Here is a 141,556-nt window from a genome sequence, read left to right on the forward strand (position 1 = left end):
GCCTGGCTAATTTTTTTTTGTATTTTTAGTAGAGACGGGGTTTCACTGTGTTAGCCAGGATGGTCTCGATCTCCTGACCTTGTGATCCGCCCGCCTTGGCCTCCCAAAGTGCTGGGATTACAGGCGTGAGCCACCGTGCCTGGCCAGTTTCTTCTTTTTTTTAGCTGCTATGTACTAATTCCATTGTGTCAATTTACCACAATTGGTTTATGCATTCTAGAGTATAAATACATTTGAGTTTCCAGTTTTTGAATTATGAACAAAATGGATATGAACAGTCTTGTACATATCTTTCATAGAATATAAGCACTCATTTTGGTTGAGTTCATATGCAGGAGTGGAATTTCTTCGTCATAGAATGAGATGTATGTTTGGCTTTTGTAATAACTGCCAAAGTGATTACGTGTTTATTCACATCACCACCAGCAATGTATGACAGTCTCAATAGCTCTATATCTTCATTGGCACTTGATTTTGACTGTCTAATTTAACCATTATGTTGGATGTATGGTAGTATCACAATGTCATTTTAGTTTGCATTTTCCTGATGATTAATGATGGTTAGCATCTCTTCATAGGTTTATTGACCATATGGATATCTTCTTTCGTAAAATGCTTGTTCAGGTATTTTACCTATTTTATTACTGAGTTTTTGTCTTTCTATTGTTTTGTAAGATTTCTATATATATATTTTTTTATTTTTTAGAGACAAAGTATCACTCTGTTGCCCAAGCTGGAATGTAATGGTGCAAACCTAGCTCACTGCAGCCTGAAACTCCTGAGCTCAAGTGACCTTCCTGCCTCAGCCTCTTGAGTAGCTGGGACTACAGGCGTGTGCCACCACACTTGGCTTTTTTTTTTTTACTTTTTTTTTGTAGAGATGGGGTCTTGCTATGTTTCCCAGGTTGGTCTTGAACTTCCAACCTCAAGCGATCCTTCCGTCTCAGCTTCCCAAAGTGCTGGGGCTGCAGGCATGAGCCACCACACCTGGCCCAGTTCTTTACATATTCTAACTACAAGTCCTTAGTCATATGTATTACAGAAATCTCCCAGTCTATGGCTTGAATTTTTGTATTCTTAATGATATCATTTGACCAGAAGTTCTTAATTTTAATTAAGTCCAGTTTATCATTTTTTATATAGTTAGTACTTTTGATGCCCTACTTTAAAAATCCTTGCCTATCCCTAAGATCAAGAAGATACTCTTCTATGTGTTTTGCTAGAACAGGAGTTGACAAACTACAACCCAAAGTCAAATGTGGCCCAGATAATGTTTTACTGAATCATAGCTACATCCATTCATTTACGTATCGTCTCTGGTTGCTTTCACACTTCAGCATCAAAGTCAGTGTGACAAAGACCATACGAGCCACAAAGCCTAAAATATTTACTATCTGGCCTTTTACAGAAAATGTTTGCCAACCTCTGTTGTTCTAGATCATTTAGATCTATTACCCATCTCAAATTAATTTTTGTGTGTGGTTTGAGATAGTTCATTTTTTTTCTATATAGATATCCAGTTAACCCATCACTATTAAAAAAAAAACAAACTCTGACCCTTTCCCACTGAATTGCAATGGTGCCTTCACCATACATCTGATGACTGGATATGGGTGGTTCTCTTTCTATATTCTATATAGTGCTCCATTGGTCTATTTGACTATCATTGCATAAATATCATATGGTCTTAATCACTGTAGCATTATAACAAGTCTTGATACCTGATAGTGTAAGCCCTCCAGCTTTGTTGTTGTTGTTGTTGTTGTTGTTGTTGTTTTGAGACAGAGTCTTGCTTGTTGCCCAGGCTGGAGTGCAGTGGCGCAATCTCAGCTCACTGCAAGCTCCGCCTCCCAGGTTCACGCCATTCTCCTGCCTCAGCCTCCCGAGTAGCTGGGACTACAAGCGCCCGCCACCACGCCCGGCTAATTGTATTTTTAGTAGAGACGGGGTTTCACCATGTTAGCCAGGATGGTCTCAATCTCCTGACCTCTTGATCCACATGCCTCGGCCTCCCAAAGTGCTGGGATTACAGGCGTGAGCCACCGCGCCTGGCTGTTGTTGTTTTAAGATTGGCTTTTCTGGGACCTTTGTGTTTCCATAGAAATTTAAATTTTATTGATATTATTTTTAATTGACAAATCATAATGTATACATTTGTGGGGTATAATGTGTTGTTTTGGTATATGTATACAATGTGGAATGATTAAATCAGGCCAATCATCTTGTTGATTTCCACAAAAAAGAGCGTGCTGGTATTACTTTTGAGATTGTGTTTAACCTGTATATCAATTTGGGCAAAATCAACATTAAAATAATGAGTTTTCTAACCAATAAGCATAATATATTAATCTATTTATTTAGATTTTTTAAAATTAAAGCAATATTTTGTAATTTTCTATCTTATGCGGCTATTTAATAACATTTAAACATTTTTACTGTCTTTTCATTTTCTCCAACCTTGAAAAAAACCCCCATCCAACCACATCTACTTTGTTTTTCTGTTAGACATGAATTTTTCTTAAATATTGTGTCCTTTTTAAGTCTTCATTCCCCCCTAGCTCATAAGCACAATGAAGCATCATATTATGGCTGATAGTAAATGGAAAGAGGGATAATTAAAATCAGTGTACTCATATTATTACAAATTCACCACCAAATCTTAAGATGAATTTGAAAGCTCTAGGAGAGCTTTTTTTATCCTACCATTCACTATTAACACTAGGTTCCATACATTTAGTGCTTTGATGGGCCTATAAAAGGAAAACCTCTTCCAGTGTATTTAAAGAGGTGGCAGACTAGAAGAGGCTATTTTCTTAGCAAAATTTTGACCCAAGGCTCTCAGTCTAATGGTATACCCTTTAGCGTTTATTCATTATGCATAAAATTAACTCCCTCTCTAGAGGTGGATTCTTCTTATGTCTTTAATTCTGTTCAAGAATTTCATTAGGAAATTTTGAGGAACTTCATTTCTGAAAAATCATTCAGCCTAAACCCTGGTTTCGAACTTTAGGCTGATTCTTCTGAGTTCTTTGAAACTTTGTTTTTTTCTTTAAGTTCATCTTCCAGTTTAATGCACCTAAGAGTTTATGAAGTGTTTATATTTACTTTATCTGGTTTGAACTTTATAACTCCCTAAGGCAAAAAGCATGCACATGCGCACATGCGTGTGCACACACACACACAAGCTCTAAGAAATTTCTGCTCTTTTTTTCTCAGACTTTATATATTCAAGGTCACCTTTTTGTTAGAAAGATTGCCAACATGATCTGGTATAGGGAATGATTTTTAAGATTAGTGTGAAACTCAAATGGCATCCTGATTTTTCAATTCAGAGGTCTCCACATTTTTAGTTCTCTTGACACTAGTCAGTATCTACTACAGTTCCTAGCCTACCAATTTGCCTCTGCTTGCTCCAGCTGAAAAGTTTCTCTCAAAGGAAAGCATGCAGAGAATGCTAAGGATTATTTCTAGAATCGTTTTATTGTGTTTGGAAGCCTTGGCTTAGGCAGCTAGTCATGCAGATCATTTTAGTTTATCTATATTTAGTGCTGCTACAGTATGCCTATCTGACCAGATTATCTCCAACTTTATGGGATGGTAAGGACAAGAATATAGTAAACAAGATGGCCAAAATATACCTATTTGTGCTATCTCCCTATTGGTTCTGATTCTGCCCTCTGAAAGTGCAGAGAATAGTTTCAATCCCTCTTCTACATAATAGCTCTTTAAAAATTTTAAAATATCTGTGACTTCTTTTCCTCTTTGCCCCAAGCCTTTTCTTTTTCTCGTGTAAGCAACTAGATCTTTACTATCTTGGTCATCCTCAACAAGCCATCTAATTAATTGGTATTGTGCCTGATGTTATCTACTTTTAAAATACAGCCTCAGATCAGACCTTGTTGAGTAGCCATGTTTGTTCATACAATGGAATATTATACAGCAATAAAATGTATGAATAATTTATTGCATAGGAATGGGTGAATCTCAGCGATATAATGTTGAGTGAAAGAAGCCAGACACAGAAGAATATATCTTGATTACGTATATGTAAATGTTCAAAAAACAGCAAAACTAAGTCAGGGCATATTGGTTCATGCCTGGGCAGCAAAGCAAGACCCTGTCTCAAATTAAAAAAAAAAAAAAAACAGTAAAACTAAGTCACTAATGTTCAGGGATGCATGTTTAGGTGGAAAAGCTATATATATAAAAAAAAAAAAAAGGGCGGCCGGGCGCGGTGGCTCACGCTTGTAATCCCAGCACTTTGGGAGGCCGAGGCGGGCGGATCACGAGGTCAGGAGATCGAGACCACGGTGAAACCCCGTCTCTACTAAAAATACAAAAAAAATTAGCTGGGCGTGGTGGTGGGCGCCTGTAGTCCCAGCTACTTGGAGAGGCTGAGGCAGGAGAATGGCATGAACCCAGGAGGTGGAGCTTGCAGTGAGCTGAGATCGCGCCACTGCACTCCAGCCTGGGTGACAGAGCGAGACTCCGTCTCAAAAAAAAAAAAAAAAAAAAAAAAAGGCATGATTCTCCTAAAAGGCATGTTAATGATTACTTAGGTAGAAGAGAAAGGCCTTAGTGGTTGGCAGGGGGATTCTGGGCTGCTGGAGATGTTCTTTTTCATGACCTGCGTGCTGGTTACATGGCTGTTTGATTCCTGGTAAACCATTGAGTTATATATTTGTGTGCTCACTTTTCTGTATATGTTATTCTTTACAATATAAAAGGTTACAAGGCCGGACACAGCGGCTCACATCTGTAATCCCAGCATTTTGGGAGCCTGAGGTTGGGGGGTCACTTGAGCTCAGGAGTTTGAGACAAGCCTGGCCAACATAGTGAGACCTCGTCTCTACTAAAAATACAAAAAATTATCCGGGTGTGTGGCGCATGCATGTAATCCCAGCTACTCAGGAAGCTGAGGCACAAGAATCGCTTGAACCTGGGAGGTGGAGGTTGCAGTGAGCCAAGATCATGCCACTGCCCTCCAGCCTGGGTGACAGAGTGAGACTCTGTCTCCAAAAAAAACAAAAACAAAAACAAACAAAAAAACCAAAGCTTTAAAAAAGTACAATGCTTTGTTGTTTTCAACCCTCTGTTGCTATTCTGGTAACCGTCACTGTTTCTCAAAGATTGTCAGTAGAGAATCAGTAGTTTCATCTTTAAGTTCTTTTAGGTCTTATTCAAAGTCCAGCTAGGTAAAGAGAAATTACTCTTGGTGTTTCAAAAAGGGAATTTAATAAAAAGAATTAGTTGGCCGGGCGCAGTGGCTCACGACTGTAATCCCAGCATTCTGGGAGGCCGAGGCAGGCAGATCACCTAAGATCAGGAATTCGAGACCAGCCTGACCAACATCGTGAAACCCCATCTCTACTAAAAATACAAAAACTAGCTGGGTGTGGTGGCATGCACCTGTAATTACAGCTACTTGGGAGGCTGAGGCAGGAGAATTGCTTGAACCGGGAGGCAGAGGTTGCAGTGAGCCGAGATTGTGCCACTGCACTCCAGCCCGGGTGACAAAGTGAGACACTGTCTCAAAAAAAAAAAAGAATTAGTTACTGGCTGGGCACGATGGTTTACCTGTAATCCTAGCATTTTGAGACAGAGGCAGAACGATTGCCTAAGGCCAGGAGTTTGACACCAGCCTAGGCAACATAGCAAGACCCTGTCTCTGCAAAAACATTTTTAAAAATTAGCCAGGAGCGGTGGTGCATGCCTGTAGTCCCAGCTATTCGGGAGGCTGAGGTGGGAGGATAGCTTGAGCCCAGGGGTTTGAGGCTGCAGTGAGCTGTGATCATGCCACTGCACTCCAGCCTGGCTGACAGGGGGAGACCCCAACTTTTAAAAGAATTGGTTACATATTGGGTACAATGTATACTGCTTGGGTGATGGGTGCACTGAAATCCCAGAATTCACCATTAAATAACTTATCCATGTAACCAAAATCTATTGAAATAAAATTAGTTACAGAGATTTCGGATACATGGCATAGTAAAAGGGAGAAAGGGAGTGGGACAAAAGGAAGAAGAGTGATACCCAAAAATCAGAAACTAATAGTCCTGAGGTAGAGCCCACAAGCTTGTAACTTTTGTTGCACTGTTAGAGACATTATCACCATCAGTCTAGATCTACCCAAGTATTACCACCTTGATTAGGGCTGAAAATACTATTGCTATCACTACAACTCCTGCCAGCAACTGACACCCATTAGAGCCAAAAGCACTAAAAAGTTATAATTGGTAAGCATCTCTAAAATTGATAGTAATGGTCACTACCTCTTTGTGTTGTTGAAATGAGTTAATGTATGTGAAGTGTTTAGAATGGATACTGACCCATAGAAGACAAAATAAATGTTAGTTACTATTATTGTTACACAGTTAATCTTTTAAAAGTATTTATTGAATACTTATTATTTGCCAGAAACTGCACTAGGATACCTAGGGTTGTCATGAGAATGAATTCAGAGAATGTATGTAGAGCAATCAGCACAGTACCCCCGTGTGGAAATAAGCAGAAGCCAAGAGATCTATTAAGTAGAGAACGCACCCTGCTGGTTGGTAGGGGTAAGGAAGGGGAAAAGATCATTTTTTTAAAAAGTCAGACATGAGTTTAAAGGTGGGATACCACTTATAAGATGACCTTGAGCAAATTGCTTAGCCTCAACCAGTCTCAATTTATTTATTTGAAAATGAGAGTAATATGAAGTGCCTCTAAGCCTTGTGGTAAAAAATAAATAAGAGAATTGGCATATTGTATAGCACAGTAGATACTCAATACGTATTTGTTTAGTTAATAAATACCTTTCTAACTCTCCCATTGCATTTCTTTTTTTTTTTTTTAATTGAGACGGAGTCTCGCTCTGTTGCCCAGGATGGAGTTCAGTGGCATAATCTTGGCTTACTGCAACCTCTGCCTCCCAGGTTCAAGTGATTCTCTTGACTCAGCCTCCCGAGTGGCTGGGATTACAGGTGCCCGCCACCATGCCCAGCTAATTTATTTTATTTATTTATTTATTTTTAGTAGAGACGGGGTTTCACCGTGTTGGCCAGGCTGATCTTGAACTCCTGGCCTCAAGTGATTCCCCCACCTCACCTTCCCAAAGTGCTAGAATTACAGTCGTGAACCACTGTGCCCAGCTTCCCATTGCATTTCTTTTCTTTTCTTTTTTGAGGCAGAGTCTTGCTTTGTCACCCAGGCTGGAGTGCAGTAGCTCAATCTCGGCTCACTGCAACCTCCATCTTCCAGGTTCAAGCGATCCTCCTGCCTCAGCCTCCCGAGTAGCTGGGCCTACAGGCGCGTACCACCACGCCCAGCTAATTTTTGTATTTTTAGTAGAAATGTGGTCTCACCATATTGGCCAGGCTGGTCTCGAACTCCTGACCTCAAGTGATCCATCTGCCTTGGCCTCCCAAAGTGCTGGGATTACAGGTGTGAGCCACCGTGCCTGGCCCTCCCATTGCATTTCTAATGTCATAAGTAAATCAAGAATGGAGGAGGAAGAATATGATATCCTCAGGGAAAGATATTTTGGCTAGTGATACTGTTGTAAACCCTGGCAAGAAACTCCTCACTAGCCTCACAGAGCAAAGCTTACATCAGAGAAAAATCCATCACCAACGATCTGACACGTGGTGCCTCTTCTTAGTTCTATTTTCTCATTATGTCTTAATAGATCTTATCTCTAAAAAATACTAATTCCAATACAAATGTTAGGATCAGTCCTAACACTTGAATATTCATTCAACAACTATTTAACGATCTTATACTGTGTGTATTAGTGTGCTCAGGCTGCCATAACAACATACCACAGACTGGGTGGCTTAAACAACAAAATTTATTTCCACCCAGTTCTGGAGGCTGGAAAGTCCAAAATCAGGGTGCTGGCCAATTTTGTTCCTAGTGAAGTCTCTTTTCCTGGCTTTTCCAGAGAGCTGGGTTTTTTTTTTTTTTAGCAACATACTACTATTTCTTAGTGTTTTTCAAACCTGCTACCTTTTAGTACCCACTGCCACTACCCTAGATGTGGTTCTGATTTATCTAGACCCTTGCTAGAGCCCCCTAAATAGTCTCCTTATCTCTGCCAATCAAACTTCCATACTCCTGCCAGAGTTCTCTGTAAACGTGAAGTGGATTGTGTTTCATCTGCTTAGAATGCCTCATTGCCTAAAAAAGAAAGTTTAATTCCCTTAACATGGCATTCAATGTGCTTCACAAATCTGCCCCACTCTACCTTGTTCTAGTTTCTTTGGCATCACTCTCACTGCTCTGATGGCCTTCCCTGTAGCCCCACTAGACTATTAACTTTCCTAAACTTGAATATGAGAACAATGCACTTGCATACCTCTGCACACTTGCTCATGCTGTTTGCTCAGCCTGGAATGCTCTTCTCTGCCTAGTGACTGGCAGATATCAGCCCCTCTTGCAAGTCTCACAGATGCTATCCCCTTTTGAGGTCAGAATTAATTTCTCAGTTCCTGCGCTATCAGGCTGAGGTTTTCCAAGAGCAGGAAACAGTGATAAAAAGCAGTAGTAATAGTAATAGCAGTAGCTGCAAACTTTCAATAAGAGGAGATCTTTTGGCTAGCTTGGACAGAAGAAAAGACTAGACGGTGTGGGTGCTTGGCTCATCTCTGTGGGAGTCAGGAAGTATAATCAGATTCACATGGGTGAAAGAGGCTGTCTCTTTGCTTTCAAGATGAACTACACCTAACCCATCCCACACTATCAAAGGAGAACTCTTTGAGCATGTCTTGCAGAAAAGAAAAATAATCATAGAAAAGTACTTGCCTCTGCCTCATACCTCCCCCTCACTGTGAGCCTTCTTACCCTAAGTGGGAGGTGTGTGGAACTCTGAGGAATCTGGAGAGTGTACCGATACATGGATTCATAGCTTGTTGATGCTTAGGGTTCATTCTGCTCAGTCTGCCATTGTCCTGCTTCTCTCACAATTAGATTGTTCACAAATGGTTGTTCACCAGCCCACTGTTTCTGAGGTTCAGCCCATTGAGAGCAGAAAACAAAAACAAAACCTTCAAATGGCAAAGGGATTTGAGAGAAAACAGCAGAGCTGATACAGGAATTGCTGATGGTGTTAACCCACTGTGTATATGTCCTTGGGATCCCTGGAAGGACCAGAAATATTTCAGTGGGTTAGTTACTGTTTAAAGACAATGGAATACCAGTCCAACGAGAGACCAGTGCAGCAAAGAATATAAACATAGAATTTTATACAGTTCTGGCTGCAATCCTATAACAAACAGAAGTACTCACACATGGTTTTAAGTCAGTTTGTGAATTGAGTTTAAGAGGCCCTAAATCTAAGTGCTGTATGTAAAATAAAAGCAATTAGTGCAGCTATTACATTGTATTCTCCAATCTGGAATTAAGTTATGGGCAGAAAATACAGAATATTTTTCCCACTTCAATTTAATCACAGTTTGGAAGCTTATTTGTTGCTTCTTTTGTATCCCTTACAATGTTTGGCACTGCTGTGCACAGAATAGACACTAAATAAACATGAAAGCCAGGAATGAGGTTAAAGATCCCTGCTTGATAGTCATTAGTATAGTCAAAACAGAGTTCTCACTGTCACTTCCCACCCTCCCTACATTTCTTTTGAGCCTTGCCCCAGCAGGAGGCCCCCAAGCCCCTCAAGGTAGTCCTAAATTAATCCTCTCAATAGGCTCATCAGTAGGCTTCTCTCTCTGACATCATTTCCTTTTTTTTCTTTTGAGACGGAGTCTTGTTCTGTCACCCAGGCTGGAGTGCAGTGGCATGATCTCAGCTCACTGCAACCTCCACCTCCGCCTCCCAGGTTCAAGTGATTCTCCTGCCTTAGCCTCCTGAGTAGCTGAGATCACAGGTGCGTGTCACCACGCCCGGCTAATTTTTTGTACTTTTAGTAGAGACGGGATCTCACCATGTTGGCCAGGCTGGTCTTGAACTTCTGACCTCAGGTGATCCACCTGCCTCGGCCTCCCAAAGTGCTTTTCCTAGTGAAGTCTCTTTTCCTGGCTTTTCCAGAGAGCTGGTTTTTTTTTGTTTGTTTGTTTTTGTTTTTTTTTTAGCAACATACTACTATTTCTTAGTGTTTTTCAAACCTGCTACCTTTTAGTACCCACTACCGCTACCCTAGATGTGGTTCTGATTTATCTAGACCCTTGCTAGAGCCCCCTAAATAGTCTCCTACTTAGGAGATCTCCTATTTAGGCCAGGCGTGAGCCACCGTGCCCGGCCACTATTTCCTTTTCTTGGGGTCAGTTGAAGTACCCCAACTCATAGTGCTAATTCCAGAAATAGGGTTGCTGGGAGGAATTGGGGGTAATTTGTTAGGTTCTAGGTTTTGCACCTAAGAATCACTGCCTTAATTCTGTACTTTATAGTGTGATGGAAAACATTGGTGCTAAGGACTGGGCTTGTTAGCAGGAATCTTTTCCTCTAGAATGGAATGCATTGATATGCAGTAATGTCCTCTTTGGCATTTATATTCTTCTGAAACTTCAGTAATGCAACAAATCATTCTCTGGCATCCAAGTGTAATTTCTACTTTACCTCCTTGAATCACAACACTTTCTCTACTGCTCTTCTTAGCACATTCTTCTTCCCCAGAACGCCTTCAGCAATGGGTCCATGAAACTGGTGGAAGGTCGCTAAAATTTTACTCCATTATCTATTATGTATTGTTCATTGATCCCTGACAGGTTTGCTCTGATTCAGCATGAATAACAATACTAGCTAACATTTATTGAATACTTACCATGTGCCAGGCAATGTGCTAGGCACTTCATATATGCATCTCATTTAATCCTCATACCTACCCTCTGACAATTTTAGTCTTTTCATTTTACCAAGAGGGAAACTAAAATCAATAAGCAGATAGTAGCATCAGGATTTGAGCCCAGGCAGTCAGCCTTCAGATCACATGCTGGTAACCACTATGCTAGTACCACTCTTAAGTATTAAAATGAGTATGTACTCAATAAATATTTGAATAAATAAATGATTAGAGGGCTCTAATTTCCAAAGGGCTTCCCCAAGGCCTCCCTTAGGCAGGGTCATGTGTTTTTGGCCAGTTGCTCTGAGGAAAGTTTAGACAGATGGTTGAGGGCAATTGGGTTGTGCTTGCATTTTCTTTTTTCTTTTCTTTTTTTTTTTTTTGAGACGGAGTCTCGCTCTTTAGCCCAGGCCGGACTGCGGTGGCGCCATCTCGGCTCACTGCAAGCTCCGCCTCCCGGGTTCACGCCATTCTCCTGCCTCAGCCTCCCGAGTAGCTGGGACTACAGGCGCCCGCCACGGCGCCCGGCTAATTTTTTGTATTTTTAGTAGAGACGGGGTTTCACTGTGTTAGCCAAGATGGTCTCGATCTCCTGACCTCGTGATCCACCCGCCTCGGCCTCCCAAAGTGCTGGGATTACAGGCGTGAGCCACCGCGCCTGGCCTTGTGCTTGCATTTTCAAGCACAATTGAGTCCCACTTCAGGAAAGTAGAGAGCAGTTCAAAAGTGAAATTGCCTTCTCTGATCTGTTGAATATGAGTTAGCTGTGCTCTGGCAGCCTGCTTACTCTTAGCTACTCTTAGGAGAAAGGCTTGGGACCTGGGGAGTAGGCACCCCAAACCCACAACCTTAATAGCTAAAGTTTTCTTGTGGGTAGAGTGAGGGTAAGATAGGGAGGACACACAGAACTTCAGTCTGGTAATATTTCCTTTTAAACTATTGGGTCACTTAATCTTTATGTACCTCACTGTCTCCATTTATGAAGTGGGAGCAATCTCCCTGGCTTGCTTTCTATTTCTGAAGCAAAATACTGAATCAAACTGCTTCTAAGACTACAAAGGCTCTCCGAAGGTTTAGCTGATTGTAACCATTATCCCCAGAAGCTGGAGTGTTCTGATACAAAGAAGTGTAATGGGAATGATTCAGGTAAAATAGTAGATTGGAGAGGGGACAATGTGGAACTACTGGAGCAGGATTTGCTTATTATTGGTAAGATGGTTGCAATGAGAGATTATTATTCATAACACACCGTAGAATTACAAAGCACTTTACAGCTATTCTTCAGTACAGTCCTACAAATCGATATAAGACTAAAAATAATGAAGCCAGGCCTGAAAGGTTACTCAGTGGGTAGTAAGTATGAATAGTCATTGGAATGAGAAAATGACAAATATACCTCTCAGGTCCAGCACAGTATATCTCCAAGAGCCCTATTCCCTGCTGTTATAGCTGTTTCCAAGAAGACTCTGGCTTAATGTGGTAGCTGCATAGGGGTAAGGATCTAGGCTGCTTTGGTGATGTTTGGGGCTGCTTAGCACTGTACTTTGGAAGAACTGCATGCCTTAACACCCCTCTTCACTTCCACTGCCTTATTATAGCACTTTTCTCATTCCACTTTGTTTAATAGTTGTTTGAGTAGGTGTCTGCCTCCCCTATTAGACAGAGATTGTGAGTTAGTCATTTTTGAATCTTGCTTTGGTGTTGGAAATGTTTTACACCAAGCAGGCCCTCCCTTATGTACTTTCCAACCCCAGGAACCTAATTAATTAGACTGATCCCAGTCCTCGATGGCCTAATAATAGGTAGATTAAGGACATGCTTAGGAAACCAGCTAAATAGAGGCATTAAAGATTTTTTTTAAAGATTTGAGTATTGGATATATTTTTTTAAAAAGGATCAATTGTGTGGTAACACAATGAGATACTACTTTATAACCTCTAGGATGGCTATACTAAAAAAGACAAGTATTGGCAAGAATATGCAGAAATGGGAACCCTTGTACATTGCTGATGGAGATGCCACTTTGATGAACAGTCTGGCAGTTCCTCAAAAAGTTAAATGCAGAGTTATCATATAACACAGCAATTCCATTCCTAGGTATGTACTTAAAAGAATTGAAAACATATATTCATACAATAAACTTGTACACAAATGTTCATAGCAATAATATTCATAATAGCCAAAGGGTGGAAACACCTAAATGTCCATCAGTTGATGGATGGATAAATAAAATGTGGTATATTTATACAATGAAATATTATCCAGCCATACATAGGAATGATGTAGTGAAGCATGATGATAATATGCTACGTGAAAGAATCCAGACACAAAAGACCACATGTTGTTTGATGTCATTTGTGTAGAATGGCCAGAATAGGAAACTCTATAGAGACAGAAAGTAGATTAGTGGCTGCCTAGGCCTGAGAAGGGACTGGGGGGATATTGGGGGCAACTGATAATGGGTATGGAGTTTTTAGTTTGAGACAGAGTTTCGCTCTGTCGCCCAGGCTGAAGTGCAGTGGTGCAATTATAGCTCATTGCAACCTGGAACTCCTGAACCCAAATGGTCCTCCTCACGCAGCCTCCCGAGTAGCTGGGACTAAAGGCATGAGCCACCATACCTGGCTAATTTTTAAATATTTTTCAGTAGAGACATAGTCTCACTGTGTTACCCAGGCTGGTCTTGAACTCCCAGGCTCAAGCAATCCTCTTGCCTTAGCTTCCCAAGATGCTCAGATTATACCACACCTGGCTGAATTGTGCACTTTTAAAAAGTGAACCGTATGACAATAAGAAAGAATTGCAGTTGTAATTATGAAAAAGTTCAGATTTTGTTGAATTCTCTCATGCTTATTTTATAGGTTAGTATTATTTATATCTTAAATTATTTATGGGCATTTAGGGTTTGTACCATTATCTATCTCTTTCATTCTTGGGATTTTTTGTTTGTTTTTCCTTTTTTTTTTTTTTAGATGGAGTCTCACTCTGTTGCCCAGGCTGGAGTGCAGTGGTGCAACCTTGGGTCACCACAACCTCCACCTCCCGGGTTCAAGTGATTCTCCTGCCTCAGCCTCTGGAGTAGCTGGGACTACAGGTGTGCACAACCATGCCCAGCTACTTTTTGTATTTTCAATTGAGACGGGGTTTCACTATGTTGGCCAGGCTGGTCTCGAACTCCTAATTTCATAATCTGCCCGTCTCGGCCTCCCAAAGTGCTGGGATTACAGGTGTGAGCCACCACACCCAGCCATCATTCTTGGGGTTTTAAAATGTCTTACCCTAGCCCTGTTGGACTCTAGCTGTGCATCATACATCATATTGAATCTTTCCTTCTTTGCCTTCCCCTTCAAAATCATTTGCCCTCTATCCCATGGCTGTCTGGTGATTCGAATGAAAGAGACAAACTAATGAGTATAATGTATAGTAACTGAAGATAGCACTTTCATTTTGACAGATGCTTTAACTTGAAGGAAATGATTAATAGGGAATTGCAGGCACCATGGTGGCGCCAGCAGGGGAAGTCATTTTTATTAGTGATAGCATTTCAGTCGTCCTCAAATTATACCAAGTAGGTACCTACTAACTCCACTGACTCCTGTGAGATCTAATTTAAGATTGGATCTAAGGAGGGGCCAATATGGTAGCTCCAAGTTTGACTGGTTATTGTCCTGTATGAGGCATCCTTTTATCACTGACAGAGTCTCACCTTGAAATTGTCACTTTACCTCTACCAAGCAAATAAATACCTTGCCTTTCTTTTGTGAGACAGATAGAGCTTGCTACTAGATATAAAACAGACAGCTCTTGTTGTTTAGGCCCAGGGTTGCTTTTGATTCTGAAGCAACTTCAGGGTTTAAAGGCATCCCTGAAATGGGTCTCTACCAGTTGGTGGTCAAGGTGCTTGCCACCCATATATGCCAATATGTGCTTTCAAGTGCACCTAGAATTATGAAGTGGTAAGTTCTAGGATGTGTCCTATTTGTAATACTGTGGCCCTGACTAAAAGTAGGAGAGATGTGGGAAGAGTATCAGCTTTGGAGTCAGGTGGATTTGGGATTGAATCCCAGCTTGCATTTTTTTTATTAGCTTTATGAATTTGGACAAGTTACTTTTAACATCTCTGAGCTGTAGTCTCTTTGTCTGTAAAGTTGGAAATAATAACCCTTACCTCACTGAATCATTGTGAGCATTGCAGGAGGTAACAGATGTCAAGTGCCTTACACTACTTGGCACAGAGTACAGTATCAAAAATGTTAGTTCCCTTCCCCTCTCAATCCAAGTTACAAGCAAGAAGTGAGTGACCATCTTGCCTCAGTATCCTAAACACAATGAAAGTACAAATCAGTAGCAGTTCTCTTTAGCCTAGAAAATCAGTAGTTTTTTTTTTTTTTTTGAGATGGAGTTTTGTTCTTTTTGCCCAGGCTGGAGTGCAATGGCGTGGTCTTGGCTCACTGCAGCCTCCGCCTCCCGGGTTTAAGTGATTCTCCTGCTTCAGCCTCCCAAGTAGCTGGGATTACAGGCAACTGCCACCATGCCCAGCTAATTTTTGTATTTTCAATAGAGATGGAGTTTCACCATGTTGGCCAGGCTGGTCTTGAACTCCCAACCTCAGGTGATCCACCTCAGCCTCCCAAAGTGCTGGGATTACAGGTATGAGCCACCGTGCCCAGCCGAAAATCAGTAGTTCTTATTGAATTGTATATGTTTTCTTGGAAGCTCATATGTGAAAGGTTGCTAGTGAATGTGCATATATCTAGCAGTCTGGGCTGAAAGGAGGATAGGAAGGTTGATAATGTGAAAGATAGTGAATAAACCTGAACTGTGTGGTTGGTATGTCTACTTAAAGAAATATAGTATCTGATCTAGCATGGAAACAGGGAGCTAATTACATTCCTGGCACGATGTCCTCAGCTGCTATAGTCTGCTCTAGGATGTGTGTCCTCTGCATATAGGAAAACCACCAGGACCTTGAAGCAATAGAAATAATAATCTCTTACGTTTGAATAACACTTTATAGTTTCAATATATATTCACATCCATTATCCCATTTGAGTCTCGATCCAAATGAGTGAAGTAAACAGGGCAGACAGCTATTAACTCCTATCTGGTGAAGGAAAAATCAAAGCTCAAAAATGTTGGCCGGGTGCGGTGGCTCACGCTTGTAATCCCAGCACTTTGGGAGGCCGAGGCGGGCGGATCACGAGGTCAGGAGATCGAGACCACGGTGAAACCCCGTCTCTACTAAAAAATACAAAAAATTAGCCGGGCGTGGTGGCGGGCGCCTGTAGTCCCAGCTACTGGGAGAGGCTAAGGCAGGAGAATGGTGTGAACCCGGGAGGCGGAGCTTGCAGTGAGCCGAGATTGCGCCACTGCACTCCAGCCTGGGCGACAGAGCGAGACTCCGTCTCAAAAAAAAAAAAAAAAAAAAGTCGGTGACAATTTCGTAGCAAAATTGGGATTAGAACCTTTGTCTTTTGACTCTTAATTCAACATTCTTTCCACTATACCACTTTAACCGTAGCTTGAATGGTTTTGGCCTAAATGGAATATATTTGAAAACATAAATAGAAGTTATGTTATATAACATCCCAGCTGCTGGGTCTGGTTTAGCAGAAGCTTGAAGAACAGCAGAAGAGGGTGGGAGGTAACCAAGTGTGTAAAATGAGTTCCGCATTTTCAGATGTTCAACAGAAGCAACAGAGAGTGCTCAGACCATTGACTGGGACAATACTGATTCTTTAACCCTTAGTCTGTTATGGCTTTGCATTATTCCTTATCAACTCCAATGACGAATTCCAGTCTTTTTGACATTGTGCCCCTACATTTTTAACCTGTTCCTCCAACTTAACCTGTTCCTTCAACTTATCTCCCAGCCTCCTGCATCTATATCATACATGGTGAAAGTCCCTCCCTCCTACTCTCTGACTCATTCTCTCATCTGAATTCATATTAATCTTGTTCGTCCTGAGACATTTGCCTCTATCTATTCTTCTAGCCCTTTTGGTTTTTCTGCATGGAACCTCAATTCATTGGAAGCAATTTCTGCTATGTAAATCAAATAATATGGCAGAAGATATTCTGCAAATAATAGCTGGCAAAGATTTATTACTATTCTGCATTTTCTGAGAGATATTTTTTACTTTCCAACCTTACTGAAACCTGGGTATTCTTTGCCCTGATGATGCTGCTTCCCTCTAAACTTTCTCCAGTTTGTCTATAACATAGTCTTTTCTTTTTATTTATTATGCTTTAGGTTTTAGGGTACATGTGCACAATGTGCAGGTTTGTTACATATGTATCCATGTGCCATGTTGATTTCCTGTACCCATTAACTCATCATTTAGCATTAGGCATATCTCCTAATGCTGTCCCTCCCCCCTCCCCCCACCCCACAACAGTCCCCGGAGTGTGATGTTCCCCTTCCTGTGTCCATGAGTTCTCATTGTTCAATTCCCACCTATGAGTGAGAACATACGGTGTTTGGTTTTTTGTCCTTGCGATAGTTTACTGAGAATGATGTTTTCCAGTTTCATCCATGTCCCTACAAAGGACATGAACTCATCATTTTTTATGGCTGCATAGTATTCCATGGTGTATATGTGCCACATTTTCTTAATCCAGTCTATCGTTGTTGGACATTTGGGTTGGTTCCAACTCTTTGCTATTGTGAATAGTGCCGCAATAAACATACGTGTGCATGTGTCTTTATAGCAGCATGATTTATAGTCCTTTGGGTATATACCCAGTAATGGGATGGCTGGGTCAAATGGTATTTCTAGTTCTAGATCCCTGAGGAATCGCCACACTGACTTCCACAATGGTTGAACTAGTTTACAGTCCCACCAACAGTGTAAAAGTGTTCCTATTTCTCCACATCCTCTCCAGCACCTGTTGTTTCCTGATTTTTTAATGATGGCCATTCTAACTGGTGTGAGATGGTATCTCACTGTGGTTTTGATTTGCATTTCTCTGATGGCCAGTGATGATGAGCATTTCTTCATGTGTTTTTTGGCTGCATAAATGTCTTCTTTTGAGAAGTGTCTGTTCATGTCCTTTGCCCACTTTTTGATGGGGTTGTTTGTTTTTTTCTTGTAAATTTGTTTGAGTTCATTGTAGATTCTGGATATTAGCCCTTTGTCAGATGAGTAGGTTGCAAAAATTTTCTCCCATTCTGTAGGTTGCCTGTTCACTCTGATGGTAGTTTCTTTTGCTGTGCAGAAGCTCTTTAGTTTAAGAAAGTCCCATCTCACGTACACACACACAACCAGTTTAAGACTATGTTATTAGATCCCATTCTAATAACATAGTCTTAAACTGGTTGTGTGTGTGTACGTGAGATGGGACTTTCTTTTTTAAAAAACTTTATTTATTTGGAAACGAGGTCTCACTCTATTGCCCAGGCTGGTCTCAAACTCCTGAGCTCAAGAAATCCTCCTGCCTCAGCCCACCAAAGTGCTGGGATTACAGATGTAAGCCACTGTGCCCGGCCCAAGGGGGTAGGGCTTTCTATAGTGGGGAAACATTCTTCCCACTTCCCAGCTCATCGGAGTCAACATACTTCCTGCTCCTCGCATGTTTTTTGACAGCAGGGAAAGGGAGGCAACCAAAAGATAGCAGAGGAAAGCAAGAGAGGAAACAATGTATAAGAAGTTCCCAGAGGGGATACAGAGAAAATGGCCTGAGGTCATGGAAAGAGGCGTTGACCTTAAGGAGGTAATAAATGATTTCATTTTGTCTGGAGACGGTAGGAGGGAAAGACTGGAAGACATTCTGAGATAGAGAAGTTTGCAGGGATAACATCCACCTTTTCAGTAAAGCAAGAGAATGGAAGTTATTTGCTGAGGTAGGTGGCTGGGGTTGGGTGTCTGGTAGACATGAACAGAAGTAGTTGTTTTGGTAAACATGGTCAGGGACCAGCAAATAAGGCTGTGGAATGGCAAAACAGCAATGAGAATAAGCTATACCACCTCTCCCACCCACAAAGGACAAAAATACAGTTTATTTCTCCTTTAGCAATGCAGCAAGTAGGCAGTCTAGGAAGAATCAATACAAGGAAAGGCCAGTATGAAGAAGATCCATTTGGGGATGAGGCCCACTCTTCCAATATAAAACCGAGTTGTCCATTTTTTCCACCCTCACTACCAACTGCTCTACGTCAGGCCCTTATCGGATGAGTACCGCAACTGCTTCCTACCAGGCACCCAGGCTTCCAGCCTTTCCCCCCTCAGATTAATCCTTCGTTTCACTTATCACTCTATTGTATTTGTTTTTAATTAACTGTCTCACCCATTAGGCTATGAGCAACTTGAAGGCAGTCTTCCAGTCTTCTCTGTGCCCCTGGGGTCTAGCACAGAATATGGAATGTAGTAGACAGTAATGGTTCTTTGAATGAAAACCACTGGAATGATATTTCTAAAACATAAACCTGATCATGCCACTTGCCTGCTTAAACATTTTAAATGATCCTTAGCATGGTACTCCAGCGCCCCCATGGGCTGATCCCATGTGCTTCCATAGCTTCATCTCCTGCCACCTTCTCCTCTCTCCCACCCATATCCCTATCTTAAGTTAACCATACTTAACTAGGACGTGCAGTTCCTCAGCAGGCTGTGTGCTCTAACCTTTGTGCTTTTATACATGCTTTCTCCCTATCTGAAATACCCTAGCAAAGTCCTGTGCAGTGATACCAGGGTGAACCTTGAACATCCTTCTGCCAGTTACCAAGGTGAAACTAAAGTCAAAGCTTGTGGCCCGACCTACTTTTATCTTCCTTTGCCCTCCTCTGAAAATAGTTGAGCCCAGCCTATGTGCTTGTTGGGCATGTGGTAACCTGGTGCCGAGGGTGAGTAGTGAGTGAGGTTCCCATGTGTTTTGTATATGTCCGTCACAGTTGTTCAGTGTGTGCCTTCCCAAACTATTTCTCACAATGTTCCCTCTGGTCTTTTTTCTAGCCAGCTCCCCGCTCCAACTCATTCCAAGTCAGTTGTAAAGGACTCTGAGGTCCCTGGTTCTGGATGGTATTGACAAACCCTGTAAGCTTCCAGGGCTAGGATGGAGGGCAAGACAGGGTCAGGCCTGGGCTAGGCTAGGTAGCTGAGAAATGTTCTGTTGTGGATGTGTAGGTTGAGAAGCTGGATGTGTTTTCAAAAGTCCCTTCAGAAATCAAAGGCGTTTTCTGCACCTGCATGGGGGCCTGCCTTTTGCTATTTGGACCAGATAGGAAGGGCTGCTTACACAGCTCTGAAAGCTTGATGACAGGGGCAATTGGTTCCTATGTTGCTTATTCTGAAGAGGAGATCAGGCCATATTTCTAGCCTTTTACTGAAGCTAGAAACTTAAGTTTTTAAAATTTCACCTCAAAAGAAAACATACACATATATACACACTATTTTCTAGCTGAAGGTTTTCAATAATAGTAATGATCATCATGATGCCCACAGTTATTAATGATGTATTATATGTATCAAAATTGCTAAAAGAATAGATTTGTAATGTTCTTGCTACAAAAAAAAATGATGTTGGTGGGATGATGAATATGTTAATTAGCTGGGCTGAATTTTTCTGCATAGTATACATAGATCAAAACATCACACTGGAGCCCATAAATATATACAATTATTATTTGTCAATTAAAAATAAATAATAAAAATACTTCATAAAAAATCACATAATAATTTTAAAATGGAACTAAAAAAAAATAATTCTGGGTCCTTTAGACACTTTGTAAACACTAGTCCTAGATCCTATGTAAATACTAGTCCTAGATCCTATGTAAATACTAGTCCTAGGAAGTATTTTCTTTTTTTTTTTTTTTTTTTTTTTTTTTTTGAGACAGAGTCTTGCTCTGTCACCCAGGCTGGAGTGCAGTGGTGCGATCTTGGCTCACTGCAACCTCCACCTCCCAGGTTCAAGCGATTCTCCTGCCTCAGCCTCCTGAGTAGCTGGGATTACAGGTGCACACCACCATGCCCAGCTAATTTTTGTATATTTTTAGTAGAGATGGGGTTTCACCATGTTGATCAGGCTGGTCTCGAACTCCTGACCTTGTGATCCGCCTGCCTCGGCCTCCCAAAGTGTGGCATTATAGGCGTGAGCCACCACGCCCGGCCCTAGGAAGTATTTTCTAAGTTCCAGTGCCATCAGAGCTTATAAAATTTTTAGAGGCTAATCAGTGAACTTAAGCAACCCACTCCCAACCAGTCTTTGTCTCTCTCCATATACACCCTGTTCCCAGAGATGGAGGGAGGAAAGAAGAAAGCTGCTTTTATCCTTTGCCGTGGCCTGGGACTGCTGGGGCTTTAAATCTTTGTATGTTTGTGTAGGAGGATGAGGATGGGGACTTTCTGACTGCTGTTCATCCACCTATTCATTCAATTTACTCATTCAACATATATTTATTAAGTAACCTACTGTGTGCTGGGCACTTGGTAAAGGGATATAATCTTATCTATCCTGCCAGTGGCTTCTCCCAGGTCTCTGAGGGTGTTTGGAGCTCATACCCTCTTCTCTTTAACAATCGTGACAGTTAAAAGAGTAAGGGCTGGTATGGACAAAAGCAGGAAGGTGCCTGGGGTAGTAGTCATTGAGGGGAGTCATGGAGGAGCTGTATTTTCCCGAATTATTCAAGATCCATTTTGTTTCCCCAATTTGTTGAGGCTTTTTCTACATGTGAGATCTAAGAGGGTGTGAAGATGAGACTTAGGGGTGACTGGCAGACTGTCCTGAGCCCAAAACTGTACCTTGAGTACCAGTGATGATTCTGGATCACAGTGTTTCAACCCTCAACACAGAAACAGAATCCTGGACTGGCTACCTAGGGGCCCCTGCCAGCTGCTGCCTCCGAAGTTGGTTTTGTCTGTGGGCTAGATCGGTGTAAATTGGGGTCCAGGCTGCTCGCTCAGCAGCCTGATTGATCTCCAGGGCTCTTTTGTCTCCTCCTCCCCAGTGGAAGCCTCTCCCCCTCTCCCCCTCTTTCCCCTCTTCCCCCTCTCCCTGTCTCCTTCTCTCCCCCTCTGCATCTCAGGCTCTTCCGCTTTCCTCCTCTGCTTCTAATGAATTGAAATCTCCAAGAGCTGCCACATCTCTGGTAGTTTTACAAAACTGTCCTTGCTCTTCCTGCGTTTGCCCAGTCAAGGGTATTTTTGCCTGAGTTCGGAATGATGCTGTTAGTCCTGGTGATATGATTGCATAGCAACACAGAGCAGCTCTGAGAGGGGAGGAGGAGGAGAAGAAGGAAGACAGGGAAGTGGGAGAGACAGAGGGAGAGTGTGCATACAGCAGCTGTCGGCATCCCTGTCTCAGGGACTTCTTTGCTGATTCACAGAGGCAGCCCAGCCCCGGCCTTCCAGCTTACAGCTGCCGCCTGCTTCTCAGACCGGACGGAATCAGAAGGTAGGCCACAGAAAAATTATTTCCAAGCCTTGCCCTTGTTCAGCTGGCTGAGGGGAAATGACTGAGGGAGGGGAAGCTCCAGAGGTACTGTGTGGCGGGCGAGGGGTGGGAGGAGAGAGAGAGAAAATGAGTGTGTGTGTGTGTGTACGTGTGCCTGCCTGCGGTCTGCTTGCCTGTGCCTTTAGGGGAAAACTTGCATTTAAAAATGCCCACAATAAAGTAGTCACCATTTAGATTCATAAAGAAAAAAAAAAAAGATGCCCAAGAATAGAAACTCAAGCCGATTTGAGCAACTAAGGTCTAAAAATGAATAAGAAGAAGATACACAGTTTGCTTCTTTGAGAAGAGAGGGGCATTTATTTATTTTAAGTTCTCAATAGCATGCTTCTTGTCCAAGGGTATATTTCTTGGCAGGAGGGAAGGAAAGGTGTGTGGAAAGCATTGGCTAACAAGGGAGGAGAGAGGAAACATGGGACCTTGGGGCAGGTTCCCTGAACAAATGAGTGTTCTGGCCAGCAGACAGGACACAGGAGTTCTTTGCTGAAGTAAACCAGGCTCTGACCTAAGAGCCTGGAGCCGAAGGGCTCATCCCATCTCTGTATTTACTTCCTGGCTTTGTTGTTTTTCCTGTGACATTTTTCCCCCTTATCTTCTCCCCTGGTTTCCTTTCTACACCCTGTAATCAGGAGGCATCTTTCCACTCTTGAAAGCATAGCTTGGAGTGGTTTCAAATAGGGCTTGTTTCTCTTGGAGTCCAACACCCTATCACCTTCTGCTCTCACCACCTTTCCCAGCATCAGACCAAGTGCCCCAGCCTAGTAAGTGGGCCTGAGACTATATGGGTAGTTAATGTTTATCCTTCCTTTGGTAGGCAGGTCGAGCCAGGCCTCACAGGTGTTGAGTCTAAGCAGGTGGCAAGGCTGGGATGGAGTGGGATGGAGTGGGATGGAGTGGGGTGGAGTGGGGTAGAGGAGAACGTCAGCAGCAGCTGCCGCCTGCTTCCGTTGAAAGCGTGGTGCATGCTGTCTGGAAAAGAACATACTTTTAAAAAATGTTTTCTTTTTGATTGTCGAAAGAACAAAAGCCTTAAAAAAGCTCTATGTCAGTGATGATGAGCATTTCTTCATGTGTTTTTTGGCTGCATAAGTGTCTTCTTTTGAGAAGTGTCTGTTCATGTCCTTTGCCCACTTTTCGATGGGGTTGTTTGTTTTTTTCTTGTAAATTTGTTTGAGTTCATTGTAGATTCTGGATATTAGCCCTTTGTCAGATGAGTAGGTTGCAAAAATTTTCTCCCATTCTGTAGGTTGCCTGTTCACTCTGATGGTAGTTTGTTTTGCTGTGCAGAAGCTCTTTAGTTTAATGAGATCCCATTTGTCAATTTTGGCTTTTGTTGCCATTGCTTTTGGTGTTTTAGACATGAAGTCCTTGCCCACGCCTATGTCCTGAATGGTATTGCCTAGGTTTTCTTGTAGGATTTTAATGGTTTTAGGTCTAACATTTAAGTCTTTAATCCATCTTGAATTAATTTTTGTATAAGGTGTAAGGAAGGGATCCAGTTTCAGCTTTCTACATATGGCTAGCCAGTTTTCCCAGCACCATTTATTAAATAGGGAATCCTTTCCCCATTGCTTGTTTTTGTCCGGTTTGTCAAAGATCAGAGAAATGCAAATCAAAACCACAGTGAGATACCATCTCACACCAGTTAGAATGGCCATCATTAAAAAAGCAGGAAACAACAGGTGCTGGAGAGGATGTGGAGAAATAGGAACACTTTTACACTGTTGGTGGGACTGTAAACTAGTTCAACCATTGTGGAAGTCAGTGTGGCAATTCCTCAGGGATCTAGAACTAGAAATACCATTTGACCCAGCCATCCCATTACTGGGTATATACCCAAAGGACTATAAATCATGCTGCTATAAAGACACATGCACACGTATGTTTATTGCGGCACTATTCACAATAGCAAAGAGTTGGAACCAACCCAAATGTCCAACAACGATAGACTGGATTAAGAAAATGTGGCACATATACACCATGGAATACTATGCAGCCATAAAAAATGATGAGTTCATGTCCTTTGTAGGGACATGGATGAAACTGGAAAACATCATTCTCAGTAAACTATCGCAAGGACAAAAAACCAAACACCGCATGTTCTCACTCATAGGTGGGAATTGAACAATGAGAACTCATGGACACAGGAAGGGGAACATCACATTCCGGGGACTGTTGTGGGGTGGGGGGAGGGGGGAGGGACAGCATTAGGAGATATACCTAATGCTAAATGACGAGCTAATGGGTACAGGAAATCAACATGGCACATGGATACATATGTAACAAACCTGCACATTGTGCACATGTACCCTAAAACCTAAAGTATAATAATAATAAAAAAAAATTAGAACCAAGTAACAAAAAAAAAAAAAAAAAAAAAAAAAAAAGCTCTATGTCTAGTTCATCTTAATTCCCGACTTTTCCAAAGAATCCTTGTTTCTAGATGAAAGGCCCTCAGGTAAATCACCTTTTAAAAGGCCTGTGGGAGCCACAAGCCTCAGGATATTTTCCTTCTAAGGTTTGCGTGGGGAGATGATCCCAGAGAATCTCAGGGCCTTCTAAGGAAATCTCCGTGAAAAGGCAGTGTTGGAAGTGGCAGTGTTGTGTCCTGTTTCTGAAAGAAGACCAAGCCCCTCTGTCTCTGGATTGGCAGGCCTCTGTCCTGTAGTCTTGCTTTCTGTAAACCGTTGCTGGGGGATGAAGGCATATGGAAAGAGCTCCTCTTCCTGTGAGATTTGTATTTCTAGGCATTCAGCCTCGGCTAAGTAGCTCTGTGCTCCAGGTCAGATTACCCTTCAAGTCCACCATAAAGGAGGGGAGCATAATAGCTTGAAGCAATGAATTTATCAAAGGCCCCGAGCCAGATGCGGAGAGCATATCTGGGATTCAGTCCTTCTAACTGTAGATACTCAGAAGTTTCTGATGTTGGATCTGCCACCATGCCAGCTAGGATGGGGTCTCACTAATGAAGGCCAAGAAGATAGCCTTCTAAACTTCTCAGGGATACACACTCAGAGGAAACCCATTCAATGGGAATTATACTATGAAATGACATTCCTCCCTTACGAAGGATTCTAAACATACATCAGCAACAAAAATAGCAAGTGAGATAAATCCTTCTAGGATAGCATTTACCAAACCAATGTTCTATAGAGCCCCATCCTGAGAGAATGTTAATAGATTATGTTTTAAAATAAGTGTTGGGTGTGTGCGTGCATGCATGTGTGTGTATTCTGCAGTTCAATACTTTTTTGGAAATGCTTCTTAACCGAATTCTCATTTTGGAGAGTCACAGTGTATGTAACGCATATTAAAGACTCTGAGAAGTACTGCTGTAAATGAATCTGTTTAATTTTGTTTAACCCAGTACATCCCAGACTGGTTTGACCAGGGAACACTTTTCTGTATGGAAAACACTTTTTGCCTCTTGCAGATACAGTTTGGGGAACTGCTGCTAAAAAAAAAATAATAAAATAAAAAATTAAAAAATAAAAAACTGGAAGAAATTGTCACATGGATAACACTTGTAAAATAATCTAGTCCAACAATGCATTTCTAAACATGAAAAACCCAAGAGGTTAATCATATTGTTTTCCTTCCCATAGCTGATAAGAATCTGGGATTATCTCCTGATTCCCCAGCCCATTGTACCCAACTGTTGCTTCTCTAGCAGGTCCCCTCCTGTGAAACTAGTCCCAGGAAAATGAAGCAGATTTAAGGAATAATCCTTAAATTTTGAGTGCAACATTTACATTTAATACATTTCTTCTAGTATTTTGCTATATGCAAAAATTGTCAACTTTCTTTTCAGCATGGGCTTTGTTGCATTCTCTTAAACAATGTGTTATGAAATATCTTTGTTCATTCAAAAAGGTATAAAAATAATATGGTGAAAATCAGGTTATTCACTGCCCAGCTTAATAAAGAAACATTACCAGTAGAGTTGAAACCTTCTGTCTATTATCCATGATTAAAGTTCTCTCTTCCTTCCAAAGTAACCACTATCCTGGATTTGGTGTTTATTATTCCCATGCATTGATTTATATACTTTTACTACACATGTATATATTTTTAAACAACATATACTACTGCTTTATATGTTTTAAAAGTTTATATCAGTGGTATATCATATGTATTCTTCTGCAACATGATTTTTCTTTTCTTCCCCCCTCCCCCCCCTCCCCCCCAGAGACAAGATCTCGCACTGTTATCCAGGCTGGAGTGAAGTGGTGTGATCATAGCTCACTGCAGTCTCGAGCTCCTAGGCTGGAGCAATACTCCAGCCTCACCACCCCCCAGGTGGCACCACCATGCCCAGCTAATTTTTTTTTTCCTTCATAGAGACAGGGTCCTGCTATGTTGTCCAGGCTGATCTCAAACTCCTGGCCCCATGTAGTCCTCCTGCCTCAGCCTCCCAAAGTGTTGGAATTACAGCCATGAGCCACTGCACCTGGCTTGAAACTTATTTTTTCTATTCAATGTTATATTTGTGAAAAGCATCCATGTTGTAACACGGGCCTCTAGTTTACTCATTTTTTTCACTATTGTATACTCCTGTAATGACTATACCACACTTTATCTATTCTGCTATTGATAGACATTTAGGCTATTTCTAGTTTTGAGCAATCACAGAGGTACTGTGATCATTCTTGTGTAGCTATTCTTAGGTGACAATTTCTACTGGGTAAATATCCGGGTGGAATTGTCCCCTTACAGGGTATGTGCATTGCCACCTTTGGGAGATATTGTCAAATCACTGTGCAAATAGTTTACTAACTTACACACCCACCATCAGTGTATAAAGGTTTCAGGTTTATTGCCTTAATTGGCTCTTAGAGTTTTCTCCCATGGGGATGCATCTCTGATTTTTTAATTGGATAATAAATTTTATTTCTCAAAATTGCTTGACAGCTAAACTTCTCAGGAATACGTTTCCTTGTTTTCATTTGTAAATGAGGGGGTTGGCCTAGATGATCTCAAAGGTCCTTTCTAGCTTGAAAATCTGAGTTTCTATGATTTATTCATTAAATGAGGTACATCTGAAGCAGAACCTTGGTTTTTTGGGTGCATTGCAGGAATTATTTTAGGAACTATAACAAAGTTTGTTACCAATGAAATGTGTATCTTCTCTCTTACTGCCATGCTGTCAGGTAGAAAGCCAGTGGTATGAGAGGAAAGGCAGTTACACAGTGTTACCTTGGATTGGGGAGAGGATTCTGTAGCCCATGGGAAGGGGGTCTCCTTCCCATTGCCCTGTTCTTTACAGAACCTCTTCATCTTAGAAGTCTTCCCTATCTCTTGAATTTTTTCTCCCAAGAATAATAAATGTTTGCTATTTTTTTTTTTTTTGAGATGGAGTCTCGCTATGTCACCCAGGCTAGAGTGCAGTGGCACAATCTCGGCTGGGAGGCTGAGGCAAGATAATCACTTGAACCCGGGAGGCGGAGGTTGCAGTGAGCCGAGATCATGCCACTGCACTCCAGCTGCACTCCAGCCTGGGCGACAGAGCGAGACTCCGTCTCAAAAAAAAAAAACAAAAACCAAAAAAAAAAAAAACCGGATGTCCAGGCTTCCTTTCTGCACATACACAGTAGATTTTTTAAAAATGTTTTTACAAAATTGAAGTTCCACTAAACATGCTATTCTGACATTTGTTTTCTTTGGCCTAAAATATATAACTTTGAAATCTGTCCAAATCAGTGCATATAGATCTACCTCTTTCTTTTTAACAGCTACATAATATTCCGCCTTGTGAGTGGCTATCGTAATAGATAACATTTGAATATTTACTAAATGCCAGAAACTATGAATTAACTCCTCGCAACAAAGCTAAGAGGTAGGTCTTTTTGTTATCCCTGTTTCACAGATGTGGGGACTGGAGCACAGTGAGGTTGGGGAGCTTGTCCATATCTGTGCTGATAAGTGGCCAAGGTGCAAACCAGAGCATCCTAGTTCAGAGCCTATGCCCCAGACAATAATGCTGTGATATGTCTCAGACATAGTCTACTCACCAGTCCCCTGTTGGTGGACATTTGAGGGAATGCAGATTTTTGCTATTGCAAACAATACTGCAGCAGACATCTTTGTTCACTTCTGGAGGTCTTTTTGTAACATAGGCTCTTAGATTTCTCCGGTTTCTAGGTGGAAAGAGCTTATTTATTGAAAAAAAAATTTATTGAGCTCTAGGCATTGGGGAGGCTCTGAGCTTAAAACAGGAGACTTGACCAGAATTTCACTTCTCAGATGTCCTGTAAAGGTCACTTAAGTGCTTTTCACGGTTTGCCAGCCTGGTGCTGCCCCAGACCTTAGACTCACTGCATCTTGTCTGTTTTTAATTGCTTGTGTCTTTGCCTGGGTAGTGGCATAACTGAGTCAATGCTTGGGCTCCCACCTGGTGGTCCATAGCCAAAAATTGTCTCCATTGTATCCACTGTATGGATACACTTGCCAGGTATCAGTGATTACAATGCCTCAGAGCCTAGGTTCTAGAATTTACAGAGGCAGAATAGCATAATGATAAATAACTTGTATTCTGAGACACAACTGCCTGGGTACAAATCCCAGCTCTTCACGATGTATTCACAATATGACTCTGAACAAGTTACTTACCATCTCTGTGCCTCCATTTTCTCATCCACACAATGAGGATAGCAATAGTAACTACTTTATAGGGTTGTCATAAGGATTAAATGAGTTAATGTATGTAGACTGCTTAGTTAATATATATAAAACACAGAATACAGTTATTATTTATTTGGCTATGGAAAAGCTGACACACCAATCTTTCCATAAAATAGTTGGTGACCTCCTTGCATTTTGGTGGGGAGCGGAGAGGGGGTGAAGAATTAGCTGTTATTAAATAGGTAATGTGTTCACATGGGTCAAAATTCAAAAAGTACAAAATGATATTTAGTAAAAAATTTTATCTCCTATTGGCAACATGGGGCTTATGTGGTGTGGGGAATAATTCTGTTTTTCAACCTGAGAAGTGATTATATGAATTTACTTTATAATAATTTAATATACTTTACATATATGCTTTATGTACTTTTATAGGTATATTTCTCATTTTGAAAAGGGCAGAAATAGTAGAAATCCCAAAGACATGGGGAGAATTTTTACTGCTCAGTTCCCTTCTCCAATGGTAACAGGCTCTTTTGTATACTTCCAAAGATTTTTTTTGCATCTATAAGCACATATTTTTAGTATACAAATGTAGACTAACCACCACCTTGATTTTTCTCTTGTTTTCTTTTTACTTAAGGTATATCATAAGAGATCATTTTGTATTGGCATATAAAGAGTTCTTAATTATTTTTTAAGTAGCTGTATAGAATTCCATTGTATGGATACACCGTTATTTAATTAGTCCCCTAGTGATAGACGTTTAAGTTTTTGCAATTTTGTTTTTTGCCATTTCAAGCCTTGTTTCAAATGCTGACATTGTACTTATTATTGTACTTGTTTCAAATGCTAACATTGTACATTATTCCACACAAATTTAAGTAGCATATGTTCCTAGACATCTCCAGTTTTGAGGTACCTAGCACTGTGTTAAAAATATGTGGGATATAAATAAATATCAGGTGTGGGTTTTGTCCTCCATGAGCCAGCAATCTTGCTTTCATGCTGAAATCCTAATATTTCCCCTGTGTTTTTAAAGCTTTCTATCTCTGCTCAAGAGAAACAATGCCTTCCCACTGAATCCTCCTCAAACAGCCTGTGTATGGCTTTTAGAACCAGGAAGAGTATTTGTAGTAGCAAAAAGCCACAGTTTGGTATCCAGCAGGATCCCTAGGGGAGGGCAGGGAAGGCTTATTGCCACCCAAAAAGCATCCTCCACACCTGCATATGTCAAAATCTTCTCTTTCACCTTAGCTCAAAAGCTTCTTTTCCATAAATACATCCCAAATCCCTCCAATTAGAAGTGAACACTTCCTCCTCTGTGACCTCTTATAGCATGATTTCTGTGTCCTGCTGTCTCAGTCCATTTTCTGTTGCTTAGAATACCTGAAACTGAGTAATTTATAAGAAAAGGAATTTATTTCTTACGGTTATGGAAGCTGAGAAGTCCAAGTTCGAGGGGCTGCATCTGGTGAGAGTCTTCTTGCTGGTAGAAACTCTCTGAAGCATCCCAAGATGGCACGGAGTATCACATGGCTAGAGGGCTTAGTGCGCTAGCTCAGATCTCTCTTTCTCTTTTTATAAAGCCATGAATTCTCCTCCCATGATAACTTATTAATTCATTAATCCATGAGTGGATTAATCCATTCATGAGGGCAAAGCCCTCATCACCTCTTAAAGGCCCCAGCTCTCAATACTGTCACAATGGGGACAGATATTCAAACCACAGCACCCACGTAGGGTATGAATAATTTTCCCCACTAAAATTATCCTTTTTGTTTGTTTGTTTATATGTCCTGTTTCCTACATTTGACCAGTTGCGGACCAAGTCTGATTCATCTTCAATCTCTCATAGCCTTTGCAAATTAAAAAGAGGAATAGGAAAAGAATCAGTACGTGCAGATGGTGATTTGAGATAGGATGGAGCTAGATAGACGCAGAAGAATCTTTGTGTATAACAAAGAGTACTCGCCCAGGAATCAGGAGGCCCTGGTTCACTTGTGTCTCAGCATCTTCATCTATAAAGTGGGATCTTAATTCTGGCTGGGACAACTTTACTAGGTTGTACTGAGGATCATGAAAGACAGCACAGCAGACTACAAAGGCACGCTATATGAATACAGGGAATGTAGTGTTTGGTGCTTAGCAACGCTTAAACATTAACATTTGATACATTAGCAAACTAAGGCCTAGAGAGGCAATATGACTTGAGGTCACAGTCAGGGGCAAAGTCTAAAAAGAGCAGAGGATAGTCATTTCAGGACCAGAGGAAATCTATTCCTTTTCTGCCTGTATTGGGATTAGAAGGTCTGAATTCTCTGACTCCTGGGTTTATCTTAGTTTTGTTTTGTGAAGCCTTAACCTAGCATCAGGTCAGTAGAGGAATAAGAAAGAATCTTATAATCTGGAGAGAAATGAATCTCAAAAGAGAAGAAAAGGGATAGTTGATGAAAGAAGAGATACAAACGACCACTAAAAGTGTGGAGGAAAAGCTAAATATCTTTAGCAATTAAGGAAATGCAAAGTAATCCTCAAAATGCCATTTTCACTCACAAAGTTGGCAAATAAAGTAAGAATACATACTGTTGGCAAGTGTGCTGGGAAACTGGCACTCTCATACATTGCTAGTAGTAGTGTAAAATGATACAACTTTTTCTAGGGCAATTTAGACATATGTATCATAAACGCTTTGATCCAGGAATTCCCCCTTATAGGCAATTATCCTATGGAAAGAATCACAAATATGCACAAGGTTGTTCACTGCACTTTGACTTATAAAAAAGAGGAATTATAAACATATGTCTAATTGTTAAACTATGGTGTATCCATTCAGTGGAATACTATACAATGACGATAGCTAACACTTACTGAGTTGTGTATTGTTGCCAGACACTGTGCTAAGTTATTTAAATTATTAACTTTAATCATTAGAATAATTCTGTGAGGATGCTATCATTATTTATCCCCATTTTGCAGATGAGGACACTGAGGCTCAGAGAGGTTAACTTGTCCTGGACCACACTGCTAATAGGTTGAATAGTGTGGATTTGACTCTAGGTCTGTCTGATGCCAGTGCCCATGGCCTCAATCACAGTGCTGTACTTCCTATGCAGCTGTTAAAAATCATGTTTTAGGCTGGGCGTGGTGGCTCACACCTGTAATATAAGCACTTTGGGAGGCTGAGGCAGACTGATCTCTTGAGCTCAGGAGTTTGAGACCAGCCTGGCAACATGGCAAAACCCCGTCTCTACCAAAAATACAAAAAATTATCCAGGCATTGTGGTGCACACCTGTAGTCCCAGCTACTTGGGGGTGCTGAGGCGGGAAGATCACTTGAGCCTGGGAGGTTGCAGTGAGCCAAGATCACGCCAGTGCACTCCAGCCTGAGTGACAAAGTGAGAGACCCTGTCTCAAAAAAAAAAAATCATGTTTTAAGGGAATAGTTAATGACATTCTAAAATGACCGTGATTTAATGGCAAGTGAAAAAAGCAGGATACGAAATGATAGCATGTGATGGCGATTTTATTTTAAAAATGTATGTATATATTTTTCAGAGAAAAACTAAAGTTCATAGCTGTTAGTAATGATTATCTCTGGGTGGTAATATTACAGATTATTTTTATTTTCATCCTTATTATTTTTTGTATTTCCCAGTTTTTCTATAAAGAACATGTATTACTTCTATAATCAGCAAAAATAAAAATGTTAACATAAAAAGAGGTCTGAAAGCAAGCCTCTTGTAGCCTTTATGCTTATAACACATCCATAGCAGTACTTCATTTTTTAATCTAAGTGACTAATGCTTTTGTGGTGTCTGATCACAGAGGAGCCATATTTTCAGTCATTCTTTGGGGATGAGTAGCTACATAGCTGTATAATCTCTAGGGACTTTGACTACAACAAAGTACTCTTTAGACCACAACCTCTTGTGCCCTTGTGATTTGTAATAATCTCCATTCTTTGGACTATGGTCTCCTGAGGAGGAGGAGGGGTGGGTACTTAATGCAAGGAGTCCACATATCTTTAAATGCATAAATGTTTTTCTCACTCGGTAAGTTCTAAAAGCACAGCTACTATTGTGGGTGAGAGTGGGTGAAGTGAGATTTTTTTTTTTTAGTCTTAAGAAGGGCCCCTTATATCTAAAACGTTGTGAACCACTGGAATAGAGTCTAAAAATGGTGGTTATTTAATTATCAGCATCATGAATAAAAGATGCTCAGTTCCGGCCCTTTGAATCAGGGATTGTGTGTCTTTGCCCCACACTAAAAGAGATCACCTTATTATTTGCAAGCATCATCTTTGCCACCCATTCTCATCACATTTGTGTACATTCTCTAAACCATCAATTGGTTTGTACATCTAAACTTTGTCCCCATATTTCTCCTTTACTAAGCTTAGCTCTTTACATGTAAAGCCGAATATGTCTCAAGCATAGCTTATTATGCAACACTGCCCCTATTCCCTACCACAGCAAATTTACTCTTTCTCCTGTCTTCCTTCTCTTGCTGTTGGCAACATTATCCACTCAGCTCCCAAATTAGAAACCTTTGACTCCTTCTCCTCCCTTGCTGTTCACATCCAATTGATCATCAAGCCCAATGTATTTTACCTCTCCAATGTACCTCAGAGTCATGCTGTCTGCTTCATCCTCACTGCAACTGCCTGCCTATTCTAACAGCTTCTCAACAGGTTCTTCCTTTTGGAGAATCACTCTACAAGGAAGGCAGAGGGCTCTTTCTAAAATGCAAATCTCGGCGGGGCACGGTGGCTCATGCCTGTAATCCCAGCACTTTGGGAGGCCGAGGCGGGTGGATCACCTGAGGCCAGGAGTTCAAGACCAGCCTGGCCAACATGAAACCCCATCTCTACTAAAAATACAAAAAATTAGTGGGGCATGGTGGCAGGCACCTGTAATCCCAGCTACTCAGGAGGCTGAGGCAGGAGAATCGCTTGAACCTGGGAGGCAGAAGTTGCAGTGAGCCGAGATCGCGCCACTGCACTCCAGCCTGGGCAACAAGAGTGAAACTCCGTCTAAAATAAATAAATAAAATAAAATGCAAATCTCATTATGTCACTCCCTGCTTAAAATCTTCAGTGCCTCCCCATTGTCTACAAGATAAAGCCTACAATCCTTTGCTTGTCATTCAAGGCATGACCCAATCTGACCACAGCCTCATCTCCTGCTACACACAACAAGGCACCTACCTTGTACTCTGGTCACATGGAACACACCATATATTTAATTTTCATGTTTGTATTTTTTTTAACCTTCACTGCCTAATGACAAATCTGTTTCTCTTTCATGACTCACCTCAAGCATATTTCCTCTAGGGAGACTTTTCTTGACATGACCAGATAGAACTCACGATTCCCTCATCTGTCTCTTCACTTCATCCCATAAACACTTCCATTATGACCTCAAATAACACTTTATGGCCATTATTTTCTCCACATTTGTTCTCTCTGTATGTGATACTCCTCAGGGGAAGCCCCCATGTCTTTTTCATCTCTATGCCTCTTAAACTCTAACCATACTGATCACATTGTCCTCTGAACATGCTAGGCCTTTTTATGACATCCACCTTCGCACCGGTGGATCTGTCTGCTGGGAATGCCATTCTCCCTTTCTCCTCTGCACAAGCAAATATCTACTCATCTTTCGAGACCCATCTCAAGTGTGCTCTTTCTGAAATATGTGCATATTCTCAGAGTTAGCTCTTCCCCACTCTGTGCTCCCTTAGCCTTTTGGTAAACTCTTGATTTTAGCATTTGCTATGTAAGCATTTTATTATAATTATCAGCATACATGACTGCCTCCCCTACCCATCTCGCCCACCTCCACCCTTAGGCTTTGAGATCTCAGCAGTTATCTTTATGTCTCTAGCACAAAGCACTATAGGTAAACAATAAATGCTTCTTTGGTCAATAATTAAATAAAGTATTTTATAGTACATGGTGGCCTGGGTAGGTCAGTAATCTTTGAATACTTATTTGTATATCTGATCAAGGCACCTCTGGGTAGATGCTTGATTCATAGGCTTTTCTAGGTCTTGACTTGAAATCTCTCTGTATTGCTTTTCCAGGTGCTTAATGATCAATAGTTGGTGCACTGCCTATCCTCACCCCCTCCCCATGAGCCTTGGTTTTTATGCAACCTATGGTCATGCAGGGATGCCCTTACACCCTCCCACGATGTCATGATTGGCAGGCAGCTGACCAGTTCCATCATAGCAGCAGCCTCCGAAGCACCTGCCCCCACCCTCAGGTAAGAGTCTGATAGTAAAAGAAAGACCTGTGGAGAAAGAGTGGACACAGGATCTGTGTGTCCTTGGGGTACCCACGCTTCCTAAGGCTCAGGGGCACTCTCTGTATACATGCAACCCCTTGGATAGCATGGGGAATATACTGGGCCCATCCTTTATTACTCATTATGTCTTTTATTGCGGGGCATAAGGAAAGGAAGGGTGTTGGGCTGGGCAGCTCAGAGGGCCCACTGCAGCTGAGGGGGGGCTGGTTCCACGTTAACCTTCTAAGAGTTACAGGTCCAGGAATGTCCTAGAAGAGTATGATCCTTCAGGGCATGGTCTAGGACTAGGCAGGTCCTTCCTTTGCCTTGGCTTCTCTGTGGCATGCCTTCCATTTTCTACAGGTGTCTCTGTCCTGCCATCGGCTTTTGCTCTCAAGTTCCTAGCCTTTTTCATAGCTCCTGGCTCATCCCTACTTAGAATTTCATGAGCTCCATATCTGCCTGTCCTCTCTGCTCCTGTAGTAGTGCGATGGTGGTGGTGTATGTGTCCGCCTGTGTATGTTGGTAGGCAGGTAGAGGATGTGTATGAGACAGTAGAGAGGGCAGCCCCGTTTCCCAACAATGAGGGAGGTCTAGGGAAAGTTGACTGGAGAAGGGAGACACATAAGCATACTTTGGTTGCCCTACAATGCTTTGGGGTCCAGAGACTATGGGGGTGTGAGAAAGTGCTATGTCTCCTGGAGCCTCACAGATGGGCTGCAGTGCTGAGTCACTGCTAGGAGGCAGGCAGCGGCTGAATATACAGGAAGGAGGAAGAGAGGAAGAAAGGAAGTGGGGATGGAGAATGTGGATGCTGGGGAGCCTGTTTTGGGGGCAGTAATGAAGGAAAGTCAAGGTCCAGAGAGGCATTAGAGTCAGGTCCCCCTGAGCTATTTTCCCACACCCAGCTAGAAAGAAATTACTGCCTCGAACATATTCTCAAAGCGAGGGTCAACATAGACTCCCCCATTAACCTACCCCTTCCCCAGAGTGGGACTTTCACAGGGTCGAGGGATTGAGAAAACTGAGCCCTTCCAAAAGGCTTACCCTGTTCATTGTCTACCCCCTCCAAGCACCACCATGTAGGCAGGGAAACCTGAAGGCTTCATTTTGTAATTGCCAATAGCATGGCCAACTTCTCTCTTCTGCCACGATCCAGTTTCTCTTCCTTTCCTGCAGCCTTTTTCTCAAATATTCAGGGGATGGGTAGAGAGCCTCGAGAGGAGTGGGGTGCAAGAAGCAAATATCCTGGCTACAAAAGCCAGAAGTAGAAGGTAATTGATAGGGAAGGAGAAAGAAATGTGTCTATTGTGTGCCTGGCTCTGCTAGGTGTGACTTGCGAGTATACTGGGAAGTAGGAGAGGGAGAGCAGGGTGATGGAGAATAGTATGGCAGCTGGGTGGGGGTTTAGGAAACCAAGAAGTCTGCAGGGAATGCAAAGCTAACATGGGTGGAGCCCAGCTCATCGTGGGTGCTCCCCTCAGAGCCAGGACAGGTTGGTTGTGGCTGGGTCACAAGGGGCTTTTTCTAACTCTGGGCATTCCAAGTGCAGAGGACCCAGCACGAGTGAAGCTACGGCCCAGAGCTAGAACGACTCCCTGCTCTTGCCCTGCCATCCCCTGCCATCCCCCAGCCACCCTGGGTGGCTCCACCCCAGAACCCCAGAAAGAGTCAGGCAGCTGTTCCAACTATTCCTGTAGGTGGGCCTCAGCATGGAAACAATGTGGAACTGTTGGAAAGCCCAGAAGACTCTGTGGGAGATAAATAAGGATGGGAACAGAACCCTTTTTGGTAAAAATGATGTGTTTTCCCTCAGTGCTGAGGGATGGGGGCCCAGCTTGGGAATGTTAACCTTTCCCCAGACAAGTCTGCTGGAAAAGGAGAAGAGTGGCCACTTCCAGGAGGGGCCCTACCCCTCAGGCCAGTGGCTTACAGGAAAGGGCCTTCCCCTGCCCCCACCCAGGGTAGCACAGGCAGGACACAGGAGCCTCCCTGGCAATGGCTGCCTACATGGAACTGCTGGGTCCCAATGACCCCTTTCCCTCCCCTGTGAAAGTTCAACAGGATGCCCACTAACTATCCAATTCCCTTTGGCCTCAGGGTACAGCGAGAGATGTGAGGGCTATGGCTCTCCCTCCACTCCTCTCTGCCTCTCAAAGGCAGGGCAGAGCACCCCTCCATTTTCACAGTAGACTCTGACAAATCTCCTGGCCTCTGCACTCACCCAAGGATAATCACATTTAGAGGGATTCTGCTGCGCCTGCTTCCCGATGCTGCCATCCCATGGCTGTGTCCCCAGATGTGCCACAAACCTTCCTGTCTCTGAGGAGGCTTACTTAGTCGAAGACAAGGCTTATTTTCCAAGCCCATCCTCTTATGTCTTGGGGAAATTGCTTACCAGAAGCTTGTCACCAAAGTGGTCTGATCTTATCCTCCACCTCAGGGGAGGGGTGGGCCTAGAGGCAGAGTGAGCCCTTTGTGTCTTCCATGGAAAGGGAAAATAAATCAACAGAAGCTACCCTCTGCATGCCCCTCCTCAGCACCATGGAATGCCCAGTCCCACTCCTGCCATCCTTGCCAGCCTGAGAGGGCCATCCTGGCCTTGGTGTGGCAGGCCCAGTTGGGAGTGAACCGGAATTCCCCAGAGACAAAGCTCTGATTCACCAGCCAGGCCCTGACATAGCCGCCCCCTCCAGATTCCTGGGGGGTCAGTAAAGAAACAGGGTGACCCCTGCCTCCTGGCCTGGCTCAGCCCCTCCTGCTTCCCTGAGAGGGCTTGCTCAGAGCCTGTCAGGATTCTGCCTGTCTGTGGCTCACCAGGCACTAGGTCTGGATTCCTGGTGAGGGATGATCATGGAGCTGCCGGATCCTGCTATGGACTCCCCAGGCAGCACAGGTAGGGTCAGCTCCTGGGGCTGCAGGCTGGCTGAGTGCTGAGCTTTTCCCATAGCTTGACTGCTTCCTCACTTCCCTTTCTTGGTGTGGCTGTGAGCTATGGTTTTAATGGGATGATTGGTTTCCTAAATTGCCTGGAGAGTGTTGTGCGGGGAAGAAGTACGGTTTGGGGGCAAGGGGAGACCACAAGAGTCTTAGCCACTGACTAGCAGGGCCATTTTCTTTCCAAATGAAGGCAAGCATGTAGACAAACAGGTAGGCAGGTGTGGTCTCCCTAGTCTGGGGTAGAGCAGCCCAGGCCGATTTCCTCCTCTAATTCCCCTTCCCTCCGCCTGCTCCTGCTCCCTGGCTGGGCAGTTCTGACACTGTGCTATAGGTAGCTACCTTCCTTAGGGCTATCCGGGATAACCACCATTCCCCCAAACCCCACAATTACCCCCATAGGGCCTTACCAGTGCCCAGGAGAGCAAGCAATAGACTATGTGCCTGAGGGCGCAAGACTAGACTTTGGCAGGCTCCATGGCTTGTCCTCTTGGCCACCAACTCTGGTCAGAGTCCTCTGCTCATCTTTATGAGCAGTTCTCTTGAAGACTGTGTCCAGGCTTCCTGACTGTGGTGGGAAGTACGGGTGGGGAAGGGTGGTGGACACATCAAAGCCAAGGTTCATATGGGAAGTAAGACATGGACCACTGATAGTTCCCTCTTGCCAGTCTACTCCTCTATAAATCTTTATGGAGAAACTCCTCAGCTTGCTTTTCTAGAAGGTTGGGTAAACTGTAGGACCCTGAAGTATGAGCCAACAGCTTACCTGCAATGATAGGGTTGCCCAGAATTTGAGCAATTCTGTGCAGCTTCTTACCTAATGCAGGTACTTCCAAGACCCCATCTGGGCAGTGGTCCTGAGGGCTGGGGGCCCAGCTTGGGAACGTTAACCTTTCCCTAGGTCCAAAATTTATAATCATGAGTAACAATAATAGTAGGCAGCAGTTCTATGTAACTGACCTGTACCAAGAGAAGACCTGGCAATGAACAGGACCACAGGGTCTTTCTTCATCTCAGCCCCTGAACACACAGAGAATGCGTTTCTGAACCCTGGCAGCAGCCCTTCTCTCCCCTTGTTCACGCTTGTCTCACCCTTGGCTTGGTGCAGACCAGGGTGTGGCACAATCCAAGGATCACAGGATGTTTGTGTTTCTGTCCAGGTTAGAGCTGCTGTCACCAGCCCTGCACCTCCTCAAGATGGTGCTGGGGTTCCCTGCCTAAGCCTAAAGCTGTTGAACGGGTCTGTTGGTGCCTCTGGACCCCTGGAACCACTAGCCATGAATCTGTGTTGGAATGAAATAAAAAAGAAGTCTCACAACCTCCGGTAAGAAACAGGTGCCTTAGGGAATTGGCTTAGATGGTGTTGGGCTCCTTTTGCTGCTGCACCCTGTCCTTCTCCTCTCAGCCTGTGCATCCCCCTTTCCTTAGCCCACCCACTTCTCCCTTCCCTATGCTGGCACTGGGGAAAGAGCCTTGCTTTAGAAGTCAGGAGACTTGGATCTGAGCCTCAGTTTTAAGTAGTTGTGTCACCCTGAATAACTTGTTTGAGTTCTCGAAATGTTAGCTTCCATTTGTTTTTTATAAGGACAAAAAATGAGTGGAGGAATAATACCTGTTCTAACTACCTCACAGTGTGGTCATGGAAATTCAAATCAGATGTGGAAATGCTTTCTAAACTTAAAAATGGCGATGTATAAATGAAGGGGATGATTGCTCCCTTCTCCTCTTCCTCTCATAGCTGTCCTATATCTTGGTAGGTCTCATCTGTTCGCTTCCCCATCCTTTTACGTTCTATCCATCAGTTTTTAGCCCACCTATTTCTCCCCAGACTAAGGGTAGCTCTGTAAGAGCCTGAAGTCAATTTTTTTCTCAGTTGATCGATTTTCCCTAGCTGTCTGTGCATGCCTGCCACTTTTTTTCTCCACCCTCTATCATCAAAGTCCAAGCCTCTGGCTTCTGGTGGGCTTTGTTAGGGGTGAGGCATTGTAGATAAGTTGATAGAATGCAGGGTTTGGAGTCAGGTAAACCTGAGTTCAAATCATCGCTCTATCAATGACTTAACTGTGTGACCTTTGGGAACCTACTTACCCTTTCTGGGCAACAGAAATGCCTACTTGATAAGGTTGTTGTAAGAATTAGTTGAAGCAATAATTTAGGTAAAGATCTTGGCCTAGGTGGTGGTGGGAGGGGGGGCAATGAATAAAGGTAGTTATTATTGTCAGCCAAGGGGAATGGCTTGATGGCTGCCCATATCCTTGGCTAGCCTCCAGCTTCCTACCATGGTTCATTTGGAGGGCAGCGGGGTGGGAGGGCAGACAGAGATAATTATACAGTACAGATTTTTCTGTTTCCATATCTCAGACCTCTAGCCAATGTTCCTTTGGGTCCCAAGGGCTGTTATATTCGTATGCATCCTTGCACATGTGCATGCCTATACTCAACCACCCAACTTGCCCTTTCCACTTACTGAATCCTCTCCTGCTCAGAGGGCAGTTCGGAGCAGCCTCTGTGGTTGAGCAGTTTGGCATGACTTGAATTCTACCAGGGCAAGAGGGGAACCAGACAGCTGTCACCTCTAATGCCCTTGCTCAGTTTCCTACCCTTCCCAGCCTGATGTTTGGCATGCAACTGAAGTAACTGAGATCCACAAAGTGACATTTTAAGCCATTCAAGTTTGGGATGCCTCCACACCCATGGTTCTACCTACTGGTTTTAGTACTGTGCTCCATGTGGAGGTGCCTTGGGACCCTCTTTGGGTGGGTAAGAGGGAGGACTCCAGGCCTCCTCCCACTTGAACCAGAAAAGCTCCTCCTGAATTTGTTTTCTATATTAAAGTTCCATATAACTTGGTTTGGAAAAAAAAATGTTTTGCCACTTAAAAAGAAGACTGAACATCACTGGTTTTACCCATTGTGTGCAGCGCTCGCCTAGAGGCCTTCTCAGACCACAGTGGAAAGCTTCAGCTCCCTCTTCAAGAGATTATTGACTGGCTCAGCCAAAAGGATGAGGAGTTGTCAGCTCAGCTGCCCCTACAAGGGGATGTGGCCCTGGTGCAACAGGAGAAGGAGACACATGCGGTAGGTTAGAATCAGAGAAGCCATGGTGTGTAGCCTCTCAGCTGGGGAGGAATCCCTTCTGCAGTACCCTGACAGACACCCAGCTCTGCTGAGACACCTAAATGAATAGGAGGCTGTATGCAGTCCTATTAGTCTGTGGCTAGCATGCCACAGCCTAAGTCAAATATTTTCTTTCTACCCCTCCCATCAAATTCTGGCCTCCCTTAAAATACTGCCGTGATTTTTAATGGAAACATGGGGAAATGAACATAATATAATGCTAAGTGAAAAAACACAGGATACAAAACTAAGTGCAAATGGATCTCAATTGTATAAAAATGTATATAGATGAGTGTGATGTTTACATACATATAACAGCATAGGAAGGAACTATATCAAAATGTTAACAATGGTTAACTCTAGGTAATAAAATTGGAGTTCTTAATTTTCTTCATATCTTTCTGAAGTTTCTAATATTTCTGTGATATATGTTACTACTGTAGTTAAAATGCTTCTTAAAATGACTACAGAATGAAATATAATACAGCAATAAAATAAACTATAACCACGTGCCACAGCATGGGTGAATCTTACAGACAGACAATATATTGAGTGAAAAAAAGCCGGATACAAAAAGAGAACATACTGTATGATTCCACTTATACAAAGTTTAAAAATAGGCAAAACTAATCAGTGGTTTTACAAGTAAGAATTGTGGTCACCTTTGTGGGAGGGGAGGGAGGGGTGGGGCATGAAGATGAGATAGTGACTAGGAGGGCCCACCTGGGATGCTGATAGAGTTCTGTTTCTTGATCTCAGTACTGGTTACATCAAGATGTACACTTTTAGTTTGTGTACCCTGTATATATTTCAACCAAAAATTTAATTATAATTTTAATATAAATCCTGCCTATCTTGGTTTTGATTTCCATAAGACCCTTACAGGAAGCTTTCTGAGTCTTCTGGAGAACCAAGATCCCCACATTTTTCTCTATCCTGTGGCATAGACAGACAAATTTCATACTAAACAGACCTTCCCGTGTCAGAGTTATTTTTCTGTCTATCAGGAGGATTGCACGTCTTTTTGTCTAGGTAGTTCAAAGATACCTGATAATGCCAAAGAATCAAGTCGCACTGACAAGAAGAAAGGTTGTCAATTGCAGGATGGAATGTAAAGTGACTGAAAAACTTTCCTTTCCTGTTGACCCTATTGCTAAACTTTACAGGCCTTTATGGAAGAAGTCAAGTCTCGGGGCCCCTACATCTATTCTGTGCTGGAGTCAGCTCAGGCCTTCCTGTCCCAGCACCCATTTGAGGAATTAGAGGAGCCTCATTCTGAGAGCAAAGGTAGGTGGTCTTCTGTTTTTCCCACTTTTTCTTGAGCCATGTACTGCTGAATAAACACCCTCCTGCCTTCCCCAGACTCATTTTCTTATCTGTTATCTAGGAGGATCGTTTCCCCCAGGAGCCCATCCAAAGTTGGGGGGAAGAAAGATTCCTACTGCAGGAAAAAAAGCAAAGAGAATATAGCCTGGAACAGGGGTCAACAGTTGTGTGACCCAAAGCTGTATGTGGCTCTTTAGAGCAGCATGTGTGGCCATTTAATGAGATGTGGAAAAGAAAAACAAAAAACCACTCGAATTGAACTGACTCAATGAATAAAAGTATCAGTATGTCCTTTAAAAACATAGTGCTGGCTGGGCACAGTGGCTCATGTCTGTAATGCCAGCACTTTGGGAGGCTGAGGCAAGAAGATCACTTGTGCCCAGAAATTCAAGACTAGCCTGGGCAACATAGTGAGACTCCCGTCTCTACAATTTTTTTTTTTTTTTTTTTTTTGGAGACGGAGTCTCACTCTGTCTCCCAGGCTGAAGTGCAGTGGTGCGATCTTGGCTCACTGCAAGCTCCGCCTCCTGGGTTCATGCCATTCTCCTGCCTCAGCCTCCCGAGTAGCTGGGACTATAGGCACCTGCCACCACGCCCGGCTAATTTTTTGTATTTTTAGTAGAGACGGGGTTTCACTGTGTTAGCCAGGATGGTCTCAATCTCCTGACCTCGTGATCCACCCACCTCAGCCTCCCAAAGTGCTGGGATTACAGGTGTGAGCCACTGCACCTGGCCCAAAATTTTTTTTTTAATTAGCTAGGTTTTGTGGTGTGTGCCTGTAGTCCCAGCTACTTGAAAGGCTGAAATGCAAGGATCGCTTGAGCCCAGAAGTTCGAGGCTGCAATGAGCTATGATTGCTCCACTGCATTCCAGCCTGGGCAACACAGCAAGACCCTGACTCCAAAAATAAATAATATACAATAAAATAACAAAGTAAAATAATCATAATTTAAAAATACTGCTTTATTCCAACATCGAGGGACATGCAAACCAGCAAATAATAAACCTTTATAAAATCTAAAAAGTTAGGTGATGATTGCCTTTGAAAGGCGAATTGACTGTGACTCTTTGGGATTTTTTTGTGTTTAGTCTTTGTTTTTGAGACAGCCTCTCGCTCCGTAACCGAGGCTGGAGTGCAGTGGCGTGATCACAGCTTATTGCAGCCTTGACCTCCCAGGCCCAAGCTATCCTCCAGCCTCAGCCTCAGCATCCTGAGCAGCTGGAACTACAGGTGCATGCTACCACACCCAGCTAATTTTTGTGTTTTTTGAAGAGACGAGGTCTCGCCATGTTGGCCAGGCTGGTCTTGAACTCTTGGGCTCAAGTGATCGGCCTGCCTTGGCCTCCTGAAGTGTTGGGATTACAGGTGTAAGCCACTGCACCCAGCCGACTGTGACTCTTTGATACTGACTCCAGTGACTTCTAGCCCCTTCCCTTGATAGAGAGGGCCACTCTGGTCTAAATTCAAATAAGGTAGTGGGATGGGACTCATGGTGACTAGATCTGAGTGGTGGTCCAGCAAGCCCTCTTCTCCAAAAAGAATCCTCAACCCTCTCAGATGGATTGTGAATAGCCTGAAAGGACCCTTCATGAATTGAGCCCTTTGTCAATGCCATATGCCCTCTCAGTTTATTTCTGGCCCTTCAATGGGAGGGCTAGTACTTAATTTGATGCCCGATGGGCCTCAGATAGGACAAGCTCTAGAAAGAGCAGCACAATTCTAGTTAGCCTGGGGCTATGGGGCTCTGGATCTTCTGAGGAGAGATCTGAGGGAGGAAGAAGAAATCTACAGATTAGGAGCCCAGGTGGAAAAGCCAGACACATTACAACAACTTCTCCTGGGCTGAGCCTTCATAAAATGCCTCCCTTTTGCTGGAAGTGGGCAACAGAAACTAATGCAAAATCACATTCCAGGGTCGTATGAATAGGGCTCTAGATGGTTTGCCTCACTATACCTCTTATAATGTCTTACTTTTTCATTTCCTACTGTTTTAAAATATGAGGAAATCCTCATGATATAGTAAGTGGAAAAAAACAATATGGTCTCTTGACTGTGGTGGCGGATATGTAAACCAACGCATGTGATAAAATCACATAGAACTAAACGCACGTGTACACACACACACACACACACGAATACAAGTAAAACTGGGGAACCGGCCAGGCGTGGTGGCTCACGCTTGTAATCCCAGCACTTTGGGAGGCCGAGATGGGCGGATCACGAGGTCAGGAGATCGAGACCACGGTGAAACTCCGTCTCTACTAAAAATACAAAAAAATTAGCTGGGCGTGGTGGTGGGTGCCTGTAGTCCCAGCTACTCGGAGAGGCTGAGGCAGGAGAATGGCGTGAACCCGGGAGGCGGAGCTTGCAGTGAGCCGAGATCGCGCCACTGCACTCCAGCCTGGGTGACAGAGCGAGACTCTGTCTCAAAAAAAAAAAACCAAAACTGGGGAACCTTGGACAAAATTGGCAGATTATGTCAATGTCAATATCCTGATTGTGATATTATACTGTTGTTTTGCAAGATGTTGTCATTTGGGGAAACTGGGTAAAGGGTACATGAAATCTCTGTGTTATTGCTTATAACTGCCTATGACTCTACAATGATTTAAAAATAGCTTTTTTTAAAAAACGTGACTGTATTAAAGGGCTCAACCATGGAAAAATATGTATTTGTGTGTGTATGAATATATACACAAACATGCCCACATGTGCACACACACATACATACACATTTTATAAAGGGCTGTTTCTGTCTCTTTCTCTGAGCTGACCCTGCCTGGTTGGCCTAACCTGGCTTCCTGCCTCCTCTTGCAGATACCTCCCCGAAACAGCGGATCCAGAATCTCAGCCGCTTTGTATGGAAGCAGGCGACCGTGGCCAGTGAACTGTGGGAGAAGCTGACAGCCCGCTGTGTGGACCAGCACCGTCACATTGAACGGACTCTGGAGCAGCTCTTGGAGATTCAAGGGGCAATGGAGGAACTAAGCACTACTCTGAGCCAAGCTGAGGGAGTCCGAGCCACTTGGGAGCCCATTGGGGATCTCTTCATTGATTCACTCCCAGAGCACATCCAGGCTATTAAGGTATGCAAGCCCCCTCCCCTGACTACAGTCTACCCTGAGACCTGACACTCTCCCCAGACCCTGACAATGTTTCTGCTGCTGAGACTCCATTGTTGGCCTGGACTACAACTGAGTTGCTGTCAGTTTATGTGCTAGATTTGGGGCTGGTTTGGCTGGAGTCTCTTCTGTTTTTCTACTTTCTTCTCTTTTCCTGGTGTTTTCTGAGGATGAGAGGAAGAGGATAAGGACAGTGGCCACCCACACCTTAGTCTGGTTGCCCTAATAGGAAAGCACTAGGCTGTGTTATTGAAATAAAACCTCTGGGTGAAGAGGGAAGAGTAGAGGTGAATGACTAATGTTTCTTCTTTCCCACTCTGTCTGCTGTGGCACTTGGGTCCTGGTTCTCCAGCTGTTCAAAGAAGAATTCTCCCCCATGAAAGATGGAGTAAAGTTGGTGAATGATCTGGCCCACCAACTTGCCATTTCTGATGTTCACTTGTCAATGGAGAATTCCCAGGCCCTGGAACAGATCAACGTCCGATGGAAACAACTACAGGTAGGAGAGCAGCCTGGAGTGAACCATGGGGAGGTGCCTCCATATAACTAGGCTTGGGGGAAACTTCTTCAGGGGTATGGAAATAGGATCTTCATGGGAAAAGAGGAGTGGAGAATGTGGGGCTAGGGAATGGGCTTTTCAACCTCTAAGCTGCAGGGAATGATTGAAACGAATAAGAGGGGTCTTTCTGGATTTGGGCACTCAGGGTAGACAGGGGCAGGGGAAGAGTGACTGTGGCCTGGAATTAGGGATGCTCTGCTGTGACCTTTGGGATTTCTGGGGGATGGCTAGGAGTTGGGTGACGGTGGGAGAGGCTGGAACCAGAGAAAAGCCAGTCCCTGAGGAAGCTCATAAAGATTCCCGGAGGCACCTGGGGATCCCACTCTAAATAGCTGGAATGAATCTACTGACCTCACCCTGTTCTTTCCATAGGCGTCAGTTAGTGAGAGGCTTAAGCAGCTCCAGGATGCCCACCGGGACTTTGGGCCTGGGTCACAGCACTTTCTCTCCTGTACGTGAACCAAACTGGACTCCACTTAGCAGAACCTCAGCCATCTTCCTGGAGAGTCTATTGTTATCCCCTGGGGCCCTGGTGGGAGCCCAGTATACCTTGACATCCGAGAAGCAGTAAGGATAAAACAGTGTGGTATAGTGGTTAAAAGAACAGTCTCTCGGCTGGGCGTGGTGGCTCATGCCTGTAATCCCAGCACTTTGGGATGCTGAGGTGGGCGGATCACCTGAGGTCAGGAGTTCGAGACCAGCCTGGCCAACATGCAAAACTCCGTCTCTACTAAAAACACAAAAATTAGCTGGTCATGGTGGCGGGCGCCTGTAATCCTAGCTACTTGGGAGGCTGAGGCAGGAGAATTGCTTGAACCCAGGAGGTGGAGGTTGCAGCCTGGGTGACAAGAATGAAACTCCATCTCAAAAAAAAAAAAAGAATAATCTCTCAAATCGGAGAGATCTGGGTCTGAGGCACAGCACCTCAACCTAATAGCTGTGCAGGCTCAAAAAAAAAATAGCTTACTCTTTCTGAACCTCAATTTTCCTATCTGTAAAAAGAAGGAAAAATATTACCTAGCTCATCAAGTTATGGGAATTAAATGACTTTATTTTTTCAACAATATTTATTGAGGGCCTTCTGTGGGCCAGATACTGCTCTAGGCACTGGGGCTGCATCAGTAAACAAAACACACAGAAATCCTTAGACAGCTTATATTCTAGCTGGGGAAACCAGACCACAAACAAATAAGTAAAATATATATAAGGTTACTTGGTGACAAGGGCTATGGAAAAAATTAAAGCAGGGAAGGCGTGGATAGGGAGTGCTGGACTTAAGCATGGAGGTGTTGCAGTTTTGAAAAGGGTGGTTAGCAGAGGCCTCACTGAGAAGGTGGCAATTGAGCAGAGGTCTAAAGTAGGTGAAGGGATGAACCGTGTGGATGATAGCTGAGGGAAGAGCATACCAGGCAGAGGGAATAGCATATTCCACACCCTTAAGGTAAGGATGTGTCCGAGAAACAGTAAGGAGAGCAAAGTGTGCGGGAGTAGGGGAGGCTGGAGCATGTAAGGCCTTGTAGGCAATGGGAGGAACTTCAGATTTTATTCTCAGTACAATGGAGAACCATTGGCAGGGTTTGAGCCAAGGGATGGCATGATCTGCCTTATGTTTCAACAGAGTCAGGGTGTTGAGAAGAGACTACTGGGGAGCAAAGTGGGAACAGGGAGGCCTATTGGAGGTACATTGCAATAATCCAGGTGAGGGACTATGGTGGCCCAGACTGGGGGCTAGTGGTGGCCCAGACTGGGGGGCTGGTAGTAGTGGAGATGGTGAGAATATACAGACAGAAAAATGAGATATGCACACAAAGCAATGAGCATAATATCTGGCACATAGTAGGAGCTCAGTAAATGTTAACTGTGATTAAAATTGTTGCTATTATAATCATTGGCATACAGCTATACCTGCAGGCAGAGGACTCTTGTACCAAGGAAAACTGCAGTGAGCAAGCTGACCATGTAAACTGAGCCATTCCTGGAAGGTCCAAAAGATAGACACAGGCAGAGAGAGGCATGAGTTTCCAGAGTTCCTCATGAGAGAGAGAGAAATGGGCAGTACCATTACCCACAGTCCCACAGGACTGAGAAGCTTGACCTTCTAGGGGAAGATCTTTGAGCCCTAAGAGGAAAGTGGAGTCTACTTCATATCCGCAAGAGTAATCCAGCTGCCTGCAGCTGATGGGTAGAAATGGCAGTCTGCTCAGGGAGAAGATTGTCAGGGTGTCCAAGGCCAAGTATTCCTGTTCATGCCCTTGCCACATCTCTGGTATGTTAGGATATCGGTGACAACCTCTTCTCCTTGCCTTGCCCTAACATCAGGGAAAGAAGCGTGTTCATTAGAACTCTTTGCCCCACCCTCAGAGGCTGTTAAGAGCTGGCATTGAAATTCAGACATCCCCTTTTGGGCTTGACCACCTCTTTGGGAGGTTAGAGCAAGGGAGTAGCTGGGGGCCTTAAGAGCATTAGTGGCCAGCTTTTTTTCTCTTTCTCTTCTCCTTTACCAGCCTCTGTCCAGGTTCCCTGGGAAAGAGCAATTTCACCCAATAAAGTTCCCTACTACATCAAGTGAGTGACCATCTGAATCAGAAGCGGGTCAGTCACCTGCCCACCCCCTCCCTCTCCTGCCTTTTTGCTACCTGTCTTTGTCACCCTGTTGGGATTCCTCCATCCAGTTTGGTTTTTCTCCTACTCATCTCAAGATCTCAAGATTCTACTTGGGTAAAGGTGAACCCTTGGGCTTTGGCATCTTGGGTTTACCCTCGAATCCTGCAGCTTCTTTCATCCAACCTGTCACTGAGCGGTGTGCACACCTGTGTGTGGGGGTGGGTGGGTGGTATAGATGCTGGTGCTATTGATGCTATTGTTTGTAGCCACCAGGCTCAGACCACATGCTGGGACCATCCCAAGATGACAGAGTTATACCAAACCCTAGGTAAGAATGTGGGCTTCCTGTATAGGGTGGGCATATACACAGCTGCCTTTGTCCTATAATGTCCATCTACAGATGAATGGATAAAGAAAATGTGGTATATCCATGTAATGGAATATTCAGCCTTTAGAAAGAAGGAAATACTGCCATTTGAAACAATGTGGATGAACCTGGAAGACATTGTGCTAAGTGAAATAATAAGCCAGAAACAAAAGGCAAATACTACATGATCTCATGTATGTAAGGAATCTAAAATAGACAGACTCATAGAAGCAGAGAGTGGAATGGTGGCTGCCAGTGGCTGAGGGGAGGGGAAAATGGGGAGATACTGGTCAAGAGTACAAAGAATTTTCAATTATGCAAGATGGATAACTCCTAGAGATCTACAGTGCAGCATAGTACCTATAATGAACAATACTGGATTGTATCGTTAAAAATTTGCTAAGAAGGTAGATCTTATGTTAAGTGTTCTTACAGAAAAAAACAATAAAGAGGGTAGTTGGAACTTTTTGGAATTGATGGATGTACTAATGGCATAGATTGGGGTGATGGATTCACAGATGCATACTTGTCTCCAAACTCATCAACTTGTAGACATTGAATCTGTACAGCTTTTTGTATGTCAACTATGACTCAATAAAGTGGTTTTAAAAAGAATAGAAGAGAATCGCAGTCAATAAGCAGGTGGGAGAGGGAATGAGTGCCTCATCGTTTCTCCAACAGGCTGCCTGCCTTTACCCTCGCACCTTTCTCAACTGGAGGCTCTAAATTCCCCTCTGGACCATTTTATCACCGGATTAGTGCATTATTCTTACAGATGTGAAGTCTGATTTGCTTTAAAAGACTGTCCAGGCTGTGACGAGTGTGACTCTTGCATGCTTTATCTTTGCCTACTAAGAGAGACTCATCATTATGTTTGTTGCACATTTTATCCATGCTGATGCATGTGACTACAGTTCATTCTTTTTTACCACTATAGAATGTTCCACTGTGTATAGCACAGTTTCTGCTGTTGACAGACATGTGGGTCATTTCTTGTTTTGAGCTAATGAGGACAGTGCTGCTGAGGAGTTTCTTGTATGTGTCTTCCAGTACATTTGTGCAAAGATTTCTCTGGGGCATGTTTTTCAGTCTGCAGGTCATAACATCATTTCAGTGTGTTGTGACAAACATTTAAAAATTTGAAATAGAGCAGGAAATATTAATATGCAACAGATCCTTAGCAAGAGTCGTAGTTGATATTAATTTTGTTGTTTTCACTCTATCCAATCTAGTAAGGAATTGCTTCCTGAAATGTTTGATTTAGTTATTTTTACATATACACATGTATGCTATAAAATGAATTTCATACTGCAAGTCGTGATCAAAAAGCATTTGCAAGTCACTGCTCTGGGATATATAGCTGGCTGGGTGGTGGGATATGTGACTGTTCCATTTTGCAGGTTGTTTTCAAAGATGATTGTGTCAGTTCACATTTTCACTGGCAGTTCTCATTCATCCCCATTCTTGTTGACACTTGCTATTGTCAGACATCTATTCCTTGCCAGTCTGGTGTGTGTAAAGTGGTATCTTGTTGTGGCTTTAACTTGAATTTTTCTGATCTGAGTGGGTCTCTTTCCATTCTTTGCAGCTGATCTGAACAACATTAAGTTCTCAGCTTATCGCACTGCCATGAAGCTCCGCAGAGTCCAGAAAGCCCTGCGCCGTACGTCTCCTTTGTACTTCCCTATGACGTTCACCACCCCTCTCCTGTTCCTCATCTGTCTGCTGTTTCTCATTTTCCTCCCACCTTGGCAAAGGTTGTTGATTGGCTTGGTGGAAACTCTCCAAAGCCTGTAATATGCTATCTGTCAAATTCTGCTCTTCCCAGTTCCCTTCCACTCTCGTTAGGCCCCAGATGTGTTTCCAAATTAACCCCACTGTTATGCTCCTCCTTGACCTATTTCCCATGCTCAGTATGTATAATCAAGCAACTGCTTTGTGACAGGAAGTTAATAATATGCCTTCTGGCCTTTCTTGGAGACACTGTTCATTCAGACTTCCTGGCTCAGGCATGTCTGGCTGGGCTGAGCCAGCATTTGAGGGTAATTAAGATGTCCTCTTGATGTATGTCACATTTCCTCAACCATACCTGAGCCTTCATTGCTGGTGTCTAGGTTCTCAGAATAAAACTTACAGACAAACCTATTTGCAGTTGAAACTCATGCAAAGACAGAGAAACTTAAAATGGGATTTGATCCCTTGGGAGTTAGTACAACATGGGAGTTAGTACAACACAGGAGTTGAGTTTACTCATGTCCCATCATCTTTTTGAAACTGATGTCAAAGAACATTGGATATAAAAACATGTTGGGTTAATTTGAGGAACATTTTGCTGCCTTCTGCCTCCTTCGTTGAGGGTCTTGGTAAAGGACAAGCTTGTATCATATTTGCAAATGGTTGATCTGGAGATTGAGTCAAATTTGGTGATGCTGGTGGCTTTATCTCCTTATTTAATCCCTGGGGTTCTATTTTTGGCTATATTTTTTTCCCTTCTCTTCTTTCCTTACCAGTGGACCTGGTAACTTTAACCACAGCCCTGGAAATCTTCAATGAGCATGATCTGCAGGCCAGTGAGCACGTGATGGATGTGGTGGAGGTCATTCACTGCCTGACTGCCTTGTATGAACGTTTGGAGGAGGAAAGAGGCATCCTGGTCAACGTGCCACTCTGTGTGGACATGAGCCTCAACTGGCTCCTCAATGTTTTTGATAGGTAAGGGTTTTCAGCTCTGGAAGCCTCCAGGATAAAATTCAATGGGATGTCTCAAGTGGGCCTGGTGGAAAGGTATTGCTCCCATAGTAGACTTGGACCCAGCTCAGCTTGGGGCATGGTTGGAACAGGGCCCTGCTGGGATCAACTTTGTGAGGGAAATGATTGCCAAGATGTTAACCCTTTACATACATTCGTGTTCTCAGTCTCTTCTTTTAAACCTAGTGGTCGCAGCGGAAAGATGCGGGCACTGTCTTTTAAGACTGGCATTGCATGCTTGTGTGGCACGGAAGTGAAGGAAAAACTTCAGTGTGAGTATAACTCCAAAGTGTGGAGTGGTGTTGGGTAGAGGGAGAGGTGTTGCAGGGAGGAGGAAGGGTGTAAGATAAGCAGAAGGTACATCTTGTGACTCAGCAGAGGGCTACTTGGGCTACCTTATGATGCTTCTTGGTTCACACTATTGCAAAGAACACACGACAGCCAAAGGACAAGATGGGCCTAAGGTGTATTACTATTCCCAGTGTCACTCCAACGGGCTTCATTCCTTCTGAACTGATGGAAGTACTTAGTCAGGGTCTATGTTGGCATTTTGAGGTACCCAGGGCCCTGATGTTCTAGTTGCATTCCCCTGTGGCCTATTAGGCTTAGCCCTCTTCTAGTCTGAAGCTCAAGCCATGTCACTAGAGACTTCTTATGTACACAGGCAGGGCACAGTAATCCCCAATATCTGGGAGGTGGACACTATGTTGTTCTGTAGTTTTTCACATCTTTGGCTTATAGTACCTTTGCCTTCCCCTCTGTCTTCCATCTTGTGTTCAGCATTTTGAACTTTTCAGTAGCAGCATGATTAGTTGTTGAGTCCTAATGTGTGTTGACCACTCTGCTAAATGGGGTGAGTGCTAAGTTAAATTAGACATGGTCCCTGCTTCCAATGATTTACAGTCCAGAGGAGGAGATGGAAGTACACAGAAAGCATTTTTTAGAAAGTACTGATGAGAATAATCCAAATGGCCAAGAATATATCCTATATCATATGACAGAAAAGAGACAGATGACAGCAGTCTGGAAAAACTTTACAGGGAAGAGAATGTTTCCAAACATGTTCATGGCTATGATATTATGTATTTCTCTCAACATTTCCTTGCGGTGGGATGAACAGTGATTATTTATCATCAATTTAAAAGTAAGGAAACTGGGCTGGGCATGGTGGCTCATGCCTGTAATCCCAGCACTTTGGGAGGCCCAGGTGGGAGGATCACTTGAGCCCAGAAATTCAAGTCCAGCCTAGACAACATAGTGAGACTCCATCTCTAATTTTAAAAAGTAAGGAAACTGCAGCATAGAGAGGTTCATGACTTACCCATGATTCTACAACTAGGCAGTAATGGACCCAGAACTCGAACCTAGGCTCTCTGCCTTCTATTTCTGTGTATTTTCTAAGCCTTAAGCGAGGTATGAAGCAGACAGAGAATAACCTCTGGAAGAGGTTTGCTAAGGCTGGATTGGGATGTGGATGGGAACAGTCCTAGAAGGGCTTAAATAACCCATATACAAAGATAAGTATCATAGTAGATTCCACAACGACTTAGAGATAATTTTTAGATGATCAGATGTTTTGAATTAGCTTCTCTTTTTGGATTATGCATGCCAGTGTTTCCTTCCATTTGTGTGGACAATTGAGAGATTACTGCAGTGTCAGACTACATAAACAGGAGAGATGGTATGGCAGCCTGACTGTGACTCATGTTCAGGTGCCCCTGAGCCCATACCCCATCATCCTGTTTCTGGAAGAATCTGTTTTCCCAACAGTATCATATCTGTGTCTGGCACTGCTCTTACACACAGTGCACTCGATCTCTCTCTTTCTCTCTCTCTCTCTTGCTTTCGCTGTCTCTCACTCTTTCTCTGTCTCCCCCTCCCCCTGATATTCTCTCTTTGTGTTGGCCTGATTTTTCTCTCTGAACTCAGAGAATGCTCTTTTTAGAACTCGGCTACTAGAAGGTCAGGGATAGACCTCTGTAGTCCAGTTTGAAGAGTCATTAGCTCAGTCTGTGCTCTTTCCCTATTTTCCTTTCCTGCCCTTTCTCCTCACCATTCTCCGGCCATTCCTGTGTCGGGGTTGGCCATTCTTGACGGTGGGGCCAGCAGACCTCTTCAGCCAAGTGGCCAACTCAGGCAGCCAGTGTGACCAGCGCCACCTTGGTGTCCTGCTTCATGAGGCCATTCAGGTGCCCCGTCAGCTGGGCGAAGTGGCAGCCTTTGGGGGCAGCAACGTGGAGCCCAGTGTCCGTAGTTGCTTCCGTTTTGTGAGTATGGAACTGGGGAGTGGAGGAGGGAAGGGAGGTTGCAGGAAGGGTGGGAAGAAGGGAAGGAGGACTACAAGCTAGGCTTTTGATCTGAAGTATGCAGATGCAAGGGAGTTTATTGGGATGGAACAACAGGACAGAGGGTTCCCTGGGCTCTAGAATCATAGTCCTCTTAGGGACGGTGTCAGCTCAACTAGCACAGGGCAGAACGTGAACATCTCTGGAGAACAGGCCAACCCAGCCCCTGCTGGTTCTCCTGCCCTTCTGAGGGCTGCCATTCTAGGGATAAGACACTTTGGGCCTCAGTCATTCCCATTGGTCTTCTTGTTTCTGTAGAGCACCGGGAAGCCAGTCATTGAAGCGTCCCAGTTCCTGGAGTGGGTCAACCTGGAGCCCCAGTCCATGGTGTGGCTGGCTGTTCTGCATCGGGTCACCATTGCTGAGCAAGTGAAGCATCAGACCAAGTGCTCTATCTGTAGGCAGTGCCCCATCAAGGGGTTCAGGTAGGGAAAACAATACCTGCTGGGATGATAATAATAAATATGTGACATATAACTGAGATATTATAAAATAAAGTGTTACCTAATTATTATATAATTACAGCTAGTCTATTGTACATTATTATATACTGTTATAATCCTTTCTATTGCAGAATGTTTAATTGTTTTTAAATGGGAAGTGAGGAAATATTTTGTTTTAGTTGTATTATAAAGTATTACAGACCTACAAAAATGTATAGAAGAACATAGGTGTAAGAGCACCTATATACTAAATGGTATGCAGCAAATGTTTCACAACCTACTCTCTAGAAAGAAAAAAGGAAACCTGATCTGTAGCATTTGCTAATTTCTGTGATGTATATACTCCCACTGTGAATGACATCAGGCTATTTACAGGAGGTCTCTGGGCAGAGTCAGAAACAGATACCCAGTTGCACACCATTTATATAGCATGTCCATCATGCAGATACAATAGATGTTAAGTAACCTCAAGAGTATAGAGAGTAGCAAAGTAATTAGGAAGTAATGAGTTTTGAGTATTTATTACCTTTGTTTGTAATATAATTTATTTAATTGTGAGTTTATATAATTTAATAATGGCTAGATTTAACAACTAGCTTAGAAAACCCCTGAAATTTTAACAGCCAACTGTCATGAGCTGGTATGAGCTGGCCTCAGCATACCACAGTATATACCTGTGACCAACTTAAGGAATAAAACATTATTGCAATACATTTGGGGTCTCCTTGATTATATTCCCCTCCTTCCCCAGCAAAGGTAACCACTATCCTGGATTGGACTTTCATCATAAAACACTCAACTTTTTACCTTTGTAAAACACTAACCCACAACTCTCCCTATCATCACTCTGCTTTTCGTAAGATGAGCAGATGAGGCACACAGCTAGTTAGTGGTAGATCTAGACTAGATATTGGATCGTATGACTCCTCTAAGTCTAGGCATTTCACTGTCCTATGCTACAAGGTTGGGCAGTTCAGCCAGGCTTTGAAAGTAGATCTGAAGGGCTATTCTTTATTCTGCAATAATAGGTATATTATTATGAACAACCTTTGGAAATAACTTTTAGACAACTTAGCCAAGGCTGGTAGAAAGAACTGCCTTCATATTGGAAGTGTAATTTCTCCAGGATAGGTGGTGGTCCCTGGGAGCCTGGACCTGTTTGGGCCATCCTTGTTTAGAAGGCCATTTGATATAATGAGATATTTACCCCCCGCTTCCCTCCCATCTCCCTTAAACAAAGGTGGTGAGACAATGCTATTTCCCACACTTCCTGGGAATCTGGCCTTGTGATTTCATAGAGATTTATAGTCTCTAGAATAAAGTTGTTCATCTGTTGAGAACTCAGCCACTGCTATGTATACGAGGTTGGGCATGTTATGGCTCCATGCCTCATTCATCCCCTTCTACTGTGTGTGTATATTTTAATGTTAGGGGAACAGCAGGGAGGTCACTGTGGCACGTTGGACTCTCTTTCCTACTACATCTCCTCTCCCCCAAGGTACCGGAGTCTGAAGCAATTCAACGTCGACATCTGCCAGACCTGCTTCTTGACAGGCAGGGCCAGCAAAGGCAATAAGCTGCACTACCCCATCATGGAGTATTACACACCGGTATGAAGCCTCCAGGCTGAGTGGGAGGGTTTGGCAGCTCTTAGGTAGTAGGCCTTGATCCACTTTGCCCAGCATTGGCTCATTGTTTTCTGCTTTCCCGTGGGGAGCATTCTCCAAGGAGCTCTGGTGATTCACTGGTTTGGGAAATTCAGGCCTCTCTATTCTTCCAGCAGAGCTTCTCCCTCACCAGGCCTGACCACAGCTGGCCCAGGACACTCTCAGCCATTTAAAGGGCACTCACTGTTTTACTGCAGAGAAAAGTCTAAGGAAAAACAAAACAAAGCAAGACAAACAAACAAACCAAAACAGAGAGAGCAAGGCAGTTCCAGGTGATTCGCCTTCCATTGCTCACTTAAGTTTTTCCTGGCTAGCTTCCTATATTGCTTCTGTACTGGGTCACTCAGTCTTTCCCTGATGCTTTGTCATTATTTCTACCCCTTCTAGTCAGTACCAAAGCTTATGCACAAATTAATTACTCATCCCTTGGAGGGAAAAAAGAAAGATATGTCCCTTACCTAGACCCCCAAACTCCACTTGGTTTTCCCTGGTTAGTAACTGTGTCCTCCATACCTGCCTTAGCCCAGTTCAGTCAGCATCCCTGAACTCCAGCCACAGAGTTGCTCCTGTGCTGTGTTTAAAACCCACAGCTCCATGCTTAGCTTCCAGCACTGACTCTGCTCCCTACTCATCTTTACCCTTTTCTGTCCCTGCAGATGCTCCCAAAGCCCTGATCATATCCCCAGCTCCCACCACTGCTCTCTCTCCCCTATTCTCTCTCCTATTTTTCAACCTGTTTCCCCACAGTCCATCTGTCCAAGCTTTCATCTCTTCAAATCCTGTTGGCACAGAAACGAGTGGCCTGGTGGGAACAGGGACCATGCCCTTTACTTTTCGTTTATTATCATTTTAAAGAAAACATTAGAAAAGTCATACATGGAAAACTGGCTGGATCTGGTAGACTGATAATCCTCTACCACCTGCTCATCCTCTACATCATTAGAATTCATAGAAAAGCTATTTTTAAAATTAACAAACGTATGCTCATTATAAAATATTCGAATCATATAAAAGCGTTTAAAGTATAAAACAAAGGCTGGGTGCTGTGGCTCACACCTGTAATCCCAACACTTTAAGAGGCCGAGGTAGAAGGATTTCTTGAGCCCAGGAGTTCAAGACCGGCCTTGGTAACACAGTGAGACCCCTGTTTCTACAAAATTAATTATTATTATTATTATTTTTACTTTTAGAGGAACTGAGACAATTAATTTTTTTAAAGTATAAAATGAAAGTACTTCTCTCTCCTCACCCTGGCCCCCACCCGTCCAGTTCAACTTCCCAGAGGCAACCAGTGTTGAGTTTGGCATATATCCTCCCAGACCTTCTTCTAGGAGCAGGATATGGTGGGCATGAGCAAGAGTGGATTACCCAGCAGGCTGTCTGCTCTAGCAGAGCAGCCACACCTGCCCAGTGTATCTGGAAGCCATTAGGGTAAGTTCCTCTGCCCTGTCTCCTCCTCAGACCACATCCAGTGAGAACATGAGGGACTTTGCCACAACCTTAAAGAATAAATTCCGCTCCAAGCATTATTTCAGCAAACACCCTCAGCGAGGTTATCTGCCTGTGCAATCAGTGCTGGAGGCTGACTACAGTGAGACGTGAGTACTGGTGGCTGAGCAGGGGCTGTGGGCAGCCTCACTGAGCCCGATCATATGCTGTGAAGGGGCCGAGTCCCGGGTGGGCTAGGAGAATGTTCCAAGGTAAATCCCACTAGCAATAGGGCAGTTCAGCTTGGGCCTGACCTGCCCTCTGGCCTGAGAAGTAGACTGGAATCCAGTCTTTGTATTTTGTTCCCATCAGCTCTTGCCCGTGTCCATAATGTAGGGAGCAGGAGAGGGAGGAGGAAACAGGCTGCCCAGTCTTTGGTCCTCCGAGTCTTTGCTGCTTTCTTCTAGGCCGGCTTCTTCCCCAATGTTGCCACACGCCGACACACACTCCCGAATTGAGCATTTTGCCAGCAGGTACCACCAGGTTTGCGGGAGGTGGGTGGGAGCTGTTGTAGGAAGTCCGAGGGGAAAGGATCTTCAGCTGGGACAAGGAGAATGGCGTCAGGGCCAGGGGATGTGCATAGTGGGGTGTGCAGCAGCCAGCAAGGTCCAATACTTAGGAGTAGTTGGGGCAGCTCTCAAAGCCAGTGATCCTGTTGTGAGATTAGAGTCCTTGAGATGGAAGCAGGCCCCACATCCTGTTTTCTCTCCTGCCTCTGCTCTTTATTCCTAGGCTTGCTGAGATGGAAAGTCAAAATTGCTCCTTCTTTAATGACAGCCTGTCCCCAGATGACAGCATGTGAGTTTCCACAGCTGCTTATTTGCCAGAAATAGTTCTCCTTGAGATCTTTGTGCCACTGTTTGGGAAGGGTATATCCTCCAGGGAATGGGGGTGTGTGGTGGTTAGGATCCTTAGCTCCCTGAGGAAGGAAGGCTGCTTTCTGGGCACGGTGTTCAGTAGGAAAGGCAGTCTTCCCTCTATCAATCAACCTAGGAAATGAGTGATGTACTAGCTCTCTGCCATCTTTCCAAGTCCCTTACTGTTACAAGATCCCATCCTTCTATACACAACTTTGAGGAACGAAGAATATGCCGTCCCTCATCTGAAGTTGCAGAAAGGAGCCATTATCTTGCGCTCAAGATGCCAAAGCCCTATCTAGTGCTACACTAACCCTGGGAGACATCAGGGATTTGGCTGAAGTATAGCCAAGGGAACTCCCTGGTATGACAGCCCAGAGAAGGGGTCTTGTGTCTCTAGGGAGGTCCTCACCCTGCTCAGAGGTCCTAGGAGCTGCTGGCTACATGGATCAATCTGCCCTGACTGGGACTCAGATTCCCCTAGAGGAAGAGGAAACAAAGGAGGGTAGAGTGGGGGAACAGCACAGAAAGGGAAATGATTTGCTCATTGTTTCCTGGTGGGCTGTAAGTAGAATCCAGATACGCGCATCCTGAAAACACTCTCTCAATACCCCCAACCACAGCCTCTGCCTCCTTTGAACACTTTCATCCCTCTCAAGCCTCAGTATATGTCCTTTCCCTCTCGATGTGACTTAGAGGTGAATCCTCCAGCATGCATTTCCTGGGGCCTGAGCTGAGAGCTGAGTTGTTTCTCTGTTCAACAACTGGCCACCTACTCTGCTTTCCCCACACCCATGCAGAGACGAGGACCAGTACCTGCTGCGGCACTCCAGCCCCATCACAGACCGGGAGTCAGCCTTTGGACAGCAGGCTCCATGCAGTGTGGCCACAGAAAGCAAGGGGGAGCTACAGAAGATCCTGGCCCACTTGGAAGATGAGAACCGGTGGGTGTGATGATAGCAGAAATCTGTGTGGGTTCTTGAGGCAGACAGATTGAATTTAAGTCCAGGCACTTCTACATCCTAGCTGTCTGACCTTGAGCAAGTTACTTATATTCTGTAATCCTCTATTTCCTTATCTGTAAAATGGGGATGATGATCATCAAACCTGCCTCCTAGGGTCACTTGTGAAGACCAAATGAGATCAGGCATATAATGTGTTTGGCTCAGTGCCTGGCTTACAGTAAGGGTTCAATAAATGCTAGCTATTATATTAATTATTTGAATCCTTTAAAAAAAATTTTTTTTTGAGACAGAGTCTCACTGTGTTGCCCAGGCTGGAGTGCAGTGTCGTGATCTTGGCTCACTGCAACCTCTGGCTCCTAAGTTCAAACGATTCTCATGCCTCAGCCTCCCGAGTAGCTGGGACTACAGGCATGCACCACCATGCCTGGCTATTTTTTTTTTTTTTTTTGGTATTTTTAGTAGAGACGGGATTTCACCATGTTGGCCAGGCTGGTCTTGAACTCCTGACCTCAAGTGATCTGCTCACCCCGGCTTCCCAAAGTGCTGGGATTACAGGCATGAGCCACTGTGCCCGGCCTGAATCCTTTTAATGTAACCCAAATTTTTCCAAGAACACATGAGATGCAAGCAGAGAGAATGCATAGAGAAAACAGAAGAGGGTATGACATGTTCCTGCCCTCAGAGACCTTTCAATGTTGGAAGTGGAAAGAAATATGTATCACCCTAGTAAAAGTATTCCAGAGGACGATGACACTACATAGAGCGTCTGAGGTCTGGAATAGGGATGGTGAAGAAGAATACAGGGAAGGCATGACTTTCCATAAAGTAAAGGTGGCAGCAGGGACCTAAGGAGGGTCCAAGCCACTTATGAGGCATGAAGTAGAATTCATAGTACCCCTTAGAGCAGTGCTTTGCAAACAGTAGTGTGTAAGATAGTCACTTGGGAAGCTTGGTAAAATACAAATTCTAAGTCACAGGTCTGGGTGGGGCCTCAGTTTCTGCATTTCTCACTAGCTCCCAGTGGATGCCCATGCTGCTGTTCCACAGACCACACTTGGAGTAGCAAGTCTTTAGAACAGTGCTACTCAGATTTTGGAGAGCGGACCAGGGCCAGTTTGTGACCAGTCCAAGGCAAGATAAAAAAAAAAAAAAAAAAAAAAAACAGAGAGTAAGCTTTTAGAAACTTTTACAGTAATTTGACATTGCTATGATATTCAAGCACTGAATTAGTAGGCTCATCTCATTGAATAGGGTAGAGACCAGTTTGAGTGTTGTTGAACTTGTGTGATGAATTGCACGTGGTGTGAGCTATGTACTAGTCATGTGCATTGGGACCACATACTGGTCCCCAACAGAGTGAAAAAAAAAACAAACCCTGGATTTTTACCATGAATCATTTGAGAAACTGCCTTTGAGCAGCAGTCCGCAGGCCCTGGGAAACACTGGGCTGAGAGTGACTGTTCTGTTGCAAATAAAGAAAAAACGAACAAAGCCAAAAGTGATATCCCCAAAAGTAGGCCACCTGTTTGGAATTTGTTTTTTTGATGACCCAGCATGGGTGTTCAAAGTGGGCCAAAGAGGAGGGTTGTGGAGAGAAGAGGCAAGACAGGTGGTCTCTTGTTTATGTTATGTTTTCCCTTGGAATCTAAACATCTAAAAATGGAGTAGGTGAGTCAGTGGCCCTAATGCCTCCTTTATTTGCAGACTGTGTTTCTGCCTGATTTTAAGGTCAGAATTAATCCCTAAAGCAGCACATCAAAGCACTGAGACATTTCTTATGCAAAATGTCAACTTTCTCTGCTCTGAGGTCTCAGGATGGCAGAGTAAATGACATACGTGCTGGAGAGAAAGTGGATGTGGCCATTCAAGCAAGAGCACAGCTGGGGGTGGGGGTGGGGGTGGGGGTGAGGTGGGGTGGAAGAGCACAGGGATTGTTCACACCTAGGCCTGAGGGGACATCTGCAACCTGGACAGTCAGAGCCCTGTTAGAGCCATAGGTCTTGGTGTCTCTCTCCATGGCAGGATTCTCCAGGGAGAGCTGAGGCGCCTGAAGTGGCAGCATGAGGAGGCAGCCGAAGCACCCAGTCTGGCTGACGGCTCCACTGAGGCAGCGCCAGACCACCGCAATGAGGAGCTTCTGGCCGAGGCCCGTATCCTTCGACAACATAAGAGCCGCCTGGAGACGCGCATGCAGATCCTTGAAGATCACAACAAGCAGCTAGAGTCCCAGCTGCAGCGTCTGAGAGAGCTTCTCCTGCAGGTGAGGCTGGAGACAGGAAAAGAGCCAGGGCGGCCTCTGAGCCCAGGGGAAGGGCTGGGGAGCTGAGGGCTGTGGCAAAGAAGACACAAGAGAGAGCTCCTTGGCAGTGGCTGTCAGGTAGCTTCCTGAAGAGAACTGGGCCTGCAGTTGGTGGGGGGCGGGGGAAAGAAGAGACTGGTATGGTCACATCTTCAGCCAACTCTCTTCCACCTACCTTCCATGCCACCCGCTGTGTCACCCTCCAGCCACTGTGGGGCCTGGGGCAGAGAGAAGACTTCTGAGGGCTTATTTCTTCACAACCCATTGGAATCCCATACTAGAAGAACAAACTTCAAAAATCATCTAAAACATTGATTTTGCTATCATGGTATTTGCTAGAAAGAAGTGGGTTTGGACAAGTTTGGCAGGAGAAAGATTTGTGCTATCTAAAGGTGTTTCTTGTTACTTTTTGCACCTTTCATCTCTGAGAGGCAATGTGTATGCTGTGGTAAAGCTCTGGAGTCAGGCAGCTCTTGGCTTGCATGTGGCTCTGCCAATTGACTGTGGTGTGTTTGGACAGTTAGTTAACCTCTCTAAGCCCCAGTTTCCTCATCTGTACAACAGAGATGGTAACAGTACCAACTTCATAGAATCGTGATGAACATAAAAAGAGATAATGCATTTATGGAATTTAGCATGATGCCAGGAATCTAGTACACACTTCACAAATGTTACCTATTATTGTCATCATATGTAATGGAAAATACCACTCTTCTGCCTCTTCCCCAGATCCTCCAAGGAATGGCCTCTATGGATTCCTGGAGGTTTCTAACATATGCTATGTCATGAACCAAGGATCAGGTGTAAAACTCTACATTTCCAGAGAGAATTGTGTTCTAAATAGCTTAATTATAACTGAAATGACAGCAAGAGACCTTTAGGTACAATGCCATTCTTTAATTAATTAATTAATTAATTTTCAAGACAGGGTTTGGCTCTTGTTACTCAGGCTGGAGTGTAATGGCTTGATCTCGGCTCACTGCAACCTCCGCCTCCCGGGTTCAAGCGATTCTCCTGCCTCAGCCTCCCAAGTAGCTGGGATTACAGGCATGGGCCACCATGCCCAGCTAATTTTGTATTTTTAGTAGAGACGGGGTTTCTCCATGTTGGTTAGGCTGGTCTTGAACTCCTGACCTCAGGTGATCCGTCCGCGTCAGCCTCCCAAAGTGCTGGGATTAGAGGCGTGAGCCACCGTGCCCAGCCTACAGTGCCATTCTTATAAGAACTGGGAGTCTTTGGCACATGTTGCTAAAGGAAGAAGGTAATGGGTAATTCAATATTCTAAGAAGTTTCCTAAAAGTGGAAGCCACTGTTTTAGGTAATACCAAAAGCTTCTTAAAGTCTAAGGGTAGAGGGATGGTATGAAGTCTCTCAGGTCCCTTCTAAGCTCAGGAGTCTGTCAAAGTAAGGCAAAGTAAGTCTGTCAGGAAGGCAAAGCCACTTAAGTCATGCCTTACCTCTTGCTAGCCACCCACCGAATCAGATGGCAGTGGCTCTGCAGGCTCGTCCCTAGCTTCCTCTCCACAGCAGTCAGAAGGCAGTCACCCCCGGGAGAAGGGACAAACTACTCCAGACACCGAGGCTGCAGGTGAGTTCCCCTGGCCCTTCCCAGCCCCTTTCTCCATGGCTTTGTCCTGCCCTCGATTTCCTGCCCAAGGCTTTGCGGGGCTGGGACTGGTTTCTCCTCTTCGTTTGTGCTTAGGGTCAGGGATGATTGGTTTACTGATTGATTAATTCATATGCTTATTCTACAAATAAATGTACATTGAGCACAACCTATGTATTAAGCATTGTGCTGGGAAGATGCAAATGCTGCGGGCAGGTCTGCCCTTCAGCTGGCAGAATTCTATCTGGTCCCTTGGCCTCATAAAGGAGTCTCTAGTTCTCTTCTCAAATGTCTGTTTTTTAACCCAGATGATGTGGGGTCAAAGAGCCAGGATGTCAGCCTGTGCTTGGAGGACATCATGGAGAAACTCCGTCATGCCTTCCCTAGTGTGCGAAGTTCTGATGTGACTGCCAACACCCTGCTGGCCTCTTGATGGAGCCAGATCCCCATCCTATAGTTCATAGTCCTCTCCTGGTTCCGGTCAAAGCCTTTCCTCAGCCTTCACCCAACCTTTCCAGTTTCCACTGGCCCCACATTCCTCAACTAGTATTATTTGGGCTCTGGGCAGCAGCAGGGATCTGGTGGTATGTGAGGTGGGTGCGGGCAGTGATGGGGGAAGGGGAGGCATGATTCCTCTGACTCTAGAAATGTTCCCTTTAATCTTCAAGTTCGAGGTCAGCCCTTTAAGTACCTTTCTGTTGCAGCCCAGGCAAATATCACTTGACCATTCAGATGGGGAGCAGAGAAGCTGCCTTGCAGAGCTAAGCAGTACCTGTTGGCCCCTCTTCCTTCTCTGTAGAATTACGGAGAGAGAGAAGCCTAATTACCCCAAGGTTCCAGCATTATGAATCCACAGGGTTTACCCCTACTCTCTGGCACAACTCAGGGAGGCAAAAGGGTATCCCCGAGACACCTTCCCCACCCCAAGTGCCCCTGAAAAAGTCTGGGCAGTGTGTGTTCTATTACTTCAGCTCCAGGACAGATCTCTAGCCATCCTAATGCTACCTAGGTATTGGTTTCTCCTCAAATATCTTCATTTTCTTTAGCCTCAGTCCCTGACAGACCTTCCTTAAGGGAAGAACAGTTCATTCTGGTTCTTCTACGTTATATTTGGAAGCATTAAATCTATACTTACGGGTTTAGATTTTTTTTTTTTTTTTTTGCCCCACATCTTCCTATTTCTTAAAGGCCTCAGCATTTTGAGAGACCCACTGAGTTGCGAGTTGCTCTGGAAACCTGGCTGAAGCCACCCTTTGCTCCTCTGAGTCTGTCCTCACAGACCTGAGGACACAGTGGCAGCTTGCTGAGCAAGGGAGTGTTGCTTTCTTTGGGTGAGGAAGAGGAAGCTCACCTCAAGTCTGGAGTGGTATGACTGCCATCCAACGCCCTTCCAGGCTGTGACCCTTCTAGCCCTCAGGCTGAATCAGGTGAGGTGGCTGATTGTCCCCAGCTAATCATCAGGCATTTGCAACTGGCCACCGTGTGTAGTGGCCCCTCCATAGGAGCCACAGGCCACAAATCAGGAAGCTGGCCACTTTCCACCCAGACAACAACAAGGCCTTCCTGTGCCTAAAATTGTTCTTTCTAACTCTGGAAGGTGAATCCAATCCTCAGACTGAACTAGCTCTTCCTAGGCAACATATACCATGATCTCTTTATCCAGAAACTGTTCAGAATAGATAGTAGGAGTGGGGGAGTGGGCTTGGGAATGTTGAATAGATTCAGAACCCACTTAGGCAGCTTTCTACCAAGAGGAGCTTTATAACCTAGAGCCCTGTAGTTGACTTCATTTGCCTAAATTTATATACATACATATCTATTCTACATATCTACTGTACATCAGTGCTCTCCTGGCCTCACTCACACATTAAATTCTAATACCTCTTGAAGTATTAATGTTCTGCCTTGCTCTTTGTTAGCCCCAGCCTCTGGTTGGAAAGATAAATGTATCCTGGCTGCTCCCCTAGGATATCTCTCTCCATTGATGTTTGGGGTGGGCTGTCCTCAAGACCAAAGCAACAGAAACCCGTGGTCACAGAGAATCTAACAGGAAGAGTCACTGTTCTCTTCACTTATTCCAAATCTTGTTCGCTTGAGACCTGGGCCTTGGGTGAATTTTCCTGGGCTCCCCTAAGTGGTTTAGGTGCCAAAATAGAGCAAATCCAAGCTCTGCCCACCCCATGCAGAAAAGGACAAACAGGCCTTTATTAGCCTTTGCCAGCTAAGACGCAGAGAACATTCTCTGGCCCCTTCCAGCTCTTATGGTCTCACTCAGGGCTAAAGAAAGCAACAGTTGCCACCACAATCAGGAGGGAGTGACGGTTGGGGTGTTGTATTATAATCCAGCAGTGGGCCAGTGGGTAGAACTGCTGGGAACCTAGTTTGATCTGCCGCAGGGGAGGCTGGGCAGCGGCTTGGGTCCAGAAGCTTAGGGTTGCCTCCTCCACCACTAAGCCACAGGTCCAGGGTGTCAGACTTCACAGCATAACATCTGCCTTAGTGTTCATGAGGTCTCTGGGCAGGAGAACTGGGTATCTGGATAGATGGTGAGCAGGTGGTAGGCAGGCATCAATCATAGAACCTGGGCATCAGTCAGAGTGGGAGCATATCTGTAGGAACCTAGATTGTGGGCAGGAATGTGGGACGGAGGGCTCAAGGACTTGGAGGTATATGCCTGCCTAAGCCTTAGGCGGGTACATGTTATGGAGCAATTTTTTACCAGGAAAGTCCTGGAAAATCTTTTCTGTTATCCCCACCCCACCTGAGAGCTCTTGGGCTGCTGAGGGCCTGTGGCAACTGCAGTGGGCCAGGCATGGTAGAAAAGATGTAGATCTTGTTATGTAGGATTTGCGTTGTAGGTGGACTGAAGCAGCAGGTCAAGAGTTGAATTCTCACTAAGGGGTCACTGACACTTTGTGGTCCTGTGTTTACCTTAATGCCTAAGGTGAGTATATTGTTCAAGGGTCCAGGGACAGTCACTGCAGTATGTGTGGGGAATTTTCCCACAGTAAGGTAAATGGATCCTTGGGTACTATGAATCCAACTTGGGGTTGGATTTACCAAAATGTGTTGTATGTTGTTAGACATCTTGTTGAGTATTAGTCTCCTAAGGGTATTGTGCATGGCACTGTGTAGTTTATAGCCCTACACTGGAAGGATGGTGAAGGGAGTTGCTAGGTTGATAGCCTAAAGAAAACCTTCTGACTGTGGGATTAGCATCAATGATAAGGAATGTGAGCATTTGCTGGTGTTGTTGCCAAATAGTATCAGAGAACAGTTAGGACTAAGAGGTGATTTCTTCTTGACAGAATTTGATAGAGGCCAAAAAGCCATTACGAGGATACCTCTGCTTCCAGTGACAGCAGAGTGAATTCACATTGATTGGGCATTGTCATGGAAGGCTAACTAGCTGGAGGACATCAGGCTGTGCTATGCTTCCCTAGGGAGGACATGTACCCTTCCCTCCAGATTAGAAAGGCTAGAATCAAGACTCTCAAGTGCCCATTTTCTTCAAGGTCTAAGGTTGGGAAATATTTCCCTACAGAGAAATCTGTTTGAGTTTCTGGTGCTCCAGGAAATGGGTTGGCAGGACACAGAAATGAGAAACCCTGAGGCCAGGAAGAGGCCAATCCTAGGAGATGTTTTCCCTCCAGATTCATTTTAAGGAATATCTGTGCTTCCTGATGTGTGTGCTTGAGATTTGGGCTCCATATCCAGCATTTGAACTCACATTCTCAATGGCAGAGTCATGGCCTGTGGCACCATTTCAAGGCCAAAAATCCCATCCAATTTCCCTTCACATAGATGACAGATAAGCAAGAAAGTAGCTGCCTTAACTCGAACAGTTCTGGGAAAAAAACTGGGGGCCTTGTCCTGGGGCTGTGGAGACTTAATTCTTCAGCTGGGTGGCTCCCATAGGAACAAGGAACACTTTAGCTACTTCTTACTCTTTTAACACCAATGGCTGTGGGAGAAGGAAAGGCTCAAGGCCAGGGTTCAGCTCGCAGAGTCCATCTTCTCCCATGGCTGCCACATTTGAGAGGGGGCCTGCTGAATGCCCTTGCTGTCCCCTATGGCAGTATTGAGGCCTGACCGAAGTCTGGTATGCTGATTGCTGGCTGGAAGAACTGGTCACAGGATGAAAATTGGGGAAAGGATTTGGGGGAGGTGACAAGGGTGGCATGGAAGTCTAGGGGACAAAGGGACAGGGTTGGGAACAAATTGGTTAACTTTGATTGCCACTCACTGTGGTGCTTTCCCCCTTTCCCTTGAATTCTGCTTTGAAAAGAATAAATTTGTACTTGTTTACTTTGGTTCCTCTGGTTATACTCTCTGAGTCTGATATTTCATATCTTTGCCTTATTTGGGGGTGGGAAGAGAGGGTAGACCAAGAAGACACAGAAGTACTGTAAAACATAAGGCCACCAGATGAGTCCAACACCTGTGGGACACAAAAAGACCTCCCCATTGAGCTCATCTGCCACCGTTACCCAGATTAATCACCTCTCGACCTTCTCCCAACCCTCCCCAAATTAGCTAGTTAGCGCCTTATGAGATGAGCTGTGTGTAGCAATGGTTTCTAAATTTCATCCTCCTCAATCTGAGGGTTTTTCACCAGCCTGAAGCATTGTAAGAAAAGTCAGGACAATGCATTGAGTTTTCATAAAATTATATTTATTCAGTTTAAAGGTCTACCTTTTATTCTGAGATTACGGATATACACACACACACATACTATATATACGTATATACATGTATATACGTATATATAGTATGTGTGTATATATATATATCTGTAATATGTATATAGTATGTGTATCTGTATATATATCCATCTATATATATATATATATCCTGTGTGTATATATATATATATATATATATCCTGTCAATAAGTAAAACCCTGTCAGTCCCTCTTTTCTTTTCTTTTTTCTTTTTCTTTTCTTTCCTTTTTACATTACGGATATATATATATATATATCCGTTATATATATATATCTGTAATATATATATATCCGTTATATATATATCTGTAATATATATATATCCGTTATATATATATATCTGTAATATATATCCGTTTTATATATATATATCTGTAATATATATGTATCTGTTATATATATATATCTGTAATATATGTATATATCCGTAATATATATATATATATCTTTTTCTATTATGGATATATATATATATCCGTAATATGTTACGGACATATAATATGTATATATATATACGTAATATATATAGTATGTGTATGTGTATATATATATCCATGTATTTATATATATATATATCCTGTGTGTATATATATATCCTGTCAATAAATAAAACCCTGTCAGTCCCTCTTTTCTTTTCTTTTCTTTTTCTTTTTGTTTTTTTTGAGACAGAGTCTCACTCTGTCACCCAGGCTAGAGTGCAGTTGTGCAATCTCAGCTCACTGCAACCTCTGCCTCCTGGATTCAAGCGATTCTCCTGCCTCAGCCTCTCACCAAACTATAGCACCACTGTCCAGTATAAAATAATGCAAGCCACATATGTAATTTAAAATTTTATAGCAGCCATATTACCAAAATAAAAATAGATGGAATTAATTTTAATAATTAACCTAATATATCCACAATATTACCCTTTCAACATGTAATAGTATAAAACAATTATTAATGAGATTTTAAAATATATTTTTAACTAAGTCTTTGGAAATGTCAAGTAAGATGACACATTCAGCTGGGGGAAACACACACACACACACACACACACACACACACACACACACGAGATCCAGATAGATCCAGACAGTTTATTCCTTATAGAGACAGAAAAGCAAGATCAGCAATGGTATCAGCTCCCTGCATCCCTCGTCCCACAGAACAATATAACAGGACAACAAAAGGGGCTAGATGACAGGCAACATGAATGGTAGGACCCCCTGGTACTGTGTAGCCAATGCCACACTGCAGCTAAGCAGTTTTATGGCCTGCAACTGTACCCTCTGGAGTGGGAAGCAGGCAGAAAGCCCTATACTTAACTGGAGTGAGGGAGGTAGGTGACAAGCTGCCTCATGGCAACCTCCCTCAAGATAAGGAGATGACTGAGAAACACTCTTGTAGCAAATTCTCACCAGACTGCCTGTCTTCCCGTGTTCCGGGAGGATCACAGGGTGTTATGCCAGGACCTGAGTCAACCTGCAGTTGAGCCTGGCCTGCGCGGCCTACGTGGATAGTGTAAGGTCATCAGGATGCAGGCACAGAGCAGTTCCTTTATAGAAATCCAGTGTTTATTTTACACTTACTGCGCATCTCCACTCAGGCTAGTCATGTGATGCTCAAAAACCATATGTGCCTAGTGTATACCATACTGGACAGCACAAGTCTGTAGCATACAGAAGTCAAAATCACTGAGCTATAGCAAAGGAAAACTTTCTGAGGTGTCAGAGTGAATGTGTGCATGCGTATGTTAGGGTGGGGTGGAAAGTCAGAATGGCAATAGCCTTGGGTGACTGGAGGACAGTGGTGGAGCAGCCCCCCTGGGTTACATTGAGAAGTGGTAGCAGAGGAGATGGAGGGGCATTGCAAACAACTAGCTTGCCCTTGCCCCTTCTTGTTGTGTTGTCTTCCCTACCACCCCGCCTCTCAGCAGAGCTCTGACTGTTCTCAGGCTGCAGTATCAGACAGAGGCTGTATGAGGGCTCTTCTACCTCTTCCACTCCTGGATGCCCGCTGCGGCACATGTGCCACACTCACTGGCCTGTCTCTCCAGCATGACCCCAGGGTACTTTCTATCAGTCCCCTGCCTGCCTTTATCTGGAAAGGCCTATCTTCTTTTCAAACTCTGCTTCTTCCCCCACCTTCTGCCTCTGACATTCAACTTCTTTCCCTCATTCTTTCTCCTTATTCTCATCTTTTAAGTTACGAGTTTCTGAAAAAAACAATCTTTTTAAAATATCTTCTTGGTTTTCAAGCAATCCTCGAACTTCTGTCCTAATCTGGGCTCCATTTTGTTTGCCTTTAACATGCCTATCTCCCTTAGTCCTACGTTTTCCCTTGCATTTCCCCCAGCATTCCTGCTGTCTCCATCCCAACTTCACAGGCCCTGCTCATACATGACCTCTCCTTTGCCCATGGCTTAACTTTGACTTGGAGTAGGAGCACTAAAAGTGGCACGGAGAACTTAGCTAAAGCAGCACTGACTTTGTCAATTGGGATCAGACCTGGGGCTAGCTGGGCTACTTCCAGAAAACCCCCAGATGCCTCTTGGGGGTAAGCATTATCACCCATGATTTACAATGAGAAAATAGAGGCTCGAATAAGCGTAGGGGCAGGCAGGCATGATGGCTCATGCCTGTAATCCCAGCACTTTGGGAGGCCAAGGCAGGTGGATCACCTGAGGTCAGGAGTTCGAGACCAGACTGGCCCACATAGTGAAACCCCGTCTCTACTAAAAATACAAAAATTAGCCAGGCATGGTGGCAGGTGCCTGTAATCCTTGCTACTCAGGAGGCTGAGGCAGGAAAATCTCTTGAACTCGGGAGGCAGAGGTTGCAGTGAGCCAAAATCGCACCACTGCACTCCAGCCTGGGCGACAGAGCGAGACTGCATCTCAAAAAAAAAAAAAAAAAAAAGAACCATAGGGGCTTGCCCAAGGCAAGTTCCATCCTTGTGTGAGTTCCACTACAGCATGGTAATTCAACCCAAATATTGGAGCTGCCATTTGTATCACTTCTTTAACCACCCCCCACCCCCACCCGCTCCATCTCATATTAACCATATAGCATTGGGATTTGGAGCAAATCTTCTCACCTTAACAATATAGCATTGGGATTTGATTTGCTTGGTTCATTAGGAGTTACCCTAAGAACTCTGGAAGGATGCCCCAAGGCTGATAGCATCTTCTGCCATTTTCTAATCAGAGTGCTATGGTCCGAATGTGTCCCCCAAAATTCATATGTTAAGATATAATCAGTAATGTGTTAGTATTACGAGGTAGGGCTTTTGGGAGGTGATTAAGTATGAGGGCTCCACCCTTATGAATGGAATTAGCGCCCTTTTAAAAGAGGCCTGAGGGAGTTTGCCCTGCCGCCATGTGAGGATGCACCCTGAAGACGCTATCTAGGAAGCAGACAAACCCCTCACCAGATGCCAAAGCTGCTGGCACCGTGATCTTAGACTTCCAAGCCACCAGAACTATAAGCAATAAATTTCTGTTGTTTATAATTTACCCAGTCTATGGTATTTTTGCTACAGCAGCCCAAATGAACTAAGATATAGAGCTTATTGCTTTTCTTCTTGTTTCCTTTTGGATACGAGTACACTCATCATGGGGGATGGTTTAATAAATTGACAACAATCCATTTAAAATGAACAATTTATTTATTGCTTAAAGAACATATACTATAAAACACTAATAATACACCTAGAAAAAAACCCAAACAAGATTGTTCAAGAAGTCTTCATAGGCATTATGGCATCTTGTTCTTCCTAACCTTAACTGATGGGGGTTAGGAGGAGAAGGCTCAGAATAAGGATAACAGTTCATAATTTCTTCATCTCTGCTCTAACTGTTCCCTTCGTTGGTGAATAACAACCAGCTCCATCCTAAAAACAACAGAACATAAGCAGCAGCAAGAAATCATCCTTGAGCAGGAATGCAGCCCTGTTACCTGAACAGAGACAGAACACAATCTAGTATTAACTGCTGCAAGGTAGGCACTTAAACTCACTATGGCAGGTCCTAGTGCTTAGTAGAAATGACCTCGTTTTTTCCCCTATGTTTTAGGAAATACTAAAAACCAAAAGAAAAGCTAAAACATATGCAAACCAAACAGCTGTATGTCCTCTAGGCTAGACTGCCTTTGGAAGCATGGCTGAATCATCTGCTGGTACCATAGCACAGAAGCAATATAATCAATTCTTGTTTGGTGTGGTGGTGCACAACTATAGTCCCAGCTACTCAGGAGGCTGAGGCGGGAGGATCCCTTAAGCCCAGGAGTCTGAATTCAGCCTGGGCAACATAACAAGACCCCATTTCTAAATTAATAATAATAATTCCCAAATTGACAAAGAGAAAGTCTCATGGTCAAGTGGGGTCTCTAAGTCTACTAAATTTTTATACTGGCCTTTTCTACATGACTACAAACTTTGAGCATATTATAAGTAGCAAAGAAGGTACAGATAAATATAACTGATTCAACATAAGGCAACTGAAGGGACAAAAACATGCACAGTTTCATCCAGTCTGCAGTCTGGATGGTGAATCCAAGGTTTGTGGGCCAGGCCAATGGCTCTCCTCACTTCTTCAGAAAATGCTGCAATTGTTTCTGTAGGGAAATGAGCTGTAGGGAGAGGTAGAAAGACATGAAAAATTCATTCGAAATTTGAAGTGCCATTACTTGATCTAGAATTTACTTAAATGAACCAAAAAGAACTATTGTTATTTGGCATTTATAAGGTTATCTTAGTCTTGCAATGTTCCAGAGAATACTGGCCACAGTCAAGAATGCATGCATACTGCTGTGGCCATGATGATGTCCTTTATTATGCCCAATTTATGAAGGGAAGCTTTGTATTAGTCAGTTTTCACGCTGCTGATAAAGATATACCTGAGTTTGGGAAGAAAAAGAGGTTTAATGGACTTACAGTTCCACATGGCTGGAGGCCTCACAATCATGGTGGAAGGCAAGGAGGAGCAAGTCATATCTTACATGGATGGCAGCAGGCAAAGAGAGGAGAGCTTATGCAGGGAAACTCCCCTTTTTAAAACCATCAGATCTCGTGAGACTTATTCACTATCATGAGAACAACATGGGAAAGACCTGCCCCCATGATTCAATTACCTCCCACCAGGTACCTCCCACAACACATGGGAATTAAAGATGAGATTTGGGTGGGGACACAGACAAACCATATCAAGTTTTAAAATTGAATAGGCTTTAAAAAAAACAATATGTTTGCTGTTAAGAATTTGTGCTTCTGTGAATATACAGAGGTCACAGCTCACTGTAGGGGCAAAGGAGATGGGATCTCTGTAGCCATATTCTAAGAGTCAGATGATAAAACAATTGGGACACTCTCTTGTCCCAATGAACACAATGGGTCTTAGACTGAGTCTTACCAGCTGCTTCTTACCACATTAGGAGATACTTAGAAACTGAGTCAGAGTCCTGACCAATCAGGAGCCTGATGATGTTCTACTTATGCTTTCTAAGTTAGAAGCCCTGAACATTTTGTGGTATAGGATTTAATTTTTTTAACTTGAAATGGTAAAGTGACCAATAACATTTAGAGATGTATGCAATCTTTACAACAAAGGTTGTTTTTGAATATTATTCATTTCAGGACACTCCATAACAGAATGAATTTTTAGTCTGTGAAATGAAAGGAACATTATAAAACAATCCTATGCTGCACATCACCTACCAAACCACAATAATTGCTATCCGCAGAAACTTAGAGGCTCCTTTCACTCGGTTGCTGAGTGACCCCTGATTGACCATGATTACAACCACTGACTGATCCAGTTCTTTCTCCTTTGCAGGCTCTTTCTCTTCCCACCACCCCCTAAAGATAGGTTTTTCCTTAGGTTCAGACTTCTTGCTGAACAATCAACCAGGCTAACTCAACTAGCCCCACAGCTTCAATGATCATTTCTGTGTATGGGCCTCTCTCCAATTTCCCATTTTCAAAAGCACTTCTCCACATACCCCTCCAAATCCACTTTTTGTTATCCTATTTTCAGTTAATGGCACATCATTTCCCAGTTGCCCAGGCTTTGGACTCATCTTTGTTCCCCTTTTTGCCCTGTAAATCCAATCAATTGTTAAGCTCTGTTTGCTTCTACCACTTGCACCTTTGAAGCTCCAGGCTGTCCCCACTCCAATTTCTCCTATATACTTCCGGCAGAAAAATCTTCCTGAGTTACTCCCCAGGTAAAAAAGCTTTGAAGGCTCATTATGACCTACACTGAAAATCTAAACTGTTCACCCTGGCATCACCAACTCTGAGCCAGTGTGCATGCTGCTTTCTCATGGAATGCACTCCTTTCCCTTATCTCCTTATTAAAACCCTACCTATATTTTAAGGCCCCAGTCAAACACCATCTTCTCCATGAAGTCTTCCTTAATATCCATGGACAATCTGTCATTCCTTTAAGTCCCTACCCCTCTTGCCAATTTCTCCCCAAATGAAGACAGAGACTACATCATAAGCATATCATAGCTCCCTGCAGAGCCCAGCTTAAAGTAGACACCTACTAAATCTAATTTGGATAAATGAACTAACATAAGGGAGTCTGAGTAAATAAAGTTTACAGCTACATGTCTATGCTGCTCCTCAATACTAAATATATTCATGTGTTACTTAACAATGGGGATATGTTCTAAGAAATGCATCCTTAGGCAATTTTGGCATGATATGAACATGATAGAGCATACTTACACCAACCTAGATAGTATAGCTTACTACACACCTAGGCTACACAGTATAGTCTATCGTTCCTAGGTTACAAACCTGTACAGCGTATTACTGTACTGAATACTGTATGCAATTGTAGCACAATGTTAAGTATTTGTGTATCTAAACATAGAAAAGGTAAACTAAAAATACAATATAAAAAATTAAAAATGGTACACTTGTATAGGGCACTTACTATGAATGGAGCTTACAGGACTAGAAGTTGCTCTGGGTGAGTCAGTGAGTGAGTGGTGAGTGAATGTAAAGGCCTAGGACATTACTGTGCACTACTGAAGACTATATAAACACTATACACGGGTTGGGAGAGGGGGGAGGGACAGCATTAGGAGATATACCTAATGCTAAATGACGAGTTAATGGGTGCACGAAATCAACATGGCACATGGATACATATGTAACAAACCTGCACACTGTGCACATGTACCCTAAAACCTAAAGTATAATAAAAAAAACAAAAAAAACCTATACACTTAGGCTATACTAAAATAATTTAAAAATTAAGTAATTGTGCTGCTCTGTTATGATGGCTACAATGCCACCAGGTGACAGGAATTTCTTAGCTCCATTATAATCTTATGGAACTACCATCATATATGCAGTCTGTCATTGGCCAAAATGTTGTTATGCAGCATACAACTGTACTTACACTGATGAAAACAAAGATGTTTGGTGGGTACTAAAACAATCCTGGCATTAACTGTTCATCTGATTGTTTTAAAGCAGTACTAAGCAGGTAAGTGATTTGCTGAGAGGAAGGGATTATATAGAACATAAAAATTCCGCTGGCCTTGTGGGGATGGGGGTGGGGAGTAGTGCCTGTACTTTAAGAGCACCATGCTAAGCCCATCCTCATAATACCAACTCCAGTCTCTTTAAAATTGTAACCCTCAACAGTATAAGGTTAGAGTCAGCACACATTTTGTATACAGCTACTTGACCCTCATTTAGCCTATATTGCCTTCTCTCTTTGCCTTGTACACTTTCTTGTGGCTTTGAAAAAATACAGTTGTCGTTCAAGTTAGAAATCTGGCATACATCCTTAATGATTCCTTCTCCTTCAACACCCAGTAATTGACCCAACTCCTATCAATTCTACCTTTAAAGTATATTCTCTAATATATCAATATTCATTGCAGCATTATTCATAATAGCCAAAAGTGAAAGCAACCCAAATGTCCATCAGCAGATGAATGAATAAACAAAATGTGGTATATTGATCCAATGGAGTATTAGTCAGTCTTAAATGGAAAAAAGTACTGATACATGCCATAACATGGATGAACCCTGAAAATATGCTAAATGAGAGAAGCCCAACTCAAAACACCATGTATTATATGATTTCACTTGTATGAAATAACTAGAATAGGCAGTAGATTAGTAGAAATGAGATGAGTGGTTGCCTAGTGCTGGGCAGGGGAGAGGTTCTGGAGAAATGGGGAGTGACTACTAATGGATATAGGGTTTCTTTTTGGAGTGGTGAAACTATTCTAAAATTGACTGCAGTGATGGTTGTACAACTCTGAATATGCTAAAAGCCACTGAATTATATAGTTTAAATGGGTGACTTGTGGGGGGCGAGGAGGACGGGGTTTGAGGCAGTCTCACTCTGTCACCCAGGCTGGAGTGCAGTGGTGGGATCTCTGCTCACTGCAACCTCTGCCTCTCAGGCTCAAGCAATCCTCCCACCTCAGCCTCCCGAGTAGCTGGGACTACAGGCACACACCACCATGCCTGGCTAATTTTTGGAGAGACGGGGTTTCACCATGTTGCCCCGGCTGGTCTCGAACTCCTGGGCTGAAGCCATCTGCCCACTTTGGCCTCCCAAAGCGCTAGGATTACAGGCATGCACCACTGCACCCTGCCTAAATGGGTGAATTGTATGGTTTATGAATTACATCTCAAACAGTTATAAAAACATTTTTATTGCAGTTTAAAAATCTATATTCTTTCAATCTCCATTGCTACTACCTTAGTCCAAGTTACCATCCTCTGTTATTAGAGTACCACAAAGCCTCCCAAGCAGCCTCTTTGCTTCTACTCACCTTCTTCCAACCCATTCTCCAGATAATAATGAGAGTAATCTTTTAAAAGTTTAAATTAGGCTGGATGTGGTGGCTCACGCCTGTAATCCCAGCACTTTGGGAGGCTGAGGCAGGTGGATCACGAGGTCAGGAGATCGAGACCATCCTGGCTAACATGGTGAAACCCCGTCTGTACTAAAAATACAAAAAATTAGCCAGGCATGGTGGCACGTGCCTGTAGTCCCAGTTACTTGGGAGGCTGAGGCAGGAGAATCGCTTGAACCTGAGAGGCGGATGTTGCAGTGAGCCTAGATTGTGCCACTGCACTCCAGCCTGGGCGACAGAGCAAGACTCCGTTTAAAAAAAAAGAGTTTAAATTAGATGTGATTTTCCTATCTAAAATTCTTCAAGGGCTTCCCATTACACTTAAGGCCAAACCCATCCTCTTTATCATGGCCTTCAAGGAACCATACACTATGGTCTCTGCCTACTTCTCCAACCTTATCTTAAGCCATTCTCTTCCTGGCTTTAAATACTCCAAAGGTCCTCAAAGAGGCCAAGTTCTTTCTGAGCATGAGACCTTGCATACGCTCCACCTAAGAGGCTCTTCATTCCACTCTTCGCCTGGACTTAATCTTTCTGGTCTCAGCTTCAATAGCACCTCCTAGGAGAGGTCTATCATGATCCCCCAATTAATTCAAGACTCTCTTTATTCTAATAGCACCACTGACTTTTTTCCTTCATAGCACTTCTTCACAATTTGTACCTTTATATTTGTATAATTTGTTTATTGTCAATCTCCCCTGCTAGACAGCTCCATGAGGACAAGTACAGCAGGTCCTTGAATAACATCGTTTTGTTCAGTGTCGTTTTGTTACCGTAAGTCCTCACTTAATGTCATCAATAGGTTCTTAGAAACTGCAACTTTAAGCAAAATGACATGCAAAAGGTCTCCAAATAACATCGTTAGTTCAATGTCATTTCATTATAATGTTTTTTTGGTTTTTTTTGTTTTTTTTTTTTTGAGACAGGGTCTCACTTTGTTGCCCAAGCTGGAGTGCAGGGGCGTGATCATGGCTCACTGCAGCCTCAACCTCCTGGGCAATCCTCCCACCTTAGCGTCCCGAGTAGCTGAGACTACAGGCTTATGCCACCACAACCGGCTAATTTTTTGTACAGTCAGCGTTTCACCATGTTGCTCAGATTGGTCTCAAACTCCTGAGCTCAAGCAATCCGCTTGCCTCGGCCTCCCAAAATGCTGGGGTTACAGGCATGAGCCACCACGCCTGGCCTCGTTATAATGTTGATGAGAAAAATAAAATCGCTTCCCTGTACACATTAGGTGAATTGGTTTGTCTGAATTGTCCCAGTCTGAGTGAGTGTGGGTGTGGGTGTGGGTGTGGGTGTGAGTGTGGGTGTGAGTATGCCCTGCAATGGGGTGCCATCCTATCCAAGGCTGGTTCCCACCTTGCGCCCTGAGCTGCTGGGATAGGCTCTGGCCATCTGAGACCCTGAACTGGAATCACTGGGTACATAATTGTCTTACTTGTTTTTATTAGTCTTTCTCAAATGTATGTATAGCTCACATTTATTTCAATGTTTAATATTAGAAGAGTTTTGGTTTTTATTTAGAAGTTTGGTGATGTTTTTGTGACCAGAAATATGCTATAGGAACTTAATTCTTCTTTATCTCAATTAGCCTATAGTAAAATTGGTTTCATTATATATACATCATTTTGCTTAAAGTTACAGTTTCCAAGAACCTATCAACGACACTGAGGATTTACTGTATTGCATTTGTCTTATTCAACACCGTACATCCAGTACTTTTCACTTCATAGGCATTCAATACCTGTTGAATGAGTGAATTTTCACAAAGACCTTGTTCCACCCTGCTACCTTCATTTAGAAGATTTGGCTACCACTATTCCTATGAGAGGAACAGCCAGCAATGATATTGGAAGTGAGGTGGGGGATTCTCTGTATCAAATGTCTTCTGGTTAACTTGAAAACATACTTCTTACCTTCTCTTTTTTTTGTTTTTCCTGTAACTCAAGCTGCTTCAGCACAGAGCGAAAATGATTCTGAAAAATAAATTGTATAAATGATGAACACTGAGTCTCAAAGGAAAAAAAAACCAAGGGGGGCAAGGAGTTTGGCAAATAATTGTTTTTGTTTTTGAGGCGGAATCTTCCTCTGTCACCCAGGCTGGAGTGCAGTGGTGCAATCTTGCCTCATGCAACCTCTGCCTCCCAGGCTCAAGTGATTCTCATGTCTCAGCCTCCTGGGTAGCTGGGATTACAGAAGCATGCCACCATGCCTGGCTAATTTTTGTATTTTTAGTAGAGATGAGGTTTCATCTCTACTAAAAGATCCCTTACTCACGAATCATTTACTGTGATCCCTGGCAAGTTACTTAACCTCTTTGAGTTTCCATTCTTTATCTATAAAATGGGAGTGGTGACAGTATTTATGTTTCAAGGATGTGAGGATAAAATGTGATAATATGTGTACACAATTCTTAGCCCTTTATGTGCCTTTTACATAGCAAATGCTCAATATTGGCAATTTTTATCTCAAATCACCTAGTCACTTCCCCAAAATGCTTATATTAGATGATCAAAATTACTCAGGTAAAAGAAAACAGGGTTATCTTTTATTAGGAGTTTCTAAAAGCCTGTTTAGGTTCATGAATGAACAAGAACCCTGCATAGAGATGACATAAGTGGAAACACAAAGGCAAGATACTGAAAGTAAGATATCAGGATTTCTTTATGCCAGCCAAGAATTTACCTTGAGTGTCAGGTTTTCCACTTTCATGATGAGATCCTTCTGTCTTTGTGCTTTATTCTGAATCTCATGGAGCTTTTTCTCCTTTTTCTCAATGTGCTTCTGAATTTCCATGACTAACAGAGAAACATAGAACTTTATATATTAAATATAGCCTAAATGAATGGACCAAGATCCAAATCAAATAAAAATCCACTACCCATCGAAGCGATAACTTCTTGAGCTTAGCTTTGAGTCTAATGTATGCTCAGAGTCAACTGTTAGCACTGCCACCCACCCTGGTCCCATCCCTTTGTTTTTTCTCTGACTTACCTATTGAACTGGTACCTTCATTTGCCCTATCCTGGCCAGATTCAATAAACTTGGCCTGCAGCTGCCTTTCCAGACACTCTTCAGAAAAATCTTCCTCCTCCTCTTCATCTTCATCTTCATCCTCATCCTCATCCTCATCCTCATCTTCATCCTCATCCTCATCTTCATCCTCATCCTCATCATCATCATTGTTACTTCTAGAATCACTGAACATCTCCCGAAGCATATCATATTCTACTAGTTTTAAGCAAGAAGAAGGTGAACTATCTAAAACTCTGCAAATGACTCATACTCCAGATACAATGATACTCCTTACTTTCACATTCCCCAGGAAACCAGTGAATTTTATAAATCATTTTTTCATGCAGGAAGATTATTCCCTTTATAAAACAAGGACAGCAAATGCAAAACACCATAACATTCATTTATGTAGTGAATGATCAAGACATTTAGAGACTCTAAGGGTCATAGGAAGTTAAAATACCAGGGGTGGATGGGAGATTAGAACACTAATCTAAAACCCCTAAACTGCCAAGAGACCAATAAGAGGGAAAAAGGGCTGGGTGTTGTGGCTCACGCCTATAATCCCAGCACTTTGGGAGGCCAACGCGGGCAGAACACTAGAAGCCAGGAGTTGGAGACCAGCCTGGCCAACATGGCAAAACCCCATCTCTACTTAAAAAAAAATAAAAGAAAAAAAGAAAAATTAGCTGGGTGTGGTGGTACATGCCTGTAATCCCAGCTACTTGGGAGGCTGAGGCACAAGAATTACTTGAACCTAGGAGGCTGAGGCACAAGAATTACTTGAACCTGGGAGGCAGAGGTTGCAGTGAGCCGAGATCGCACCACTACACTCCAGCCTGGGTGACAGAGCAAGACTCTGTCTCAAAAAAAAAAAAAAAAAAAAAAAAAAAAAAAAAGAAGGCCGGGCACAGTGGCTCATGCCTGTAATTCCAGCACTTTGGGAGGCGGAGGCAGGCAGATCACTTGAGGTCTGGAATTCAAGACCAGCCTGGCCAACATGGTGAAACCCTCACGCTACTAAAAATACAAAAATTAGCTGGGCATGGTGGTGAACACGTGTAATCTCAGCTACTCGGGAGGCCGAGGCAGGAGAATCACTTGAACTCAGGAGGCAAAGGTTGTAGTGAGCCGAGATTGCGCCACCGCACTCCAGCCTGGGTGACAGAGCAAGACTCCGTCTCAAAAAAAAAAAAAAAAAAAAAAAAAAAAGAGGGAAGGACGAAACCATCCTTTTTTTCTGTTTTTTTTTTTTTTTTTTTTTTTTGGATTGGCCTATGAATTTATGGAAAATGATCTGATACCCAGTCAATACCTGCCCTATCTGAAACTCCTGCTTTGCTTTTACTAAAGTACCTGATGAGGTATGACCCTGCTTATGGCTGCTCATTCCCGAGGATATCACAAATCCTGGGATGGAGCCTTGACTTTCTATTTCCTTGGTTCCATCTTCAGCAATGACTTCCCAACCTGAAAGGAGTGTACAGTCAAGGAAAACACAGAAGGAAACAAACAGGCACAGCTGAAAGGGAAGGGGCTCTTTGGCTAACAGTGCTATTTAATTTAGTCCAACTTTAGGCCATTTGTATCGGAATTCCTAGTTTGGAGAAGTGCCTTATATTGAATTACACAATAAATAATTTTCTATTACATGAATTTACTGTTCCTAGCTAGAACATTTCAAAAAATCTTAAGTTCTACACATCAAGACTGGCACACAAACACCAGAGGTGAGGCTTCGTCAGTATGTACAAATGGGGCAGAACAGACTATGCAGAAAATATTTGTATAAAGGATACGGGTACTTATGGCTTCAGCATCTGAACGCAGCAGTCTCTTTACTTCATTTTCCACATCTGCAGATTCAGTGTACTGAAGCAAAGTTGGGGATTAGAGGGGGATACCAATACTGTCATTTAACACCCTCTGTTTTGCAGGAGTGCCCTCCTACGTACCAATGAATTCAAATGGCAGGCCTCTTTAAATTCTGATCCAACCAAATTTCTACTTTAAGTAGTGCTACTTATGAAGGAATCTTTAGCCAGGGTCTAGAATTTTGTACAGTAAACTTATTTTTTCCTAATTAAACAAATTACTTGAGACATTTAATCTTTTCAATCTGCAGCTCTATGGTAAAGACCTCTCTCAGAGGTGCAACCCTTAGGTCTCAGTTATAAATTATTTGTCCTGATTTATATTGGCAAAGAACTATAATTCCTTATTAGTTATTTGGAAATAATTTGGTTTAAAGATCCAAATTCCCAGATTTCACTTCCCCACATCTTTATTATTAGAGACGCTCCTACAAAAACTGGATCTTAGCTGCATGTTCTCCCTTGAATCCAGTTTTACGTAATTATCTCCACAGCAACCAATTTGTCGTGCCACAAATAGAAATTAGGATTTTGATGGGGAATAAGCAATTGCAAACAACTGCTGTTAAAAGTGAACTCTGGCTCCCAAGGAATGGCTTTTGAAATAAATATCAGAATAAAAAGAGCAGATTAGAATACACGGGGTCACTGGCCAAATTGTATCTTTTCCTCTAGCAGTTATCAAACATCAAACAATGAATTCATTTTTCAGTGAATCAAACCCAGTGTATGTGTTTAGGATGAGGGTTAGAGGTGAGAAGGAAGGCCCAAAAGTAGCTTCTGTGGTTTATTTGATTCCTTTGAAACTAACGAGCTATTAAATAAAACACATTAAGGGTAAAAATGAAGTTATGATTGCTCTACCTCGGTAAAGCTGCTTTTTTCCATTTCTTTGACATCAGGGACCTATGAAATAAAACACAATAAACAAGTTATATTATGATACCTATATTTCAGTAAAGCTTAAAGAGCTCTACAACTATTCTTAACTTAGTTTTACATTTAGTAGGCACTCAATAAATGTTGATTTACAGAGTATAAAAGCCAAGGCAACTGTGTTCATGGATTGGAAGACTCAACATAGTAAAAATGTCAATTCTCCCCAAATTGATCTATAAGTTTAATGTAATTCCTGCCAAAATTCTAGCAAGGTTTTCTGTAGCTATAGACAAGCTTATTCTAAAATTTATATTAAAAGATATAGGCTTTTGGCCAGGCGTGGTGGCTCATGCCTGTAATCTCAGCACTTTGGGAGGCCAAGGCGGGTGGATCACCTGAGGTCAGGAGTTCGAGACCAGCCTGGCCAACATGGTGAAACCCGTCTCTACTAAAAATACAAAAATTAGCCGGGCATGGTGGCCCATGCCTGTAATCCTGGCTACTTGGGAGGCTGAGGCACGAGAGTCGCTTGAACCCGGGAGGCGGGGGCTGCAGTGAGCAGAGATCGTGCCATTGCACTCCAGCCTGGGCAACAGAGCGAGACTCCATCTCAAAAAATAAATAAATAAATAAATAAATAAATAAATAAATAAATAAATAAAGATATGGACTCTAGAATGGCTAAACAATATTGACAAAGAAAAGTAAAGTCAGAGCAATCAGCCTTCTAATTTCAGGACCAATTATATAGCGACACTGTGATATTGGCAGAGGGATTGACAGATGGATCAGTGGAAGAGAATGGAGAACCTAGAAACAGACCCATAAAACCAAGCCCAACTGATATTTGGCAAAGGTGCAAAAGCAATACAACAGAGGAAGGACAGCCTTTTCAACAGATAGTGCTAGAGCAATTAGACATCCTTTGGCAAGAAAAGCAAAAAAAAAAAAAAAAAAAAAAAAAACCTTGAACTAAACCTCATAGCTTTTACAAAAATTAAGTCGAAAATGGGCATCAGGCTTAAAAAGATGTTAAAAGAAAAAGCAGGAGAAAATCTTCAGGATCTGGGCTAGGCAAAGAGTTCTTAGATTTACTAGATTTACTATAAAAAGCAAGATCGTTTTCAAAAAAATCAATATATTGTACTTCATCAAAACTAAAAACTTTAGCTCTCTGAAAGACCCTACGAAGAGGATGGAAAGACAAGCTACAGACTGGGAGAATATATTTGCAAACTACATATCTGATAAAACACTAGTAGTATTTAGAATATAAAAAGAACTCTCAAAATTCAATAATAAAAAATCAATTTAGAAAATAGGCAAAAGGCATGAGCAGACATTTCACTGAAGTGGAATAGATGGCACATGGGATGTTCAACCCCATTAGCCATCAGGGAAATGTAAATTAATACTACAATGAGATCACTACACACCTATGAGAATGGGTAAAATGAAAAATAGTGACAACACCTAATGCTGGTGAGGAGGTGGAGAAACTGGATCATTCATACATTATTGGCAGGAATATAAAATGGTACAGTCACTCTGGAAAACAGGTCATTTCTTATAAAACTAAACATGCGACTACCATATGACCCAGCAATTATACTCCTGGACATTTATGCCAAAGAAATGAATACTTATATTCACACAAAAACCTGTTCACAGCTTTATTTATAATAGTCAAAACCTGTGAACAACCCAGATGTCCTTCAAAGGGAGAACAGTTATGTAATGTGGTACTTTCATACCATGGAATACTACTCAGCAATAAAAAATAAACTATTGATGCTACAAAAACTTACATGGATCTTAAGTGAATTATGCTGAATGAAAAAATAAGCTAGTCTCTGATGTTACATACTATATAATTCCATTAATATTAAATTTTTGAAATGACAAAATTACAGAGATAGAGATCAGATTAGTGATTACCAAGTGTCAGAGACTCGGGTGTGAGGTAGAAGGGAAGTGGGCATGGTTATATAAAAGCAAAATGAGGGATCCTTGTGGTGATGAAACTGTTTTGTATTTTGACTGTGTAGGCAGATATATGAACTTACACATGGGATAAAACTGCATAGAACTAAACACATGCACAAAAATACACGAGTACAAGTAAAACTGGAGAAATTGGAATAAGATTGCAGAATTCTAATCATGTCAATTACCTGTTTGTGATATTGTACTATAGTTTTGCAAAATGGGGAAAATGGCAAAAGGGTACACGATATCTCTCTTTTATTTCTTACAACTGTATATGAATTTACAATTATTTCAAAATAACATGTTTAATTTTAAACAAAAGAAGCCAAGCCACAATACTCCTGTAGTTTGCCCAAGATTCTACAAGCCTGAAATAACATTAGGAATATAACCACAATTCCCAATTTTCAGGTTCTGGATGGGTTCACTTTAAAACTAGATCTTGCAATAGAAAACTGAAAGCATTAACAGAAGTTTCAAATGTATGATTCTTCCAGACCCCAAATGATTAGCCTATAACCTCAAGGATCAGGTCTTTTTATTCACTGCTATATTCTCAACTGCTAGCATACAGTGCTTGGCATTTAGTTCACATTCAATAAATGTTTATTGAACATATAAATGAATTAACAACTTAACTCCCAACTGACTTTTTCTCTTTCCTTCTGGCCCATGAGCCTCTTCTAATCGGCCCGGCAGACACACAAATACCATGTAACTAACCTTTTTTTGTGTTTTCCGGAACCTTTTCTTTCTGACATTCTTAAGTGGTGGAGTAACTAAAATAAATACAACACAGTGAAACGTTATATGACTGATGGTAGTCACATAGCTGAATTTGATAAAGACAAAGACCATGCTATAAACCAAAGGCTCATGACATGCTTCCTTTTTTTTTTTTTTTTTTTTTTTTTGAGATCGAGTCTCACTCTGTTGCCCAGGCTGGAGTGCAGTGGTGCGATCTCAGCTCACTGCAACCACCTCCTCCTAGGTTCAAGTGATTCTCCTGCCTCAGCCTCCCGAGTAGCTGGGATTACAGGTGCCCACCACCACACCCAGCTAATTTTTGTATTTTTAGTAGAGACAGAGTTTCACCATGTTGGCCAAGCTGGTCCCGAACTCCTGACCTCAGGTGATCCACCCGCCTCAGCCTCCCAAAGTGCTAGGATTACAAGCGTGAGCCACCACCCCCAGCTGACATGACTCCTCTTAAGTGTGTCTGAGAACCTAATGAACCAAACACCTAAGTATGGTAAGAGGTCCCTGTTTCATAAGGAATTAGGATTCAGCAAATAAATTTTAGTCAGCAGGAATGAGCAAGGGGCTGGTGACTTACTGCCATGCTTCCAGACATATTTTTTCTCTCTCCCCCTTTCTTTTTTCCTGACTATATTAGGATCAGTAGAGGCAGCTGGTTCTTCTGGAGAAGGGTGGCTATCACCATCAGCAGTGCACACAAGCATCTACATTTAACAAAGACAAAGAAGTTGACTATGGCCACAAATTTTGGGTTAGCAATCATAATCATTCTTACCACTAGAAATGCACAGAAGAGACTGATACTTGCCATTTCCAGAAAACCAAGTATTTTGTAATGTACATTTATATTCTCTCATTTTTGCAGTCTCTCTCTCTCCCTCTCCTCCCCTCCACCAGCCACCAGCAGCACTACATATGAACTCTGAAGGTGTTTTTTTTTTTTTTTTTTTCCACGAGAGTGTTTACCACTACAGAGGGAATATATTGGAAACAGATCTTGGAACTTAGCTTAGGCTTTTCGTTTTGTTTCGTTTTTAGACAAAGTCTTGCTCTGTCATACAGGCTGGAGTGCAGTGCTATGTGATCATGGCTCACTGCAGCCTTGACCTCCTGGGCTCAAGTGATCCTCCCACCTCAATCTCTAGAATAGCTGGGACTACAGGTGTGTGCCACCACACCTGGCTAATCTTGTTTTTGTAGAGATGAGGTCTCACTATGTTGCCCAGGTTGGTCTCAAACTCCTGGGCTCAGGTGATCCTCCCGCCTCAGCCTCCCAAAGTGTAGGGATTATAGGCGTGAGCCATTGTGCCTGGCCTATCTCAGCATTTTCATTTAGAGAGGAAATAAGAAATCAACAGCAGAGATGATGAATAAGAGCCAATTTAAACCTCCAGAGTTAACAACATACTGTTTTAATACAAAGTTCAGAAGATCCCAGCGGCTCATATGTTTCAATTAATGAAAAGTCACTATAAGTGGCAAATGGGACTCTCTATAGGCTATTTGGTTAAAATAAAATACTGAAAGCTAAGGATCAAACACCAAACCAGAGCATGACATTTCATTCCTGTGCAATCGATCTGGAAATGAGAAATGCCAAGCAGCCATTCACCAAGTGGAAAGGAGTACTGAAAGAAAGAAAAATAGGAAGAGAAAAGAATTCCTTGAAGGATGTGAGGCTAGTAAAGAAAACTAGTCCATACCTGAGAAATGTCTGCTGTTTTATAAAAGGTATTTTTATCAAGCGTTCTCAGGCCTTCAATAACACAAGGCAAGTCAACCAGCTCAGCAGCTAGTGGGACATCATCTACTTCAACAACTCCATGGCGCCTATCAGCTGAAGAGAAGTAAAGATTAAAGTTGATATCTTCCCAGTGAACTCTTAAAACTTCCTAAGGTTTGAATAATGAAGACTTATGTGGGACAGATTAGTCTTTCCAAGAAACCTACTATCTCTCATAATGCTAGAATTGTGTACACAATTAATAGCTTCCTAAAGAAAAAAAAGGAAAGTATATGGAGCTCTTTTTTCCTAGTTTACATCACTTGTGCAAAAGTAGCTAAGTTTCTTGTTAATGGATGTGAACTAAATATGGGTGAGGCAATAAGTGTTTCATTCTCATCCTGAAAAGCAAATTCCATTCATTAAAACCAATTCCTTTTTTTTTTTTTTTTTAGACGCATTCAATAGTGTCATTGTACATGTGTGTTTTCAAAGGGCTGGGTGAGGGAAGGATTGACTGACCCTAGAATGGTGCTAATAAATCTCAAGTTAAATCTCTAATTAGCTTCATAAAGATAAAATTCTATACAACAGCCATATACTAAACTCTGAATATTGCTGCTCAGATGTCCCAAACATGAATGTCTTTTGACACAAGAGGATTCAGGTATAATCTTCTAGTATTATGTGAAAAAAGAAAGATACAAAACAATGTTTATCATTTTGTGTGAATTAACTCTAAAAATACAGAGAGAGATTGTTTCAATTCTAGTATTGTGCATAAAAGTTTTGTCAATAAGGAAGTAACAAGAGACAGTTAATATCAGTTATCTGTGGTATTGAGGTTGGGGCACCATAAGGAAGAAGAGTTTTATTTCTCCTTTTGAACTTTTCTTTTTCATTTGATTTTTTTTTTCTTTGAGAAGGAGTCTCACTCTGTCACCCAGGCTGGAGTGCAGTGGCACCATGTCTGCTCACTGCAACCTCCGCCCCCTGGGTTCAAGCAATTCTCGTGCCTCAGCCTCCCAAATAGCTGGGATTACAGGTGTGCACCACCACGCCCAGCTAATTTTTGCATTTGTAGTAGAGACGGGGTTTCACCATGTTGGCCAGGCTGGTCTGGAACTCCTGACCCCAAGTGATCCGCCCGCCTCAGCCTCCCAAAGCACTGGGATTACAGGCATGAGCCACCACACCCGGCCTGTTTTATTTGAATTTTCTAACTATGAACTTATATTATCTTTTTAAAAAAATGTCAGTAAGTGTTAACTAACTGGTGAGATTATGAGCCCCTTTTTGTTTTCTCCTTATATACTTCTCTGTATTAAAAAAAAACTAGCAAAATTTATTTATCTAGTTTTGGTTGTGTGCTTTTTAGGCAGATAAGCTTGTGTGGAAACATTTATTTATTTATTTACTTATTTATTTATTTACTTATTATTACTTATTTATTTACTCTTGGTGCAAACGGCCTCTAGATTCATCCATGGTGTCCCAAATGACAGAATTTTGTTCTTTTTAAAAGGCTGAGTAGTATGGCATTGTGTATACGTATCACATTTACACTTAGGTTGATTCTATATCTTGGCTATTGTGAATAATGCTACAATGAATATGGGAGTGCAGAGAGATATGCCTTCAACATGTTGATATCAATTCCTTCTGTGAATATATTCACAGAAGTGGGGTTGCTGGATCACATGGTTGTTCTATTTTTAGTTTTCTAAGGAACCTCCATACCATTTTAAAAAAATAATGGCTGTAGGCCGGGCACGGTGGCTCACGCCTGTAATCCCAGCACTTTGGGAGGCTGAGATGGGTGGATCACTCGAGGTCAGGAGTTCAAGACCAGCCTGGTCAACATGGTGAAACCCCGTCTCTACCAAAAATACAAAAAAATTAGCCAGGTGTGGTGGCGCATGCCTGTAGTCCCAGCTACTCGGAAGGCTGAGGCAGGAGAATTGCTTGAACCCAGGAGGCGGAGGTTGCAGTGAGCCAAGATCGCGCCACTGCACTCCAGCCTGGGTGACACAACAAGACTCCATCTCAAAAAAAAATTTAAAAAAAAAGGCTGTATTAATTTACATTCCCACCAATAGGGTACAAAGGTTCCCTTTTCTCCTCATCCTCATTAACAGTTGTTATTGTTCTTTTTTTTAATAAAAGCCATCCTAACAGGTATGAGGTGATATCTCGCTGTTGTTTTAATTTGCATTCCCCTAATGATTAGTGATGCTGAGCATTTTTTCATGAACCTTTTGGCTACTTGTATGTCTTCTTTTGAGAAGTATCTGTTCAGATCCTTTGCCCATTTTAAAATCAGGTTATTTGTTTTCTTGCTATTGAGTTGTTTGAGTTCCTTATATATTTGGATATTAACCCCTTTCTTGGATGTACGATTTGCAAATATAACAAATATTATTTAAAAGAAAGAAATATATGCCACTGGCCAGGCGCGGTGGCTCACACCTGTAATCCCAGCATTTTAGGAGGCCAAGGCAGGCGGATCACGAGGTCAGGAGTTTGAGACCAGCCTGACCAACATGGTGAAACCACGTCTCTACTAAAAATACAAAAATTAGCTGGGCATGGTGGCATGTGCCTGTAATCCCAGCTACTCAGGAGGCTGAGGCAGAAGAGTCACTTGAACCCGGGAGGTGGAGTTTGCAGTGAGCCAAGATCGCGCCACTGCACTCCAGCCTGGGCGACAGAGCGAGACTCTGTCTCAAAAAAAAAAAAAAAAAAAAAAAAAAAGAAAAGGAAGAAATATATGTCACCTTTATAAACAAAGAATGGCATATCCATTTGTCATTCCTTTGGATGTTCAGAAATCATAAAGTTTATATATGGGAGACTACCAGCAGTATAAAAACCCCACAGTTGACCCCCAAGTTTCCTTAAACACACTATGATAATCACTCAACTCGAGGTGCAATATTCCTACTTCCTTTCCTCTTAAAAGAAGAGGACTTAAGCCTCTCTAAAGCATGAGTCCATCAAGTCAGAGACCATATTCTATCATTTTTCACATCCTTAATACCAAGTATAGTGTCTGGCACATAGTAATCCCTTAATAAATTATTGTTCAATGTATAGTGAATGGATATTAACTACTTACGCAATAAGTTAATTTTTAGTTTATCCTTCATCTTGACACTTTGAGAACGTGCTAGGTTCCTGACAGTACAAGCGTGTTCCTAAAGAGGAGGTAAATTGAAAAATCAGAAGAACTAAACATCTACTTGGCAGCTAACAGAATAGATATATCAAAGAAAGCCCTCCCTTAAATAAAACTTTACACCTCCTAAATGTTACTAACAAGACCATGTACCATGAGATACTGTGCACTGTATAAGTCAAGTTAGGATGAAGCTGACTCTAAACTCATAATTGTCTCTTAGTAGCTACAGTTAATGCTTTCTCCTAGCTCTACAATCCTGCCTCTCACTGCTACCCTTCTGTTGTAGTTGCTAAAGAAAGGCTTACCTAGTTGCAGTTTGCTTGGTATATTAAGTAACCCTAATTAGGGAAATAGGTTTCTGAACCCCATCCTTAATATAGCTGCCTAGACTAAGTAATTACTTGAATACAGGTATCAGTGTGGGGGAAGAGAGCCAAATACTTGTTGATATGAGCTTTAAAAGTCTTGCATGGTGGTGAATAATGCTGGCCCTTCTCACTGCCCCTTTTGAGGTGACAGAAAGGATTTCAGAGGAGTCTTATCTTGGCTGTCCAGGGAACAGGCTGTTAGTATTGGTGGTAAGTGAATGGGTCCATCATTGTCACAGCTGTTTTGCCAGGAAATCAACCTGCATGATAGGTGGTATGTACAGGAGGAAAAAATGCTGCCAAAAAAGTACACGCTATGATAGGACTGCTTAACAGGACATGATTCCTGGGAAACAAATGTTCTGAGTTTTTATAGCCTACCTGAAATAGAAATGTTACAGAATCCAAGTAGAACTATACTTATAATTAAACTATAATTATGAAGATATTTATTCTGAGATACAAGTTCTTACCAAAGGCAGACGCAATATAAACTGGTTCTCAACTTCATCAGGAACTTCATCCTGGCTTTTACTCATGTCTTGATTTTGAGTTCATGAAAGCAAAAAGAAAACCAACAGTCACTAAAAACTCCTCTTGCTCCCTCTCCTGACCACTTCTGGTAGTACTGGCTAAATTATACAAGATCTTGCCCATAATCCTCACTAGAATGATGTGTGTACAGTTAGACAATACCTTATTTGACATAACTTAATTATTTCTAGACGTTACCTTAGCTCCTCTCCAATATGTGTAGATTTTCCAAAGTCAATCCAAATTACATGATGTAATTTGATGAACAAATGAAATAAGAGCTGTTATGAAACATGATTTCGTCTTCTTAATCATATTCTTAGACTCTCAGGTAAAAGACTACAATTCAACAACACGTTGGTGGCTACCTAAGCAAACTATATAACCTCTGCAGGGAAGAATGCAAACCAAAAGCTGAAATTCACCTAGAAACCACTTGCAGAAATGTTCTGTGATGATTTAAAGTAAACAAGGGCTTGATTTTCAATATTTCACCTACATCAATGGATTAGTAGAAATTAAGCAGTCCATGGGAGACCAGGCAGTTTTTTATGACTTTAGAGCCAGCAACAACAGCTTTGAGCTACCCTGGGGAAAAGTTAAGAGTCCTTTTTTTTTTTTTTTTTTTTTTTTTTTTCAAGACAGAGTCTCGCTCTGTCGCCCAGGCTGGAGTGCAGTGGTGCGATCTCGGCTCACTGCAACCTCTGCCTCTCGGGTTCAAGCCATTCTCCTGCCTCAGTCTCCCAAGTAGTTGGGACTACAGGCATGCACCACCACACCTGGCTAATTTTTGTATTTTTTAGTAGAGACAGGATTTCACCATGTTGTCTAGGCTGGTCTTAAGCTCCTGACCCCAAGTGATCCACCCACCTCAGCCTCCCAAAGTGCTGGGATTACAGGCCTGAGCCACCGTGCCCGGCATGGAGTCCAGTTCTTTTTTTTTTTTTTTTTTTTTTTTTTGAGACGGAGTCTCTTTTTTTTTTTCTTTTTGAGATGGAGATTTTATGGAGAACACAAAATCTGATTTGATTTATTCACTACTATCCTTTCATTCATTACTACCCTTTAGTGTGTGCATTGTGTATGTCCAGTACTACACTGAGTGCATTAGGTTAATCATTTCATGTAATCCTCACAATCACCACTTACTTCGAATGCCCCCAAAAGCTATTTAAAAGAACTCCTAAGATGGATCTTTTTATTTAAAAAAAATATATATATATATACCTTTGGTGAAGTGAACACTTTCTTCCAAGTTAATCTTTTTTTGACAAATTATAATCATATATAATTATGGGGTACACAATGATGTTATGATATAGTGTGAAATGACTGAATCAATCTAATGAGCATATCCATCACCTTAAATACTTATCAGTTATTCCCCCTAACTGCTACTTTCATTTTTTTTAATTTTAAAAGCTAAATTTGGCAGTGGGAGATTGTATACCAACTTTAGTGGCAATAATGTTAATAAGTTCTGACAATATCCCACTACTATCGGACCAGCCTAACTGAAATTTTCTATTCTTTGATCAACATCTCCTCAATGCCCGTCCCCCTACTCCAGCCTATAATAACCAACACTACTCTCTGCTTCTAATGAGTTCAATTATTTTAGATTCCATATACAAGTGAGAATATGTGATTTCTGTCTTTTTGTGCCTGGCTTATTTCACTTAATATAATATCCTCCAGATTCATCCATGTTGTTGCAAATGACAGAATTTCCTTCTTTTTAAAGGCTGAATAGTATTCAGTTGGGTACACATACCACATATTTATCCACTCACTTGTTGGATACCTAGATTGATTTCATAACTTAGCTATTGTAATGCTGCAATGAACATGTGTGTGCAGATATCTCTTTGACACACTGATCTCAAGTTTTTAGGATATACATCCAGATGTGGGATTGCTGGATCCCGTTTTTATTTTATTATTTTTTATTTTTTTCATTATTTGTTTTTCAATTTTATGTTCTTCCAATGAACCAAGACTTTATTTCTAATCTTATTTTCCATGTATTTGGGATGTATTTGTAGAGCCCTGCATTTTGGGTATTAGGGCCCACACTTTTTTTTGTTTGTTTGTTTTTGAGACAGTTTCGCTCTTGTTGCCCAGGCTGGAGTGCAATGGCGCGATCTCAGCTCACTGCAACCTCCGCTGCCCTGGTTCAAGCGGTTCTCCTACCTCAGCCTCCCGAGTAGCTGGCATTATAGGCACCCGCCACCACGCCCAGCTAATTTTTTTTTTTTTTTGTATATTTAGTAAAGACGAGGTTTCACCGTGTTGGCCAGGCTGGTCTCGAGCTCCTGACCTAAGGTGATCCACCCGCCTCGGCCTCCCAAAGTGTTGGGATTACGGGCATGAGCCACTGTGCCCAGCCAGGCCCACACTTCTGAGGAAGATTTTTCTCAAAGGTGGAAAGACGGCTCGGCGCTGTGGCTCACACCTGTAATCTCAGCACTTTGGGAGGCTGAGGCAGGTGGATCACCTGAGGTCAGGAGTTCCAGACCAGCCTGGCCAACATGGTGAAACCCCATCTCTACTAAAGATACAAAAATTAGCCGGGCGTAGTGGTGGGTGCCTGTAATCCCAGCTACTTGGGAGGCTGAGGCAGGAGAATTGCTTGAACCCAGGAGAAGGAGGCTGCAATGAGCCGAGATGGCGCCACTGCACTCCAGCTTGGGTGACAGAGTGAGACTCCTTCTCAAAAACAAAACAAAACAAAACAAAACAAAAAAAGTCAGCAGTAGAAAAGCAGACACCTAGGATGGGAGAGGGAAAGATGCATTATTTGTGATTGTAATTTCTTCTCTTCTTGTTTCATACAGATATGTATATATATATATATATATATGCATATATAAATACAAAAGAGAAATGTAAATGCAAGAAGAGAGTTGATCAAAATAAATAAAAAATCTGGGGGCTGAGCACATTCCCTAACAGAACATAGTAACAATTAAGGCTGGGAGCAGGAACAGATTATTTGAAGAACTAGCTGCTAAGCAAGATTTTATCAGATCAGTAGTAACTTTTAGATTTCTCAGCAGAACTAAAACTAGGGCATTTTGTTCATTTCCAAGCCTTTTTGGTAATTCCTCTTTTATGGAAGAAAGAATGTAAGAACTGAAACTATTTCAATGTAGTTGTTTGATAAACAGACCTAATAAAAAGTCCAGTGGGAGAGAAGTTAGACAATCCGGGTTGAACTTGGTTTTAATTACTTTTAAAATTTCTTATTTGCATTTACCTAAAAAACTAGTTGTACGGTATTCACTTTAATAAAAAGCATTCACTTTTTTCCAGCAAGCACTCTTTGATACCTGATTAAATTAACAGGACCCCTTACCACCATTCAACTCTAGTTCCATCTCGCTTTAGCAGAATTACAATTGGAATTATAATTGGCTGGAGGGCGCCTGGCAGCATGCTGCAGGCCATGCAAGTCAGTACACCCCTAAATGGGTGTTTTTTCAAGTTCGCAGTCGCCGGCTGCAGTTTAAGAGACTGACCTCCATCCCTATCCCCGGGGCACTAAGCTTTCAAAGGGAAAGTTTAACCCCTAGGCTTTGATCCACTTTCCCTTTAAAACTTCTCGCGAGGCCCAACAGGTCGCAACGGGTCCCAGCCTTCGCGCCTCGCTTTGCAGGCGGGCTGGGGAGGGCTGCGGGGTGCACCGCGGCGGGGTGCACACCGGCTGGGCGCTGACCCGGTCCCGGACGCCCGGTCGGCCGCCCGACTCACCCCCTCCTCCGGGAACTGGCGCCGACACCGAAAAGGCTGGGACCTATGCCTCTGGTCTGTGGGTTCCGGACGAACCGCGCGTGGGCTCCCGCGCGGAACGTAGAGGCGAACGCTGGGCTGCCGGCGCCTGGACAGTAAGAGCGGCGCGCGCCGGCCCCTCCCCGCCTCGCCACGCCTCCGCGGCCGCGCTGCCCAGCCGACTGGAGCACGACGACCTCGAGGCAGTGGCCGGCTCACCGCGTGCTGGGCTCGAAGGCTCGAAAGGCGCGGAGCGCGGAGGGGAGGGCCGAGGGGGACGCGACCGCTCAGGGACCTCGCGAAGCAAGACGGAGGCTTCAAAACAAGTTACCTTGGCCGGGCGCGGTGGCTCACGACTGTAATCCCAGTACTTTGGGAGGCCAAGGCGGGCAGATCTCAAGGTCAAGAGATCGAGACCATCCTGGCCAACATGATGAAACCCCCGTCTCTACTAAAAATACAAAAATTAGCTGGGCGTGGTTGCCCGCGCCTGTAGTCCCAGCTACTCGGTAGGCTGAGGCAGGAGAATCGCTTGAGCCCGGGAGGTGGAGGTTGCAGTGAGCGGAGATTGCGCCACTGCACTCCAGTCTGGCGACAGAGTGAGACTCTGTCCGAAAAAAAAAAATTACCTTTACACAGGGCAACCTTCAGGGCTCCAGAAGATTTTTACCAGGGGACAGTGATACTCCTAAGAGGCGAGTTGGACCAGACGCGGAGGCTTACGCCTGTAATCCCAGCACTTTGGGAGGCCGAGACGGGTGGATCACCTGAGGTCAGGAGTTCAAGATCAGCCTGGCCAACATGTTGAAACCCCATCTCTATTAAAAAAAAAAAAAAAAAAAAAAAATAATTAGCCGGGCATGATGGCGGACGCCTGTAATCTCAGCTACTCCGGCAGCTGAGGCAGGAGAATCGCTTGAACCCGGGAGGCAGAGGTTGTAGTGAGCTGAGATCACGCCACTGCACTCCAGCCTGGGCAACAAGAGCGAAACTCCGTCAAAAAGAAAAAAAAAAAAAAAAAGCGAGTTGTTCGCTTTTGGTTGCTCCTCGACTCCATTAGGTCGGACGGTTTGTCCCTAGGCACGGTGACCTCGCCTGGTGACAAATACGCCACCGTGCAAACCCACTGAACAACTAGAATCTGTGCCCAAAGCCCTCTCTCTACACGATCAGTTGCTCCCCTCTCCTCAACAGGGTCAACATTTTACATCCTCTGGAGAGGGGCACAAGTTACGTCGCCCATTGCTCCTCAAGGGGGCCGCAATTCAAACATATTTTGAATCGAACTAAAAGTTTGTTTCTCCGAAAGAAGGTCCTCAGCTGGGGGAACAAGCTTAAAAAGCCACCTACCTTTCCCTTCCTGGAAGTTTTCTGGGGCCTGGGCAGCAGCCTGGGCGTTGCTGTCCGCCTCCGTTTGAGCGTCCTGGTCGGCAGGAATCTGGGTGCCTTGGTCGCCAGCAATGTCGGCGCTGCTTTCATAGGTGGTTTCAGACCCACGGTCGACAGGAATTTGGGGCTCTTGTTGGCTAGTTACTTCCGATGTTGAAACTGTTGGTGTTGAATCATTTTCTGAAGAAATGGGGAGCCGTCCCTGGGGGCACTCCATGGCCCACCTCGTTGGGGTTGTAAAATGGCTTCCTCTGTAGTCATGTGACCCGGATGGAGGGTTCCAGAACCTTCGTAAATGTAAAAGATTTCTTTACGTCTTTAAGACGTAATACTATTAACGACATTGCTGGTGCCTGTTCAAGATTGTAGCAGCCAAGTCTCCACTGCCTAATACTCACCCAAACTTAATCGTAGGGAATAAATATTTTTGGAAGACTATTCTACAATCATTTTCTTTTGGGACATGATTTTTTTTCATTCAATTAAACTAGATTATCAGAGCTTCAGACCAAGACAAAATTGTTTTGATCCCTTTTAGAATCCATCTGCTAACCTTCATTTTGGCATTATGCCATGGGGCTACATCAGGGGTTATGCAACAAAACAGGCCAACGAGACCAGTTTTACATTTACTATACAATATTCTTGAAGGCATTAATTATATCCAAAAAATCCTTTCATGAAAACGGAAATGAAAATTCTGTTTTTGGTAACTGAAATAGCTGAGTAATTGTTTTGACTTGTAAGGACAGTGTGAATTATATAATTAAGTTTATGATGGCTGCTAGGAAGCTCAGAACCAAATTTGCAACCAACCTGTAATAACTATGAGCCTTACTGGCATATGTTGAGTTTTATCTTAAATAACTATGTTCTCTCCCATTTCCCTAATTATTTTTTGTCTCATGCAGTAAATAACACTAAAAGCTGCTCAAAGCCTTTCCAAAAAGAATCAGATATATACATGTTAGGTAAATGAAAATGGTACTCCTGGCTGGGCACAGTAGCTCACGCCTGTAATCCCAGCACTTTGGGAGGCAGAGGCAGGTGGATCACCTCAGGTCAGGAGTTCCAGAGCAGCCTGGCCAACATGGTGAGAATCCCCCGTCTCTACTAAAAATATAAAAATTAGCCGGGCATGGTGGCACGTGCCTGTAATCCCAGCTACTAGGGAAGTTGACGCACGAGAATTGCTTGAATCCGGGAGGCGGAGGTTGCCGTGAGCCAAGATCACACCACTGCACTCCAGCCTGGGTGACAGAGCAAGACTCTGTCAAAAAAAAAAAAAGAAGAAAGAAAATAGTACTCCTGACAAAAGTGTCTCAGGGAGCACCCCTGTGGGTAGAGGAGGGGAGCACAATAACTGCTCACTTATAAATTCAATCATCCAACAAATGTTAATTGAGAATTTAGTGTGCCAGACTGGATTTGAAACATTTATTAAATGCTTAAAATATGGTTAAGTGTTTCATGGGAAGGAGGCAAAAGTTATCCTTCAGAAATTTACAGTCTAGTTAGAACATACACATACGTAACTTTTTCGTTATTGCCAGAGTTCCAGCCCCTTCTTAAGGAAATGGGGAAATATAAAGTGGAAGAAAGGAAAGGATTTGAATTATGGTTTCTCTTGGTAGAGGAAAGGTGATCCAAGAAGCAACATGATGTACAAATACAGAAAAAACTGTCCTATACATACTATCATATTATCAGGTACATAGAGAGTGTATTTCCGGGCTCTAGTCTGTCATGCTGCAGTTTCTTTTTAATAAGTTCTTTTGCATGCCTTTCCCTATAAAGCACTCTTCCCCCTCCCTAACTATGCTTCAGTTTCATCATTATAGCAAATATGCAGTTGCATGTGTTCCTTCAATAGAAGTTTATTAGGTATCGGGAATTGTCCTAAAGTCATTAATAGCTAACATTCACTGAGTGTTTATGTGCTAGACTCTTTGCTAGTGCTTCGTATGTTATTCATTTAACCCTCACAATTGCCCTCTGAGTTTGGTATGATTATGATTCTGTTTATTGATTTTTGTTTTCAGATTAGCAAACTGAGATTTTAAAAGGTTAATTAACCCTATCTTTCATCATATACAAAAATCAACTCAAAATGGATCGAAGACTTAAATGTAAGACCTCACACTACGAAACTACTAAAAGAAAATATTAGAGAAACTCTCCAGGATGTTGGACTGGGCAAATATTTTTTTTAAGACCTCAAAAGCATGGGTGACAAAAGCAAAGATAGACAAATGGGATCACATCAAGATAAAGAGCTTCCGTACAGCAAAGGAAACAAACAACAAAGTGAAGAGACAACCCACAGAATGGGAGAAAATATTTGCAAACTATCTATGTAACAAGGGATTAATAACCAGACTATATAAGGAGCTCAAACAACTCAATAGCACAAAAAATAATTAAATAAAAATAAACAGTTAATCTGATTTTTAAATGGGCAAAGACCTGAATAGGTCTCAAAAGAAGAGATACAAATGACCAACAGATACATGAAAAAATGCTCAACATTACTAATCATTAGGGAAGTGCAAATCAAAACCACAGTGAGATATCATCTCATCCCTGTTAGAATAGCTATTATCAAAAAGGCAAAAAAATAACAAATGCTGACAGGGATGCAGATAAAGGGGAACCCTTGTATACTGTTGGCAGGAATATAAAGTAGTACAGTCATTATGGAAAACAGTATGGAGGTTCCTCAAGAAACTAAAAATAGGCCAGGATGGTGGCTCACACGGGTAATCCCAGCACTTTGGTAGGCCAGGCGGGAGGATCACCTGAGCCCAGGAGTTCAAGACCAGCCTGGGCAACATACTGAGACACCATCTCTAAATAAATAAATAAATAAATAAATAAACAAATAAAAATAGAACTGTCATTTGGCCCAGCAATCCCATCACTAGGTATAGGTATATATCCAAAAGAGAGGAAATCAGTATATCAAGGAGATCTACACTCCCAAGTTTATTGCAGCACTATTCACAATAACCAAGATATGGAATCAACCTAAGTGTTCATCAACAAATGAATAGAGAAAGAAAATGCGGTATACAGGCCAGGCGTGGTAGCTCACGCCTGTAATCCCAGCACTTTGGGAAGCTGAGGCTGGTGGATCATGAGGCAGAGGTGGGCAGGTCACGGGGCCAAGAAATCGAGACCATCCTGGCCAACATAGTGAAACCCCATCTCTACTAAAAATACAAAAATTAGCTGGGCATGGTGGCGCGTGCCTGTAGTCCCAGCTACTCAGGAGGCTGAAGCAGGAGAATTGCTTGAACCCGGAAAGTGGAGGTTGCAGTGAGCCAAAATCACACCACTGCACTCCAGCCTGGGTGACAGAGCGAGACTCCGTCTCAAAAAAAAAAAAAAAAAAAGAAAATGTGAAATGCGGTATGTATACACAATGGACTATTATTCAGCCATAAAAAGGGTGAAATCCCTTCACCTGCAGCAACATGGATGGAACTGGAGGCCATTATGTTAAGTGAAATAAGCCGGACATGGACAAATACTGCATGTTCTCACTCATATGTGGGAGCTAAAAAAGTAGAACTCATGGAGGTAGAGAATAAAATGGTGATTACCAGAGGCTAGGAGGGGAGAATGAAGAGAAGTTGATTAAGGGGTATAAAAATACAGTTCAGTAGAAATAATAAGTTCTAGTATTCAGTAGTATACTAGGGAAAGTATACTAAACAATAACTCATTGTATATTTCTAAATAGTTAGAATAGAAGAATTGTAATATTCCCAAAACAAAGAAAAGGTAAAAATGTTTCAGGTGATGGATATCCCAATTACCCTGATTTGATCATTACACATTGTAGATAGGTATCAAATATCACATGTATCCCCCAAAATATGTACTACGATTATACATGAATTAAAAAGAAATACGTAAATTGTGGATAAATTTGATCAGTTATTTATAACAATCAAAATTCTGTTTTCTAGGTATTAGATTTTGGTATTATACACAGACTTTAATCTTCTAATTATTTCAATATACTTTTAAATATAAAATAACCTACAATTTTTCTTAATATTATGTATTAGCAGTCAAGCCTAGAGTGTGATTTTTCTTCTCAGATCTATGTATATGCCTAAACTATATTTTATTTAAGTGTATTATGTATGTAATATAGGAGAGACAAGAACTCAACATAAAATCAACAAAAAATGGGTATGTAATAAGAAGTCCATTTTATTTTTGTTGCTCACTATGCATCAGAATCTTTTGGGGATCTTTTTTAAAAATGCAGATGTAAAGTTCCTATCTTTTCAGAGATTCTGATTCAGTTGTCTTGGGGTGAGGCATGGGTATTGCTCTAGGTATGTTTTTAAATTTCAGATTTCACATTATTCCAATGTGTAGCCAGGATTGAAAGCTGTTGTATATCTAGTTTCCTTGGAGCATAGGCAAAGGAGGAGTCAAAAAGAATTGACTTTTTATATCCTGCACTCTCTAGGAGGGAGAGTCTGAAACTGGGAGATATGAACAACTTTTTCTAGAAAGACAAGTACTGTCTGCTGTGTCTCACAAAAGTATGGATTAGATTTTGCTTAAGACAATCCACATTTCTTTGCTAATTACTAACTTTACAAGTAATATCAGCCTCCTTGATACTTCAAAATTATAAAAGGATGTGCCTGAAATAAGGTGTTTAAGCATTCTTTCTAGATACTTGAGTATCTAAAATTATCATTCTAGTTTATCTATTAGTATACCTTGTGAGTTTGCTAACAAGGGGAACTGACAAGATCGAGTTTTAAAGTTGTGAGTCTGAATACCGGATCCCAATTCCTGGTAAATTTACCAAATTAGCTGGGCCAGGTGGCTTATCCCTATAGTCCCAACCCTTCTGGAGCCTGAGGTGGATGGATCGCTTGAGCTCAGGAATTCGAGACCAGCCTGGGCAACATGGTGAAATTCCATCTCTAAAAAAAACTACAAAAATTAGCTAGGCATGGTGGCATGTGCCTGCCGAGATACTCAGGAGGCTGAGGTAAGAGGATCACTTGAGCTTGGGAGGTCGAGGTTTCAGTGGCCTGAGATAGTACCACTACACTCCAGCCTGGGTGATAGTGTGAGACCCTGTCTCAAAAAAAAAAAAAAAAAGTATTAAATTAGTCACCCTGTATTATCTCTTAACAGTTAGATATTCTAAATTTATTGATATAAAATTTATGAAGCCCTGAAGAATTTGTAATAAAATTTTGTAAATAAATAAATAAAAATATGTAATTAAAATTAAAAAGTTAATTAACTCGACCCATGTCACACACCTAATAAAGGGCAGAGCCAATAATTTATTTAAGCCCAGTTTCATTTGATTCTCAATACTGCCTATGTCTACATATTCAGATCTCTCCTGCATAATTAGATTTACAGTTAGTCTCCTTTCTACCCTCCCCTCCTGAGCCCCTGCTAACTTCTAATTTCTGTCTCTATGAATTTGCCTATTACAGGTACCTCATATAAGTGGACTCATGCAGTACAGTGGCCCTCTGTATCCTTGGATTCTGTGTCCATAGTTTCAACCAATTGTGGTTTGAAAATATTTGAAAAAAAAATGGATGGTTGCATCTGCATTGAATATGTACAGACTTTTTTGTCATTATTCCCTAAACAATACAATATAATATCTATTTACATAGTATTTACATTATAATTAGGTATTATAAGTAATCTAGAAATGATTTAACGTATATAGGAGGATGTGTTCAGCTTATATGCAAATACTTTGCCATTTTATATAAGGGACTTGAGCATCTGTGGGTTTTGGTACCTGTCTGGGGGGCCTAGAACCAATCCCCCACAGATATCGAGGGATGACTGTATCAGCCCTTTTGTATCTGGCTTCATTTGCTTAGCATAATGTTCTCAAGATTCATCCATATTGTAGCATGTATTATAATTTCATTCCTTTTAAAGACTAAATAATATTCCATTGTATGGATATATCACATTTTGCTTATCCATTCATCTGCCTATGGACATTGGGTTGTTTGTAACTTTTAACTATTGCGATGAATGCTTCTATGAATATTGGTGCAAAAATATCTGTTTGAGTCCCTGCTTGCAATTCTTTTAAGAAGATACCTAGAAGTGGAATTGTTAGATCACACCATAGTTCCATGTTTAGCTATTTGAAGAACCACCAAACTGTTTCGTACAGTGGCTGTACCATTTTACATTCTCACCAACAGTGCACAAAGGCTTCAATTTCTCCGTGTCCCTGCCAACACTTGTTAATTTCCACTTTTAAAAAGTAATAGCCATCTTAATGGGTATGTAGTAGTATCTCATTGTGGTTTTGCTTTCCATGTTCCTGATGCCTAATGATGTTGAGCATCTTTTTCATGTGCTAATTGGCCATTTGTATCTCTTCCTTGGAGAAATGCCTATTTTATTACTCCAAGGAAGAGATACAAATGGCCAATTAGCACATGAAATATTAAATAGAAACATCTATTCAATTTCAATATACTCCTAGGTATTTTTTTAGTTACTGTAGATGGGTTTGCTTTTTTACTTTCTTTTTCCACTAGTTCATTGTTGGAGTGTATAGTTACTACTGATTTTTGCATGCTGATTTTGTATTCTGCATCTTTATTGCCCATTTATTAATTAGGTTAGTTGGGTTCTACTTTGTGTTGTTCTTGAGTTGTAAGAGCTCTTCATATATTCTGGCTGGGCATGGTGTAATCCCTGCACTTTGGAAGGCCGAGGCAGGCTGATCACTTGAGGTCAGGAGTTTGAGACCAGCCTGGGCCAACCTGGTGAAACACCATCTCTACTGAAAATACAAAAAAAAAAAAAATTAGCCAGGCGTGGTCGTGGGCACCTGTAAACTCAGCTAGATAGCATCCTTTGGTACACAAAAGCTTTTAATTTTGGTGAAGTCCAATTTATCTACTATTTCTTTTGTTGCCTGTGCCTTTGTTGTTATATCCAAGAAATCATTGTCAAATCCAATGTCATGAAGCTTTTCTTCTATGTTTTCTTCTAAGAGTTTTATAGTTTAAGGTCTTACATTTAGGTCTTTAATCCATTTTGAGTTAATTTTCTTTCTTTCTTATGTAATCCCACTACTCTATTTTTGTTTTTGTTGTGTGTGCTTGGGAGGTGTTAGCCATAAAATCTTTGCCCAGACCAATGTCCTTAAGTATTTCCTCTATGTTTTCCTTTAGTCGTTTCATAGTTTCAGGTCTTACATGTAAGTCTTTAATCCATTTTGAGTTGATTTTTATATATAGTGAGATATAGGGGTATAGTTTCATTTTTCTGCATATGGATATCCAGTTTTCCCAGCACCACTTGTTTAGCAAACTGTCACTTCCCCTAATGAATGTTCTTGGCACCTTTGTCAAAAATTAGTTGGCTGTAAATACATGGGTTTATATCTGCATTCTCTATTCTCCTCCATTGGTCTATATGTCTGTTTTTATGCCAGTACCATGCTGTTTTGGTCACTATAGCTTTGTAGTATATTTTGAAGTCAGGTAGTCTGGTGCCTTTAGCTTTGTTCTTTTTGCTCAGAATTACTTTGGCTACTCAGAATCTTTTGTGACTCCATAGAAATTTTAAGATTTAAAAAATATTTCTGTGAATAATGTCATTAGTGTTTTGACTGTGATTGTATTGAATGTATAGAGAACATTTGGTAATAGATTACTTTTTCAAAATGTTGATTCTTCCGATCCATGAACATGAAAGTCTTTCTATTTTTTTGTCCTCTTCAATTTCTTTCATTAGTGTTTTATAACTTTTTCATCTTGATCTTTTACCTCATTTAAATATATTCCTAGTTTTTTTTTTTTTTTTTGACCTAGTTTTGCTCCATCACCCAGGCTGGAGTGTGGTGGCATGACCTTGGCTCACTGCAACCTCCGCCTCCCAGGTTCAAGCAATTCACTGCCTCAGCCTCCCGAGTAGCTGGGATTACAGGTGCCCACCACCATGCCCGGCTAATTTTTGTATTTTTAGTACAGACGGGGTTTCAACATATTAGCCAGGCTGGTCTCGAACTCCTGACCTCATGATCCGCCCGCCTCAGCCTCCCAAAATGCTGGGATTACAGGCATGAGCCACTGTGCCTGGCCATTCCGAGGTATGTTTTGTATTTATTGTAAATAGGATTGCTTTTTTTGCTTTCTTTTTCCACTAGTTCATTGTTGGGGTGTATGGAGTCACTATTGATTTTTTTTTTGAGATGGAGTCTTGCTTTGTTGCCCAGGCTGGAGTGCAGTGGTGCAATCATGGCTCACTGCAAGCTCCGCCTCCTGGATTCAAGTGATTCTCCTGCCTCAGCCTCCCCAGTAGCTGGGACTACAGGCGCCCACCACCACGCCTGGCTAATTTTTTGTATTTTTAGTAGAGATGGGGTTTCATCGTGTTAGCCAGGATGGTCTCGATCTCCTGACCTCATGATCCGCCCACCTTGGCCTCCCAAAGTGCTGGGAATACAGGCGTGAGCCACTGTGCCCAGCACTACTGATTTTTATATGTTGATTTTGTATTCTGCAACTTTACTGAATTTGTTCATCAGTTCTAACAGTTTTTTTGCTGGAGCTTTTAGGGTTTTCTGTATATAAGATCATGTTGTCTGCAAACGGGACAATTTGTCTTCCTTAATTTCCAATTTGGATTCCTTTATCTCTTTTGTTTGCTGAATTACTCTGGCTTAGACTTCCAGCATTACATTAAATAAAACTGGTGAAAGTGGGTATGCCTGTCTTGTCCTAGATCTGAAAGTAAAAGCTTCCAACTGTTCCCTCTTTTTGTATTTATTGTAAATGGGATTTATTGTAAGTGGGATTGCTAGTCTGATGCTGGCTGTAGGTTTGTCATACATGGCCTTTGTTGTGCTGCTTTACATTCCTTCTGTACCTAACTTGTTGAGACTTTTTATCATGAAAGGATGTTGAATTTTATCAAATGTGTTTTACTGAGTTTATTGAGGTGATAAAATGATTTTTGTCCTTCATTCTGTTGATGTGTTATATCACATTTATTGATTTGCATACACTGAAACATCCTTGCATCCTTGGGATAAATCCCAATCATGGTGAACGATATTTTAAATGTGCTCCTGAGATTGGTTTTCTAGTATTTTGTTAGAGATTATTGCATCTATGCTCATCATGGATATTGGTCTACAGCTTTCTTTTTTGTTGTATCCTTGTCTGGTTTTGGTAGCAGGGTAATGCTGGCCTAATAGATTCTTCCAAATGAGTTTGGAAGAATTTTCTTCTCTTCAATTTCCTGGAAGGGTTTGAGAGGAACTGATACTAGTCTTTTGTTTTTCGGTTTTTTTTTTTTTTTTTTTTTTTTTTGATGGAGTCTCACACTGTCACCCAGGCTGGAGTGCAGTGGGGCGATCTCAGCTCACTGCAAGCTCCGCCTTCCGGGTTCACGCCATTCTCCTGCCTCAGCCGCCCGAGTAGCTGGGACTACAGGCACCCGCCACCATGCCCGGCTAATTTTTTGTATTTTTATTAGAAACAGGGTTTCACTGTGTTAGCCAGGATGGTCTTGATCTCCTGACCTCGTGATCTGCCCACCTCGGCCTCCCAAAGTGCTGGGATTACAGATGTGATCCACCGTGCCCAACCTAGTTCCTCTTTTAAAGTTTAGTAGAATTCAGCAATGAAGCCATCGAGTTCTGGGCTTTTCCTTGTTGGTGTTTTATTGGCTCAATTTACATCTTATTATTTTTATTTTATGTATTTTTTTTTGAGACAGAGTCTCACTCTGTTGCCCAGGCTGGAATGCAGTGGCAGGATCTTGATTCACTGCAACCTCTGCCTCCCAGGTTCAAGTGATTCTCGTGCCTAAGCCTCCCAAGTAGCTGGGATTACAGGCATGTTCCACCAGGATGGCTAATTTTTATGTTTTTAGTAGATACAGGGTTTCGCCATGTTGGCCAGGCTGGTCTCGAACTCCTGGCCTCAAGTGATCTGCCCGCCTCAGCCTCCCAAAGTGCTGGGATTACAGGCATGAGCCACCATACCCAGCCAATTTACATGTTTTTACGTTGCCCATCTACTATAAACTTGTTATGGTTATTATTATTTTTGATAGCCTTGTCTTTGTTTTCATACTAGAGATCTGAGTGGTTTACACGTCACAATTACTTATTAAAGTATGCTGAATTTGTCTGTCTACTTACTTTTACCAGTGAATTTTATGCCTTCCAATATTTTCTTATGGCATGTTAGCATCCTTTTCTTTCAGATAGAAGAAATGCCTTTAGCATTTTTTGTAAGACAGGTCTTGTTGTGATGAATTCCCTTGGTTTTTGTTTGGGAAATTTTTAATCTCTCCTTCATGTTTGAAGGAGATAAAACTCTGCTGGGTACAGTATTCTCATTTGGCAGTTTCTTTCTTTAGCACTTTGAATATGTCACTCCCTCCTGATCTATATGGTTTCTGCTGAGAATTCTGTTGCCAGACAAATGGGAGCCCCTTTATACATTATTTGCTGCTGCTGCTGCTGCTTTTTTTTTTTTTTTGAGTTGGAGTTTTGCTCTGTGGCCCAGGCTGAAGTGCAGTGGCATGATCTCGGCTCACTGCAACCTCCACCTCCCTGTTCAAGCAATTCTCCTGCCTCAGCCTCCCAAGTACCCGGGATTACAGGTGTGCACCACCACACCTGGCTAATTGTTATATTTATAGTAGAGACGGGGTTTCACCATGTTGCCCAGGTTGGTTTCAAACCCCTTACCTCAAGTGATCCTCCCACCTTGGCCTCCCAAAGTGCTGGGATTACAGGCATGAGCCACCGCGCCTGGCCCATTATTTGCTTCTTTTCTCTTGCTGCTTTTAGGACTCTCTTTGTCCTTTACCTTTGAGAGTTTATTATATACCTTGGTACAGTTTTATTTGCGTTGAATCTGTTTGGTAATGTTGGCCTTCCTATACCTGGATATTTATATCTTTATCTAGGTTTGGAGAGTTTTCTGTGCTTATTTTTTTTTGAATAAGATTTCTAGCCCTTGGTCTTTCTCAGTTCCCTCTTTAAGGCCAGTGTCTCTTAGATTTGCTTTCTGAGGTTAACAACAGAATTGATCATGCAGAAGAAAGAGTCAGTGAGCTTGAAGATAGGCTATTTGGAAATTTAGTTGGTTAATGTATTTCTTAGTACCAGGATTTCTGTTTGACTTATTTTATTATTTCAAGCTCTTTGTTAAATTTCTCTTATAAAAATTACTGAATTGATTTTCTGTGTTATCTTAGAGTTCCCTGAATTTCCTCAAAACTTATTTTGAATTATTGATCTGAAAGCTCATGTATCATTGTCTTGTTGGAATTGGTCACTGGCTTATTACTTTGTTCATTTGGGAAGATCATGGCTCCCATTTGCTGTTGTTTTTTATGAATATATGTCTATGGCTTCACATTGAAGGATTAGTTATTTATTCCAGTCTTCACTCTCTGGCTTGGTTTGGTTGTTCTGGAGTATGTCTTATTAGAAGTTCTGTGTAATTTGCTTGTTGAGTCCCCTTAACCCCAGATTGCTGTTTCCTTTTTGGCACTAGTTAGCCAAGATTTGCTGTAGTTCTCACAAAAGTTCCAAGCATTGCCCCAGACTGGGGGGCTGGGGGTCCCAAAGGGAATATCCTGCCTGTGTGGGAAGGCTGGCTAAGGTTAGTGGCCAGAGGACCCCTGGAGCGTGCCTCCTACAGCATGATGCTGCTGAACTGCCTCTCTGATTTGGCATCTCCTTTGGCTGAGATAAAGAGCAGCTCCTGAGTTTCCCTGCAATGGAGTCCTAGCCACACCTCCACTGTTCGTCCCTAGCTGCCCTCAGGGGTTTTTCTCCTTCCAGACACTCATGATGCTTCCCATGGGTTGAGCAGGAATGGCTTTCCTACAAAGGAACCCAAGATAATAAGAGAGCTGGCTGTCCACTTCAATCTCACTTTTTCCAGTGTAGAAACCATGAGCCCAGGGGGACTTTTCTGCAAGGTGCCTGGCAGCTGGGGAAAGAGGCGTCGCAGGTAGAGGTGTCTGTTTCTCTTACCTTCTAGTCACAGTTTTTCAATTCTTTGTGGCCCCAGAGATTGACACAGTCTCAGTTTTGAGTTCTGGGATATTGCTAGTAACAATTTGGCACTGAATAGTTGTTTTTAATTTTCTGTGGGGGAGAATGAAGCCAGATTGCTTCCACTCCACCATTTTGGTGACTGTCCCTTGGGTTTTCTATGTATACAAGCACACATGAGTGAAAAGAGATAGAAAATTTAATCTCATTTTCCCCACTGTATATACAGTTTTTCCTATCTTATTTCATTCTCTAGAATAGCATTATCTTTTTTTTTTTTTTTTTTTGAGACAGAGTCTCGCTCTGTCGCCTAGGCTGGAGTGCAGTGGCGCAATCTCGGCTCACTGCAAGCTCCGCCTCCTGGGTTCATGCCATTCTCCTGCCTCAGCCTCTCCCAGTAGCTGGGACTACAGGCGCCCGCCACCACGCCCGGCTAATTTTTTGTATTTTTTTTTAGTAGAGACAGGGTTTCACCGTGGTCTCGATCTCCTAATCTCGTGATCTGCCCGCGTCGGCCTCCCAAAGTGCTGGGATTACAAGCGTGAGCCACCGTGCCCAGCCTAGAATAGCATTATCTAATAGAATTTCCTGTGATGATGGAAAAGTTCTATAGTTGCACTGTCCATTATAGTAGCCACTGACCATGTGTTGCTACGGGGCACTTGAAATGTGGTTGGGGGCCAGGTGCGGTTGCTCACACCTGTAATCCCAGCACTTTGGGAGGCCGAGGCAGGCGGATCACCTGAGGTCAGGAGCTCGAGACCAGCCTGGCCAACATGGTGAAACCCCGTCTCTACTAAAAATATAAAAATTAGCTGGGTTTAGTGGCACGTGCATGTAATCCCAGCTACGTGGGTGGCTGAGTCACCAGAATCACTGGAACCCAGAAGGCAGAGGTTGCAGTGAGCCAAAATTGCACGACTGCACTGCAGCCTGGGCAATAGAGCAAGACTCCACCTCAAAAAAAAAAAGAGAGAGAAAGAAAGAAAAAAGAAAAAGAAATGTGGCTAGGGAGACTGAAGAGCTAATTTTTTCAATGTAATTTCAATTTATTTAAATGTAGACAGCCACATGTGGCTAGTAGCTACCATATTGAACAGTACAGCTCTAGAATATCTAAAGTAATGTTAAATAATAATGACAATAATACATGTATTTGTATAGTCCTACTTTTCATTAAAATTATTTTAGTCGTTTGCTACTTAGTCTTGTAGTCTTTTGCTACTATTTGCTGTTGCATTTTGGTAAATAAACCATGATATTTAGGTAGGTTTTTTAAATTTTTCTTAAAGGCCGGGTGCGGTGGCTCACACCTGTAATCCCAGCACTTTGGGAGGCTGAGGCAGGCGGATCACAAGGTCAGGAGTTCGAGACCAGCCTGGCCAATGTGGTGAAACCTGTCTCTACTAAAAATACAAAAATTAGCCGGGTGTGGTGGCATGTGCCTGTAGTCCCAGCTACTCAGGAGGCTGAGGCAGAAGAATTGCTTGAACCTGGCAGACGGAGGTTGCAGTGAGTGGAGATCATGCCACTGCCTTCCAGCCTGGGTGACAGAGCAAGACTCTATCTCAAAATAAAACAAAACAAAAAATTTCTTAGAATTTTTATTAGGAATTCCTGCTAAATTTTTATCAAATTTATTTAAATTATTTATTTATATAGTCATAGGGCTTTCTCCTTTAATTTGATGATATAATGGGTTATAATGACAGATTTTATTATGTCTAACTACCCTTATATTACTGGAATAAACCACGCTTGGTTATAGTCTAACTTGTTATGAAGTGATTTTAAAATAAAAATTAAAATGTGATATATAACAAATGGCATACTATTCAGCCATAAAAATGAATGAAATATTGTCATTAATGGCAAAATGGATGCTCCTGGAGAGCATTACTTTAAGTGAAATAAGTCACTCAAAAAAAAAAAAGGCCCAGTGTGGTGGCTCACGCCTGTAATCCCAGCACTTTGGGAGGCTGAGGCTGGTGAGGTCAGGAGGTCAAGATCAGCCTGGCCAATATGGTGAAACCCCATCTCTACTAAAAATACAAAAATTAGTCAGGTGTGGGGGTGCATGCCTGTAATTCCAGCTACTCGGGTGGCTGAGGCAGGAGAATCACTTGAACCCGGGAGGTGGAGGTTGCTGTGAGCTGAGATCATGCCATTGCACTCCAGCCTGGGTGACAAGAGCGAAACTCTGTCTCAAAAAAAAAAAAGAAAGAAAGAAGTCTCAGTCACAGAAAGATAAATATCACATGTTCTCACTCATGTGTGAGAGCTAAAAATATTGATATCATTAGAAGCAGAGAATAGAATAATGGTTACTAAAACCTGAGAAGAGGAGGGGGCAAGGGGGATGGGGAGAGGTTGGTTAACCAACACAAAATTACAGTTAGAGAGGAGAAATAAGTTCTGGTTTTCTATTGCACAGTAGGTTGACTGTAACTAACAATAATTTATTGTATATTTTCAAGTAGCTACAAGAGAGGGTTTTGAATGTTTACAACACAAAGAAATGGTAAATGTTTGAGGTGATAGATATGTTAAGTACCCTGATTTGATCATTACACATTGTATACATGTATCAAAATATCACCCTGTACCCTGTAAATATGTACAATTATTATGTGTCAATTAAAAATTTAAAATAATAAAAATAAAATTTAAAAAATAAAAATTAAAAATTAAGTAGGTAGAGCTCCAATATTGTAGCTTTGTTCACTGCCCTGCTGGTAAACCAATTGCTGAATCATGTATTTTGTTAACACTTGGCAATAAATGTAACTACTTTTTCAAATAGAAAAAATATCATTTTAAAATAAAAATTGTGTCCTATTTAGTTCAATTAGTACCTGGATTTTTCCATTTCTCAGCCATCTGTGACAAGGTAGAAATCTGTTCCCCTTGTTGGACATAGATCATCATTACATAGAGCCCAGGACACTTAAGATGCACTTACGATCTTACCATGCATATTCAATTGTTCATTCAAAAAGTAAGAAGATAGAATTGAACTGTGGGAAAACAGAGAAAAGGTAAATAAACCTAGAATTCCTTCTCCAGACATAGGCTAGGCAATTCTTTGAAAAATGATGAAAATGACCAGGTTCACTCAATGTTCTTGTACCATGTAGAATTTTTCTAGTGTTTCAATAGGGATAAAATGAGTTATTGGGCCAGGTGTGGTGGCTCACGCCTGTAATCCCAGCACTTTGGGAGGCCCAGGCAGGTGGATCACCTGACGTCAGGAGTTTGAGACCAGCCTGGCCAACATGGCGAAAACCTGTCTCTACGAAAAATACAAAAATTAGCCGGGCGTGGTGGTTTATGCCTGTAATCCCAGCTACTGGGGGGCTGAGGCAGGAGGATCCTTGAACTCAGGAGGCAGAGGTTGCAGTGAACCGAGATCGTGCCACTGCACTCCTGCCTGGGCAACAGCAACAGAGCTAGACACTGTCTCAAAAAAAAAAAAGACAGTTATTTAATTCTACCAAGGAGCTCCTAGAAAGAAGTGCCTTATTAAACTAAAGAAAAATTATTGCAGAAGTGACAAATCAAGCAATGTTATAGTTGGTGGGTTTTATACATGGAAGAATATTTACTGAAATATATAGTATCTTCTAAAAATTAAAATTAAAATTTTAATTTTAAACTCTAAAAATTAAAATTTCTCCTAAATAAAAGAGATAAGGGAAATAAAAGATCATCCTCAGCAGAAGTAAAATACTATCAGCCAGAACTCATTTGGGGGTATGAGAATTAAAAATAAGAATGGAGGAGAATAGAGTAAAAATGATGCTGATATTTACAGAAGGTCCAAATAAAGCATCTTAATTCTGTTTACCTGAATAATATACTCAGTACACTCCGAGTTGTTACCAGTGTTGCCAGGGCAAAGGCACAGGCTACGAAAAGGGCGGCTTCTCCAATTTCCACTGCATACATGACACAAAGTTCATGGTCAAGCAAGGTGATGTGACTATAAACAAAACAGTGTCTGTGTACTGTTTTTTTAACATATACTACAGTTTTTAAAGTCCAGCCCATGTAAAGAATCAAAAGCTCTTAGACACACATTTGTGTTATGTAAACTCTGAACTTCTACCAGATTTCAGTTGAGCCCTAGCTTTTTTTTTTTTTTTTTTTGGATTAAATACATTCACAGCAGCTATAAAGCAGGATAGTTCTGATTCTCTAGTAATTTGTATCATTATTCTAGTGAGAAAAGACTAAAAGATTTTTTAGATTGATAGTTACTAATAGTTTATGACCCACTAATCAAAATAGAAGAAATTGCACAAATGACTGGTAAAAATAAGGAGCAAATCTATCGTGTTTCCTAGAGAAATGAGTAGCAGATAAGCATTTCATTTCTATTTTACTATGATTAAGAAAGTGCTGCTTCTGCCAGAACAAAAGACCAAAATGACAGGCCTATATTGAAAGTCTCACAAACAGTCCCAATTTCTAGGGTCTGACATCAACTTTATCCTTACCTCTTTCTGTTATTTGTTCCCAGAATGCCTCACTTATTTGGATCATTTTCCTAGGAAAGTTGCTTCCCTATAGTATAGCCTTGAGTTGTGAGATTCAACTGTAACTCTAGGTCAAGCAACAGAAGCTAAAGTTAAGTTTTCTTAGACAGGCTGTGTGCAGTGGCTCACGCCTGTAATCCCAGCACTTTGGGAGGCTGAGGCGGGCAGATCACAAGGTCAGGAGTTCAAGACCAGCCTGGCCAATATGGCAAAACCCCGTTTCTACTAAAAATACAAAAATTAGCCAGGCGTGGTAACGTGTGCCTGTAATCCCAGCCACTTGGGAGGCTGAGGCAGGAGAATCGCTGAACCCAGGGAGGTGGAGGTTGCAGTGAACTGAAATCATGCCACTGCACTCCAGCCTGGGTGACAGAGTGAGACTCCATCTCAAAAAAGAAAGTTTGCTTAGACAGAAACTGATCAGGTTATAGGGGAGAGACAGGAATATACTCTTATTTATTTATTTACGTATTTATTTTGAGACAGAGTCTCACTCTGTTGCCCAGGCTGGGGTGCAGTGGCACGATCTTGGCTCACTGTAACCTCTGCCTCCCAGGCTCAAGCGATCTTCCCACCTCAGCTTCCCAAGTAGCTGGGACTACAGGTGTGTGCCACCATGCCCAGCTGATTTTTTTTTTATTTTTGGTAGAGATGGGGTTTTGCCATGTTGGCCAGGCTGGTCTAGAACTCCTGACCTCAAGTGATCCACCCTCCTCGGCCTCCCAGAGTGCTGGGATTACAGGCGTGAGCCACTACACCTAGCTTTATGCCTGAGTAGTTTTATTTAACCATTCACCTCTTACGGACATTTGAGTTGTTTCTCGTCTTTGGTTGTTGTGAATAAAGTTGGGATGAGCATTTGTGTACAGGTTTTTGTGTGCACATCAGTTTCATTTCTTTGGTATAAATTCCCAAGTGTGTGATTTCTGGGTTATATAGTAATAGCATGGTTAGTTTTTTAATAAACTGCCAAGCAGTTTTCTAGAGTGTCTGTACGATTTTATGCTCCTTTCAAGCTCACTGATAGTTTCTTTGCATCATCACCAACATTTGATGTATTCACTGTTTTTTTATTTTAAGCCATTCTGATAGGTATGTAGTGATATCTTGTGGATATCTTTTAAAAATTTGCATTTTCCTAATGGCTGATGATGTTGCACATCTTTTCATCTGTTTATTTGCAACCTATCTTCCTTTTTTTTGTTTGTTTTGCTTTGTTGAAATGGAGTCTCGCTCTGTCGCCCAGGCTGGAGTGCAATGGCGTGATCTCGGCTCACTGCAACCTCTGCCTCCCAGGTTCAAGCGATTCTCCTGCCTCAGCCTCCTGAGTAGCTGGGATTACAGCTGCCCACCACCACGCCCGGCTAATTTTTCTGTATTTTTTAGTAGAGATGGGGTTTCCCAGTGTTGGCCAGGCTGGTCTTGAACTCCTGACCTCGTGATCTGACCACCTTGGCCTCCCAAAGTGCTGGGATTACAGGCGTGAGCCACCGTGCTCAGCCCATCTGTCTATCTTCCTTGGTACATTTCTGTTCACGTCTTTTGCCAATTTTCTAAATGGATTTTTTTTTGCTGTTGAATATATATATATATATATATATATATACATATATATATATTCTAAATTTTTTGACAGTTATATCGTTTGGAAATACTTTCTCTTAGTCCGTAGCTTGTCTTTTCATCCTCTTAGCAGGCTCTATCAAAGAGCAAAAGTTTTAAATCTTCATGAGGCCCAATTAATCAATTTTTCCTTTTATGGATCATGTCATATCTGAGAACTCTTTGCCTAACCCTAGATCCTGAAGACTTTCTTGTATTTTTTCCTAAAAGTTTTATATATATATATATATATATATATATATATATATATATATATATATAATTTGAGATGGAGTTTTGCTCTTGTTGCCCAGGCTGGAGTGCAATGGTGTGATCTTGGCTCACTGCAACCTCCACCTCCTGGGTTCAAGCAATTCTCCTGTCTCAGCCTCCCGAGTAGCTGGGATTACAGGCACATGCCACCATGCCCGGCTAATTTTTGTATTTTTAGTAGAGACAGGGTTTCATCATATTGGTCAGGCTGGTCTTGAACTCCTGACCTCAGGTGATCCGCCCGCCTCGGCCTCCCAAAGTGCTGGGATTACAGGAGTGAGCCACCATGCCCAGCCTAAATTTATACTTTTATATTATAAATTTGAGTCTGTGATCCACTTTGAGTTAATTTTTGTATAAGGTGTGAGGTCTAAGTCAAGGTTCATTTTTGCCATTTTGTCCAATTGCTCCAGTACCATTTGAGTTCTTTTGTGCCTTTGTCAAAATCAGTTGGACATATTTATGTGGGTCTGCTTCTGGGTTGTCCATTCTGTTTCTCTTATCTGTCTGTCTGCCCTTCCACTACTACCACAGAGTCTTGATTACCGTAGTTCTCCAATGTCTTGAAATTAAGTACATTGATTCCTCCCACTTTTTTCTTCCTTTGCAAAATTGTTTTTGCTATTCTAATTCCTTTGCCTTTCCTTATGATTTTTAGAACGATCTTGACTGTATTAATAAAATATCTTGGCCGGGCACAGTGGCTCATGCCTGTAATCCTAGCACTTTGGGAGGTTGAGGCGGGTGGATCACCTGAGGTCGGGAGTTCGAGACCAGCCTGACCAACATGGAGAAACCCCATCTCTACTAAAAATACAAAAAATTAGCCGGGCATTGTGGTGCATGCCTGTAATCCCAGCTACACAGGAGGCTGAAGCAGGAGAATCTCTTGAACATGGGAGATGGAGGTTGCAATGAGCCGAGATTGCACCATTGCACTCCAGCCTGGGCAATAAGAGCAAAAATCCGTCTCAAAAAAATAAAATAGGCAGGGAGTGGTGGCTCACGCCTGTAATCCCAGCACTTTGGGAGGCCGAGGAGGGCAGATCATGAGGTCAGGAGATCGAGACCATCCTGGCTAACATGGTGAAACCCCATCTCTACTGAAAATAAAAAAAAAAAAATTAGCCGGGCATGGTGGCAGGCACCTGTAGTCCCAGCTACTCGGGAGGCTGAGGCAGGAGAATGGCATAAACCCAGGAGTTGGAGCTTGCAGTGAGCCGAGTGAGCCACTGCACTCCAGCCTGGGTGACAGAGCGAGACTCCATCTCAAAATAAATAAATAAATAAAAATAAATAATAAATAAAAATAAAACTAAAATAAAGTATCTTGTGAGGATTTTTTTTAAGACAGAGTCTCCCTCTGTAGCCCAGGCTGAAGTGCAGTGGCACAATCGGCTCACCGCAACCTCCGCCTCCCGGGTTCAAGTGATTCCCCTGCCTCAGCCTCCCGAGTAGCTGGGATTACAGGTGCGCACCACCATGCCTGGCTAATTTTTGTATTTTAGTAAAGACGGAGTTTCACCATGTTGTCCAGGCTGATCTCGAACTCCCAACCTCAGGTAATCCACTGGCCTCGGCCTCCCAAAGTGCTGGGATTACAGGAGTGAGCCACTGCACCCAGCCTCTTGTGGGGATCTTCATAGGAATAGCATTAAACTGCTATATCAATTTGGTGAGAATTGACATCTTACTCTGCTGAATCTTCCAACCCATGAACAAGATATGTTTCTCATTGGAGGGTTTGAAGCAGGATAGTAACATGATCTGATTTGTGTTTTCTGAAAATCATGCTGACCAATGTATGGAGAAAGAATTCTTTTTTTTTTTTCCTGAGGCAGAGTCTCATTCTGTCACCCAGGTTGGAGTGCAGTTATCTCATTGCAGCTCACTGCAGCCTTTACTTTCTGGGCCCAAGTGATCCTCCCACCTCAGCCTCCAGAGTAGCTGGGACTAGAGGTGCATGCCACCACAGCTGGCTAGTTTTAAAATTTTTGTAGTGATGGGGGTCTTGCTATGTTGCCTAGGCTGGTCTTGAACTCCTGAGTTCAAGGGATCCTCCCACTTCGGTCCCCCAAAGTGCTGGGATTATAGTAATAGTAGTAATCTATCAATTCTAGAGCCACCACCATGCCCAGCCCGGGATATACGCTTGATAATTTTTTTATTATAGAAAAGCGGAGTTTGCAGTGAGTCAAGATTGCGCCACTGCACTCCAGCCTGGGAGACAGAGCGACACTCTGTCTCAAAAAAAAAAAAAAAAAAAAAAAAAAAAAAAAAAAAAGAAAAGAAAGAAGGAAGGAAGGAAGGAAAGAAAGAAAGAAAGAAGAAAAGTAAGTAAATATGTGTCTAGGCTTATGTAACTCTGTGTATGGGAAAAAATGAAATTTTATTGAGTATATTCTGGAAAAGGAGAAACTCTGAATGCTTGTTGATTTATTCTAAACCTGACCGTGATCCATGAAAAAAAAGTTTTTAAAATATTGTTCTGCTGGCTTCTCAACACAAACTTGTTTTTAAATTAGCATTGGGTTAAATGTAATTCCAACAGGTTGTAAAGTGAAGAACACTTGCTGAATGTTAATCTAGCCCACCAGAATCATTTCTTCAGGTATCCATCACCACTGTGAACTAAAGAAAGGGATAAAAAGTAGTAATCTATCAATTCTAGAATACTGTAATATAATAAAGTAAAACTACAACTATTTATATTTTTCTTCAGGAGAAAAGATAATTTAAAAATTTAACTGTTCTTCATAAGCTGTAGTAAGGAGCTTGAATTCTCATTACATTCATAAATCTTCTTTTATTCCACTTATAAAACAAGATATTTACATGTCTTTTTATAAAATTTAAATGCATGTTGACTATAAAATGTTTAAAAAAATACAGAGGCCAGGTGCGGTGGCTTAGGCCTGTAATCCCAGCACTTTGAGAAGCCGAGGAGGGCAGATCACGAGGTCAGGAGTTCGAGACCAGCCTGGCCAACATGGTGAAACCCGTCTCTACTAAAAATACAAAAATTATCCAGGCATGGTGGTGCACACCTGTAATCCTAGCTACTCAGGAGGCTGAGGCAGGAGAATCGCTTGATCCCGGGAGGCAGAGGTTGCAGCGAGCCAAGATAGCGCCATTGCACTCCAGCCTGGGCAACAGAGCAAGACTCCATCTCAAAAAAAAAAATACACAAAAGTGCAAGGAACAAAATGTGCTAGTGGGAAAAAAAGAAAGCAAGAGGAAGAGAATAAAAGCTAAATAATCAACCTTTTAAAAATTTAGACATTGTTGGCTGGGCACAGTGGCTCACACCTGTAACCCCAGCACTTTAGGAGGCCAAGGCGGGTGGATGCTTTGAGGTCAGGAGTTCAAAACCAGCCTGGCCAACATGGTGAAATCCCGTCTCTACTAAAAATACAAAATTAGCCGGGCGTGGTGGCACATGTCTGTAATCCCAGCTACTCAGGAGGCTGAGGCAGGAGAATTGCTTGAACCCAGGAGGCGCAGGTTGCAGTGAGTCGAGATCGAGCCATTGCACTCCAGCCTGGGCAGCAAGAGTGAAACTCCATCTCAAAAAAAAAAAAAAATTTAGGCATTGTTTTACCTGTTTTAATGGAACTACTGCTTATCGTTTTAATAAGGCCCATCTTCTGTAAGGTAAAGCTTCTGCCAATGAAATTGCTGGATCTGAGAGTTATGACTAGACCATTGTAGAAGCCAGAGTGGTCAGACATTGTCTTCTTCCAGCAATGACTCCCCGTTGGAGTAAAATACTGAAATGGACAATTTTCCCTAATAAAGATTCCTGAATTTAAGTAACATTAGCAAAAATGACAGAGTAGGGAACTCCAAAAGTCTATCCCTTCACAAAAAACAGAAAATAAACCGGCAAACAGTGTCAAAATCAACTTTATCAGAGCTCTGGAAACTAATCAAAAGCTGATGACAACTATACTTGTTCATGATGTCATGGAAAATGGCAAAACAGGGAACCCCAGGGCTCCATCCCTCCAAAATCAAACAAGAAGCTGGCAAAGACTGTCAATTTTTGCAGAACTCTGGAATTTAGTCGAAAACTTACAACAAGCAAGGGAAAGCTTAATGAAGAAAGAAAAGAAAGAAGCAGCTACATTGCAGTAAAAGAATGCTGTGGTGTTTTTAATCACCTGCTTGCCAACTCCCTGCTTTAGATCAGCAGCAGCCATGAAGGTAGCATCCCACACTCCTGGTATAACTTTATAGTGCTGGAGGGAGCAATGCAGACCTTATTTCCAAATGTGATTTTATGCTTCAACCTGACTAGTGGTTCTCTCAAGAACTGGTGCAAGGACCTGCCTCATTTCACCCAACTTGGAGCATTCTCAGAAGTACGTAGCTTTTGCTGAAAGTATTTCAAGGCACCGTATTGTCTGGAGCAGCCTGGGGAAAGAGATAACAGTCAGAACAAATAATAGACTGAAGGAAGGAGGAAGATCGGAAAGGAAATATGTGGGGAAATAAGGGATTTTAACAGTTCCTGTGTATACCAGAGAGTTGAAAAAGGCCACATGCATGCCAGGCGCTCATGCTCAGAAACCTGCTCAGAAAAGGGCGGAGAACCTAAGTTTTCACCTCTGGCTGACGTCAGGATCCATGTAAGCAGGAACTGAACACCAAGGGAGAGCTGTAAATGAACTGGCTAAGCATTGAGTCCCCCAGTACAAAACTAGTCTGAAAACAGAGTAATTTTTTCTTCCTCTTTTTTCTCTTTTCGCGTTCTTTTTTTCATTTTCATTATTTTGTGTGTGTGCGTACATAGTAGATGTATATGTTTATGGGGTACGTGAGATATTTTTGATGAGGCATGTAGTGCATAGTAATCCCATCAGGGTAAATAGAGTACCCATCACCTCAAGCATTTATCCTTTGTGTTACAAACAATCCAATTATACTCTTTTAGTTATTTTTAAATGTACAATTAAATTATTGTTGACTATAGTCACCCTGTTGTGCTATCAAATACTAGGTCTTATTCATTCTTTCTATTTTTTGTACTCAATAACCATCCCCGTTTCCCCTCCACTCCCCTACCACCCCGTTCGCAGCCTCTGGTGGCCATCCTTCTCCTCTGTATCTCCATGAGTTCAATTGTTTTCATTTTTGGCTCCCGCAAATAAGTGAAAACATGTGCAGTTTGTCTTTCTGTGCCTGGCTTATTTCATTTAACATAATCACCTCCAGGTACATCTTTGTTGTTGTAAATGACAAGATCTCACTCTTTTTATGGCTGGATAGTACTCCATTGTGTATATGTATCAAATTTTATTTATCTATTCATCTGCTGATTAACATGTAGGTTGCTTCCAAATCTTGGCTATTGTGAAATAATGCTGCAGTAAACATGGGAATGCAGATATATGTTCAATATACTGATTTTCTTTCTTTAGAAGTGGGATTGCTGGATCATATAGGAGCTCTATTTTTAGTTTTTTGAGGAAATCTCCAAACTGTTCTCCATAGTGGTTGTACTAATTTACATTCCCACCCACAGTGTACAAGGGTCTCTTTTTGCCACATCCTCATCAGCATTTGTTATTGCCTGCCTTTTGTATAAAAGCCAGTTTAACTGGGGTAAGATGGTATCTCATTATCGTTTTTTAGGGGGTTTTCTTTTCTTTCTTTCTTTTTTTTTTTTTTTTTTTTGACGAAGTCTTGCTCTGTGCCCCAGGCTGGAGTGCAATGGCACAATCTTGGCTCACTGCAACCTCTGCCTCCCGGGTTCAAGTGATTCTCCTGTTTCAGCCTCCTGAGTAGCTGGGATTACAGGCATGTGTCACCACACCCGGCTAGTTTTTTGTGTTTTTAGTAGAGACAAAGTTCACCATGTTGGCCAGGCTGGTCTCGAACTCTTGGCCTCAAGTGATCCACCCGCCTCAGCCTCCCAAAGTGCTAAGATTACAGGTGTGAGCCACCGCACCCGGCTGGTATCTCAGTATAGTTTTGATTTGCATTTCTCTGATGATCAATGACCTTTTCATAAACCTGTTTGCCATTGGTATGTCTTCTTGTGATAAACGTCTATTCAGATATTTGGCCCATTTTAAAATTGGATTATTAGATTTTTTTTTTCTCATAGAGTTGTTTGAAATCCTTACATGTTCTGGTTATTAATCCCTTGTCAGATGAGTACTTTGCAAATATTTTCTCCCACCTGTGGGTTGTCTCCTCACTTTGTCGATTGTTTCCTTTCCTGTGCAGAAGCTTTTTAAATCACTTGTCCATTTTGCTTTGGACTGTGCTTGTGGGTTACTCAAGAAATCTTTGCCTAGTCCAACATCCTAGAGAGTTTCCCCAGTGTTTTCTTGTAGTAGTTTCATGGTTTGAGGTATTGGATTTAAGTCTTTAATCCATTTTGATTTGATTTTTGTAGATGGTGACAGATAGGGACCTAGTTTCATTTTTTCTGCTTATGAATATCCAGTTTTCCCAGCACCATTTATTGAAGAGACTGTCTTTTCCCCAGCATATTTTCTTGGCAACTTTGTTGAAAATGAGTTTGCTGTAGATGTATGGATTTGTTTCTGGGTACTCTATGCTGTTCCATTGGTCTACATGTCTGTTTTTATGCCAGTACCATGCTGTTTTGGTTACTATAGCTCTGTAGTATAATTTGAAGTCAGGTAATGTAATTCCTCCAGTTTTGTTCTTTTTGCTGGGTATGGTTTTGGCTATTCTGGGTCATTTATGGTTGCATAAAAATTTTAGGATTTTTTTTTCTATTTCTGTGAATGTCATTGGTATTTAGATAGCGATTGCATTGAATCTGTAGATTGCTTTGGATAGTATTGGCTTTTATTTTTATTTTTATTTTTTAGATGGAGTTTCACTCTTGTTGCCCAGGCTGGAGTGCAATGGCGCAATCTCAGCTCATCACAACCTCCGTCTCCCGGGTTCAAGTGATTCTCCTGCCTCAGCCTCCTGAGTAGCTGAGTACAGGTATGTGCCACCATGCCCGGCCAATTTTTGTATTTTTAGTAGAGACGGGGTTTCATCTATTGGTCAGGCTGGTCTTGAACTCCTGACCTCAGGTGATCCACCTGCCTCGGCCTCCCAAAGTGCTGGGATTATAGGCGTGAGCCACCATGCCCAGCCAGTATTGACATTTTAACAACATTTATTCTACCAGTTTATGAACATGGAATATCTTTTCATTTCTTTGTGTCTTCTTCAAGTTCTTGCATCAATGTTTTATATTAGGTTGGTGCAAAAGTAATTGCAGTTTTTGCCATTAAAAGTAATGGCAGCTGGGCGCGGTGGCTCATGCTTGTAATCCCAGCACTTTGGGAGGCCGAGGCAGGTGGATCACTTGACGTCAGGAGTTTAAGACCAGCCTGGCCAACATGGTGAAACCCATCTCTAATAATACAAAAATTAGTCAGGCATGGTGGCATGCACCTGTAATCCCAGCTACTTGGGAGGCTGAGGCAGGAGAATCGCTTGAACCCAGGAGGCAGAGATTGCAATGAACCGAGATCGTACCACTGCACTCCAGCCTGGGTGACAGAGCAAGACTGTCTCAAAAAAACAAACAAACAAAAAACAAGTAATGGCAAAAACTGCAATTACTTTTTACCAGCCCAATAGTTTTCATTGTAAAGATCTTTCACGTCTTTGGTTAATTCCTAGGTGGGTTTTGTTTTTTTTCTGTAGCTATTGTAAATGGAATTGCTTTCTTGATTGCTTTTTCAGATTGTTCACTGTTGGCTTATAGAAATGCTACTGATTCTTGTATGTTAATTTCGTACACTGCAACTTTACTGAATTTGTTTATCAGTTCTAATGGTTTTTTGGTGGAGTCTTTAGTTTTTTCCAAATATGAGATCATATTATCTGCAAACAAGGATAATTGGATTTCTTCCGTTCCAATTTGGATGCCCTTTATATCTTTCTCTTCTTTGATTGCTCTAGCTAGGACTTCCAGTACTATGTTGAACAACAATGGTGGCAGTGGGCGCCCTTGTTGTGTTCCACATCTTACAGGAAAAGCTTTCAGTTTTTCCCCATTCAGTATAATAATAGCTATGGGTCTGTCATATATCGTCTTTATTATGTTGAGGTATGTTCCTTCTATACCCAGTTTTTTAAGGGTTTTTATCATGAAGAAATGTTGAATTTTATCAAATGCTTTTTCAGCATCAATTGAAATCATCATATGGTGTTTTTGTTTTTGTTTCTTTTGATATGGAGTCTTGCTCTGCTGCCCAGTTTGGAGTGCAGTGGCATGATCTCAGCTCACTGCAACCTCTGCCTCCCAGGTTCAAGTGATTCTCCTGCCTCAGACTCCTGAGTAGCTGGGATTACAGATGTGTGCCACCACACCTGGCTAATTTTTGTATTTTTAGTAGAGACAGGTTTCACCATGTTGGCCAGGCTGGTCTCAAACTTGTGACCTCAAGTGACCCACCTGCCTCGGCCTCCCAAAGTGCTGGGATTACAGGCGTGAGCCACTATGCCCACCCACATCATATGGTTTTTATCCTCCATTGTGTTGATATGATGAATCATATTTATTGATCTGTGTATGTCTAATCAACCTTGCATCCCAGGGATAAATCCCACTTGGTCAGGATGAATGACCTTTTTAATGTGTTGTTGAATTCAGTTTGCTAGTATTTTGTTCAGGATGTTTGCATCCATATTCATCAAAGAAATTGGCTTGTAGTTTTCTTTTTTTTTTTATGTGTTTGTCTAATTTTGGTATCAAGGTAATACTAGCCATGTAGAATGAGACTGGAAGTATTCCCTCCTCCTCTTTTTTTGGAAAAGTTTGAGTAGGACTGGTATTACTTCTTTAATGTTTGGTAGAATTCGTTAATGAAGCCATTGGGTCCTGGGCTTTTCTTTGCTGGGAGACTTTTTATTATGCCATCGATCTCATTATTTGTTATTCGTCTGTTCAGGTTTTGGATTTCTTCCTGGTTCAATCCTGGTAGATTATATATGTCTAGAAATGTATCCATTTCTTCTAGATTTTCCAATTTATTGGCTCATAGTGGCCACTAATGATCCTTTGAGTTTCTGCAGTATCAGTTGTAATGTCTCCCTTTTCATCTCTGATTTTATTTATTTGGGTCTTCTTTGGTTTTTTCCCTCATTGTTCTGGCTAAGGGTTTGTCAATTTTGTTTATCTTTTTAAAAAACCAACTTTTTCTTTCATTGATCTTTTGTATTTTTTCTTCATTTTTATTTTATTTCTGCTCTGATCTATATTATTTATTTTCTTCTAATAACTTTGAATTTTGTTTGCTCTTAGTTTTCTAGTTCTTTAAGATTGATGGTTAGATTATTTATTTGAAGTTTTTCTTCTTTTTTGATGTAGGTGCTTATAGCAATAAACTTCCCTCTCACTACTGCTTTTGCTGTATCCCATAGGTTTTGGTATGTTGTGTTTCCGTTATCATTTGTTTCGAGAAATTTTTCAATTTTCTTTTTAATTTCTTCATTGACCCACTTGTCATTCAGGAGCATACTGTTTAATTTCCATGTGTTTGTATAGTTTCTAAAATCTCTCTCATTATTGATTTCTAGTTTTATTCCATTGTGGTCAGAGAAGATGCTTGATGCTATTTCAATGTTTAAAAATGTTTTAAGACTTGCTTTGTGACCTAACATATGGTCGTCCTTGAGAATGATCCATGTGCTAGGAGAAGAATGTGTATTTTGCAGCTGTTGGATGAAATGTTCTGTAAATATCCATTAGATTCACTTTTTCTATAGTGCAGAGTAAGTCTGACATTTCTTTGTTGATTTTTCTGTCTGGAAAATCTGTCCAATGCTGAAAGTGGGACATTGAAGACATGATTGTGCCACTGCACTCTAGCCTGGGCAATGTCGCAAGATCCCATCTCTAAAAAAAAAAAAGAGGAAGAAGAAAATGTGGTATATATACACAGTGGGATACTATTCAGCTATAAAAAAGAATGAAATCATGTCATTTGTAGCAACATAAATGGAACTAACTAGATGTCATTATATTAAATAAGCCAGGCACAGAAAGACAAATACTACATATTCTCACTCATATGTTGGAAACGAAAAAAGTTGACCTCATAGAAATAGAGAAGAGAATCACAGATACCAGAGGCTGTAAAGGGTGTGTGGGTGGGAGGGGGGTGATGAAGAAAGGTTGGTTAATGGATCCAGTCATACAGTTAGAAGAAATATGTTCTAATGTTCCATGACAGAGTAGGGTCACTAGAGTTAGCAACAATATATTGTATATTTCAAAGTAGCTAGAAGAGAGTACTTGAAACGTTACCAACATATAGAAATGACATGCCAGGCACAGTGGCTCATGCCTGTAATCCCAGCACTTTGGGAGGTCAAGGCAGGTGGATCACGAGGTCAGGAGATCCAGACCAGCCTGGCCAGCATGGTGAAACCTGGTCTTCACTAAAAATAAAAAAAATTGGCCGGGCATGGTGATGCGTGCCTGTAGTCCCAGCTACTCCGGAGGCTGAGGCAGGAGAATCGCTTGAATCCGGCAAGCAGAGGTTGCAGTGAGCCAAGAGCGCGCCACTGCACTCCAGCCTGGGCGACAGAGTGAGACTCCATCTCAAAAAATAAAAATAAAAAAATAAAAAACTCAGCTTTGCTCTCATACACTGCCAGTGAGTATGTAAATGGTTTCAACCTTTCTGAAAAGCAGTTTGCTAACATATATTAAGACCCTTAAAATGTCATACCTTTTTTACTTAGTAAGTCCACTTCAGAGTAACTCCCCTAAAAGGGTTTATCTGAAGTGCACACAATATTTTATGGGCAAAGATGTGCTTTACCAGGTTGTTTGTCATAGGAAATAAATGGAAAGGATCTAAATGTGCAACATTTGAGGAATATTGTGGTGAACTTTATGATCTGTACATACTATGAAGCCTTTAAAATGATATGGAAGAGGCTGGGTGTGGTGGCTCACACTTGTAATCCCAGCACTTTAGGAGGCCGAGGCAGGCAGATCACGAGGTCAGGAGTTCGAGACCAGCCTGACCAACATGGTGAAACCCCATCTCTACTAAAAAAAATACAAAAATTAGCTGGGCGTGGTGGCGCATGCCTGTAATCCCAGCTACTCGGGAGGCTGAGGCAGGACAATCGCTTGATCTCGAGAGGCGGAGCTTGTAGTGAGCCGAGATCGTGCCACTGCACTCCAGCCTGGGTGACAGAGAGAGACTCCGTCTCTAAATAAATAAATAAATAAAATAAAATAAAATAAAATGATATGGAAGAACAGTGTAGCACAACAATCGAGAACATAGGTTTTGGGGATAGATCTGAATTCAAGTCAAAGCTCCATCATTGGCCATATGATTTTGGGCAAATCACCTAAGAGTCTTTCTAAGCCCCACTTTTCTCATCTATAAAATAGGACCAAGAGCAGTTTCTAACCCACTGTTTTTTTTTTTAATTAAATGGCATTATTCATGTGTTTAGCACAGTGCCCAGCAGATAGCTTAGTAAACAGGAACTCACAAGGCTGAGGGTGTGGTGGCTCACGCCTGTAATCCCAGCACTTTGGGAGGCTGAGGCGGGTGGATCACTTGAGGTCAGGAGTTCGACACCAGCCTGGCCAACATGGTGAAACCCCGTCTCTACTAAAAAGACAAAAATTAGCTGCGTATGGTGGTGAGCACCTGTAATCCCAGCTACTGGGGAGGCTGAGGCAGGAGAATCGCTTGAACCTGGCAGGCGGAGGTTGCAGTGAGCCGAGATTGCACCATTGTACTCCTGCCTGGCTGATGAAAGCGAAACTCTGTCTCAAAAAAAAAAAAAAAAAGTAAATAGTAATTCACAATAACCCCAGGATGTAGGTTTTTACTACTGAGGACATGGAATCAGAGAGAGGATGAGTCACTTGTCCAATGCCACATGGCTAGTAAGTGGTGAACTGGGACTCAAACCCAGAAAGTTTGATTTCAAAACCCTTACTCCTGACAAAAACACTAAAATGTTAGTTGTCATTTATGCTGTTATTGCAGCTATTGCTGCTGCTTAATAACATAGGAAAATGCTTATGGTAAAATGTTGAGCAAAAAAAAGAAGAATATAAGTTTTTATGTATAGGATTATTCTGATTTTGTTTTGAATTTTTGTATTGTGCATATACATGCATAGATAAAACACTGGAAGAAAATATACCAATATATTAAAATGATTATCTCTTGGGTACAGTGTTTAGAACAATTCTGGCACATAGAAAATGTTAAGTATTATCTCCAGGAGCATTTGTTTTGATGTTCTAAAGATTCAATAAAATGGTCTAAATGTGAATTTAGTTGTATTTATCTTGCTCAGGACTCATAGTTTCTGAATTTGAGAATTCACATTTTTATTATTTTTTTTAATTTTAATTTTTTTTTTTCTTGAGACGGAGTCTCAGTCTGTCACCCAGGCTGGAGTGCAGTGGCACGATCTCAGCCCACTTCAACCTCTGCTGCCCGGGTTCAAGCAATTCTCCTGCCTCAGCCTCCTGAGTAGCTGGGATTACAGGTGCCTGCCACCACACCTGGCTAATTTTTTGTATTTTTAGTAGAGACGGGGTTTCACCATCTTAGCCAGGCTGGTCTTGAACTGCTGACCTGGTGATCCACCTGCCTCGGCCTCCCAAAGTGCTGGGATTACAGGCGTGAGCTACTGCGCCTGGCCCGAGAATTCACATTTTTAAATAATCAGTTCTAGAATACCCTCAGTCATTACTTCTTTGAATATTACTTTTAAAATTTGTCCTGCATGTTTCTTTACCTCTTTTCATATTTTTTATTTCTTTATCTCTCTGTGTTGCATTCTATATATATCTATTTTTCCAGTTACCACTTTTCTCTTTAATTGTGCCCAATCTGTGGTTTAACATGTCCATTGAGTTTTTAAATTTAAAACTTTTTTTCGTGTCTAGAGTTCTTTTTCAATACTACCTGGCCTTTTAAAAATAGTGTAGGCCGGGCGCAGTGGCTCACGCTTGTAATCCCAGCACTTTGGGAGGCCGAGGCGGGCGGATCATGAGGTCAGGAGATCGAGACCACGGTGAAACCCCGTCTCTACTAAAAATACAAAAAAAATTAGCCGGGCGTGGTGGCGGGCGCCTGTAGTCCCAGCTACTCGGAGAGGCTGAGGCAGGAGAGTGGCGTGAGCCCAGGAGGCGGAGCTTGCAGTGAGCCGAGATTGCGCCACTGCACTCCAGCCTGGGCGACAGAGCTAGACTCTGTCTCAAAAAAAAAAATAAAAATAAAAATAAAAAATAAATAAAAAATAAAATAAAATAAAAATAGTGTACTGGAGTGGAATAATAGACATTGTAGACCCAGAAAGGTGGGAGGTGCAAGAGGTGTAAGGGATAAAAAATTACCTAATGGGTCAGGCACAGTGGCTCACACCTGTAATCCCAGCACTTTGGGAGGCCAAGACGGGTGAATCACCTGAGTTCAGCAGTTTGAGACCAGCCTGGCCAACATGATGAAACTCCGTCTCTACTAAAAATACGAAAAATTAGCTGGGCTTGGTGGCACACACCTGTAATCCCAGTTACTCGTGAGGCTGAGACAGGAGAATCGCTTGAACCCAAGAGGCAGAGATTGCAGTGAGCCAAGATGGTGCCACTGCACTCCAGCCTGGGCACCAAGAGCGAAACTCTGTCTCAAAAAAAAAAAAAAAAATTACCTAATGGGTTCTATGTATATGATTTGAGTGATGGTTACACTTTAAAGCCCAAACTTCACCACTACACAATATATCCATGTAACAAAGCTGCATTTGTAGCCTCAAATCTGTAAAAATAAAATAATGTCTTGTTCTTTTCTTACGTTTTCAATTGTATCTTTAATCATTTTAAGCAATTTTATAGTGTGTATTAGATGAGTCTGCATATTTTGGGATCTAATTCTATGTGTTGTGTCTTCAGACATTTGATTATGGTGTGGTGTTTTTTCATGTGTTTTGTAATTTTTTATTTTAAATTGTGTTCAGTGCAGCTTTACTTGTGAGGATCTTGTGAGGGATATGTCTCTCTAGAGCTGTTTTATGTTGCTTCTGCTAGGTAGGAATAACAATAGTTATACTCTTAAGTGAGTATACACTTTGTACTCATTTTTTGGTGTAGAGGGTTCCTGGACAGTGTAGGAGTTATAAATTTTGAATCCCAAACCCATGTGAAAGCAGGCCTCAGAGGGAGACCCTGTTTTCTACCTTCTTAGAACCCAGGTTGTCTTCCTATGCTAGTGAATGAATTTTTGTCTAGTTCAACCTTATTGAAGGTGTAGTCCTTTGAAACTCCCAACTTCCTACAGGTGTTTCAGTTCCAACCCCCTGCCTTACTTAGGACCAAGGCTCTGTCTCCTGCCTCTACAGGCCATCAGAACCTAAGCACGTATGCTCGCTTCAGCAACACATGTACTGGAATTAGAATGATGCAGAGAAGATTAGTATGGTCCCTGCACAAGGATAATGCACAAATCCGTGAAGTGTTCCATATAAAAACAAACAAGAGGAAGAAGGTGGATCATGGCAGATGGGAGGCAAGACTAGATTGCAGCTCCAACTTGGACGAACAGAGCAGCATGTGGAGGCTCGCATCATGAGTTTTTGCTCCAGAATGACTGCAGAAATAAATCAGGAAACCCAAGAGGACCCACAGACCCTCTGAAGGAAGCGGACTACTCCTGCAGGACCCAGGAGGCACACCAAATACTGTGAGTGTGGAAGTGGGAAAGGGAGATCGTCTACCCCTGAACACACACTCCCACTGGAGAAACTGAAGGCCTAGGTTATGGGAGAAGATTCTGACCTTACTTGGAGCTGAGTCAATTTAGACACCGAGCGAAATACAGGAGTAGAGGAAAGAGCAGGAAAAGCCCTGTGAGCTCATTGGGTCCCCTAGCAAACCATTTCTGCCTGGCCTTACAGGGGTCCTTTGGTAGGGCGTCCAGAGGCACTTGGAAAAGGTCACAGGGAGAAAGAAATCTCCAACCGAACTTTGTAACAATTTGAACTGAGGCCGGGCACAGTGGCTCATGCCTGTAATACTAGCACTTTGGGAGGGTGAGGAGGGTGGATCACCTGACGTCAGGAGTTCGAGACCAGCCTGGCCAACATGGTGAAACCTCGTCTCTACTAAAAATACAAAAATTAGCCAGGCGTGGTGGCGCATGCCTGTAATCCCAGCTACTCGGGAGGTTGAGGCAGGAGAATCACTTGAACCCGGGAAGCGGAGGTTGCAGTGAGCCGAGATCATGCCACTGCACTCCAGCCTGGGCGACTGAGCAAAATTCTGTCTCAAAAACAAACAAACAAACAACAAAAAAACAGTTTGAACTGATCGAGAAGTCTTCTGGTCAGAACTTGGCGGGGGTGGGGCATGAGTCTGGTGTGCAGACTCCACAGGCGGGGGAAGAAGGAAAGCCATACTTGCTTTCACAGCTGAGAGGTGGGTAGCCTGGGGCAAGTTCTCAGCCCTGCTCACTCACTGTCTGGAAACAGACTCAGTGCTGTTGGTGGGGTGGGGGTGGGGGTACAGTGGGAGTGAGACCAGCCCTTTGGGTTCTGTGGGAGCTGCGTGAGGCCTGTGACTGCTGGCTTTCCCCCACTTTTCTGACAACCTGCACAACACGGTAGAGACATCCATAATCCTTCTAGGATCATAACTCCATTGACCTGGGAGCCTCACCCCCATCCCCCACAGCAGCTGCAGCAAAACCCACCCAAGGAGACTCTGAGCTTAGACACACCTAGCCCTGCCAATGGTCCTACCCTAACCACCCTGGTAACTGAAGACAAAGGTCATATACTCTTGGGAGTTTTAGGGCCCCGCCCACCACCTGTTCCTCCCCATACTACCACAGCTGATGATCTCTGGAAAGCACCACCTCCCAGCAGGAGGCCAACCAGCACAAAAATAGTGCATTAAACCACCAAAGCTAAGAACCTTCACAGAGTCCATTTCACCCCCTTTCCATCTCCACCAGAACAGGTGCTGGTTTCCACAGCTGAGAGACCCATAGACGGTTCACATCACAGGACTCTGTGCAGACCACCCCCAGTACCAACCTGGAGCCTGGTAGACTTGCTGGGTGGCTAGATCCAGAAAAGCTGTAACAATCACTACAGCTCAGCTCTTAGGGAGCCACATCCACAGGAAAAGGAGGAGAGTATTACATCAAGGGAACATGCCATGGGACAAAAGGATCTGAACAACAGCCTTCAGCCCTGGACTTTCCCTCTGACAGAGCCTACCCAAATGAGAAGGAACCAGAAAACTGACTCTGGTAATATGAAAAAACAAGGCTCCTTAACACCCCCAAAGTATCACACTAGCTCACCAGCAATGGATCCAAACCAAGAAGAAATCCTTGATTTACCTGAAAAAGAATTTGGGAGGTTAGTAATTAAGCTACTCAGGGAGGCACCAGAGAAAGGTGAAGCCCAATGTAAGGAAATAAAAAAATTGGCCAGGCACGGTGGCTCACGCCTGTAATCTCAGCACTTTGGGAGGCTGAGGTGGGCGGATCACAAGGTCAGGAGATCGAGACCATCCTGGCTAACACGGTGAAACCTCGTCTCTACTAAAAATACAAAAAAATTAGCAGGGTGTGTCCCACCTACTCAGGAGGCTGAGGCAGGAGAATCGCTTGAACCTGGGAGGCGGAGGTTGCAGTGAGCCAAGATTGCGCCACTGCACTCCAGCCTGGGTGACAGGGTGAGACTCCATCTCAAAAAAAAAAAAAAGAAATAAAAAAATGATACAAGAAATGAAGAGAAGCCCGGGCATGGTGGCTCATGCCTGTAATCCCAGCACTTTGGGAGGCCAAGGCGAGCGGATCACCTGAGGTCAGAAGTTCGAGACCAGCCTGACCAACATGGAGAAACCCCGTCTCTACTAAAAATACAAAATTAACCAGGTGTGGTGGTGCATGCCTGTAGTCCCAGCTACTCAGGAGGCTGAGGCAGGAGAATCACTTGAACCCAGGAGGCGGAGGTTGCAGTGAGCCGAGATAGCGCCATTGCACTCCAGCCTGGGCAATAAGAGTGAAACTCCATCTCAAAAAAAAAAAAGTGAAGAGAGGAATATTTAATGAAATAGACAGCATAAATAAAAAACAATCAAAGCTTCAGGAAACAATGGACACACTTATAGCAATGCAAAATTCTCTGGAAAGTCTCAGCCACAGAATCGAACAAGTAGAAGAAAGAAATTCAGAGCTCAAAGACAAGGTATTCGAATTAACCCAATCCAACAAAGACAAAGAAAAAAGAATAAGAAAATATGAACAAAGCCTCCAAGAAGTGTGGGATTATGTTAAATGACCAAACCTAAGAATAATTGGTGTTCCTGGGGAAGAAGAGAAATCTAAAAGTTTGGAAAACGTATTTGGGAGAATTATCGAGGAAAACTTCCCCAGCCTTGCTAGAAACTTAGACATCCAAATACAAGAAGCACAAAGAACATCTGGGAAATTCATTGCCAGAAGATCATCACCTAGGCACATTGTCATCAGCTTATCTAAAGTTAAGATGAAGGAAAGAATCTTAAGAGCTGTGAGACAAAAGTGCCAGGTAACCTATAAAGGAAAATCTATCAGATTAACAGCAGATTTATCAGCAGAAATCCTGCAAGCTAGAAGGGACTGAGGCCCTATCTTCAGCCTCCTCGAACAAAACAATTATCAGCTAAGAATTTTTTTTTTTTCTTTTTTTGAGATGGAGTTTCGCTCTTGTTGCCCAGGCTGGAGTGCAACGGCATCTTGGCTCACTGCAACCTCAGCCTCCCAGGTTCAAGCTATTCTCCTGCGTCAGCCTCCCGAGTAGCTGGGATTACAGGCATACGCCACCATGCCTGACTAATTTTGTATTTTTAGTAGAGACGGGGTTTTTCCGTGTTGGTCAGGCTGGTCTCGAACTCCTGACCTCAGGTGATCCGCCTGCCTCGGCCTCCCAAAGTGCTAGGATTACAGGCGTGAGCCACTGTGCCCGGCTAAGAATCTTGTATCAAGTGAAACTGAGCTTCATATATGAAGGAAAGATAGGTTTTTTTTTTAGACAAACAAATGCTGAGAGAATTTGCCACTACCAAGCCACCACTACAAGAACTGCTAAAAAGAGCTCTAAATATTGAAACAAATCCTGGAAACACATCAAAACAGAAACTTTTTAAAGCATAAATCTTATAGGACCAATAAAACAAAAATACAGACCGGGTACGGTGACTCACACCTGTAATCTCAGCACTTTGAGAGGCTGAGGAGGGTGAATCACGAGGTCAGGAGTTCGAGACCATCCTGGCCAAGATGGTGAAACCCCATCTCTACTAAAAATACAAAAATTAGCTGGGCATGGTGGCACTTGCCTGTAATCCTAGCTACTTGGGAGGCTGAGGCAGGAGAATCACTTGAACCTAGGAGGCAGAGGTTGCAGTGAGCCAAGATGCCATTGCACGCCAGCCTGGGCAACAAGAGCAAAACTCTGTCTTAAAAAAAATAAAAAACAATTTAAAAACAAAAAGAAAAAAAACAAGCTATACAGGCAACAAATAGCATGATGAATGGAATGGTACCTCACATCTCTGTACTAACATTGAATGTAGATGGACTTAATGCTCCACTTAAAAGATACAGAATTACAGAATGGATAAGAATTCTATAAAAAAAAAAAAAAGAATTCACCAACCAACTATCTGCTGCCTTCAAGAGACTCACCTAACACATAAGAACTCACATAAACTTAAGGTAAAAGGGTGGAAAGAGACATTTCATGCAAATGAACATGAAAAGCGAGCAGGAGCAGCTATTCTTTTTGTTTTTGTTTTTTGAGATGGAGTCTCGCTGTGTGGCCCAGGCTGGAGTGCAGTGGTGCGATCTCAGCTCACTGCAACCTCTGCCTCCTGAATTCAAGCTATTCTCCTGCCTCAGCCTCCTGAGTAGCTGGGAGTACAGGCACTTGCCACCATGCCCAGCTAATTCTTGTACTTTTAGTAGAGATGGGGTTTCACCATATTGGCCAGGCTGGTCTTGAACTCCTGACCTTGTGATCCACCCACCTCAGCCTCCCAAAGTGTTGGGATTACAGGCGTGAGCCACAGTGACTGGCCAGGAGTAGCTATTCTTATATCAGACAAAACAAACTTTAAAGCAACAGCAACTAAAAAAGACAAAGAGGGACATTATGTAACAGTAAAAGGCCTTGTTCAACAGGCAAATATCACAATCCTAAACATATAAGCATCCAACACTGGAACTCCCAAATTTATAAAGCAATTACTAATAGACCTAAGAAATGAGATAGACCTCAACACGATAATAGTGGGGGACTTCAATACTCCACTGACAGCACTAGACAGGTCATCAAGACAGAAAGTCAACAAAGAAACAACAGATTTAAACTATACCCTGGAACAAATGGACTTAACAGATACTTACAGAACATTCCATCCAACAACCTCAGAATATATATTCTCTTCAACTGTGCATGGAACTTTCTCCAAGACAGACCATATGATAGGCCACAAAGCAAGCCTCAATAAATTTAAGGAAAATGAAATTATATCAAGCACTCTCTCAGACCACAGTGGAATAAAACTGGAAATCAACTCCAAAAGGAAGCTTCAAAACTATGCAAATACATCGAAATTAAATAACCTGTTCCTGAATGATCATTGGGTCAAAAATGAAATCAAGATGGAAATTAAAAAATTCTTCAAACTGAAAGACAATAGTGACACAGCCTATCAAAACCTCTGGGATTCAGCAAAGGTGGTGCTAAGAGGAAAGTTCATAGCCCTAAAAGCCTACATCACAAAGTCTGAAAGAGCATAGACAGACAATCTAAGGTCACACCTCAAGGAACTAGAGAAACAAGAACAAACCAAACCCAAACCCAGCAGAAGAAAGGAAATAACCAAGATCAGAGCAGAACTAAATGAAATTGAAACAAACAAACAAAAAAATACAAAAGATAAATGAAACAAAAAGCTGGTTCTTTGAAAAGATAAATAAAATTGATAGATCATTAGCAAGATTAACCAAGAAAAGAAGGGAGAAAATCCAAACAAGCTCAATAAGAAACGAAAGGGGAGATATTACAACTGACACCACACAAATACAAAAGAACATTCAAGGCTACTATGAACACCTTACATGCTTAAACTAGAAAATCTAGAAGAGATGGAAAAATTTCTGGGAAGATACAACCCTCCTAGCTTAAATCAGGAAGCATTAGATACTCTGAACAAACCAATGACCAGCAGTGAGACTGATATGGTAATTTAAAAATTACCAAAAAAAGGGCTGGGCGTGGTGGCTCACGCCCCAGCACTTTGGGAGGCCGAGGCAGATGGATCATCTGAGGTCAGGAGTTCGAGACCAGCCTGGCCAAACATGGTGAAACCCCATCTCTAGTAAAAATACAAAAACATTAGCTGGGCGTGGTGGCAGGCACCTGTAATCCCAGCTACTTGGGAGGCTGAGGCAGGAGAATTGCTTGAACCCTGGAGGCAGAGGTTGCAGTGAGCTGAGATCACGCCAGTGCACTCCAGCCTGGGCAAAAAGAGTGAGACTCCATCTCAAAAAACAAGAAAGGGCCTGGCGTGGTGGCTCATGCCTGTAATCCCAGCATATACTTTGAAGACAGAGGCAGGTGGATCACGAGGTCAGGAGTTCAAGACCAGCCTGACCAATATGGTGAAACTCTGTCTCTACTAAAAATACAAAAAAATTAGCCAGGCATGGTGGCACACGCCTGTAATCCCAGCTACTCAGGAGGCTGAGGCAGGAGAATCTCTTGAACCCAGGAGGCAGAGGTTGCAGTGGGCTGAGATCGCACCACTGTACTCCAGCCTGGGTGACAGAGCGAGACTCCGTCTCAAAAAAAAAAAAAAAAAAAACCAACAAAAAACAAAAGTCCAGGACCAAACGGATTCACAGCAGAATTCTACCAGACATTCAAAGAAGAATTGTATTGACACTATTCCACAAGGTAGAGAAAGAGGGAACCCTCCCTAAATCATTCTATGAAGACAGTATCATTCTAATACCAAAAGCAGGAAAGCACGTAACCAAAAAACAAAACCACAGACCAATATCCCTAATGAACATAGATGCTAAAATCCTTAACAAAATACTAGTAACCAAATCCAACAATATATCAAAAAGATAACCCATGGGCCAGGCGTGGTGGCTCACTCCTGTAATTCCCAGCACTTTGGGAGTCCAGGGCCGGCTGATCACCTGAGTTCAGGAGTTCGAGACCAGCCTGACCAACATGGAGAAACCCCGTCTCTACCCAAAATACAAAATTAGCTGGGTGTTGTGGCGCATGCCTGTAATCCCAGCTACTTGGGAGGCTGAGGCAGGAGAAGTGCTTGAACCCAGGTGGCAGAGGTTGCGGAGAGCCAAGATCGCGCCATTGCACTCCAGCCCAGACAACAAGAGCAAAACTGTCTCAAAAAGAAGAAAAAAATAAAGATAATCCACCATGATCAAGTTGGTTTCATACCAGGGATGCAGGAATGGTTTAACATATGCAAGTTAATACATGTGATACACCACATAAACAGAATTAAAAACAAAAATCACATGATCATCTTAATAGATGCGGAAAAAGCATTTGACAAAATCCAGCATCCCTTTATGATTAAAACTCTCAGCAAAATTGGCATACAGAGGACATACCTCAATGTAATAAGAGCCATCTATGACAAACCCACAGCCAACATAATACTGAATGGGGAAAAGTTGAAAGCATTGCCTCTGAGAACTGGAACAAGACAAGGATGCCCACTCTCACCACTCCTCTTCAACATAGTACTGGAAGTTCTAACCAGAGCAGTCAGACAAGAGAAAGAAATAAAGGGCATCCAATTGGTAAAGAGGAAGTCAAACTGTCGCTGTTTGTGGATGATATGATTGTTTACCTAGAAAATCCTAAAGACTCCTCCAGAAAGCTCCTAGAACTGATAAAAGAGTACAGCAAAGTTTCCAGATACAAAATTAATATACACACATCAGTAGCTCTTCTATATACCAATAGCGACCAAACTGAGAATCAAATCAAGAACTCAACCCCTTTTACAATAGCTGCAAAAAAGATAAAATACTTAGGAATAGACCTAACCAAGGAGGTGAAACACCTCTACAAGAAAAACTACAAAACACTGCTGAAAGAAAGCATAGATGACAGAAGCAAATAGAAACACATTCCATGCTCATGGATGGGTAGAATCAATATTGTGAAAATGACCATCCTTCCAAAAGCAATCTACAAATTCAATGCAATTCCCATCAAAATACCACCATCATTCATCACAGAATTAGAAAAAACAATTCTAAAATTCATATGGAACCAAAGAAGAGCCCACATAGCCAAACCAAAACTAAGCAAAAAGAACAAATCTGGAGGCATCAGATTACCTGATTCCAAGCTATACTATAAGGCCATAGTCAGACAAACAGCATGGTACTGATATAAAAATAGGCACATAGATGAATGGGACAGAATAGAGAACCTGGAAACAAACCCCAATACTTACAGCCAATTGATCTTCAACAAAGCAAACAAAAACATAAAGTGAAGAAAGGACACCCTTTTCAACAAATGGTGCTGGGGTAATTGGCTAGCCACATGTCAGAGAATGAAACTGAATCTTCATCTCTCACCTTCTACAAAAATCGACTCAAGATGGATTAAGGACTTAAATCTAAGACCTGAAACTATTAAAATTCTAGAAGATAACATTAGAAAAACCCTTCTAGACATTGGCTTAGGCAAGAACTTCATGACCAAGAGCCCAAAAGCAAATGCAATAAAAACAAAGATAAATAGCTGGGACTTAAACTAAAGAGATTTTGCACGAAAAAAGGAACAGTCAGCAGCGTAAAGAGAACCCACAGAGTGGGAGAAAAGCTTCATAATCTATACAACTGACAAAGGACTAATATCCAGAATCTACAATGAACTCAAACAAATCAGCAAGATAAAAACAAACAATCCCATCAAAAAGTGGGCTAAGGACATGAAAAGACAATTCTCAAAAGAAGATATACAAATGCATAGGAAAAAATGCTCAACATCACCAATGATCGGGGAAATGCAAATCAAAACTGCAATGCAATACCACCTTACTCCTGCAAGAATGGCCATAATAAAAAAATAAAAAAAAAACAGTAGATGTTGGTGTGGATGCAGTGAACAGGGAACATTTTTATGTGCTGGTGGGAATGTAAACGAGTACAGCCGCTATGGAAAACAGTGTAGAGATTCCTTGAAGATCTGAAAGTAGAACTACCATTTGATCCAGCAATCCCACTACTGGGTATCTACCCAGAGGAAAAGAAGTCATTATACGAAGAAGATACTTGCACGCATGTTTATAGTAGCACAATTTGCAATTGCAAAAACGTGGAACCAACCCAAATGCCCATCAATCAACCAGTGGATAAATTAACCGTGGTATATATATACAATGCAATACTACCCAGCCATAAAAAGGAATGAATTAATGGCATTCACAGCAACCTGGATGGGATTGGAGACTATTATTCTAAGTGAAGTAACTCAGGAATGGAAAACCAAACCTTGTTTGTTCTCACTCATAAGTGGGAGCTAAGCTATGAGGATGCAAAGGCATAAGAATGACACAACGGACTTTGGAGACTCAGGGGGAAAGGGTGGGAAGGGGGTGAGGCATAAAAGACTACAAATTGGATTCACTGTATACTGCCCGGGTGATAGGTGCACCAAAATCTCACAAATCACCACTAAAGAACTTACTCATGTAACCAAATACCACCTGTTCCCCGATAATCTATGGAAAAACAAAAACAAAAACAAAAAACAAAAAAACCTGAACACCTTATTTAATGAGATAACCAAGCTACCTGCACCCCACCTCACCCCCACCCTTAGTGGAGCAACTGACATTTTAACTCCTACCCAATGCCCTGGTTTTGGGTTTTTCCACTTTGTTTTGACTCCAGGGGATTTCCTTTACTTACTTGCAAGTTCAGCTGTACATTTAAAAGGATTTTATATTTGGTATTTCTAAGTGTTTTGTAGTGTGGGAGGACTTTCATTCAGGTTATTTGGCTACCATATTACTGGAAATGGACATCAAAGATTATTTTTAAAGGAAAATAATTTTAGGATGGCAAGCAGCATTGGCTTAGATGCCAATATTAGATTGAATTCTTAAAGAATTTTTATTTAGAAGGACATCCTCCTTTCTTTCATAGAAGAAGGTAAATGGATTTTTTTTCTGCCTTATTTTATCTTTAAATATTTTGGCTTGCCTAAAAAGTAAACAAAACAGTCGACCTACCAGTCACTATATATAATATGAATATATACATTCATATTTATGTAGAATAATTTGGGAGAAGTTCTAGTAATCTGGTGCAACTTAAATGCAAGGTAGACATTGAAGAATCTCTAGAGATGAGAATCACAAAGTAGACATGGACTACATAATTATGCCACGCTAAGGAGTTTAGATTTTATTTTGAAGGTGATGGGGAACCTCTCTATCTATATATGAATCTTGGCATATTTGGCAGAATACCAGTTTTCTTGCCAGTTTCTTAAAAGAAGACTTTCTTGAAATGGACTGTAGTGGGGGTGAGGAGAAGGATACATCTTACATATGTGCATGTGTATTCTGGATGGGTATGAGAATCTTGATCAGATTAATGGTTCTCAAGTTTTTTTTTTGTTTTTGTTTTTGTTTTTTTTTTGAGACGGAGTTTCACTCTGTAGCCCAGGCTGGAGTGCAGTGGCACAATCTCGGCTCACTGCAAGCTCCGCCTCCCGGGTTCACACCATTCTCCTGCCTCAGCCTCCCAAGTAGCTGGGACTACAAGCACTCGCCACCACGCCCAGCTAATTTTCTTGTATTTTTAGTAGAGACGGGGTTTCACCGTGTGTTAGCCAAGATGGTCTCAATCTCCTGACCTCGTGATCCGCCCGCCCCTGCCTCCCAAAGTGCTGGGATTACAGGTGTGAGCCACCACTCCCAGCGGTTCTCAACTTTTTATGGTGAACTCTGCCCCACAAATAAAAGGTGCTTGGCATGCTTCTTAGAAAAGAGAGAGTAACTTATTTCCTTTCACACATGTCAGGAAGAAGATGTAATATGGATAAAGAGCAGATTGTTTATGGTGAGTCTTGAGTGGTCATCCTCTTTTGTTTCCTCTTACTCCTCGTATTCAGAACCTAGTCTGTCTGTCTTGGAATTACATTTCTACCTTAGAAATCGACTAAGTCTCTACTCCAGTCTTGTCCTTTTTGACTTCAGCACTCACTCACGTGATTGTAATCTTCTGGAATTAGGTGCTTAAAATATTTGAGAGGTTCCCCATCACCTTCAAAATAAAATCTAAACTCCTTAGCGTGGCATAACTATGTAGTCCATGTCTACCTTGTGGTCCTCATTTCTAGAGATTCTCCGATGTCTACCTCGCATTTAAATTGCACCAGATTACTAGAACTTCCCCCAAATTGTATATGTTAGACCTAAGCTTGTGATTTTTATTTTATTTTTTTTTTTTTTGAGATGGAGTATCGCTCTTGTCGCCCAGGCTGGACTGCAATAGGGCCATCTCGGCTTTGCAACCTCGGCCTCCCAGGTTCAAGCAATTCTCCTGCCTTAGAATCCCGAATACCTAGGATTACAAGCATGTGCCACCACCCCCGGCTAATTATTTGTATTTTTAGTAAAGTTGGGGTTTCACCATGTTGGCCAGGCTGGTCTCGAACTCCTGACCTCAAGTGATCCGCCCACTTTGGCCTCCCAAAGTGCTGGGATTATAGGCATGAGCCACCGTGCCCAGCCAAGCTTCTGATTTTTTTTTTTAGGGGATGTTTATTTATTTATTTAGAGACAGAGTTTCTCTTTTGTCATCCAGGTTGGAGTGCAATGGCATGATCTCAGCTCACTGCAACCTCCGCCTCCCAGCACAAGCAATTCTCCTGCTTCAGCCTCTTGAGTAGCTGGGATTACAGGCATGGGCTACCATTCCCAGCTAATTTTGTATTTTTAGTAGAGATGGGATTTCACCATGTTGATCAGGCTGGTCTCGAACTCCTGACCTCGAGTTATCTTCCAGCCTTGGCCTTCCAAAGTGGCGGGATTATAGCCGTGAGCCACCGTGCCCGGCCTGGAAGGGATGTTTAGAGATATACTGACAAGTTGCAGAATGCACTGAACCCATTAACTTCTACAATGGATTTCCCTTTCAGTCTCAAAACACTTCCAGAGGTTGGTAATTTCTTTATTGATTTTTTCTGAAATAAAATCAATTAACATCCATTATAAAAACTTTAAAACCACGGTAGTGTAAAAATAGGATATTTAGGAACTCCTTTGCACTCCCCTCATTTAGTTCTACCACACGGAATTAACAATT

The 141,556-nt window shown here is 42.3% G+C and overlaps 2 protein-coding genes and 1 non-coding gene across 4 annotated transcripts; 2 read left to right on the forward strand and 1 right to left on the reverse strand.

Annotated features, from left to right (window-relative positions):
* The first annotated feature begins 21,832 nt into the window (after positions 1–21,832).
* Positions 21,833–67,896, forward strand: DRP2 (dystrophin related protein 2). The gene is made up of 23 exons (XM_012498760.2): positions 21,833–22,162; positions 34,928–35,109; positions 39,228–39,391; positions 40,988–41,144; positions 42,350–42,470; positions 45,328–45,596; positions 45,985–46,131; positions 46,564–46,642; positions 48,696–48,756; positions 49,062–49,123; positions 50,751–50,825; positions 51,673–51,874; positions 52,097–52,182; positions 54,020–54,177; positions 54,514–54,680; positions 56,197–56,308; positions 57,827–57,963; positions 58,261–58,326; positions 58,586–58,651; positions 59,511–59,654; positions 61,698–61,935; positions 63,442–63,562; positions 63,889–67,896. The coding sequence occupies exons 2-23, from the start codon at positions 34,993–34,995 to the stop codon at positions 64,011–64,013; spliced, it is 2,874 nt and encodes a 957-aa protein (XP_012354214.2). The 5' UTR covers positions 21,833–22,162; positions 34,928–34,992; the 3' UTR covers positions 64,014–67,896.
* A 4,033-nt stretch (positions 67,897–71,929) lies between these two features.
* On the reverse strand, positions 71,930–96,911 carry TAF7L (TATA-box binding protein associated factor 7 like). Of its 2 annotated transcripts, none has more exons than XM_030806882.1 (13): positions 96,624–96,911; positions 91,442–91,509; positions 90,538–90,616; positions 87,400–87,533; positions 86,274–86,400; positions 85,661–85,716; positions 82,934–82,975; positions 81,995–82,067; positions 81,552–81,665; positions 80,175–80,408; positions 79,866–79,978; positions 79,097–79,156; positions 71,930–72,914 (listed from the first exon to the last, which is right to left on the reverse strand). In XM_030806882.1, exons 1-13 carry the CDS (start codon positions 96,877–96,879, stop codon positions 72,870–72,872), a joined length of 1,401 nt encoding a protein of 466 aa, XP_030662742.1. In that variant the 5' UTR covers positions 96,880–96,911; the 3' UTR covers positions 71,930–72,869. The 2 variants fall into 2 exon arrangements, with proteins under 2 accessions (XP_030662742.1, XP_030662743.1); XM_030806883.1 differs by lacking the exon at positions 96,624–96,911 and adding an exon at positions 95,256–95,368 and having other exon boundaries at positions 71,934–72,914.
* Positions 96,912–129,537: 32,626 nt separating this feature from the next.
* LOC115833409 lies at positions 129,538–129,646 on the forward strand. Its single transcript, XR_004028844.1, has one exon. It is a non-coding gene; the product is annotated as a U6 spliceosomal RNA (small nuclear RNA).
* The last annotated feature ends 11,910 nt before the right edge of the window (positions 129,647–141,556 follow it).

This window comes from Nomascus leucogenys, chromosome X (genome assembly GCF_006542625.1).
Source record: "Nomascus leucogenys isolate Asia chromosome X, Asia_NLE_v1, whole genome shotgun sequence".
Taxonomy (NCBI): domain Eukaryota; kingdom Metazoa; phylum Chordata; class Mammalia; order Primates; family Hylobatidae; genus Nomascus; species Nomascus leucogenys.

Coding starts and splice junctions, on each gene's coding strand:
- DRP2 (XM_012498760.2), top strand. CDS start 34,993: ATGCAACCTATGGTCATGCAGGGATGCCCTTACACCCTCCCACGATGT. Junction 45,597..45,984: donor AGCACATCCAGGCTATTAAG/GTATGCAAGCCC, acceptor CTGGTTCTCCAG/CTGTTCAAAGAAGAATTCTC. Junction 61,936..63,441: donor TGAGAGAGCTTCTCCTGCAG/GTGAGGCTGGAG, acceptor ACCTCTTGCTAG/CCACCCACCGAATCAGATGG.
- TAF7L (XM_030806882.1), bottom strand. CDS start 96,879: ATGGAGTGCCCCCAGGGACGGCTCCCCATTTCTTCAGAAAATGATTCA. Junction 91,510..96,623: donor AAACTTCCAGGAAGGGAAAG/GTAGGTGGCTTT, acceptor CTCAAAATCAAG/ACATGAGTAAAAGCCAGGAT. Junction 82,068..82,933: donor AAAAAAGCAGCTTTACCGAG/GTAGAGCAATCA, acceptor ACTTTGCTTCAG/TACACTGAATCTGCAGATGT.